The 141,159-nt window shown below is 51.8% G+C and overlaps 3 protein-coding genes and 1 pseudogene across 5 annotated transcripts in view; 2 read left to right on the top strand and 2 right to left on the bottom strand.

The window, feature by feature from the left end:
- The window catches only part of DTX2 (deltex E3 ubiquitin ligase 2), a 52,447-nt gene extending 6,368 nt beyond the window's left edge, over positions 1-46,079 (bottom strand). The window contains exons 1-7 of one of the 3 annotated variants that reach the window (XM_010387424.2): positions 45,898-46,039; positions 44,042-44,214; positions 27,349-27,705; positions 24,993-25,632; positions 15,930-16,030; positions 10,636-10,776; positions 7,047-7,126 (exon numbers count right to left, since the gene is read on the bottom strand). In XM_010387424.2, coding sequence (XP_010385726.1) covers positions 7,047-7,126; positions 10,636-10,776; positions 15,930-16,030; positions 24,993-25,632; positions 27,349-27,616 — 1,230 coding nt within the window. In that variant the 5' untranslated portion in view covers positions 27,617-27,705; positions 44,042-44,214; positions 45,898-46,039. Of the gene's footprint in view, positions 1-7,046; positions 7,127-10,635; positions 10,777-15,929; positions 16,031-24,992; positions 25,633-27,348; positions 27,706-44,041; positions 44,215-45,897 lie in introns of all 3 variants that reach the window. The other 2 variants (XM_010387425.2, XM_010387426.2) reach the window with 2 other exon arrangements.
- Positions 36,923-37,995, top strand: LOC104681206 (annotated as a pseudogene).
- A 17,138-nt stretch (positions 46,080-63,217) lies between the features above and the next one.
- On the bottom strand, positions 63,218-79,965 carry ZP3 (zona pellucida glycoprotein 3). The gene is made up of 8 exons (XM_030933338.1): positions 79,484-79,965; positions 74,902-75,020; positions 72,114-72,217; positions 71,559-71,736; positions 71,052-71,169; positions 64,907-64,998; positions 64,640-64,776; positions 63,218-63,433 (listed from the first exon to the last, which is right to left on the bottom strand). Exons 1-8 carry the CDS (start codon positions 79,793-79,795, stop codon positions 63,219-63,221), a joined length of 1,275 nt encoding a protein of 424 aa, XP_030789198.1. The 5' UTR covers positions 79,796-79,965; the 3' UTR covers position 63,218.
- Positions 79,966-94,106: 14,141 nt separating this feature from the next.
- Positions 94,107-116,399, top strand: SSC4D (scavenger receptor cysteine rich family member with 4 domains). Its single transcript, XM_030933336.1, has 11 exons — positions 94,107-94,387; positions 99,956-100,154; positions 103,911-103,946; positions 104,356-104,661; positions 106,266-106,343; positions 107,636-107,950; positions 110,516-110,593; positions 111,805-111,879; positions 111,995-112,306; positions 113,684-113,761; positions 115,363-116,399. Exons 2-11 carry the CDS (start codon positions 99,989-99,991, stop codon positions 115,677-115,679), a joined length of 1,761 nt encoding a protein of 586 aa, XP_030789196.1. The 5' UTR covers positions 94,107-94,387; positions 99,956-99,988; the 3' UTR covers positions 115,680-116,399.
- Positions 116,400-141,159: the final 24,760 nt, after the last annotated feature.

Below are 141,159 nucleotides of genomic sequence, written 5' to 3'. Positions count from 1 at the left end.
CCCCAGTATCTGAAGAGTGCCTGGGTACTGGTACTCCTGGCCACTCACCCGCCCCCCAGTATCTGAAGAGTGCCTGGCTACTGGTACTCCTGGCCACTCACCCGCCCCCCAGTATCTGAAGAGTGCCTGGCTACTGGTACTCCTGGCCACTCACCCGCCCCCCAGTATCTGAAGAGTGCCTGGCTACTGGTACTCCTGGCCACTCACCCGCCCCCCAGTATCTGAAGAGTGCCTGGGTACTGGTACTCCTGGCCACTCACCCTACCCCCAGTATCTGAAGAGTGCCTGGCTACTGGTACTCCTGGCCACTCACCCGCCCCCCAGTATCTGAAGAGTGCCTGGCTACTGGTACTCCTGGCCACTCACCCGCCCCCCAGTATCTGAAGAGTGCCTGGCTACTGGTACTCCTGGCCACTCACCCGCCCCCCAGTATCTGAAGAGTGCCTGGGTACTGGTACTCCTGGCCATTCACCCGCCCCCCAGTATCTGAAGAGTGCCTGGGTACTGGTACTCCTGGCCATTCACCCGCCCCCCAGTATCTGAAGAGTGCCTGGGTACTGGTACTCCTGGCCATTCACCCTACCCCCAGTATCTGAAGAGTGCCTGGGTACTGGTACTCCTGGCCATTCACCCGCCCCCCAGTATCTGAAGAGTGCCTGGGTACTGGTACTCCTGGCCACTCACCCTACCCCCAGTATCTGAAGAGTGCCTGGCTACTGGTACTCCTGGCCACTCACCCGCCCCCCAGTATCTGAAGAGTGCCTGGCTACTGGTACTCCTGGCCACTCACCCGCCCCCCAGTATCTGAAGAGTGCCTGGGTACTGGTACTCCTGGCCACTCACCCTACCCCCAGTATCTGAAGAGTGCCTGGGTACTGGTACTCCTGGCCATTCACCCACCCCCCAGTATCTGAAGAGTGCCTGGGTACTGGTACTCCTAGCCACTCACCCTACCCCAGTATCTGAAGAGTGCCTGGGTACTGGTACTCCTGGCCACTCACCCGCCCCCCAGTATCTGAAGAGTGCCTGGGTACTGGTACTCCTGGCCACTCACCCGCCCCCCAGTATCTGAAGAGTGCCTGGCTACTGGTACTCCTGGCCACTCACCCGCCCCCCAGTATCTGAAGAGTGCCTGGCTACTGGTACTCCTGGCCACTCACCCGCCCCCCAGTATCTGAAGAGTGCCTGGCTACTGGTACTCCTGGCCACTCACCCGCCCCCCAGTATCTGAAGAGTGCCTGGGTACTGGTACTCCTGGCCACTCACCCGCCCCCCAGTATCTGAAGAGTGCCTGGGTACTGGTACTCCTGGCCACTCACCCGCCCCCCAGTATCTGAAGAGTGCCTGGGTACTGGTACTCCTGGCCACTCACCCGCCCCCCAGTATCTGAAAGAGTGCCTGGCTACTGGTACTCCTGGCCACTCACCCGCCCCCCAGTATCTGAAGAGTGCCTGGCTACTGGTACTCCTGGCCACTCACCCGCCCCCCAGTATCTGAAGAGTGCCTGGGTACTGGTACTCCTGGCCACTCACCCGCCCCCCAGTATCTGAAGAGTGCCTGGGTACTGGTACTCCTGGCCACTCACCCGCCCCCCAGTATCTGAAGAGTGCCTGGGTACTGGTACTCCTGGCCACTCACCCGCCCCCCAGTATCTGAAGAGTGCCTGGGTACTGGTACTCCTGGCCACTCACCCGCCCCCCAGTATCTGAAGAGTGCCTGGCTACTGGTACTCCTGGCCACTCACCCGCCCCCCAGTATCTGAAGAGTGCCTGGCTACTGGTACTCCTGGCCACTCACCCGCCCCCCAGTATCTGAAGAGTGCCTGGGTACTGGTACTCCTGGCCACTCACCCGCCCCCCAGTATCTGAAGAGTGCCTGGGTACTGGTACTCCTGGCCACTCACCCTACCCCCAGTATCTGAAGAGTGCCTGGGTACTGGTACTCCTGGCCACTCACCCGCCCCCCAGTATCTGAAGAGTGCCTGGCTACTGGTACTCCTGGCCACTCACCCGCCCCCCAGTATCTGAAGAGTGCCTGGCTACTGGTACTCCTGGCCATTCACCCGCCCCCCAGTATCTGAAGAGTGCCTGGGTACTGGTACTCCTGGCCATTCACCCGCCCCCCAGTATCTGAAGAGTGCCTGGGTACTGGTACTCCTGGCCACTCACCCGCCCCCAGTATCTGAAGAGTGCCTGGGTACTGGTACTCCTGGCCACTCACCCTACCCCCAGTATCTGAAGAGTGCCTGGGTACTGGTACTCCTGGCCACTCACCCGCCCCCCAGTATCTGAAGAGTGCCTGGCTACTGGTACTCCTGGCCACTCACCCGCCCCCCAGTATCTGAAGAGTGCCTGGCTACTGGTACTCCTGGCCACTCACCCGCCCCCCAGTATCTGAAGAGTGCCTGGGTACTGGTACTCCTGGCCATTCACCCGCCCCCCAGTATCTGAAGAGTGCCTGGGTACTGGTACTCCTGGCCATTCACCCACCCCCCAGTATCTGAAGAGTGCCTGGGTACTGGTACTCCTGGCCACTCACCCGCCCCCCAGTATCTGAAGAGTGCCTGGGTACTGGTACTCCTGGCCACTCACCCTACCCCCCAGTATCTGAAGAGTGCCTGGCTACTGGTACTCCTGGCCACTCACCCGCCCCCCAGTATCTGAAGAGTGCCTGGCTACTGGTACTCCTGGCCACTCACCCGCCCCCCAGTATCTGAAGAGTGCCTGGGTACTGGTACTCCTGGCCATTCACCCACCCCCCAGTATCTGAAGAGTGCCTGGGTACTGGTACTCCTGGCCACTCACCCGCCCCCCAGTATCTGAAGAGTGCCTGGGTACTGGTACTCCTGGCCACTCACCCTACCCCCAGTATCTGAAGAGTGCCTGGGTACTGGTACTCCTGGCCACTCACCCGCCCCCCAGTATCTGAAGAGTGCCTGGCTACTGGTACTCCTGGCCACTCACCCGCCCCCCAGTATCTGAAGAGTGCCTGGCTACTGGTACTCCTGGCCATTCACCCACCCCCCAGTATCTGAAGAGTGCCTGGGTACTGGTACTCCTGGCCACTCACCCGCCCCCCAGTATCTGAAGAGTGCCTGGGTACTGGTACTCCTGGCCATTCACCCGCCCCCCAGTATCTGAAGAGTGCCTGGGTACTGGTACTCCTGGCCACTCACCCGCCCCCCAGTATCTGAAGAGTGCCTGGGTACTGGTACTCCTGGCCACTCACCCTACCCCCAGTATCTGAAGAGTGCCTGGGTACTGGTACTCCTGGCCACTCACCCGCCCCCAGTATCTGAAGAGTGCCTGGCTACTGGTACTCCTGGCCACTCACCCGCCCCCCAGTATCTGAAGAGTGCCTGGCTACTGGTACTCCTGGCCATTCACCCGCCCCCCAGTATCTGAAGAGTGCCTGGGTACTGGTACTCCTGGCCACTCACCCGCCCCCCAGTATCTGAAGAGTGCCTGGGTACTGGTACTCCTGGCCATTCACCCACCCCCCAGTATCTGAAGAGTGCCTGGGTACTGGTACTCCTGGCCACTCACCCGCCCCCCAGTATCTGAAGAGTGCCTGGGTACTGGTACTCCTGGCCACTCACCCACCCCCCAGTATCTGAAGAGTGCCTGGCTACTGGTACTCCTGGCCACTCACCCGCCCCCCAGTATCTGAAGAGTGCCTGGCTACTGGTACTCCTGGCCACTCACCCTACCCCCAGTATCTGAAGAGTGCCTGGCTACTGGTACTCCTGGCCATTCACCCGCCCCCCAGTATCTGAAGAGTGCCTGGGTACTGGTACTCCTGGCCACTCACCCGCCCCCCAGTATCTGAAGAGTGCCTGGGTACTGGTACTTCCTGGGCATTCACCCGCCCCCCAGTATCTGAAGAGTGCCTGGGTACTGGTACTCTGGCCACTCACCCTACCCCCAGTATCTGAAGAGTGCCTGGGTACTGGTACTCCTGGCCACTCACCCGCCCCCAGTATCTGAAGAGTGCCTGGGTACTGGTACTCCTGGCCACTCACCCGCCCCCCAGTATCTGAAGAGTGCCTGGCTACTGGTACTCCTGGCCACTCACCCGCCCCCCAGTATCTGAAGAGTGCCTGGCTACTGGTACTCCTGGCCATTCACCCACCCCCCAGTATCTGAAGAGTGCCTGGGTACTGGTACTCCTGGCCACTCACCCGCCCCCCAGTATCTGAAGAGTGCCTGGGTACTGGTACTCCTGGCCACTCACCCTACCCCCAGTATCTGAAGAGTGGCCTGGGTACTGGTACTCCTAGCCACTCACCCTACCCCCAGTATCTGAAGAGTGCCTGGGTACTGGTACTCCTGGCCACTCACCCGCCCCCCAGTATCTGAAGAGTGCCTGGGTACTGGTACTCCTAGCCACTCACCCGCCCCCCAGTATCTGAAGAGTGCCTGGCTACTGGTACTCCTGGCCACTCACCCGCCCCCCAGTATCTGAAGAGTGCCTGGCTACTGGTACTCCTGGCCACTCACCCGCCCCCCAGTATCTGAAGAGTGCCTGGGTACTGGTACTCCTGGCCACTCACCCGCCCCCCAGTATCTGAAGAGTGCCTGGGTACTGGTACTCCTGGCCATTCACCCACCCCCCAGTATCTGAAGAGTGCCTGGGTACTGGTACTCCTGGCCACTCACCCGCCCCCCAGTATCTGAAGAGTGCCTGGGTACTGGTACTCCTGGCCACTCACCCACCCCCCAGTATCTGAAGAGTGCCTGGCTACTGGTACTCCTGGCCACTCACCCGCCCCCCAGTATCTGAAGAGTGCCTGGCTACTGGTACTCCTGGCCACTCACCCTACCCCCAGTATCTGAAGAGTGCCTGGCTACTGGTACTCCTGGCCATTCACCCGCCCCCCAGTATCTGAAGAGTGCCTGGGTACTGGTACTCCTGGCCACTCACCCGCCCCCCAGTATCTGAAGAGTGCCTGGGTACTGGTACTCCTGGCCACTCACCCGCCCCCCAGTATCTGAAGAGTGCCTGGCTACTGGTACTCCTGGCCACTCACCCGCCCCCCAGTATCTGAAGAGTGCCTGGCTACTGGTACTCCTGGCCACTCACCCGCCCCCCAGTATCTGAAGAGTGCCTGGCTACTGGTACTCCTGGCCACTCACCCGCCCCCCAGTATCTGAAGAGTGCCTGGGTACTGGTACTCCTGGCCACTCACCCGCCCCCCAGTATCTGAAGAGTGCCTGGGTACTGGTACTCCTGGCCATTCACCCACCCCCCAGTATCTGAAGAGTGCCTGGGTACTGGTACTCCTGGCCACTCACCCTACCCCCAGTATCTGAAGAGTGCCTGGGTACTGGTACTCCTGGCCACTCACCCGCCCCCCAGTATCTGAAGAGTGCCTGGGTACTGGTACTCCTGGCCACTCACCCGCCCCCCAGTATCTGAAGAGTGCCTGGCTACTGGTACTCCTGGCCACTCACCCGCCCCCCAGTATCTGAAGAGTGCCTGGCTACTGGTACTCCTGGCCATTCACCCACCCCCCAGTATCTGAAGAGTGCCTGGGTACTGGTACTCCTGGCCACTCACCCGCCCCCCAGTATCTGAAGAGTGCCTGGGTACTGGTACTCCTGGCCACTCACCCTACCCCCAGTATCTGAAGAGTGCCTGGGTACTGGTACTCCTAGCCACTCACCCTACCCCCAGTATCTGAAGAGTGCCTGGGTACTGGTACTCCTGGCCACTCACCCGCCCCCCAGTATCTGAAGAGTGCCTGGGTACTGGTACTCCTAGCCACTCACCCTACCCCCAGTATCTGAAGAGTGCCTGGGTACTGGTACTCCTGGCCACTCACCCGCCCCCCAGTATCTGAAGAGTGCCTGGGTACTGGTACTCCTAGCCACTCACCCTACCCCCAGTATCTGAAGAGTGCCTGGGTACTGGTACTCCTGGCCACTCACCCGCCCCCCAGTATCTGAAGAGTGCCTGGGTACTGGTACTCCTGGCCACTCACCCGCCCCCCAGTATCTGAAGAGTGCCTGGGTACTGGTACTCCTGGCCACTCACCCGCCCCCCAGTATCTGAAGAGTGCCTGGGTACTGGTACTCCTGGCCACTCACCCTACCCCCAGTATCTGAAGAGTGCCTGGGTACTGGTACTCCTAGCCACTCACCCTACCCCCAGTATCTGAAGAGTGCCTGGGTACTGGTACTCCTGGCCATTCACCCGCCCCCCAGTATCTGAAGAGTGCCTGGGTACTGGTACTCCTGGCCATTCACCCGCCCCCCAGTATCTGAAGAGTGCCTGGGTACTGGTACTCCTAGCCACTCACCCTACCCCCAGTATCTGAAGAGTGCCTGGGTACTGGTACTCCTAGCCACTCACCCGCCCCCCAGTATCTGAAGAGTGCCTGGGTACTGGTACTCCTAGCCACTCACCCTACCCCCCCCAACAGTATCTCCAGGGTTCCCCACTAAAATCGGGGAAAGGGGTGCCGCAGCCCCCAAAACGTGGCTCAGCAGAGGTTCAGGTTGTATGGAAGAGCAACAGGAGTCTGACTGGTCCTGTTCATTACAGGAGGCCAGGAGGACAGGGCTGCAGTGAGCTGTGATCACACCACTGCACTGAGCCTGGGCGACAGCGCATGCCCCTGTCTTTAAGAATAAAAAAATTATAGGAACCTTGACGAGCTCTCCCAACAGCTGGAGGGGCAGGACAGCCACCGGGACGAGGCCACCTCACTTCTACACCAGCATCCGCACAGCGGAGAGTGGGGCAGGCTGGCCCATCCCTTGTCTCCGGGATTCCTGCTCCCAGGACGGCCATCAGGCTATAGAGAGGCCAGGGCCGGGAGAGGAGGGACTTTGCTCAGGACCACAGCTCCTTAAGTGCAAAGCTCAGACCATAACGATATGGGTCTCAGGAGGCTGGGAGATGAAACCAAAGGGGCTGGAGCAAGGTCCTGGCACCCAGAGGCACCTGGGAAGCACCCTTCAAGCGAGAAGGGGCGGATGTCCTTTCCATCTGGAGTTGTTTGCAAACAGAAACAAAGGCAGCCCAGCTCCCAAGACACAAACCTCATCTGGGGGCACTTGCAGCTCTTCCGTGTAGTTTTTTATGACCTGCTCTGGCTGTGGCTCTGGCTTCGGGGTCCCTCCTAGAAGAGAGAAGTACATAAGCAGCATCCTGAGGAACACAGGCTGGAGAGGAGGCCAGAGGGCGACGAAGGCAAAGGAAAGGTCCAAGCTGCCAGGAGGAAATGCGAGAGGGTCCCAGACAGGGAGGCCAGTGTGCAGGACGGGAGAGCTCAGCACCAGGTACAGAGCCCCGAGCTCCGCCGGGCAAAGCCTTACCCAGTCCCACCGTCCAGGGACCTGGCTCAACCCCAGGAGCCCTGGAGGATGCAGAAGAGCAGAAATAGCAGCACAGTCTCCTGGGAGCCGCAACCCCACGCACATTCAGTGAGGAAACCGACACAGGCGCTTCTGAGGCTGCGCCAAAGAGTCAGACAGCAGCTTCGGCACAAACTACTCCAGGGGGCGTTGCGGCAGCACAATTTGATTCAACTTGCATTACCGTGGCATGAACATCGCGGGGAGAAGGGAGTCTGGGGCCCAGCATGTACAGGTAGCTGCACACACGCCGACTGCTACACCGATACTGTCCCGGGAAACACCTGCCACTGACTAGGAGGGTCTGTCACATGCGGATTAGCTCCTAAGTCCAGCCACTCTGGGGAGGGGCCGAGTCGTGGCAGGAGCCCACCCTGACAGCCTCACTCGCCGTCTGTGCACATGTGTGCGAAGCTGGAGGGAGAAGGGCTGCATCTCCATAAACACCAAACCCCGCATCCAGTAAAGTCCCTCCTTCAGACAGGAAGCTCCCTGAGCTGGTGAAGATCGGCGCGGCCCGGGGGGTTCTCTAGGTAGCGGGGGTAGCAGAACCACAGAGGCCAGCAGCCAAGCCTGTGCGGGGGTGAAAGAGGAACGGGGAGCCCAGTGCCGCCTGTGGAGGCGCTCCTGACAGGGGCTCCACACCAAGGTCATGGTGGGGCTGCTGGTGGTTCCAGACTCCAGGACCAGAAGGGGATCTGGTTTGAACCCAAGCTCATGGCCATGATCAGGGACTGCAGAGAATTCTAAGCCTGAGGGCTCACAGCTGCACCTGCCGAACTCCCCCTACATCAAAAAGGGCCAGGGAGGGGACAGTTTGGCAGGGAGCTGGCCTGGTGGGGTGGAGGCTGGAGTCAGCACGGTTTGCTTGATTCTGGTTCTCTTGCTGTGACCGAATCATGTCACCTCTGAGCCTCGGTTCCCTGATCTCAAAGACCACACCCACCAACGCCCGTCCACAAGCCCCACACCTCCACTCACACCCCCCACTCCTACAGACCCCACACCTACACACACACCCACACACCCCAATCCACACCCACACTCCCCACACATACACCCAACTCCACCCACAGCCCTCACACCTCCACATAACCCACACCTCCACACCCCACAACTTCACCCACACCCCCCAATCCCCGTCCACACACCCCACACCTCCACTCACATCCCCCACTCCCCACACACATACCCCACAACTCCACACATACCCCCACCCCTACATAACCCACACCTCCACACACCCCCCACACCCCACAACTCCACACATACCTCCCATACCCCCACATAACCCATACCTCTACACACCCCACACACACATACCCCACAACTCCACCCACACCCCACACACCTCCACACACCCCACACCTCCACACCCCTCCATACACCCCACACCTCCTCCACACACCCATCTCCACACACCCCACACACCACGACACAACCCACACCTCCACACACCCCACACACCTCCACACACCCCACACCTCCACACACCTCACACACCCCACACCTCAAACACCCCACATACCTCCCCACACCCCATCCCTCCACACACCCCACACCTCCACACACTTCTACACAGCCCACACCTCCACACACCCCACACCTCCACACACTTCTACACAGCCCACACCTCCACACACCTCCACACACCCCACACCTCCACACACTTCTACACAGCCCACACCTCCACACACCCCACACCTCCACACTTCTACACAGCCCACACCTCCACACACCCCACACCTCCACACACCCCACACCTCCACACACTTCTACACAGCCCACACCTCCACACACCTCCACACACCCCACACCTCCACACACTTCTACACAGCCCACACCTCCATACACCTCCACACACCCCACACACCTCCACGGGCCCCCCACACTTCCACACACCTCACACCTCCACACACCCCACACCTCAAACAACCCACATACCTCCACACACCCCACCCCTCCACACACCCATCCAGACTGCCCGAACCCACACTCCAGTCACTGTGGCGAGAACGCCAGACCAGAACGATGGTTCCCCAGCTCAGGGTGGCCCTCCGTGTGGCTGGAATGCCATACTCAAGCTGAGGGGGGCCTTTTCCTTTAGAAAAGTCTGCCAATTCCAGAGCCATCTCCGGGTGAGCCTGGGCCGCGCCTCGCCTCTTCCCAGCGCTGGTGAGGCCGGGCACAGCATCCCACACCGCCCATCCACCCCAGCCCTTGCAGCTTTTCAGAAGGGAAGGGAGCTTTCCATTAGCCACGTGTCTCAAAAGGGGCCAGCCAGGTGACCCGCCAAGAGCCTGTCCTTCCCAGGTTAACCCAAGTGCCACAGAAGGTTGCCAGCCCGGCCTGCCAACGAGTCCGGCTCCTCCCCCAGGGCAGGGGAAGGGCAGGGCGTGCAGAGCCCTGGGCTGAGGGCAGGAGCTCAAGGCCCACCCTCCGAGCGCACCTCCTCGCCTGCGGGCTGGCGGCCAGACACCATCGGAAGCCACCCTTGCCGCGTGCCAGGCGCTTCGAGTACTTCCTAGTCCTTGCCCAGCCCCCCTGCTAAGCGGAGGCTCCAGGAGGACCACTGAGGGCCAGCAGGACCACGGCCACCCTCCCTGCCCACCACCACGCCCACTCGAGAGAGTCTGGACTGGCGCAGTCCACACTTCCACAGCCCAGGGGTGGAAGCAGGGCCAGCACCCGCTTGGGAAAGGTTCAGAACTTGATCATCACAGGCTGCGCCGAGCAGCTCTTGCTGTAACTCCCTGGACCTGCTGTGGTCCTAAAGCCCCTCCTTCCCTGGCCATGCAACGAGCAGGGCAGGGGTCACCAAGGGACCCCTCTCAAGCAGCCCACGTGGCAGCCACACAGGGCTGGGGGCCAGGGCAGCAGACCTGGGCAGCAGACCTGGGCCACTGTCTGGGGGCCTTTCCCGAGACACATGCTGGCCCTGGCAGAAGGGACGGTTGTCCCCGCATCCTGAGCCGGGCGCCGCCTATCACCCACAACTTGTTGCTTACAAAAATCACAAAGTCCTCAAGAACAAGCCCCCCTCATGCCAGCTGTGACTAGAGGAGAGGAGCCGAACTCTGGGTCTGCGGCGGAAAGTCAGCTTCCAGGGGCCGCCTCTGCTGCCGAGTGAGGGCAGGGAGAAGGGCCACTGAGCCCCTTCCCACAGGAGACTGGGCGCAGAGAGAAGGAAGAGCGTCTGTGCAGGACAGTCAGAGGCAGCGAGGCTGGAAGGAGGCTTAGCAAAGGCCAGAGAGCTTTTGGGAACAGGAACTACCTTTCATGGACATTTTCCTCAATCTCTTAACTGAGCTGTGACTTTTAGAGGCCAGACGGGAGGCGGGAGGGCTGGCGGGCTGGGGTGCGCGGCTAAGACACACGGGGAGTCCAATGGCTGACATCAGAACACTCGTCATGCCTGCACGGGTGTGAGATCAGACATGCAGAGAGGGAGAGACATTAGAAGATTCATTCGGCATGTGACGCCAACAAACTCTGCTCAGGCCAAGGACATGACACCATCAATGGCCACAGGGACCCACAGGTCTCCCTGGGGAATGCAGCCTCTAGGGGCTGCCAGGACTACCCAGGCCAGGAACCAGAGGGTGGGGCAGCCTGGCTCATGGAAGCCCTGGTCCCAGGGCCCACAGACAAGCCCATGCCCTCAGTGTGCAGGTAGGGACCGGACGGGGCCCGTGACTTTAGGAGAGCAGAGGGCAGAGGACACCACTCCAGAAAGCCGCCCAGGGCATGGGGTCTCCTGGGTAGGGCTGGCTCCAAGGGCTCAGCTTCCCCAGGAGGCCCTGGGCCTTCCTGGCTTGGGGTTACCAGGCCTCCAGCCTCCACCCGGCACTCGCTGTGTGTGCTACACGCCCCTCCTGGCTGATCTGGGTGCCACGGCCTTCAGCGACAGCACTGGGGTGGACGGGCAGGAACGTGGCCCCTGGGCCTGCTCCCACACTGCAGCGTCCTCATCCTGTGAGGGCTGGGCTGCAGCAAAGCCCCAGGCTGTGTCTATGATGCTCTCGGGCAAGGGTGGGCCTGCGGTCAGCAGCTATGCTGAGATGGACTGGCCACTCTCTCCAGAGCTCACCGCTGCCCAGTACCTGCAGGGAGCCCCACACTTGTCCTGGGGAGACTCTCCTCTGACACTACTTCCTTTGTGCTCCCTGATGACCTAGCACTTCCTGGGACACAGCGTGTCCTCCTGCTGGATGAACCTGTTCCTGCCACACCCTCGGGCTACCCCGCTCTCCATAGTGCCAGCTCCCCGGTCCTCCCTGTCATTCGTCAGTCAGGTCAAAAGCACCTCCTCTCCAGGGAAAGGGGAGGCCCGGAGCTTCTTAGCCATCCCTTAAGGTGGCTTCCAGGGTCTGCAGAACCCGGCTCAGAGGCTGGGCACAGCCAGGTGCCGGGGGAGTTGGTAGAGATCCCAGCCCTCCTGGACCCCACTCCCCATCCAGGAACAGACGGCGTGACTCAGGGGTGAGGGGCGGCCAGGCCAGCCACGGCGCCCCCATTAGAAGAACAAGGTTTCTCAACCCGGCACATGTGCCTGGCTGTGAGGACAGAAGCAGAGGCCAGCCACCAGCCTGGGCAGCACAGCCAAGGCGGGCAGGGTGAGTTGCAGTGGCCGCTCAGCAGGAGACACCAAAGCATGCATCAGAGGACGGAGGTTCGAGCCCAGGAGCGTAATGCCCGCAACGTCCCAAGCTTGTTCCTGGCTCAAATGCGGTTCCTGTGGGAACTGAATGTTGGGTGGAGAGAAGGACAAGCGGGCGCGGTGGCAGACAGATGGGAGAGGACAGGGACAGGTGCAGTTTTCCTCAAGAGAACCTGGTGCCTCTGCACTGCCCGCGTCCTCTGGGAGGACCAAAGACCAGAACACGTCTCCCTACCCAGGGTTCTCCGGCAGCACTGCCTCGGTGGGCAGGCCTTCTCTGAACACCGCCTGACGGGTCCTGGGCCTCCAAGCCTTCCGCCCCGCTCTGCTGGACTCCTCCTGCTATGCACTCTCCTCTGTTTCTATGGACTGTCTTCCCTCAGCACCAGTTCCACGAGGTCCCGCCCGCAGGTGCATCTCCAGTGCCTGGTCCCTGGGAGGCCTGCAGCCCTCTGTGTTTGCTGAGGAATGAAGACATCCCTGGGCCGCCACCAGCCCCCAGGAGGCCACGCGTGTGTGAGTGATACGCGTGTCCTTTTCAACGCAGGACCCACTCCCCTGAATTCAAGTCACAAACACACAAGTTTCAACCCAGAAGCCTGGAGAGGAGAAGGGCTAGGGACAGCCCCCAAATCACCTGAATAACTCAAGAGGGCCACAGCCTTTTTCTCTACCCATCTGGGAGGATTCCTGCTGTCAGAGCCCTGAAGAGTGAAGCCCTCACTCACTGACTCTCACTTCCAATTTGCAGACACCCCTCCTTCTAACACCCAGGGCCAGGGCTGAGATCCAAGCCTCTCCTCTGTGTGCTCTGACCTCCCCAGCCTGGGTTCGAGCCCAGCGCCAGCCCTCACCAGCTGAGCAGTCCTGGGCAGGCTACTGACACCCACCCCTGCCCCAGGCAGCAGTGTGAGCTGTGGATGGACCGCTGTTGTGACTAGATGAGGGGTGGAGACCCTGGCCCCAGCCTCACAGTCCCTACCCCCACCCGATAAAGGAGGGGCTGGGCTATGCCACAGCCAGGGGAGCTGTCACCTGGAGGCACTGTCACCTGGAAGCAGTGCCTCCAGCACCCAGTCCTTTCAAAGCATGACCTCCTGGTTATAAACCTCCTTGCAAAACCCTGTGTGCAAAGACTCGTCTCTGCAGCCGGGCATGGTACAATTCCTCAACCCACAAGCACGCCAGGGTGACAGGACACCGCTCTCCAGCTCTGGCTCTGGGGTGCTGGCCAGGCTCCTCTCATTCCCCACTCCCCTAGACAACGCTCCCCCAACAGGTACCAACACTGGGCCTTGAACTGGGGGAGGCAGCAGGCTACACAGCCTCCAGGCTCTCCTATTTCCTTAGGCCTGAACCAGCTTCCCGAATCTGTTTCCCCACAAGTAAAATGGACGTTAAAATACCTGCTTTGCTCCAGGATTGCTCTGAGATCCACAGGAACAGAGAACAGGATGGACAATTTGGGACGCAGCCTGGATAGGACCTTCAGCCTCAAGAGCAGAGGAAGGGGGCAGGTAGTAACTCCACATCCAGGGCACTCAGATCTGTGTCATGGCCTCAGAGCTCACTGTCAGGCCTGGCCAAGAAGGCTCGCGACAGCCCCAGAGCTGGAAGGAGCTGGGCCATGAGGAACCGTGTGGGGGCCCCGTCTGTTTACCCGCAACTTGTCTCCAACACCACCGCGGCCGCCCACGCACACGCGCATACACGGTACACTGTGACTTGCCCACAGTGCAGCATGGTGACTTCAGTGGGCAGGGATTTTCTGGCCAGTGTGTCTTGTTCATTCCGTCTCCCCTGCCCCACTCCAGCTCCCCTCCCTCCTGCCCCCACCTCTCTGGCTGCTCCTTCATTTTCTCTTCAGGCTTCTCTTCCCAGAGTCCCGCCCGCAGTCTCTAGCACACACGCTCCAATGAGGGGTCAGGGGTACCCCATTCCACCCCAAACTGCTCTTCTGAGGCCCACAGCCAAATCCCACTGCCCCAGAACAGCTCCACTGGCCACACCACAGCCATCGCCCCCTCCAAACCTCCCCCCAGACTCAGCAGCACCAAACTGTCATAGGCAAGAAGGCCCGGGGCTGTGTCTCAGCTCTGCTAAGGGCTGGCAGAGAATTTTTAAATTCTCCAAGCCTCAGTTTCCTCTAATGAAAATGGGAACAAAAGCCCCTACCTCAGTGATTTAAGGATGAAATGAATTCACACATGCCAAGCCCCAGGCTGCTCCTCAGTAATGACTGGCTGCGCTCCAGCAGGCCTCAGTCTACCCCCAATCCCCCCTCACAACCCCTAGCCTGATGGTTCCTGCCTCTGAATGTTTCAAGCCAAACCTCCTCCTCCACTCCACTGCCTTGAAGCTGGTCAGGCCTTGGCTGGTGCCCCCAGGTCTGAGATCAGGCTTTGCACTAGCTGCCCTGCCTCCAGACTTGTCCCCTCTCAGCCACCCTGCACTATGACAGCGACTCACCTAAAACACCAACTCATTGAATTCTGCTACATTACCCTGTGAGCAATGGCGGTGCCATCCACCTCCTTACATATCTCGCACTTTCCAGAAGTTAGAAAATAACCTCAGCTGGGCACGGCAGCTTGTGACGGGAATCCCAGCGCTTTGGGAGGCCAAAGCAGGATGATGGCTTGAGCCTGGGAGTTCAAGACCAGCCTGGGCAACATAGTAAAACCCTGTCTCTATAAAAAATAAAAAACTAGCCGGGCATGGTGGCATGTGCCTGTAATCCCAGCTACTCAGGACGATGAGCCAGAAGAATCGCTTCAGCCCAGGGGTTGGAGGCTGCAGTGCGCTATGACTGCACCACTGCACATCAGCCTGGGGAACACAGCAAGATCCTGTCTCTTATAACAAGAAAAAAAAAAAAAAAGGCCTGGTGCAGTGGCTCATGCCTGTAATCCCAGCACTTTGGGAGGCCAAGGTGGGTGGATCGCTTGAGGTCAGGAGTTCAAGACCAGCCTGGCCAACATGGCGAAACCCCATCTCTACTAAAAATACAAAAATTACCTGGGTGTGGTGGCAGGCACCTGTAATCCCAGCTACTCGGGAGGCTGAGGCAGGAGAACTGCTTGAACCTGGGAGGCAGAGGTTGCAGTGAGCCGAGATCCCACCACTGCACTCTAGCGTGGGTGACAGAGACAGACTCTGTCTCAAAAAAAGAAAAAAGAAAAAAGGAAAAAAAAACCCTGCCATGTGCGGAGCTTCTGCAAACCCTGCTAGCCAGGCTGCTGAAACAGAATGGGTGCGGGGGCTGGTGGTAGGTATTTTTAAGGATCCTTAAGGTGAAAGCATTGCTTGAGCCCAGGAGTTTAAGACTTCAGTGAGCTGGGTTAGCGCCACTGCACTCCAGCCTGCGTGACACAGCGAGACTCTGTTTCATGAAAAAAACCAAACTAAACCAAACCCAAACAGTTCCAAGATGTAAGATGTATGGTTAGTACAGCACAAGATCTGGCTGGAGCCAAAAGGTGCTTCTTATTCAAGATATAAGAGTAATTACAGCCGAAATAGGTCTATTAATTCCCCGGAGGGCTCCTTTAAGGAAATGTTTAAAGCATTTCAGGAAATGTGGACTATTTATGGACTAAATGTGGACTAAAATAGGAAAGTGACTATTTAAATATAATGCAATTTGATGCAAAAATGTTAAAGGATATGAAAAGTTCTGCACCCGAGCACCCACCATCATCAGGCCCCATGTCCCCAGAGAGCCAAAGGAGGGGTGCCTGGGCTCACTCTGGGGGGACACCATCACCAGAAAGAGGGACTGCTCCCCTAGGAAGCCCCTTTGGCTCTCCCTGAGGGTCCAGAGGGTGACAAGGCTCCACATCACAATTTCTTCCCCACTGAGTCCTGCGGAGCACAGACTGCTCTGCAGCCCAAGGGCAGGCACCTACCTGCGAGCGCCTGCTGGACTCTGCTGGGCTTTGGCATCTGCACGGGCACAGTGGCAGGGATGCTCCCCAGGCTGCAGGATGGACCACTGGGGAGGGAGGCACTGGGGGAGAAAAGAGCAGAGCTTACGGTGCTGCTGACTTATCAGAAATGAGAGCGAGAGAAACACTGTGTCGTGGCCAAGTGGGAGTCACTGAGGTGCCTTCACGTTTTCACGCTCCTTGGGTGCCTCTGCGTAGAGGCCTTTGGTTTTGCTTTCCTGGGCAATTCAAAGGACTCAGGAGGGGTGTGGTGGCTCACACCTGTAATCCCAGCACTTTGGGAGGATGAGGTGGGAGGATCACTTGAGGCCAGGAGTTTGAGGCCAACCTGAGCAACATAGTGGGACTCCATCTCCACAAAAAATTTTAAAAGTCTGCCAAGAGCAGTGGTGCACACCTCTACTTGGGAGGCTGAAGCAGGAGGATGGCTTGAACCCAGGAGGCTGAGGCTGCAGTGAGCCATGATCACATCACTGTAGTCCAGCCTGGGCAACAGAGTGAGAACCTGTCTCAAAAAAAAAAAAAAAAAAAGACTCTGAAAACAACTGTTTCATACCTATTGTGAATAAAGAAAATAAAAAGATATTTTACACCCACTAGTGTTAGCAAAATGCAGTCTTTTGGGCCGGGCACAGTGGCTCACGCCTGTAATCCCAGCACTTTGGGAGGCTGAAGCAGGTAGATCACAAGGTCAGGAGATTGATACCATCCTAACATGGAGAAACCCCGTCTCTACTAAAAATGCAAACAATTAGCTGGGCATGGTGGCACGCACCTGTAGCCCCAGCTACGCGGCAGGCTGAGGCAGGAGAATCACTTGAACCCGGGAGGTGGAGGTTGCTGAGATCGTACTACTGCACTCCAGCCTGGGCAACAAAGTGAGACTCCGTCTAAATTAAAAAAAAAAAAAAAAAAAAATAGCCGGGTGTGGTAGCTCAGCACTTTGGGAGGTCGAGGTGGGTGGATCATGAGGTCAGGAGTTCAAGACCAGCCTGGCCAAGATGGTGAAATCCCGTCTCTACTAAAACTACAAAACTTAGCCAAGCGTGGTGGCAGATGCCTGTAATCCCAGTTATTTGGGGGGCTGGGGCAGGAGAATCGTTTGAACCTGGGCAGCAGAGGTTTCAATGAGCCAAGATCACACCACTGCACTCCAGCCTGGGCAACAGAGCGAGACTCCATCTCAAAACAAACAAACAAACAAAAAATGCATGTTCTCATAGCACCTATTTAGAGGAGAAACCTGGCAGAAACCACTTTAGCAAATGCTCATGACCTTCATCACCAGTAACAGACAAGTCAGTGTCATAAACCCCATGATACGATGCTCTGGGAGGGACACATCACCATTTTGGGGGGATTTAATGTCAAAAATGCATTATCTAGCCTGGGCAACAATCAAGACCCCATCTCTAAAAGAGAAAAACTAGCCAGGTGTGTTGGCATGCACCTGTGGCCCCAGCTACTTGAGAGGTTGAGGCGGGAGGATCACTTGAGCCTGGGAGTTCAAGGCTGCAGTGAGCTATGATCTCACCACTGTACTCCAGCCCAGGCTGGAGACTCTGTCAAAAAAGAAATAATGAAGGGCATTATCTTTGTCCAAACACGGGAAAACTTAAGACAAACTCAAATTAAGGGACATTCAACAAAGCACCTCTATGAAAGTAACAAGGTTATGAAGGATAAAGACTGACAAACTGTTCCAGCCCAGACGAGGACGGGGAGAATAAGAACTGGAAGCGAAATGGGACCCTGGATTGGATCCTGGGACAGAAAGAGGACAGTAGTGGGAAACTGGTGAAAAATCAAGAAGCAAAAAACTTGAGAATATTGTACCAGTGGTAATTTTCTTTCTTTTTGGCGGGGGGCCAGGGGAGAGGGGACGGAGTCTTGCTCTGTTGCTCAGGCTGGAGTGCAGTGGTATGATGTTGGCTCACTGCAACCTCCGCTTCCCAAGTAGCTGGGACTATAGGCACATGCCACCACGCCCGGCTAATTTATGTATTTTTGGTAGAGATGGGGTTTCGCCATGTTGCCTAGGATGGTCTTGATCTCTTGACCTCGTGGTCCGCCTGCCTTGGCCTCCCAAAGTGCTGGGATTACCAGAGTGAGCCACCGGGCCGGGCCAACCAGTGGTAATTTTCTGGTTCTGACAACTGCACCATGGTTATGAAAGATGTTAATGTCAGCAGCCAGATGAGGGAGATATGGAAACTCAACTATTTTTGTTAACTTTTCTGGAAACCTAATTACTATAAAATAAAGGTTTTTTTGTTTGTTTTTAATATAAGGGTTTTGTTCCCTACAACGATTATGTTCAGGTCACTCATTTGGTCTTTGTATTTATTTTTTTTGAGGCAGAGTCTCACTCTGTGCCCCGGCTGGATGGAGTGCAGTGGCGTGATCTTGGCTCGCTGCAACATCTGCCTCACAGGTTCAAGCAATTCTCATGCCTCAGCCTCCCAAGTAGCTGGGATTACAGGCGTGTGCCACCACACCCTGCTAAGTTTTGTATATTTAGTAGAGATGGGGGTTTCTTCATGTTGGCCAGGCTGGTCTCAAACTCCTGACCTCAGGTGATCTGCCCACCTCAGCCTCCCAAAGTGCTGGGATTACAGGCATGAGGTACTACACCTGGCCACTCATTTGGTTTTAAGTCATCATACTTCTTTTTTTTTTTTTTTTAGAGGTAGGGTCATGCCAGCAGAGTGACACGGGGGAAGCATGCTGGGCTCATAGAGTTGGGCTCTTACTCTGTTGGAGCTCAAGCCCTTAGCTGGAGTGCAGTGGTACAATCATAGCTCACTGCAGCCTCCACCTCCCAGGCTCAAGTGATCCTCCTGCCTCACCCTCCTGAGAAGCTGGGACTACAGGTGAGCACCACCACACCTGGCTAGTTTTTTAAAAATATATATATAAACAGAATCTTGCTATGTTGTCCAGGCTGGTCTGAAACTCCTGGCCTCAAGAGATCCTCTCACCTTGGCCTCCGAAAGCACTGGGATTATGGGCATGAGCCACTGTGCATGGTCTGAGTTTGTTGACTGTTCTCAAACAGGATTGCCTCTGTGGCCGTGCTACGCAAACAGCAGCTTCTTGCTCTCCTCGCTTACTCCCAATCCAAAGGCAAGGCTGGCAGTGGATCTGGGGGCCCTGATAATGCCAAGAAGGGCAGGGAGTCTGGACACTTGGGTCAAGGTCCTGGCTCTACTGAACACTCACATTTTCATTCATTTGGAGCAAACCCCTCCCCTTCCTCAGCCGGTTTCAACTCTTCCCCACCTTTTTTTTTCCCTCAGAGTCTTGCGCTCTGTCGCCCAGGCTGGAGTGCAGTGGCGTGATCTTGGCTCACTGCAACCTCTCTGCCTCCCAGGCTCAAGCAATTCTCCTGCCTCAGCCTCCCGAGTAGCTGGGATTACAGGAGCCCGCCACCGTGCCCGGCTAATTTTTGTATTTTTAGTAGAGACAGGGTTTCACCATATTGGCCAGGCTAGTCTTGAACTCCTGAACTCAAGTGATCCACCCACCTCGCCCTCCCAAAACATTGGGATTACAAGCGTGAGCCACCTGCCCAGCCCTCTTGTCCTTTTTTTTTTTTTTTTTTTTTAAAGGAAAGTGGATCATCTCTGATGGTCTCTACAACTCTAAGGTTCTGTAAGTGAAGGCATTCAGGACCCTCTAGGGCAGCACTGAGCTCAAGCCCTTAGTTAGAGCCCAGAAAGCTGAAGTTTGGCACTGCAAGTCTACAAAACAAATGGGCTATGCAGCAGGCTAGGCGTCACTGGCCCAGAGGGGCTCTAAGCCCATGGTGCTCCTCCTCCCACCACCCCCACCAGAGATGGGGTCCCTGACTGCTCCACCCCACAGAAAAATCCCAGGAAGTGAGGTCTTCCTTCACCAGGGAGAGGCACATATCTGAATGAGAAGGCTTGCTTCTGTTCTAACAAGAACGAACAAGAAGTCCTTGCTTCCAAGGACTAGAGCAGAAAGCAGAAGCACAGTGAGGCTTCCAATGGGCGCCCACCCTGTGACTGGAGAGCAGGAAACCAGGAGTGTGTTCTGTAAAAAGCTCTAAAAATGTCACCACTTCCCCCATAAAATCACAGTTCCTCCCTGGTGTGTGTCCCTGCTGTGACCTCTAGGAACTGAACCATACAAGGATACAGAGGTTCCCAAGATGGGGGCCCCCGGGGTGGATGGAACCTCAGAGGTTATCAATCGCCCTCATCATCCTCAGAGGGCTCGGACCTGCAGAACGTTCCCAGATGGGGGCACCAACTGCCCCCCGAAGTGTCCTTCTCTGAGAAGTCCCTATAGTTATGACCTCAGGCACCCTCCTCCTCTCCCCGACTCCTGGTCCACCTATTAGGCCCTCCCTGGCTTTCCTGTCTGTGACCATCTCCAGGAGATCCCAGACAGCGTGGGAAACGTGAGACATGAGGACTCCGAGGTTTCTATGCAGGGCGAGGGGTAAAGCCAGGAGGCTGGAGAGGAAGGAGATCCAAAGCCCCTCTCCAAGGCCACACCCTCTGGGATTGGGGCTGGCAGCCAGTCCCATGAGCTGCAGAGGCTGGAGACGATGCTAGAAGCGTATGCTCCCGCTCAAAGCCGTGTGCGCTGGGCATGGCAAGTCCCCTTCCCGAGCCTCAATTCCTCTACCTATGAGGATGATTCCCAAAGGCCGCCAGGGCAGTGATGAGACCCAGGACAAATATCCGTGGGGTCCAGGTCTTGCAGGAGCAGAGGGAGGTGAAGCCAGGCCCTAAGGTCCACCAGGTACTTTCCTGTAGGGCCCTAACTACATCCTGAAAACCACTGCAACAATAGAGCAGAAGGCAACCTCAGAAACTGACCAGTCCGACCCTCCCTCAGCTTAAAAGAAGAAGAGGCAGGGCACAGTGGCTCACACTTGTAATCCCAGTGCTTTGGGAGGCCAAGAGTTTAGGACCAGCCTGGGCAATATAGTGAGACCCGTCTCTACAAAAAATTTTAAAAATTAGCTGGACACAGTAGCACAAGCCTGTAGTCCTGGCCACTCAGGAGGCTGAGGCAGGAGGATCCCTTGAGCCCAGGAGTTTGAGGCTGCAGTGAGCCATGATCACGCCACTTCACTCTAGCCTGGGTGACAGAGTGAGAGAGACCCTGTCTCTTAAAAAAACCAAAACAAAACAAAAAGCAAAGAAAAAGAAAAGAAAGAAGAAAAAAATAAAGAGAGAAGAGACCCGGGGCCTACCATAAGTCAGGAGCAAGGCCCCATCTGGGCCCCATGACTCCAATCCCACAAGCCAAAAGACAGGCGGCCGCAGGAGGAAGAGGAAGTGAGTTCTTTCAGAGGCAAGGGCAGGAGCAGCAGCAGCCGCCCACCACAGCAGCAAGCCACCAAGAGCTGAGCGGGCGCAGTTTTGTAGGGCCACTGAGCCATTCGGCACAGAGCAAAACGCCCACAGGCTTCACCTTGCTGAGCTGTGACAGACTGCTGGTCATAACCACCACCCCAAGCCATGCAAGTGCTATGCAGTGTCACACCCTCTCCGTTAAGGGAGACAAGAGCGTGCATGACACATTTAGGAAAGATTTCCATCCAACATCATCGAAACACAAGTTCTGATGCTTAAAGGAATCAACTTCAGCTACCAGGAAATCTGCCACCCAGCAACTCAGCCCCAGATGACGTGCTTTCTTGTATCATGGCCTATTCCCAGGGGGCACGTGGAAGCTGTGCACATGAGTTCCTGGAAATTTTTCGATTTCATGCGCTCACATGGTATTTCTAGTGGCTGCCAGTAAAAAGTCGGTTCTCGGGCCTCCCCACCCCATGGCGCTGGCTCTAGACGGGCCCTGCCTGCCCTGCCTGCCCCCCTCACATCCAAGGTAACTTTCACCTGCTGCTGTTGACAAGCACTTGGCTGTGAGAACCTTGCCGCCTGCTAGGTTAAGAGGTCAGGTATTTACTAAGCCCTATCTGGCTCTATACCCATCAGAGGAGGGTTAACTGCAGGGGGCCTCACTACAAATCAGGCAGGGGAAAAGCCTGTTTTTCAGCGCATGGATAGGCCCGTGAAGGTGAATGACACCTCTCCAGCTCCAAGAAAACCAAAGGAATCAGGATGCACCTACACCTACCCCAGGAGACAGGCCCCTTTGAGGCTGTTTCTACTAACAGAGCCTGCTGGCCTGGTTCCCTCCTGACTTACAATGTGGGGCAAGACACAGCATGCCCAGCCCAGCACCAAGGGAAGACAGACTGGCCCAGCCACCTTCTTTTCTGTAACTTGCCTGGCCCACACCAGTAGGACCCACATCAACTACTTCTGCAGGCCCTCAGGCTAGGGATAAGGACCCCAGAGAAATACTGGGGGAAACAGAAATGGTTTAGTAAAGACTAGTGGGGCCCAATATCAGGAGAAAGGAACAAAGCCACATTAAGTCACTTGACTCAACTCCAGAATCCCACTCTAGCACTATCCAGAAATTTGCCTCAAAATAATTCCTAAGAACTTAAGAAGCTCCGGGAGGCTGGGTGAAACAGAGCTGACAGAAGTCCCAGTGCCTCTAAGAACCCTCCTGGGCCTGTGGATAGAGTATACTGTTCTCTGAAACAGGCTGACCCAGATATTCAGGGCGGGAAGTTGAGGCAGCACCTCCCTGAGCCTGACTTGCCTATGTCTATGTCCTCAGAGAACCCCAATAACACCTTCCTGTACTTGAAACTCCCAGAAAGATCTCAGATGCACGTGCCCCAACTCCTGGCAGAAGATGCCCATGAAAACTCTGACTCACCCAAGGCCCATCACCCTCCTGTCTACTGGCCTCCTCCTAGCTCATCCCTCAAGAGGCCTTTTGGGCCAGGTGTGATGGCTCATGCCTATAATCTCAGCACTTTGGAAGGCTGAGGCAACAGGATTGCTTGAGGCCAGGAATTCAAGACTAGCCTGGACAACATGGCAAGACCTTGCCGATACATAAAACTGAAAAATCAGCCGGGTGTGGTAGTGTACACCTGTGGTCCCAGCTACTCAGGAGGCTGAGGCAGGAGGATCACTTGAGCACAGCAGTTCGAGCCTGCAGTGAACCATGACTGCACCGCTGTACTCTAGCCTGGGTGACACAGCAAAACCCTGTCTCTAAAAATTGTAATAAAATTAAATTAAAATGTATTAAAAGAGCCCCCTGCCTTCCCGGGAGCGTCAAGAACTCCCCATGTGCCCCAGATAGCGCACTCTTGGGGCCTGGGCTGAATCCCAGCTCTGGCACTTGCTGGCTGCATCGCCAACTTCATGGGCCTGGACGTGCTCCCCTGTAAGTGAAGAGCACTGCTCAGCCTGAGCGCGTCGTGGCATGAGTGAAGTCACTCATGCAGCCTGCTCAGGAGGGCCTGGCACATGACATGAACGAATAAGTGGGAGGCGCTGTCACTGTGTCTTACACAAACTGGCAGGGTCCTCAGAAACACAGTCTGAAAAAATACTAGAGGTCCGAGAAGTTGCCAAGGAGGTCTCGACCACCCTGAGAAGTTTCAGCCCTTGACGTGGGTGCAGTAGGCAGGGGTGGGCCAGTGAGCAGGGAGGCAGCAGGATGCTGACCAGGGTCAGTGCCCACACACTACCTCACCACCCACACCAGCACACTCTCGGAAAGCCCCGTCCCAGCTACCACTCTGAATTCTCAAAATGTGCTCCAAGCCCAACACTCTCAATAATGAATGACGAAGTCCTAAGTCAGCCAGAGTGTCAGAGGGCTACAGCCAGCCCAGAGCATTCACCTTGGCCAAATCCAGGGAAATCCAGGGGTGTTCCTCATTTTATCTTTTTTTTTTTTTTTGAGATGGAGTTTCACTCTTTGTCGCCCAGGCTGGAGTACAGTGGCGTGATCTCAGCTCATTGCAACATCCACCTCCTGGGTTCAAGGGATTCTCTTGCCTCAGCCTTCCAAGTAGCTGGGATTATAGGCGCTGACCACCATGCCTGGCTAATTTTTGTATTTTTAGTAGAGATGGGGTTTCATCATATTGGCCAGGCTAGTCTCGAACTCCTGACCTCAGATGACACCTCTGCCTCGGCCTCCCAAAGTGCTGGGATTACACACGTGAGCCACTGGGCCCAGCTTTAAGACAGGGTCTCGCTCTGTCGCCTAGGGGCTGGAGTGCAGTGGCACGATCACAGCTCACTGCTGCCTCGACTTCCTGGGCTCAAGCGATCCTCCTGCCTCAGTCTCCTGAGTAGCTGGGATCACAGGTGTGCACCACCATGCCTGGCTAATTAAAAGTTTTTTTTTGTGTGTGAAGATGAGGTCTCACTATGTTGCTCAGGCTGGTTTCTGACTCCTGGGCTCAAATGATCTTCCTGCCTTGGCCTCCCAAAGTGCTGGGATTAAAAGTGTCAGCCTCTGTGCTTGGCCAATCTCCTCACTTTAAATGCCACCTGCTCTGGTCTGCACCGGGCCCATGGCATCATTATCTTTCTCTCAAGGAGCTGAGTGCTTTACCAGGCACTCTGGGCTGGGCTGCATCAGCAGGGGGCCAGGTCACCCATGCCACCTGCAGCCACTGCCACATGCTCCACATTCTGTCCTCCCTCACACCGCGCTGACAGCCCCCTACACTAGACTGGGGCTCAGGGGTAAGGGCTGATGCTCTGGTCTCTGGGTCTTCACGACCTGGCACATGGCAGGAGTCAGTGTACAGGCAGTGACCCGGTATTCTTGGGCACAATGCTCGCCGTGCAGCCCGCAAGCAGAGGCCACAGGCCTCTAACTCTGCTCCCTGTGGAGGGTCCCATCATCGTGAGTGAAAGGACTGTAGATTCTAACCTGTGTGGTGACCACCAGGACTCGGGTACAAGGGGTCAGGTAGGCTCTGGACGGCCACGGCACCTCAGCACCCATATGGCACATGCACATGAGATGCCATGGCAGGGACCACCCAGGGGGCAGGAGCCGCGTCTGCAGGAATTGGGTTGAGTCTTCCCAGCCAAGTAAGAGCGGAAACACAGGGCAGACAAAACGAGTGGCTGTTGCCCACGATACCTGACTGCACCAGAAGTGGAGGATCCTGGGGGCAGGTGCTGCAGTCCCAGGTGGGAGAGGCTGGAGCGGTAGAGGGGCTGGCTCCCCAGGGAGGGAGGAGCTGCGCCCCAGGGGTTGGTGGTGTTCAGCCTGGGCGCAGACCGAGCCCCGGAGAGCAAGGGTTTGCTGTATGGTGCAAAGGCCTGGTGGGTCCCAAACACAAAAGCGGTCCTGTGCGGGGGGTGCTGGGGGGCGGGGTATGCAGGGAGGTTGGTCATGGAGTGGCGGTAGCGGCCTGACACGGGGCCAGTTCCGCTGCCGCTGAGGCACTGGTGGCAAGAGCAGGCAATGCCCGTGTGGCCCGGCGGAGCGATGATGGTGGTCACCGGGTAAGGCGGCCCTGCTTGGCGCCGCACACTGCGGCAGAAGCTGGAAGTCTTGTTGGTCTGTGTTTGGGTGGCATAGTTGACAGTGTAGTTGTACCCCAGGGGGGCCAAGTCCACGAGCTGGTTGCCCCTGGCCACCTGCTGCTCCAGATAGTCACAGACGCTGGCTTCGTAGGCGGTCCAGGAGCCATCGTCGCCCAGCCACTCCCAGACGACACCTCGGCCAGGGGCTGAGTGCTGGGGGAACAGGTGTCTCCGCACAGCCCGCATGGTGCCTGTTTTCAAAGAAAAACAAAAGGTTAGTCTGCTAGCATCCCCAAAATACAAGGAACGTTCAAATTGTTTCTTCAACAGCCCAAATAAACAAATAGGAACACAGTAGGTACACAGTCATGCTGCTATTTGTTTATTTATTTTTAGAGACAGGGTCCCCTTTGTCGCCCAGGCTGCAGTGCCGTGATGTGATCATAGTTCTCTGCCACCCTGACCTCCTGGGCTCAAGCGATCCTCCTGCCTTAGCCTCCTGAAGAGCTGGGACTACAGGCACATGACACTACACCCAGCTAACTTCAAATCGACAGCCTCTATGACACCTGCCACTTTCATTCCCCAATTAACACTTCCTGCTCTCCACCACAATATGCAATTTCGGTGTTATTATTTATCCTGTCTGCTCTCTTTCTCAGCTGACTTCACACAACGTGAAGGCAATGACTTGGGAGCTGACTGACAGCCACAGTTTTCACAGACTCTACGACACTCCTGACAAAGATTAACACAGAGTTTCCAGGGCTGGGCGTGATAGCTCAAGCCTGTAATCCCAACACTTTCGGAGGCCAAGGCAGGAAGATCACTTGAGCTCAGGAGTTGAAGACCAGCCTGGGCAACACAGGGAGACGGAGACCCTGTCTCTACAAAGAACAAAAAACAAAAACAAAAAAAGAAAAAAAATCCCATACTTTTTAAAAAAATTTAAAATTAAAATTGGAAAAAAAAAAAAAAAGGAAAAACCAGTTTCTCAAGTTTCGGCACTGGTGACACTATGGGCCAGTAAGTCCTTATTGCAGGGCCAGCTCTATACGCTGCAGGACGGCGAGCAGCATCCCTGGCCTCCACCCACCAGATGCCAGGAGCACCCCCACCTCCTACCTACTCAGCTATGACAACCAACAATGTCTCCAAACATTGTCAGATGGCCCTGGGGATAAAATCACCCTGGATTGGAGGAAGGGACGGCTCCAAGAGGAAACTGGTGCCTCATTCTCAATAATCCTGATCAAAACACACTGCAGGTCCAGGCGCAGTGGCTCACGCCTGTAATCCCAGCATTTTGGGAGGCTGAGGCAGGCAGATCACCTGAGGTCAGGAGCTCGAGACCAGCCTGGCCAACATGGCAAAACCCTGTCTCTACTAAAAATACAAAAATTAGCCAGGTGTGGTGGTGGGTGCCTGTAATCCCAGCTACTCGGGAAGCTGAGGCAGGAGAATTGCTCAAATCCAGGAGGCAAGGGTTGCAGTGCCGAGATCACACCATTGCACTCCAGCCTGGGCAACAGAGCGAGACTCTGTCTCAAAAAAAAAAAAAAGATCAAAACACATCGCAGACCAAAAAGCAGAAGTGCACACATGCAGAGGGGCGCAGTTGCCTGCCCAGGGCACACAGCCATTGAGTGGCGGGACAGGGCCCTCTGAACTCCCATGGCGCAGCACCTCTATGCCGGCCTGCCTGCCAAAGAGACCCTCCAACCTCTGCGGTCGGGACAGGCATTTCTGCTTTGCGAGACAAGGGGGAGGGCCTCCCACAGCGTCTCACTGTGAGCTGCATTCAACCTGTGTGGATATTCCCACTCACTGCACCCACCCACCACCACGTGTGCTACAGGGAGAGAGCAGCTCTGTAGGTCACGTCCATCACCCCAACACCTGGCACAGAGCCTGTGGGAAAGCAGGCGCGGTGCCCAGATATGTGCGAGAGGCAGACAGCATCTTACCAGTGTCCTGGCGGAACTGGGTCCAGCTGGGGAGGTCAATGATGTAAGGGGCCAGCGAGGGGTCTGCCTGGCCCAAGGGGATGCTGTGGGCCAGGCTCCCGAGCCCGAAGCGTTGGCCCTTCTGTTGGACAAACTGCTGCTCGATGAAGCTGCAGACAGCGGCGCTGTAGGGGTGCCAGGTGCCCAGCCCGTCCTGCCATTCCCACACGGCCACAGCCACGGGGCTGGTGTACACCTGCACCAGGGAAGGGCTTGGGGCCATGGCCATCTTCCCAAGGAGTCCTGCTGCTTTCCCAAACGGCTTCAGACCCCTCTGGCCTGGAGTCCTGGGGTCATTGCCCAGAGCCTCCGGCAGATCTGTGAACAGGACAGACACGAGCAGTTACCAATGTACTGCAGTAGCCCTGCAGAGTCAGCCTCAGAGCAGGGGAAACACACCATGCTTTTCTACAGCTGATTTTTTTTTTTTTTTTTGGGATACAGAGTCTCACTCTGTCACCCAGGCTGGAGTGCAGCAGTGCGATCTTGGCTCATGGTAGCCTCAAACTCCTGGGCTCAAGCAATCCTCACAACTCAGCCGCCAGAGCAGCTGGGACAATAGGCATTTGCCGCCACACCCAGCTGACTTTTTTCCTTTTTGTAGAGACGGTGTCTGTGTTGCCCAGGCTGGTCTCAAACTCCTAGCCTCAAGGGATCGACTTGGCTCAGCTTTCCCAAGTGCTGGGATCACAGGTGTGAGCCACCGCGCCTGGTCTCACGCTTGCTTTTCTTACCCTAACACCTTAAGGGCACCATGAATCAAGAACCTGATCCTGCCGGGCGCGGTGGCTCAAGCCTGTAATCCCAGCACTTTGGGAGGCCGAGACGGGCGGATCACGAGGTCAGGAGATCGAGACCATCCTGGCGAACACGGTGAAACCCCGTCTCTACTAAAAAATACAAAAAACTAGCTGGGCGAGGTGGCGGGCGCCTGTAGTCCCAGCTACTCGGGAGGCTGAGGTGGGAGAATGGCATAAACCCGGGAGGTGGCGCTTGCAGTGAGCTGAGATCCGGCCACTGCACTCCAGCCTGGTCGACAGAGCAAGACTCCGTCTCAAAAAAAAAAAAAAAAAAAGAACCTGATCCTGCCTCTTTACTCTGGCAGCCAGGAAGAATTCAAAGTCAATCCTGCAGCCTACCTACCGCCACACAGGCCCATGAAGAAAGAGCAGCGGAAATTCCGGGTGCTAGTCACCAGCGCTGGCTTCTTTCTTGCTACTGGTAATTCCCCTCTGGCCCAACTGCTTAGTGTATCATTTCATCATGCATGCATTTCTTTTTTCATTGAGATGGAGTTTCACTCTTGTCGCCCAGGCTGGAGTGCAATGGTGTGATCTGGGTTCATTGCAACCTCCGCCTCCCAGGTGGGTTCAAGTGATTCTCCTGCCTCAGCCTCCCAAGTAGCTAGGACTACAGGCATGCGCCACCACGCCCAGCTAGTTTTTTACACTTTTAGTAGAAACGGGGTTTCACCATGTTGGCCAGGCTGGTCTCAAATTCCTGACCTCAGGTGATCCACCCATCTCAGCCTCCCTATTAGCATCCACCATGCTGAAGATGAGAACCCACCATGTCTCAGAAAGCAGCAGGGGTTCTGGGACACAGGTTCTAGCTCCTCATGTCTCCAGAGTGCCCTGGAAGCATCACTGACCACAAAGGAAGCCCTAGATGGGCACCGAATCACCCCTCTCCGGCCTCTGCAAGGTTGTCTGCACCCACTCCCCTGCCTGGCCCCTGCTGACAGGCCACCAGGCCCAGCGAGTTCTTCCCCACATCCCAAGCTCCCCACCTCCTGAGACCTTCTCCTTGTAGTCGCTCCAGCCCACCCTCTTCCCTTGCAAACACTCCACATCCTCCAGGCCCAGCTTGCGTCGCTCAGGATGACCTATCACATGCTCTCTGCAGCCTCCACAGCACCGACCAGAACCCTAGTAACCGCATCCACCCGTGGCTGTAACCATGGTCCTTCTACTCCTCCCCAGGTGGCAGCAATCCCAAGCCTGCCTCATTCACAGCTGCATCTCTGGGACCCAGCCAGGGCGTGCCACGTGGTGAGTGTTCTAGAATGTTCTATACACCACTTCAGAATGACAGAGTGAAGGTGGACAATGATTCCAGTTGGCACCTGCAGTTGTCTGAATGAGAAGAGGCCTGCAAATGCCCCACATGATGGCTGCCCCCCATGGCACTGGCTGTTGGAGTGCCGATCTAGGGTCCAACATTTAGCAACCAACATCAAATGTCCTAGTCTCTCCTAAGCCACACAGACTGATAAGGTGACATTTCTCTCACTTATGGACAGGAAACCAAGGCTGAAAGAGGACTGGGTGTGGTGGCTCACACCTGTAATGCCAGTGTTTAGGAAGGCTGGGACAGGAGGGTCGTTTGAGCCCAGGAGTTTGAGGCCAGCCTGGGCAACATAGTGAGATCCCATCTCTGCAGAAAATTTAAAAATTAGCCAGGTGTGGAGGCGCACGCCAATAGTCCCAGCTACTCAAGAGGCTGAGGCGGGAAGATGGCTTGAGCCCAGGAGTTGGAGGCTGTAGTGAGTTATAATCCGAAGGCACTCTAGCCTGGGTGACAAGAGGCCCCACCTCTAAAAAAAAAAAAAAAAAAAAAAAAAAATCAGGTCAGGCACGGTGGCTCAAGCCTGTAATCCCGGCATTTTGGGAGGCTGAGGTGTGTGGATCATGAGGTCAGGAGATCAAGACCATCTTGGCTAACACAGTGAAACCCCATCTCTACTAAAAATACAAAAAAAAAAAAAAGGCGGGCGTGGTGGTGGGTGCCCGTAGTCCCAGCTACTCAGGAGGCTGAGGAAGGAGAATGGCGTGAACCCAGGAGGCAGAGGTTGCAGTGAGCTGAGATTGTGCCGCTGCACTCCAGCCTGGGCAACAGAGCAAGACTCCATCTCAAAAAATAAAATAAAAAAAAATAATAATAATAATAATCAGAGCTGATGCAGCGTGTGTGTGCACGCTGATGCCAGAGCCCATGCCTGCTTCTTTCCAGGGCTTGCTCCAGATCTGTCTCCCTTCCAGGGAAGGCGGTCTTACCCTTCTCATTGAAATCTTGCTGGGGTAGTACAGTCTGGGACCACACCAGACGCCCAGGGTCCCAGTCTTATCACGAGCCACAGAACTATGAAAACGTCACTGTAACTACCTGGGTCTCAGTTTCCTCATTGGCAAAATGGGGATAAAATATGATGTGTACGCTTGAGGGGACAGTCATGGGAATCTCCAGATTGTATCAGTGGGGCCCTACTGGCCAGGGCCCTGCATGGGCGTGTTGTCACAATGAGGGTGTGTAGTGCTTGAGAGACGTGGGTCGTGCTCTCCTTTCCTTTTCTCCCTCTTTAAGCAGGGCCTGTAAGTGAAGCCCAAGGTGAACCTCAGACTGAGCCCTCCTCGCTAAGACAACAGGCCTTAGAGCCAGACCCGACCTGGGTTTGTTCTCTGTGCTGCCTCTTAGTTGTGTATGTGTGACCTTGAGTTATTCAACTCAAGGTCACACATACACAACTTAATAAAAGGTGACATTTATGTATTTATTTAGAGTCTCACTCTGTCACCCAGGCTAGAGTGCGGTGGCGTAATCACCACTCACTGCAGCGCCACGGCCTCCTGGGCTAAAGCCATCCTCCTGCCTCCGCCTCCCGAGCAGCTGGGACTACAGGCATGTGCCACCATACTCAACTGATCTCTTAATTTTTTGTAGAGACAGGAGTCTCACTCTGTCACCCAGCTGAGACTACCGGCACACGACACCACGCCTGGCTATCATATCATCTTGATGGTAGTATCTAAGCTCTCCAAGCTTGCTTTCTTTGGGAAAACGGAGTTATCAACATGTATCCTAAGTGCTTTTCATAGGGATAACACAGACAGGTGTGTATAAGGTACCCACACAGCACTAGGCATACAGCAGACAGTCAACCCATCCTGGCCTCCCTGCCTCTCCTGGACCCTCACCTCCAGCACTTGCCCACCCTTTCAGTCTTAAGAAGGAACGGCCGCAAGGGCAGTCCTGAGTACACAGCATGAGAACACAGGTGAGTCAGGCCTGCAACAACTCCGAACACAGGAACTGGCAGCTCTGTGGGTGCCAGGCCTGCCACAGAGCTGCCAATTCCTCCGACAAAAGCCCACAACCCGCCCAGAAGATGAGACCTGGGGTGCCCTCGGGCGGGCGGGCTGAACGGCTTAGCTCAGTGTCTTCAATTAGAAGTTTCTGTAACCACAATAAGGTACAAATCAGAGGACTGCCTTCCAAGCCAATTACTCCTGAGTGCCACTCATCTCTTGGGCAGCCAGGGCCGCCTCCATCATTGGCACACGGGGTATGTCCCAACATGTCCTCACGGCCCGGATGAAACAACTCTCACAACTCTGCAAAACAGCCTAGGAAATACAGGTGAGGACTTCAGCTAAAACTTTCCACGAAGGCACGCAGCCTCCCCAATGGAGGGTGTGCCATGGCCCAGGCCCTAGGAGGGTACTGGAGATTCCAGAGGAGGATGACAAGGCACACAAGCCCCTCCATGACCAGCCACTGTTCGTACTCACACCAAGCCCTCCACCTTTGATACCTACAGCTAATTCTAGAAAGTTTCAGAACATTCCAAGCCACTTACCACCCTCTAGCAATTGATCCTCCCTCTATACCAGCCTCCAAGCAAACACGCCCATCCTTCCAGACCCAACCATGGCATCCCCTCTCCTGTGCCCCCAACCCACACTCTCGCCAGAGAGGGCTGGCTCCACCCACCCTTGTGTGCACAGCACAAGCCACTTACACAAACACAGCTGCACTCCCTGGTTTCGGTGGCCTTCTCCCCACCAAAACAGAAACTCCCTAAGGGCAGAGCTAGGGCTGCAGCTCTTCAGGTGCCCAATATCCCAGAGGCTCTGAAACACCAAAGGAGGGGTGAGCCTTCTGCTCCAAGGGCACAGGCACCTTTGAGTCACTGCCCAGAAACGCCCACTGTGTTCCCCTTGAACCCAGCAATTACGCACAATACAGCGGCGTGTCGGTGCACCAGTCTCTGCAGCAGCCTCTGCTTAACCATCACTTAGCTGCAGCTTAAAAACCTAATTTGTTTCAGCTCCTAATGATGCGGGTTCTTCATTATGAAAATTATTAGTATTATAATTGGCCATGGGAAAAAGCCTCAATTTGGAGGCAGCCTAAACACTTTACAATAAAGGAATTCTTGCACCAATTATGGAACATTCTAATGATGGAATACAGATCAGTCTTAAAAAATGAAAGAAAGGGCCAGGCACAGTGGCTCATGCTTGTAATTCCAGCACTTTGGGAGGCCAAGGCGGGCAGATCGCTTGAGTCCAGGAAGACAAGACCTGCATGGGCAACACAGCAAAATCCCGTCTTTACAAAAAACAGAAAAATTAGCCATGTGTGGTGGTGCGTGCCTGTAGTATCAGCTACTCACTCAGGAGGCTGAGGTGGGAGGATCGCTTGAGACCTGAAGGTTGAGGCTGCAGTGAACCGTGATTGCACCACTGCACTCCGGCATGGGTGACAGAGACAGACCCTGTCTCATAAAAATAAATTAATTAAAAATTAAAAGTCTGGAAAGAACAACACTAAAATGTCACTGGAATTAAAGAATTATGGGATTTTCTTTTTTTTTTATTTTTGAGAAAGTCTTGCTCTGTCGCCAGGTAGGAATGCAGCGGCACAATTTCGGCTCACGGCAACCTCCACTCCTGGGTTCAAGCAGTTCTCCTGCCTCAGCCTCCCAAGTAGCTGGGATTACAGGCACACACCACTACGCCTGTCTAATTTTTGTATTTTCAGTACAGACAGGGTTTTGCCACATTGGCCAGGTTGGTCTCAAACTCCTGACCTCAAGTGATCCACCCGCCTCAACCTCCCAAAGTGCTGGGATTACAGGTGTGAGTCATTGCACCTAGGTTATTCTTTCTTTACCTCTTTCTGTACTAGAAAAATGTTTTAAAATAGTCATATAACTTTTTAATAATCAAAGCTTTTTTTTTTTTTTTTAGACAGAGTTTCATTCTTGTTGCCCAGACTAGAGTGTAATGGCGTGAACTCAGCTTACTGCAACCTCCGCGTCCGGGGTTCAAGCGATTCTCCTGCCTTAGCCTTCCAAGTAGCTGGGATTACAGGCACCCGCCACCAAGCCCAGCTAATTTTTTTTTTTTTTTTGTATTTAGTAGAGACGGGGGTTTCACCATGTTGGCCAGGCTGGTCTCGAACTCCTGACCTCAGGTGATCCACCTGCCTCGGCCTTTCAAATTGCCGGGATTACAAGCATGAGCCACTGTGCCGGGCCAAAGTTTTTTTTTTTTTTTTTTAAATATTAACAACTTTGACCAGGAAAAACAAACCTTGCTTTTCCTTTACAGTCTCTCGTCAGGTTTTCGCTGCAAATCTGTCCATAGCATCGTGGCTGAGGCACCATGGAATGCTGCTGTTCTACTAGAGATGCAATTTCATCCAAAAGAAAAAGGGAAAAGTATCCAAAAGTCTTTCTAGTCTCAGGGGAATTAGAAAAGCTTCAGAACAAGATCTGCGCTGGCACAAGAATCTGAGTGGCAATCACCCTGCCCAGCTGTGAGCTCTGGGGCAGGTGAGCCCCACACATGGATCTCACTGCAGTGTGGCCTCTAGGAAGAAGGCCTTGAATGCAGATTTTAAACAGGTACTCAACTCAGACTGAGCTACTGCTCCTAATAGCTACTCAGACCCGGCTACTTTCAACTTAACAATATGTGAGAAACCCATCTCATCACTGCAGACCTGCTGAAATCTGTTACGACTAATTCTTCAATCCTCACCAGAATGCTGGCTATCCTGCCTCTGCTGTCCTGAGAAGATGAAAGCCACTGGGTAGCCACAGGGCAGTTATGTCCCCTTCTCTAGGCTCTGTGATTCCAGCAGTTAGAGTGGGTTCAGAAACCCTTATACACGTGATCATATGCTGTCTGTCAACATGTAAAACAGGCCGAGCGTGGTGGCTCACACCTGTAATCTCAGCCCTTTGGGAGGCCAAGGTGGTAGGATCACTTGAGGCCAGGTGTTTGAGACCAGTCTGGGCAACAAAGCAAGACCTTATCTCTTAAAAAAAGAAAAAGAAAAGTAAAACACAGAAATGTGGGATGTTGTTTTTGATACAGAGGTGGCCTCCATTCCTAATTTTCTTCAAGAGAACCATGAAGCTCCTTTGCAAAATAGGAGAGTTTTCTTTAAGACAGAGTCTCGCTCCATCACCCAGGCTGGAGTGCAGCAGTGTGATCTTGGCTCACTGCAACCTCCGCCTCCCAGGCTCAAGTGATTCTTGTGCCTCAGCCTCCTGAGTAGCTGGAACTACAGTGCACCACACCACACCTGGCTAATTTTTGTATTTTTAGTAGATGACAAAGTTTCACTATGTTGGCCAGGGCTGGTCTCAAACTCCTGGCCTCAAGTGATCCACCCGCCTCGGTCTCCTAAAGTGGTGGGATTACAGATGTGAGGCACTGCACCCAACTGGAAAACGGGAGAGTTCTGAGAAGTGTGGACTGGAAACCAGTGAGAGGAGTTAACTTCTAGAACCTCTTCCCAGCTCTGATTCCACTAACATGGTCTAAACTTTCCAAATTCAACCCACACCACTGTTCAAGTCCTTATTTTCTAAGCTGTTTCTCTTTTAGGCACTTTCCAAGAGGCCTGGGCCTGAAACTCCACACCCCACCAGCTGACAAGTGTGCGTGACCTGGAACTAGAAATGACCTTCTCATAGGGCAGATGGCCACCTACGGGGGACACCTTGTTAGAAAGCCTCTCCAAAGACCTGAGAGAGTTGAATCCTGACACAGACATATCAAAGAAATGTTCTACTTTACTAGAAATTTTGTTTAAAACGTACATATTAAAATCAGTGGCTGAGCATGGTGGCTCACACCTATAATCTTAGCTACTTGGGAGGTCGAGGCAAGAGGATAGCTTGACGCCAGGAGGTCAAGACCAGCCTGGGCAACACAGAGAGACCCTCATCTCTATTTATTAAAGAAAGGGGAAAGAAAACAATTTGGTAATATATATCGAGAGGTTTAAAAATGTTCACTTCCTTTGATCCAATAATTAAGACTCTAACTTGAGAAAATTATAGAAGAATTTTGATGTGAAGCTATTCACTATAGCACTATATTAAGTAAAACAGAAGCATAGGGCAAATTCCATAGAAGTCAATAAAATGTTAACAGCTGTCTTTGAGTGGAGAAACCATAGGAGACCTTTCTTTTTTTTTCTTTTTTACTTGCTTTTCTTCTTCATATATAGGAGATGTTTTGTTCGACTTCCTTATATATCTGAAATTTTCACATTTTCTAAAGTGAGAAAGTATTACTTCTGTTATCAAAAAAAAACTCTCCTGGCCAGGCGCAGTGGCTCCTGACTGTAATCCCAGAGCTTCGGGAGGCCAAGGCAGCAGATCACCCGAGGTCAGGAGTTTGAGACCAGCCTGGCCAACATGGTGAAATCCCGTCTCTACTAAAAATACAAAAATTAGCTAGGCATGGTGGCAGGCACCTGTAATCACAGCTACTTGGGAGGCTGAGGCAGCAGAATCCCTTGAACCCGGGAGGTGGAGGTTGCAGTGAGCTGATAACTGCACCATTGCACTCCGTCTGGGCAACATGAGTCTCAAAAATCAAAACAAAACAAACCTCTTCTTAAAATCCCAAACACTTTTAAAAGGTCATAAATATAAACCAAACCACCACCACCACTGTGTCTTACCATCATTACTTTAAATAGCTGCTGCTATCCCAGTGCGGTTTCACTATCAGGCCCTGTCAATTTACCATGGCACCTCCCTGACAACAGACATCCCCCCAATCCCCGAGTTCCACAAAAATGGAAGAACCAACCATCCACGTTCCTGACTATGACAGCAGTCCCGTGAGTACAGCAAGATGGGGCTTTGCTTGGAAAGGGATCACTCAGGCCAGCACCTCCCACACCTTACTGAAAGATGGCACGAAACCAGCATGGGATTTGTCCCTTGCACAGTGTGTGGCTGGAAGGGAAGTGACAACTCTTCTGGCTGGGGCCTGACGAGCCCTCCGGGGACAGGTCAGAGCAGAACCTTCCAAAGGGCAGCCATGGTGCCGGCCCCAGTAACCTACAATTCCCTTGTGGTCAACCAGCTTCTCCAGAACCAAGAACCTGCTGACTCCTGGGTGGCCAAGAGCAATCTGACCACCTACAGCCAGTCAGAAGGTGGAGCCCCGGTTTACTGGGCCTACCCAGAGGGCAAAGTGGAGGAGTAAAGGGGGCAGCAGTGGATATGTAATAGTAACAGTATGCCTGGGGCGGTGGCTCACACCTTGTGATCCCAGCACTTTGGCTGGCTGAGGCAGAAGGACTGCTTTGAGTCCAGGGGTTCAAAGTTGCAGTGAGCTATGATCATGCCACTACATTCCAACCTGGGCAACAGAGCGAGAGCCTGTCTCTTAAAAAAAAATTAACAGCGGAGCAGGAACCTGCATCCAGGAACAGAGCCCTCTGCTCCTCCCTCAGAATGAATGGAGACCAGAAATCAGATGTTTATGCTCAAGAAAAGCAGGATTTCGTTCAGCACTACTCCCAGATTGTTAGGGTGCTGACTGAGGATGAGATGGGGCACCCAGAAACAGGAGATGCTATTGCCTGGCTCAAGGAGATCCTGGAGTACAATGCGATTGGAGGCAAGTATCACCGAGGTTTGACGGTGCTAGTAGCGTTCCAGGAGCTGGTGGAGCCGAGGAAACCGGATGCTGATAGTCTCCAGCGGGCCCTAACCGGGGACTGGTGTGTGGAACTGCTGCAAGCTTTCTTCCTGGTGGCAGATGACATCAAGAATTCATCCCTCACCCACTGGGGAGAGATCTGCTGGTATCAGAAGCCGGGAGTGGGTTTGGATGCCATCAATGATGCTATCCCTCTGGAAGCATGTATCTACTGCCTGCTGAAGCTGTATTGCCGGGAGCAGCCCTGTTACCTGAACCTGATTGAGCTCTTCCTGCAGAGTTCCTACCAGACAGACTGGGCAGACTCTGGACCTCATCACAGCTCCCCAGGGCAATGTGGATCTTGGCAGATTCCCCGAAAAGAGGTACAAATCTATTGTCAAGTACAAGACAGCTTTCTACTCCTTCTACCTTCCTGTAGCTGCAGCCATGTACATGGCAGGAATGGATGACAAGAAGGAGCACGCCGATGCCAAGAAGATCCTGCTGGAGATGGGAGAGTTCTTTCAGATTCAGGATGATTACCTTGACCTCTTTGGGGACCTCAGTGTGACCGGCAGAGTTGACATGACATCCAGGACAACAAATGCAGCTGGCTGGTGGTTCAGTGTTTGCAGTGGGCCACTTTGGAATAGTACCAGATCCTAAAGGAAAATTACAGGCAGGAGGAGGCCGAGAAGGTGGCCCGGGTGAAGGCACGATACGAGGAGCTGGATCTGCCGGCCGTGCTCTTGCAGTATGAAGAAGACAGAGCCACGTCATGGGCCTCACTGAACAGTATGCAGCGCCCCTGCCCTGAGCCATCTTTCTGGGGCTTGCGTGCAAAATCTACAAGTGGAAAAAGTGACCTAGAGACTGCAAGGGTGGGGAGAGAAGGCTCTCAATAAGTAAATTGTTGTTTAAAATAAATAAATGAATAAATAAACAACAGCAATGGCTACCAGGTAAAGGTTTACCAGGCACCAGGCACTGCGCTAAGCCCCTCCACCTGACTAGTAATTCTCGTTGGTCCTCACAACCGGGGAAGCGGGATATTTCCATTCCACAACCGAGGAAAGTGAGTCACAAGAAGACATGCGGCTTGCCCAAGGATATCCAGGGACTGAGAAAACCCAAATCTGTTTCCAGAGTTCCTGTCTTTCCCACCAAGACAGACTGACGCCGGACAAACCGGCCTATAGATGTGTTTTGCTTGGGCTACTGAGGTTTGGCTTCTAAAAACTGAGCGGATGTTTAAAAATTGGAATATTTGGCCAGGCTAAGTGGCTCACGCCTATAATCCCAGCACTTTGGGAGGCCGAGGCGGGCAGATCACGAGGTCAGGAGATTGAGACCATCCTGGCTAACACGGAGAAACCCCATCTCTACTAAAAACACAAAAAAATTAGCCGGGTGTGGTGGCAGGCGCCTGTAGTCTCAGTTACTCGGGAGGCTGAGGCAGGAGAATCACTTAAACCCAGGAGGCGGAGGTCACAGTGAGCCGAGATCACGCCACTGCACTCTAGCTTGGGTGACAGAGTGAGAATCCGTCTCAAAAAAAAAAAAAAAAAGGAATATTCACAGTTAAAAAAAAAAAAATCTAGATTTCCAGCTTCCTTTGAAAATCAGAAAAGATGCCAACATTTGCAGGTGGGACCTAGATCCATGATCTCCTTGGCAACACCAGCTAAACTGCAATGGTGGCTGGGACGTCCTCTCTGGGTGACCACAGCTACCACGACTCCCTATGGCTGGGGCCAGCATGCTTTTCCTGTAAAGGACAGAAAAAGTCTTTGCCACGACTCTGCCACTAGACCACAAGAACAGCGATAAACAATTTCTAAACAGGAGGGGTTGCGTACCAATAAAACCTCATGAACTAAATCAGGCAGTGGGGCTGAACACGGTGGCTCATGCCTGGAATCCCAGCACTTTGGGAGGCTGAGGCGGGCGGATCTTTGAGGCCAGGACTTTGAGACCAGCCTGGCCAACACAGGAAAACCCCATATCTATCAAAAAAATACAAAGATTAGCCAGGCATAGTGGCATGCGCCTGCAGTCCCAGCTTCTTGGGAGGCTGGGGCAGAAGAATCACTTGAACCCAGGGGGCGGAGGTTGCAGTGAGCCAAGATCACGCCACTGTACTCCAGCCTGGGCAACAGAGTGAGACCCTGTCTCCAAAAAAAAAAAAAAAAAAAAAAATGGCAGTGGGCCAGATTTGGCTGATGGGCCATCATTTGCAGACCTCTGCCCTGTGGCCTCCCTCACATCTATGACCGTGCTTTCACACTCCTACAGTTGAGCAAGACTTCTCTGAACTCACGTCTCTATCAAAAAGGGAGAGAGTGCTCTGCCTCTGGCTAGCTTTGCCAACAACACGCCCTGCCCTCTGCAGACATGTCAGCCTTTGCCCAACACCTAAGGGTGAAATACAGCATCCAACAGCACAGCAGACAGCATGCCAACAGAGCCACACCAGGTGTTGATAACATTCTCTGCATCCAGGAATCAGGCCCTGGCCTCCCTCTCCCCTTCCTCTCTCCATTCTCCCTGGATCCTCAGGATCTGTTCCCATGGCTTCAATATTCCCCTGCATACAGATCACCCAAAGCTATCCTCATGATGCCCTGCCCGAGCCCCTCAAACCCTCAGCTCTTGCCATCTGGACCTCCTGGCAGTGCCTGGGGCAGGTCAGGCTGTTTCATGCCCTGTGTCCCCCACTGAGAATGCCCATTGCCCTTGTCCACTTACTCATCTCTTAATTCCTAACTTGAGACTTTGCCCTGTGAGATCTTTCCTACGTTCACTCCCGCTCCACAAGCAGAAGTGGCCACTTCTAACAATCAAGGCCCATATGATGTCTGAGTGCCATTATCTGTCTCCTCCACTGGGGAATGCACAAGCTCCTTAAAGGCAAGGATTATGTTCAGGAAAAGACTTCAAACCAGACCCAGAAAACTGAGTACTAGTGAAAAAATACATTTCACTATGTTAAAATGAAGAACGGCTGATCAACAGAAGATACCTTAAAGAAAGTGGAATAATAGGTTAAAAGCTGGGAGAAGATATTTGCAATAGACATGCAGGATTAAAATCAGCAATATATAAAGAGCTCTATAGATCAACAAAAAATAAAGCACCAAGAACCCTAGTGAAAAACTGGCAAAAGACATGACTATTTCACAGGAAACACATATGCCAATAAACGTAAGACGAGATAGTCAGCAACAGGGCTCAGAGACCTAGAAACCAAGTTCCCAAAGAGTCCATTTTCTCCTCATTCACTTGGCCAACAGCAAATGTTGGTAAGACTGTGGAGTTGCAAGACACAGTACACTGCTGGTGAAGTGGATACTGGGATAAGCACTTCATTCAGGAAACAGTCTAGCAATAGCTACAAAAGATGAACACTGCTGAGCATGGTGGCTCTCTGTCATCCCAGCACTTTGGAAGGCCAAGGTGGGTGAACTGCTTGAGCCCAGGAGTTCAAGACCAGCCTGGGCAACATGGTGAAACTCCATCTCTATTAAAAAAAAAAAAAAAAAAAAATTAGCTGGGCATGGTGGTGCGTGCCTGTAGTCCCAGCTACTTGGGAGGCTAAGACAGGAGGATCACATGGGCCTGGGAGGCAGAGGTTGCAGTAAGCCATGATCACACCATTGTACTCCAGCCTGGGCAACAGAGCAACATCTTGTCTCAAAAAAAAAAAGTTGAACATTTATTTACCCTATAACCCAGCAAAATACCACTCTTAAGTTTATATTCTTATATATGTATGATAGGAGGCATACATGGAAATTTTGGAACAGAATGCTTACAATACCAAAAACCTGGAGGCCGGGCACAGTGGCTCATGCCTGTAATCCCAGCACTTTGGGAGGCTAAAGCAGAAGGATCACTTGAGACTAGGAGTTCAAGACCAGCCTGGGCAACACAGTAAGACTGCCTCTACACAAACTTTAAAAATTAGCTGAGCATGGTAGCCTGTGCCTATAGTCCCAGCTACTCTGGAGGCTGAAGGGGAAGGATCCCTTGGACCCAGGAATTTGGGGCTGCAGTGAGCCATGATCATGTCACTGCACTCCAGCTGCCTGGGTTACAAGGTGAGACAGTCTCTAAAAAAAGAAATAGGCTGGACGTGGTGCCTCACGCCTGTAATCCCAGCACTTTGGGAGGCCGAGGCGGGCGGATCACCTGGGGTCAGGAGTTTCAGACCAGTCTGACCAACACGGAGAAACTCCGTCTCTACTAAAAACACAAAATTAGCCAGGCATGGTGGCACATGCCTGTAATCCCAGCTACTAGGGAGTCTGAGGCAGAAGAATCACTTGAACCCGGAGGCGGAGGTTGCAGTGAGCCCGAGATCACACCACTGCACTCCAGTCTGGACAACAAGAGCGAAAACTCCGCCTCAAAAAAAGAAAGAAAGAGAAAGAAAAAGAAAGAAATACACATGTAAGATAAAGGAAAAAAAATGAAAGAAAGGAGATAATGATTACCTCAGGGTAAGAACAGAAAACAAGTTCAAATGAAATGATTAGATGTTCTAAGGGGACCTGATAAAGCAGAAAACTTTTTAAAGTTTTTTAAAATTAAAAAAAAAAAAGAAGAGTAGATGTATACTTTTGTTTCATGATCCCAGCTTTTGTTTTGGGTGCCTAGATTGCCAGCGCTTACTACATTTATTAAAAATAACTTACTAAATAAGGAAAAGTAGGTCAGGCATGAACACTGAGGAGTATGTACTAATCAATCTTGCTCTCAGCTTAGCTGATAAGGCAAACACCAAAGGGACTGCTGAATTCATCTTTGTACTCCAAGTGCCAAGCACAAGCCCTGGCGCACAGAATTTCGGGAGGCATTTGGGGAATGAATCAGTGCTCTTCTCTCTAGCCCATGGCCTCATTTCCTGTTGGCCTCTTAATACCTTCAACACGTCTGAGGCCAAATGCATCTTCCTTCCTCATTCTCCTTTTCCCCCTGGATTTCCCCCAGGCAGCCAAGAGAAAAACCTCAGGTTCTCAGTCCTCCTCAGCCCGCTCCCCCAGGCCTAGCAGCTGCCTGCCCTGCTCTCTCCTCAACTCTGAAGCCCCCTGCTAACACCTGGCCGAGACCCTTATGCCTCTCACTTTAATAAATACTCCCTTCCTGCCAGGTGCAGTGGCTCACGCCTGTAATCCCAACACTTTGGGAGGCCACAGTGGGTGGATCACCTGAGATGAGGAGTTCGACAGCAGCCTGGTCAACACAGGGAAACCTCGTCTCTACTAAAAATACAAAAATCAGCCAGGCATGGTGGTGGGTGCTTGTAGTCCTAGCTACTCGGGAAGCTGAGGCAGGAGAATCACTTGAACGCGGGAGGTGGAGGTTGCAGGGCTGAGATTACGCCACTGCACTCCAGCCTGGGTAACAGAGCTAGACTCCATCTCAAAACAAACAAACAAACAAACAAGCGCTCCCTCCCAAACGGCTTCTCCAACTCTGCTTTCTTCCCCTCGTACATCTCAGACAGAAGGGGGGGCGGGGCGGGGGACAAGATTAAGCTTCCTGAACTACCATTCTGATCTTGTCTTTTAAGATCAGAGGCACGAGAATCTCGAGCCTGGGAGGTGAAGCTGCAGTGAGCTGAGGTGGCACCACTGCACTCCAGCCTGGGTGACGGAGTGAGACCCTGTCTCAAAAAGTAAACAAGCAAAACAAAACAACAACAAAAAGAATGAAAGAAAACACCCTCTTATCAACTTCCTTATCAGTTCTCTATATTCACTTTATCTCTTCAACCAGACTATGAGCAACCGAGGGCAAAACCACTTATCTGCCTCTCCCCACGAAGAAGCTGGCATGGTGTAAGAAGACTGTCACAAAGCGAATAATCCAGTCTAACCCATTCCACATGTTCCAGTGTGCGCCTTTAAAATGTCCCTCACGAGGTCAGGCATGGTGGCTCAGGCCTGTAATCCCAGCACTTTGAGAGGCTGAGATGGGAGGATCACTTGAGGCCAGGAGTTAGAGACCAGCCTGGACAACATAGAGAGACACTGTCTCTAGATAAAACATTAGTCGGGTATGGTGGTAGGCACCTCAGCCACTCTGGAGCCCAGGAATTTGAGGCTATGGTGAACCATGATCACTCCACTGCACTCCAGCCTGGGCGGCGGCAGCAGACCCCAACTCAAAAAAAGAATAAATAAAATACCCATCATGGAAATCTCCTAAAATCCTTCCGCTCCCGAGTCTTGGCATGGCCCACATAACCCTCCCCACTCAGCCCTCTGCCTGCTTTTCCAGCTTCCTCTACCACATACTAAGCTACTTACAGTAGCCCAGCTGTGTCCCGGTAGCTTCATGACTTTGCAAACGCTGACTCCTCTCCCAGACGACTGTGCCCCACTTTCTAAGTCCTACTCCTCCTTCACAACCCCCCTCAACCACCACCTTCCAGGAGCCTTCCTGACCCTCGCTCTAGCCCTCCCCTTTCTGGATGTGGGTAGGAGGGCCTTGTGCTTTCCCCCAGCTCAGTATATGTCACACTGACAACACTTTGTCACTAACTCTGGTTTGTCTTTTCCACCAAACAATGCGCTCCCAAAAGACAGAGATCTTGTCTGGCACCCAGGAAAGGTTTATGCAACAAAAGAAATGAAAACTGCCAGTTCAAATGCAGAAATCGTGACTTGTGTCTTCCATCCCATAAAGCATGTCTTCAAGTGGAAAGCATCTTCTAAGACTAGTTATTGAAACAGGAGAAGCAGCTGGCAAGACGCCACTGCAATTTATTTGAGACAGGTGGCAATCAACAGTCAACTTCCAGGGCGCACGTTTATCCTGCAGACCTCAAATTCCACCCTCCCCAATCCCCACCTTCTCTGCACCTGATAGAGAAGGCAGCAAGGTCAAGTCCGCATGGCTCTCACCTTTTCTCTCTGGAGAGCTGGCACAAACCGTCCCTTCTGGATGAAGACACTAGCTCCTTAGGAAGAATGACTTGTTTGAGTTCCCATCTTGATACAAACCACAAACAACCAAACCGGGCAAAGCTGAAAGGCTTGCTGACTCAGCGACACAAATTCCAAGGCACCTTTGCCAACTAGGAAGAAGATGATCAGGTTTTAAATTAAACAGCAGTTAGTAAAAAACAAAGGTACAGATGTTGGGTCCCCAGTGCTGTGCCTGGGGACTGAAAATCACCAGATTTATTTTCCAATAGCTTGGGCGGAGCAGAAAGTACAATAGTCTTCCTCCACCCACTTAATCAAGGAGATGGTTGAAAAAAACAACAAAAAGCAAACAAAACCCTGAGCCCTTTTTAAATTTTTATTATTATTATTTTTTGGAGATGGAGTCTTGCTCTGTCACCCAAACTGGAGTACAGTGGCATGATCTTGGCTCACTGCAGCCTCCGCCTCCCAGGTTCAAGCAACTCTCCTGCCTCAGCCTCCTGAGTAGCTGAGATTAGGCATGCGTCACCACACCTGGCTCTGAGCCCTTTTCTTTAAAAAAAAGAAAAAGTTTGTTTGTTTGTTTTTTGAGACAGGGTCTCCCTCTGTCGCCCATGCTGGAGTGCAGTGGTGTCACCATAGCTCACTGCAGCCTCCAGTTCCTGGGCTCAAGCGATCCTCCTGCCTCAGCCTCCCAAGTAGCTGGGACTACAGGCACCCACCAACACGCCCATCTGATTTTTTACAGAGACAGTGATCTCAGGAATCTTCTTGTTTCCCAGGCTTGTCTCAAATTTCTGGACTCAAGTGATCCTTCCACCTCGGCCTCCCAAAGGGCTGGGATTACAGGCATGAGCCACCGTGCCTGGTCTGAACTTTTTCACAGAAAGCCCTAAAAGGACTTCATAAGCCAGTCTGGCAGCTAAGCATCCAGGAAATCAACACACCAGAGACGGTAAATATTTAAGGTCACAAAGCAACCGAATCAGAGGGCTTGCTATCCAGATGGCTTAAGCAAGCCCGGATGGTGGCTACCAGAAAGTCTACCTTCTAGAGCGCTAGAGGAGCTAGGAGGGCATGCAGAAATATTCTGAGTTTCTCAAGGGTCCAGACGTCTGTACACATGCTATTTATTTCCATCGCTGTTGGAGCTTAGAGAAGTGGAGCCAGCTCGGAGGAGGAGGGCAGCTGGCTGAGACAGTCGCGATGAAAGCGCAGCTCCAGAAAAGGGAACCCAGTTCTAAATCTTTTCCGGCACCCCTTAAAGACCCCAAAAAGTGACCCAGGGGCCCAAGAACTCCCGGGAAGGCTCCCCACAGGAGAGCAGGGAAGCAGAGTTAGGAAGCAAACTCCTCCAAAGTACAACCCATGGCCCAGTGAGTCCCTTCACCCGGGGATAGACCCCAGCAGGACCCACCCCTCGTCAGGGAGCCAGTGGCAATCTCGTCACCGCCTCCTCCGGGTACTTTGGGAAGGGGTGCGCTCCTCCCGAGCGACCTGGACTCCCGGGAGCGGCGCCCCTCCGCCTGCGAGCCCCTCAGCCTTCACCCGAACGTCCTCTCTAGCACCTGACACCCTGTCCCGTCCAAAGCTCCCGGCGCCTCCCAAGTCCCCCAACTCCCGCCCTCAGGACCTTGATCCCGGAGACCGACAGCCCCGACACCCACGATCTCACGGGACCCCCGGGTGTCCCCGCCGCCCCGGCCGTCGCCCCCACCTCACACCCACGCCCGCCCCCTTCCGGTCCCAGCTAGGCTCCAGCTCCCCGCGCCACCCCACGCCCCCGGGACCGCAGCCCTAGCGACGCGCAGGTGGCCTGCCCGCCCTCTCACCGAGGCTGAGGAGGACGAGGGGACGGGACTGAGGGCACCACCGCGCTCAGGCTGCAGCTCCGGCTCGGCCTGGGCAGGGCTCTGGCTGTAGCTCCGACTCTCAGGAGAAGGCAGCCAGAGTGAAACTCGGCGTCGCAGCTTCCGAGCGCGCCGCTGCGCATGCCCGGGGCGTGCGGCCTTCTGGGAAATGTAGTCCCGATGGGGCCCAGGGGGCGGGCAGGAGGCGGGGCTCAGGGGGGAGGGGCTCAACCCAAGGCGCACCTGCTCCGGTGTCTGTTTTCTTCCTTCACCTGTTCACTCATTGACTTATTCCTTCAGTAATTACTGACTTAATTTTAACTAGTTTTTACTAGTACATACATGGTGCCAGGTCATGTGCTACTGTGTTTCCCTTTTTTGTTTTTAAAATTAATTTTATTTTTCTTTTTGTACAAATGGGGGTCTTGCAGTGTTGCCATGTTGCTCAGGCCGATCTCAAACTCCTGGCCTCAAGCGATCCTCTTGCTTCAGCCTCCCAAAGCACTGGGGTTGCAAGTGTGAGCCATCGAGCACAGCCTTTTTAAATTTAAATTTTTGCCTTTTCTTTTTTGTTATTTCTTTCCTTTTTTATTTAGTTTTAATATTTATTTATTTATCTTGCTACTGTGTAGTGGGAGTGTGGGAGTGAATAGGTGAATCAGAAATGGTTTCTCGGCTGGGCGCAGAGGCCGATGCCTGTAATCCCTGCACTTTGGGAGGCGAAGGCCAGCGGATCACCTGAGGTCGGGTTCTAGACCAGCCTGGCCTTTCTTGGCAAAACCCTGTCTCTACTAAAAATACCCAAAAAATTAGCCAGGCGTAGTGGCTTGTGCCTGTAATCCCCGCTACTCGGGAGGCTGAGGCAAGACAATCACTTGAACCCTGGAGGCGTAGGTTGCAGTGAGCCAAGATCGCGCCATGGCACTCCAGCCTGGGTGACAGAGAAGGAATCCCTCTCAGGAGGAGGAGGAGAAGGAGGAGGAGGAGGAGGAGAAGGAGGAGGAGGAGGAGGAGGAGGAGGAGGAGGAGGAGGAGGAGGAGGAGAAAGAGGAAGAAGGAAGAGGAGGAAGAGGAGGAGGAGGAGAATAGAAAAAGAATAGGTTTCTTGCCGGGAGCGGTGGCACGCCTGTAATACCAGCACTTTGGGAGGCTGCTGGGGCCAGATCACGAGGTCAAGAGATTGAGACCATCCTGGCCAACATAGTGAAACCCCATCTCTACTAAAAATACAAACATTAACTGGGTGTGGTGGCGCGCACCTGTAATTCCAGCTACTCGGGAGACTGAGGCAGGAGAATCACTTGAACCCTGGAGGCGGAGGTTGCAGTGAGCTGAGATCGCGCCACTGAACTCCAGCCTGGGCAACAGAGCGGGAATCCATCTGAAAAAAAGGAGGAAAGAAAGAAAGAGAGAGAAAAGAAAGAAAGAGAGAGAGAGGAAGGAAGGAAGGAAGGAAGGAAGGAAGGAAGGAAGGAAGGAAGGAAGGAAATAAAATAAAGAAAGAAAGAAAGAAAGAAAGAAAGAAGAAAGAAAGAAAGAAAGAAAGAGAGAGAGAAAGAGAGAGAGAGAGAGAGAAAGAAAGAAAGAAAGCTAGGTTGGTTTCTCTCCTGGGAAAGCTTCGTATCTAGTTGGAAAGTCAGGCACTTAAACAGACAATTACAATATAGTGGGGAAAATGTTTGGATAAAGGAGGGCACAGAAGGATATGCCTAACTTGGGGGTGGGGAGAAGACATCACAAGACAGATAAAGGCTATGTGGGTTTTTCAGTCCATAGAGAAATTTGCCATTTGGAGCACAGGGAAGCTCTTGTAAAGCAAGAGAGATGTGAAAGTGCCTCATGCACTCCGGAGGCAGCCCAACGTTCCTGGTGGCCAGGACAGGGGACACATGGAGGGAAGGGAGTGAGGAAGGAGAAAATGCACTAGGCTATGGCAGGATCTGAGGAGTATGGGGAGAAGCCAGGGTAAGATTGTGATGAACTTTAGATAATGTGAGTGTTCACACATGTGTGCACATATTACATATGTTGAATATTATGTATACAGTTTCAGTGGGATCAAGTTTCTCTGAATCTTGGAGGACCATGTACCCAGTTAGAGATACTTACCTGGAATGACATTATCCTAAGGTCATTGATCCTTTATCAGGATTACTCGGGAGGCTGAGGCAGAAGAATTGCTTGAACTGGGGAGGCAGAGTTTGCAGTGAGCTGAGATCATGCCATTGCACTCCAGCCTGGGTGACAGAGCAAGACTCCGTCTCAAAACATATATATATATATACAAAAATTAGCTGAGTGTGGTGGCACATGCCTATAATCCCAGCTACTCGGGAGGTGAGGCAGTAGAATCACTTGAACCTTGGAGGCGGAGGTTGCAGTGAGCCGAGATGGTGCCATTTCACTCCAGTCTGGACAACAAAAGTGAAACTCCATCTCAAAAAAAAAAAAAAAAAAAAAAAAAAAAAGGAAAATAAAATAAAAATCTGACCTCAGGTAATCTGCCTGCCTCAGCCTTCCAAAGTGCTGGGATTACAGGTGAGGGCCACTGCATCCGGCCAGAGTTCCATTTTTATAACCTGAAAAGACGGACTATTTTTATTTGGGAAAAATAAAGAGTTCTGGTTGTGAAAAGAAGTAAAATAGGGCAGTATCAAGAGGGAGAGTGGGGGGCATGGACTTTTATATCTTTGACAGGAGAGAGAAGAGTGTGCTGACTTCTGAAATTGCAGCAGGATGTCTGCCCCCTGGGAACCTGGAAATGAGGGAAACAGGCTTGGCCACTTGCAAAGTGAACTTTAAACTAACATATGTAGCAAAGGGTCAGAGACAAAAGAACTGCCTGGCAGGAGGGGGCTGGTTAAATAACCCCAGAACACTAGGCAGCCCTAGAAGGAATGAGGAAGACTCACAGTGCCCTAGATCTATAGTTAAGCCAAAAAGGAACTTTGAGCAAGGCAAGGTGTCTCATGCCTGTAATCCCAGCACTTTGGGAAGTGGAGGCAGGCGGATCACCTGAGGTCAGGAGTTCGAGACCAGTCTGGCCAACATGATGAAACCCTGTCTCTACTAAAAATACAAAAATTATCCGGGTGCGGTGGTGTGCGCCTGTAATCCACCTGCTCGGGAGGCTGAGGCAGAAGAATCGCTTGAACCTGGGAGGCAGAGGTTGTAGTGAGCCAAAATTACACCATTGCACTAGCCTGGTTGACAGAGTGAGACTCGGTCTCAAAAAAAAAGGAACTTTCAAAATAGAGGGTAGAGAATATAGGAATATGCACCCATTTGTGTTTTTTAAACAATTGCATACAATAAAGAAGAAAGTTTCTGGGAAGAGACCCAAGAAGCCCCCAGAAGGTCGGGGGATAAGCTGAAGAATTTTTAAAGATTTTATTTATTTATTTTTTGATACAGTGTCTCCCAGGCTGGAGTACAGTGGCGTGATCATAGCTCACTTCACCCTCGACCTCCTGGGTTCAAGTCATCTTCCTGCCTCAGCCTCCTGAACAGCTGGGACTACAAGTGTGCACCACCATGCCCGGCTGATTTTTATATTTTTTGTCGAGACAGGGTCTCACCATGTTGCCCAAGTTGGTCTCAAACTCCTGGGCTCAAGCGTTCCTCTTGCCTCAGCCTCCCAAAGTGCTGAGATTACAGTCGTGAGCCACCCACCGCGCCTGACTGAATTTTTAAAGATTTTGAGAGGGCTGTCGGCCTGGCGCGGTGGCTCATGCCTCTGATCCCAGCACTTTGGGAGGCCAAGGTGGGAGGATCACCGAAGGTCGGGAGTTCGAGACCAGCCTGACCAACATGGGGAAACCCCCGTCTCTACTAAAAATACAAAAATTAGCCAGGTGTGGTGGTGCATGCCTGTAATCCCAGCTACTGGGGAGGCTGAGGCAGGAGAATCTCTTGAACCCAGGGGGCAGAGGTTGCAGTGAGCCAAGATCGCATCATTACCCTCCAGCCTGGGCGACAGAGTGAGACTCAGTCTCTAAAATAAATAAAATAAAATAAAATATGAAATGAAATGAAATGAAATGAAATGAAATAAGGCTCTCTCCTCTCTGGCAGTATCCTCACTCCCCACAACACACACAGTAGGACAGTTTACCACTGGCGTTCTTGCATAAAGGTCCACAGTCTAAGGGGCAGTGGTAGGAGCAGCAGCAGGAAACGTTCCTGGCAGGAGTTCTTTGTCTGAAATTTTCTGCCTAGAGATGGTGTCTTTTTTTTTTCTTTAAACTCCTCAAAGGCTGAGGTTTGTTCAACACACCCAGGCCACCAGCGCTCTGAAGCAACTGAAAATGAATGACGTGGCCCAAGAAAGAATGTGACTGTTGGCCACACAATGGGGAGTGGTGTTGAGCAAAGAAATTTAGATTCTAATACCCATAATCCCAGCACCTGGGGAGGTCCAAGAGGGAGGACCGCTTGTGCTCAGGAGTGTGAGACCAGCCTAGGCGACAAGGCAAGACCCCATCTCTACAAAAAACAAAAAAATTAGCCGGGTGTTGTGGGATACCCCTGTGGTTCCAGCTACTTGGGAGGATGAGGCAGGAGGATCACTTGAGCCCAGGAGGTCCAGGCTGCAGTGAGCTATGATGACACTACTGTGCTCCAGCCTGGGTGACAGGGTGACATCCTGTCTCAAAAAAAAAAAAAAAAAAAAAAATAGAACAAGTGGGGGCTGGGCATGGGTAGAGCGTGTTTGCAAACTGTTGGAACTTTTCCACCAGTTGATGAATGAACAGCGAGCACGTGTACCTTACTTTAGATTTGCCACAAGGGAACCTGTGAAAAGGATGAGCCTTTTCTTTGGTTTTTGAGATGGGGTTTCACTCTTCTTGCTCAGGCTGGAGTACAGTGGTGTGATCCTGGCTCACTGCAACCTCTACCTCCCATATTTAAGTGATTATCCTGCCTCAGCCTCCCAAGTAGCTGGGATTACAGGCATGTGCCACCACGCCTGGCTAATTTTTGTGTTTTTAGTAGAGATGGGGTTTCACCATGTTGGCCAGGCTGGTCTTGAACTTCTGACCTCAGGTGATCCGCCTGCCTCAGCCTCCCAAAGTACTGGGATTACAGGTGTGAGTTACCGTGCCCGGCAGGGTGAGCCCTTTCAAAACATGTTCCAAGGGGCTGGGACTTACATAAGATAATTCTCTGGGGAAGACTGAGAAGACTGGTTTACTCCACAGGGCTGTAAAGCACGCTTTTTTTTTCTTTTTCTTTTTCTTTTTCTTTTTCTTTCTTTTTTTTTTTTTTTTTTTTTTTTTTTTTTTTTTTTTTTTTTGAGACAGAGTCTGTGTTGCCAAGGCTGGAGTTCAGGGGCGTGATCTCGGCTCACTGCAATCTCCGCCTCCTAGGTTCAAGTGATTCTCCTGCCTCAGCCTCCTGAATAGCTGGGATTACAGGCACCCACCACCACGCCTGGCTAATTTTTTATTTTTTTTGTATTTTTAATAGAGATGGGGTTTTGCCATGTTGGCTGCAAAGCCATCTTGCTTTTCTTTGTTGTGCAGGTCACACCTGGGTCCTGAGCAGGGCCCATCATCGGAGACACCAGGTGATGTCCATTCATCAGAAATAATGAGCAAAGCAGCTGTGGCTTCTAATCAGCCCATCCCTCTAGGGTGTCAGATGGAGGCCAATTAGTAGAGGCACTAGAGAACCAAATTCTGCCTTTCCAAGCAAAACACCAGAAAATGCTCTAGCCCTTAGCATTGATGCTGGAACCCAGTGTCTTGCTTTTGCTTGGGTTTTCATGGTCTTCTCTTGCTCTGGGCGAGCTGGGGGCTGGTTCTAGGATCAGAACCTTCAGAGGCACTAAGAAATGCCACCTGAAGTGGAGTTAAAGAATTTCTTTTTTCAGCCCGGGCGCGGTGGCTCAAGCCTGTAATCCCAGCACTTTGGGAGGCCGAGACGGGCGGATCACAAGGTCAGGAGATCGAGACCATCCTGGCGAACACAGTGAAACCCCGTCTCTACTAAAAACTACAAAAAAAAAAAACCTAGCCGGGCGAGGTGGCGGCGCCTGTAGTCCCAGCTACTCGGGAGGCTGAGGCAGGAGAATGGCGTGAACCCGGGAGGCGGAGCTTGCAGTGAGCTGAGATCCGGCCACAGCACTCCAGCCTGGGTGACAGAGCGAGACTCCGTCTCAAAAAAAAAAAAAAAAAAAGAATTTCTTTTTTCTTTTTTTTTTTTTTTTAACTCCTCCTGCTATTGTCAGAGGCGGGTGAACCAGAGCAACTCCATTTTGAATAGGGGCTGGATAAAACGAGGCTGAGACCTATTGGGCTGCATTCCCAGATGGTTAAGACATTCTAAGTCACAGAATGAGATAGGAGGTTGGCTCAAGACATAGACTTCGCTGATAAAACAGGTTGCAGTGATGGCCGGGCGCAGTGGCTCACGCCTGTAAGCCCAACACTTTGGGAGGTTTAGGCGGGCGGGTCACGAGGTCAGAAAATCGAGACCATCCTGGCTAACACGGTGAAACCTCGTCTCGACTAAAAATACAAAAAATTAGCTGGATATGGTGGCGGGCTCCTGTAGTCCCAGCTGCTCGGGAGGCTGAGGCAGGAGAATGGCCTGAACCCAGGAGGCAGAGCTTGCAGTAAGCCGAGATCGCGCCACTGCACTCCAGCCTGGGCAAGAGTGAGACTCCATCTCAAAAATAAATAAAATAAATAAATAAATAAATAAAACCGGTTGCAGTGAAGAAACCGGTTAAAACCCACCAAAACCAAGATGACAATGAGAGTGACCTCTGGCCGTCCTCACTGCTATGCTCCCACCAGCGCCACGACAGTTTACAAATGCCACGGCAACGTCAGGAAATTACCCTATATGGTCTAAAAAGAGGAGGCATGAATAATCCACCCCTTGTGTAGCATATCATCAAGAAGTAACCTTAAAAATGGACAACCAGCCACCCTCGGGGCTGCTCTGTCTATGGAATGGCCATTCCTTTATACCTCTACTTTCTTAATAAACTTACTTTCACTTTACAGACTCGCCCTGATTTATTTTTTGCGTGAGATCCAAGAACCCTCACTTGGGGTCTGGGTAGGGACCCCTTTCCTGTAACACTATCATTCTCAAGTTTAGTTTAGTTTAGTTTTGTTTTGTTTTAGAAACAAGATCTCACTCTGTTGTCCAGGCTAGAGTGCAGTGATGTGATCACGGCTCACTGCAGCCTGGAACTCCTGGGCTCAAGAGATCTTCCTACCTCAGCCTCTTAGGAGTGCTGGGATTATAGGCTTAAGCCACTGCATCCAAACTCAGGCCTTTTTTTTTTTCTTTTTAATATAAATTCTTTTTTTTCTTTTTGAAATGGGGTCTTGCTCTGTTGCCCAGGCCAGAGTGCAGTGGCTGGATCATATCTCACTGTAGCCTCCAACTCCTGGGCTCAAGTGATCCTCCCCGCTCAGCCTCTGGAGTAACTAGGACTACAGGCACTCACCACCATGCCTGGCTAATTTTTATATTTTGTTTGGTAGAGATGGGGTTTCACTATGTTAGCCAGGCTGGTCTCTAACTCTTGGGCTCAAGAGATCCCTCCACCTCAGCCTCCCAAAGTGCTCGGATTACAGGTTAAGCCACTGTGCCCTGCCCAAATTGATTCTTTTTTTATTTCACTTTTCCCCCTGTGATACAGCCCCAGGAGATCCTCAAATAAATTCTTAAAACAGTCTTATGACTCTAATGTCAGAAATCTTATCTACAGGAACAATGGTATGCAATGGTCAGGAACTAGTGCCACCTGACTTTTAGCAACAAGGAAGTGGGCCAAAATGCAGCCTGATTAATGCTTAATTATAACTCTATTTCTGTCCAGAACCCAGCACACAGTTCTTGTCACTCCTATGGGGATAGTTTCATTCCCATTGTAAATGAATATTCTGGTGCGTTGGTTTGGGATATATAGATTGTTCAAGAAAAGGGATCAAGCCTGGTGCAGTGGCTCACGCCTGTAATCCGAACACTTTGGGAGGCTGAGGTGGGTGGATCACCTGAGGTCAGGAGTTTAAGACCAGCCTGGCCAACATGGCAAAACCCCCATCTCTACTAAAAATACAAAAATTAGTCAGGCGTGATGGTACGCACCTGTAATCCCACCTACTCGGCAGGCTGAGGCAGGAGAATCGCTCGAAACCCGGGAGGCGGAGGTTGCAGTGAGCCAGGATCGCGCCATTTGCACTCCGGCATGGCCAACAAGGGCAAGAATCCGCCTCCAAAAAAAAAAGAAAGAAAGAAAAGAAAAGCACGCTTGGTGACTGTGCTAGGTTTTTTGAGATAAGTTTTTTTTTGTTAAATAAGAGCAATTTTGTTTAACTTGGGGGTTATTTAAAGATTGTTTCAAAATACGGATTTAGGAAGGAAATAGAAACAAGGTGGGAAGAAGACCAGTAAGTAGGAGAGATGTGAAGAAAAGTTATAAGTATGAGGATGTATTTTTGGTAAAGAAAGTTGAAAAGAGTAATTTTTCATTTTGCATAAGAGAGGACTTTGGTCAAAAGCAAGAGGAAAGGAAAGTAAATTTCTGTCCTAAAGTAGATTGCTAATATAAAAAAAGAAGTACGGGAGAAAATTGAAGGTTTAAGGAAGTTGTAGAAGGTTTGTGGAAGATTAATCTCATGAAAGGAATTTTGTGTGTGATTAAGCTGGCTGAAATTAGAAGGGGATTATTTATAAGATTTTTGGCCGGGCGTGATGGCTCATGCCTGTAATCCCAGCACTTTGGGAGGCCAAGGCGGGCGGATCACCTGAGCTCAGGAGTTCGAGACCAGCCTGCCCAACATGGTGAAACCCCATCTCTACTAAAAATACAAAAATTAGCCAGGTGCGGTGGTGCACACCTGTAATCTACCTACTCGGGAGGTTGAGGCAGGAGAATCGCTTGAACCTGGGAGGCAGAGGTTGTAGTGAGCCAAAATTGCACCACTGCACTAGCCTGGGTAACAGAGTGAGACTTGGTCTCAAAAAAAAAAAAAAAAAAAAAAAAAAATCCATAAATATAAGATTTTCTAAAAACTGAACTTTCTTTTATTTATTTACTTTTTTTGAGACAGTTTTGCTCTGTTGCCCAGGCTGGAGTGAAGTGGCGCGATCTCGGCTCACTGCAACCCCCGCCTCCCCAGTTCAAGTGATTCTCCTGCCTTAGCCTCCTGAGTAGCTGGGATCACAGGTGTGCACAACCACACTCGGCTAATTTTCGTATTTTTAGTAGAGACGGGGTCTCACCGTGTCGGTCAGGCTGGTCTCAAACTCCTGACCTCGTAATCTGGCCGCCTTGGCCTCCCAAAGTGCTGGGATTACACGTGAGCCACTGTGCCCGGCCCAAAATTGAAGTTTTTTTTTTGAGGCAGGGTCTCTCTCTGTCACCCAGGCTGGAGTGCAGTAGCATGATCATAGCTCACTGTAGCCATAATCTCCTGGGCTCAAGTGATTCTCCCACTTCAGCCTCCCAAGAAGATAGGACTACAGGTGTGCACCACCACACGTGCCTAATTTTTACTTTTAGTAGTGGTGAGGTCTTCCCATGTTGCCTAGGCTAAAAACTGAGCATTAATATCAAAAGTACACTGATGGATACAAGACCACAATTTGGGCCCCTATGTTGGAACCACAGGGTTTTTGTGGACCATTGATCTGCCCTTTACAAGAAAATTGTAAAAGATTTTTCTTTACCTTTTAGGTAACTGGCCTAGGAAACAGAGAATCTCTGTTTCATCAGGAATATTGGCCAGGCACGGTGGTTCATGCCTATAATTCCAGCCCTTTGGGAGGCCAAGACGGGCAGATCACCTGAGGTCAAGAGTTTGAGACCAGCCTGGCCAACATGCTGAAACTCCGTCTCTCCTTAAAATACAAAAATTAGCCGGTGTGGTGGCGAGCACCTGTAATCCCAGCTACTTGGGAGGCTGAGGCAGGAGAATTGCTTGAACCCAGGAGGTAGAGGTTGCAGTGAGCCGAGATCACACCACTGCACTCCAGCATGGGTAGCAGAGCAAGACTCCCCTCAAAAAAAAGTATTTATTGTGCTTTGTGTCTTTGAAATCTTTTCTCACTTTGGTTTTATTTCACAATGACCTGTGATCCTACTTTGATCAAGCGTTTTAAAACTTTGATATTTGACAAACTTTTCAAAAATCACAATTAAGGGAGACACAGTGGCACACGCCTGTATTCCCAACACTTTGGGAGGCTGAGGCAGAAGGATTGCTTGAGCCCAGGAGTTTGAGACCCACCTGGGCAACATAACAAGATCCCATCTCTACAAAAAATAAATAAAATTAGCTGCACATGGTGGCACATACCTGTAGACCCAGCTATTCTTGGGGCTAAGGTGGGACAATTACTTGCTTCAAGAGTTCGAGACTGCAGTGAGCTATGCTTGCATCCATGCACTCCAGCCAGGGTGACAGAGTAAGACCCTATCTCAAAAAAAAAAAAAAAATCAAAATTAAGCATTTTTGACTTCAGACTAACTTTAGGATGTTCCAGAGGACCCCTGAACCTCTCAAAGGATCTGCAAAAAAAGAAATATTAAACCAATTGGGCCTGTCTGATATATTAATTTATATGAGGCTGGGCACAGTGTCTAATGCCTGTAATCCCAACACTAGGAGGCCAAGGCAGGAAGATTGCTTGAGCCCAGGAGTTTGAGACCAGCCTGGGCAAAATATTAAGACCCCTGTATCTACAAAAAAATTTTTAATTTTTTTTTTTTTTTTTTTTGAGATGGAGTCTGGCTGTTGTGGGCCAGGCTGGCATGCAGTGGTGCCATCTCGGCTCAATGCAAGCTCCATTTTCCTGGTTCAAGTGATTCTCCTGCCTCAGCCTCCTGAGTAGCTGGGATTACAGGCACGCACCACCACACCTGGCTAATTTTTGTACTTTTAGTAGAGACAGGGTTTTGCCATGTTGGCCAGGCTGGTCTTGAAGTCCTGACCTCAGGTGATCCACCCGCCTCGGCCACCCAAAGTGCTGGGATTACAGGAATGAGCCACTGCGCCCGGCCAAAAAATTTAAAAAATTTAAAAATAAAATAAAAAATAAGGCCAGGCGCGGTGGCTCACGCCTGTAATCCCAGCACTTTGGGAGGCTGAGGCGGGCGGATCACGAGGTCAGGAGATCGAGACCAGCCTGACCAACATGGAGAAAACCCGTCTCTACTAAAAAACACACACTCACAAAAATTTAGCTAGGCGTGGTAGCACATGCCTGTAATCCCATCTACTCGGGAGTCTGAGGCAGGAGAATCACTTGAACCCGGGAGGCCAAGGTTGCGGTGAGCTGAGATTGTGCCATTGCACTCCAGCCTGGGCAACAAGAGCGAAACTCTGTCAAAAAAAAAAAAAAAAAATCCAAAACTCGAATGAAGAAACTGATGGGTTTGTGAAATTGCTAATACAGATCAGAGCAAGAATTACTTACAAGACTGAATGAACTGATGAAAAAGAATTACGGATCTTTTTTTTTTTTTTTTTTGAGACGCCGGATCTTTTTTTTTTTTTTTTGAGACAGAGTCTCACTCTGTCGCCCAGGCTGGAGTGCAGTGGTGCGATCTCAACCTCCGCCTGCCAGGTTCAAGCGATTCCCCTGCCTCAGCCTCCCAAGTAGCTGGGATCACAGGCACCCACCACCATGCCCAGTTCATTTTTTTTTTTTTTTTTTGAAATAGAGTTTCGTTCTTGTTGCCCAGGCTGGAGCGCGATGGTGCGATTTCGGCTCACTGCAACCTCCGCCTCCCAGGTTCAAGCGATTCTCCTGACTCAGTCTCCCTAGTAGCTGGGATTACAGGCGTAAGCCACCGTGCCCAGCTAATTTTGTATTTTTAGTAGAGATGGGGTTTCACCATGTTGGCCAGGCTGGTCTCGAACTCCTGACCTCAGGTGATCTGCCTGCCTAGGCCTCCCAAAGTACTGGGATTACAGGCATGAGCCACCAAACCAGGCCTGGATCTTTTTTTTTTTTTTTTTTTTTTTCACGGCAGGGTCTTGCTGTGTCACCCAGGCTGAAGTGCAGTGGTGTGATCATGGCTTGCAGCAGCCTTGAATTCCTGAGCTCAATCGATCCTCCCACCTCAGCCTCCCAAAGTGCTGTGTTACAGGTGCGAGCCACTAGACCCAGCTGAATTATAGATTTTTTTTTTTTTTTTTTTTTTGAGACGGAGTCTCGCTCTGTCGCCCAGGCTGGAGTGCAGTGGCCGGATCTCAGCTCACCACAAGCTCCGCCTCCCGGGTTTACGCCATTCTCCTGTCTCAGCCTCCCAAGTAGCTGGGACCACAGGTGCCCGCCACCTCGCCCGGCTAGTTTTTTCTATTTTTTTTTTAGTAGAGACGGAGTTTCACCGGGTTAACCAGGATGGTCTCGATCTCCTGACCTCGTGATCCGCCCAACTCGGCCTCCCAAAGTGCTGGGATTACAGGTTTGAGCCACCACGCCCAGCCTGAATTATGGATTTTTAAGGCTGCTTTATGTCAAACATTGCGGGTTCTTTTAATATTGTTTTCCAGATTTAAGGAATCTTTTTTCTTTTAAGCTTTGTATAATTTATAGTAATTTGGTAAAGTACTTTTGAAAACAAAAATGAAAACATTTGCTTTTCTTCTCTACCTGAACCCTCCAGAATTTAGAAGCAATTTACAATTATTCTTATTTTTACAGCAACATGGTTATTTGCATAGGTTCAGTAAGAATCTGTTCTCTGTCCAGGCACAGTGGCTCACACCTATAATCCCAGAACTTTGGGAGACCGAGGCAGGCAGATCACTTGAGATTGGGAGTTCAAGACCAGCCTAGCCAACATGGCGAAACCCTGTCTCCACTAAAATTACAAAAATTAGCCTGGCGTGGTGGGCATATGCCTGGAATCCCAGCTACTAGGGAGGCTGAGTCAGGAGAATCACTTGAACCGGGGAGGCGGAGGTTGCTGTAAGCCGAGATTGTACCACTGCACTCCAGCCTGGGTGGCAGAGTGAGAGTTTGTCTCAAAATAAAAGGAGGGCCAGGCATGGTGGCTCATGCCTGTAATTCCAGTATTTTGGGAGACCGAGGGGAGCAAATCACAAGGTCAGTTCGAGGTGACTATAGGGAGAAAAATTATGTTTCAATAGGAAAATGATAGTTTACCTGTTATTATAGTAACGTTCATTGTTTGAGTTATTTATCTACCTGTAGTCTGGATTCTTCTAGTTTTCTCTAATGTCTGGCTACAATCTCTAATGAAGAATGAGAACTGGCTGGGCGCAGTGGCTCATGCCTATAATCCCAACAACTTGGTAGGCCGAGGCAGGAGGAGCACTTGAGGTCAGGAGTCCAAGACCAGCCTGGCCAACATGCTGAAACTCCGTCTGTACTAAAAAAATAAAATAAAATTAGCCAGGCATAGTGGCATGCCCCTGTAATCCCAGCTACTTGGGAGGCTGAGGTGGGAGGATGGTTTGAGGCAGAGAAGTCGAGGCTGCAGTGAGTTATGATGGCGCCACTGCCCTCCAGCCTGGGCAGCAGAGTAAGACCCCATTTCAAAAAATAAACCCACACCCAAAGTGTTGGTTAACAGAGGTTTTCCAGTGCAATAGGAAGTTTCTGGAAACTTTAGGGAAAGAGGAGGATTAAGCAATGGAGTCAAGAGAAGCCTTAGTGGTTTTCCACTACCTTTCATTTCTAGTCTAGTTCCCCTAGGAGGCAGGCAGGCCACGCCCTCTGACATTGCTGCTGGAGGCCGTCGCTCCTGGCGAGGCCCATCTGGAGCTGGCGGGGAGCTGACACTCAGGGTCACATCTTAGTCATGACTCCTCCCCTCCCCTGACACAGCCACTTCCTCTTTCTGCTGAGGACAGAAATTGAATGAAGGACAAGCTCTCAGTGCAACCCCGAAGAACTTGAGTACAAGGAAGAGACGGGTGTTTATTGCAGGAACCGTTCCCTGGTGTGTCCTGGCTCATAGAACAGCTCCAACCACACGTGCTCGGATGCCAAATGTGCCATGAAGACCAATCCTCACTTTAATCCCGATGGAAAGAACTTCCCTGTCTGAACAGAGGGTAGTGGTAAGTAAACAGATTGTCAGGGGTAGAAGTGCCCATTGGACCCCAAGCCTGGAGCATTTTGCCAGAGACCTCTTGCGTGAACCATGATTCCACCAAGGGCTCTACTCATTCCCCCAAGCAGTCACGTCATCCCCTTATACAGATGAAGTCACCTGCTAAGCTAGAAGTGGCAGGAAGAAGCCAGGTGTGGTTTGTGGCTGCTTGGGCAGTTGAGGCAGGAGGAACGCTTGAGCCCAGGAATTGGAGTCCAGCCTGAGCAACATAGCAAGACCCCATTTCAAAAAGAAAAGAGTGGCAGTTAGGACTAGGACCTGGGGATAAGGCTTCAAGGATGTTTCCGAGCCTCCAGGCCGCATTCTCTGCCTTTCCAGTTGATCATCTCGACAGGGAAAGCCTACGGGCACATGCGTGTCCAGATGGGCCAGCATCTCCCTTATCCGGCCCATGAGGCCTCCCTCTCCAGGCCAAGCCCCACTCTTTACTAGGCATTGAGGCCTTCCATGCCCTCAGGGTACAGATTCTCCCCCTTTCTCTCCCCTCCCCCCTTTTTGAGACAGTCACACTCCAACACCCGGACTGGAGTGCAGTGGCATGACCTCGGCTCACTGCAACCTCTGCCTCCTGGGTTCAAGTGATTCTCCTGCCTCAGCCTACCCAGTGGCTGAGACTACAGGCACTCATCACACACCCTGCTAATTTTTATATTTTTAGTAGAGACGGGTTTTGCTATGTTGGCCAGGCTGGTCTTGAACTTCTGGCCTCAAGTGATTCACCTGCCTCGGCCTCCTAAAATGCTGAGATTACAGGTGTGAGCCACCACACCCACTTCCCCATGGTTATTTGAGGATTTGCTTCTGGATCACCACCTCCAGGAAGCCCACCTCCCCAACCCCTAGGCAATTTTATTTTTTGAGAGGGTCTTGCTCTGTCACTCTGGCTGGAGTACAGCAGGAGGCAGCAAGGCTGGGACCTGGGCAGTGAGCACAGCTCACTGCACCCTGGAATTCCTGGGCTCAAGTAATCCTCCAGCCTCAGCTTCCCAAGCAGTTGGGACTACAGGCATGTACCACTGTGCTCGGCTAATTTTTGTATTTTGTAGAGATGGGGGTCTCACCATGTTGCTCAGGCTGGTCTTGAACTCCTAGGCTCAAGCCATCCTCCCACTTTGGTCTCCCAAAGTGCTGGCCCAAATTACAGGCCTGAGCCACCATATCTGATCTTTTTTGAACCCCAGCCTGTTACTCCCCTACAGACAGATCTCACCACAACCTGCTTGAGCCGCGAGTGGCTCACCTGGAACAATCCCTTTGTGCCGCAAGTCCCTGGCTCAGGGACTTAACCTTAACCACTCAAATCACCTGGGGAATTTTTTTTTTTTTTTTTTTTTTTTTTGAGATGGAGTCTGGTTCTGTTGCTCAGGCTGGAGTGCAGTGGCACAAACTCGGCTCCCTAAAACCTCTGCCTCTCTCAGGTTCAAGCAATTCTCCTGCTTCAGCCTCCCAATTAGCTGGGATTGCAGGCACCCACCACCATTCCCAGTTAATTTTTTGTGTTTTTAGTAGAGATGAGGTTTCACCATGTTGGCCAGGCTGGTCTTGAACTCCTGACCTCAGGTGATCCACCTTCCTCAGCCTCGCAAAGTGCTGGGATTACAGGTGTGAGCCACCATGCCTACCCCACCCGGGGATTTAAGATGCAAATTTCTGGGTCTGGGATGGGGCTTATAATTGATACAGTTCCAACAAATTCTCAGGTAAGGCCAATGTTCACAGACCACACTTAGAGTATCAAAGGCCTTCCTGCTCTCAGTAGGTCCAAAGCTACCCAAACCTTGCTCTGAATGCACTATAGATATCTGTCTATACCCGAGTCAACATGCTGGAGCCCCTTGCCCTCAGCCAGACAGCAGGCCAGAGATAAGCGCCATGCCAGTTGCACCTGAGTGTCTTTCAGCTTTCAGTTTATGCCTAATCCTGCTCAGTAGGTGCCACCCCATGTGGCCCACAAGGACTGGCAGGCTCATAGCAAGTAGCCAGCCAGGCTGGGATGCCACAGTGAAAGTGAAATTCCCTGAGTGAGAATGGCTTGAGTTTGGGGCAAGGCTGGAGCCAGCTACTGTGGGAGGCTTCTCATCCCTCACGGGTACCATGAACACCTTCCCCAAAGTGGGCACAAGCTCCCTGGGTACCCCCCTTGGGGCACCATTCCCTTACTAAGTACTCCCAGGGACTATGGCCAAAACCTGGGTGGAGGGAAGCAGCCTGTTTAGGGAAAGCGACAAAGGTGGGGGGAGGTTGAGAAGCAGCTCCCCTCAGTGACAGTGAGGCCTCACATCTATAATCCCAGGGCTTTTGGAGGCCAAGGGAAGCGGATCACATGAGGCCAGGAGTTCGAGGCCAGCTTGAACCAGTTCCTACCAAAAATACAATAAGCTGGGCAGAGTGGTTCATGCCTGTAGTCCCAGCAACTCAGGAAGCTCAGGCAGGAGGATTACTGGAGACCAGGAGTTCCAGGTTGCAGTGAGCTATGATTCTACTACTGCACTCCAGCCTGGGCAACAGAGCCAGACCCTTCCCTCTCAAGAGGGACAAATCAAAACAAACCCAAAATCAAAGTTTCTCAGCCTTCCTGAGGCCTCCTACCCCCAAAGCAAAAGTGCCCACCTCAGAGCCACCTCAGGACCACTGGCTCATGACATGGGGCTGCCTCCTGGAATGGCTGGGGGTGCCAGTCACCCTTGCTACAGCATTGACAAAGTCATACCAACATGCCCTGAAAATAGCTTCAAGCCCAACGTGACAGCTAAGACTAGGCAGAAGCAGAGCTCCCATCACTGCCCTACCGGGAGGGCCCAATCATGACTGGCCTTCTGGCCTCTAGCGTCTGAACAGAGCTGGCTGCCTGCTTGCCTTGGAGAAGGGGGCCTGGAAGCTCCCCCCTCCCTTCTCCCATGTCTAGAGTCAAATCCATGGGGGCCAAAGATATGAGATTCTTTGCTAACCTAGAAGTAAGGTGGGTCCAGCCAGACTGACCTTCATCTAAGTTTCCATATTGGTTCCCACAGAGGTGATAGATCATAGTTGTCCCCAAGGATATGAACCCTGCCCTGTTTACACTAGCGGCACAGTAGTGCTTGCTGGACTGTGCTATGTGAGTGCACGGGGCTGGTGGTATACAGTCTTTCCCACCCGACACAGTCAGTACTAATTCTGATCTTCTATCACACAACCAGATATTGCTTTATTGGGAAACAGACACAGGTTGGGAGGCAGTGCGACACCTCCTGGTGAGAACCAGGATAACAGCGGTCAGAGTCAGAGATGCCACCACGGCCAGGCCTATGCCCAGCAGCAGCACAGAGGTGTCAGCCGGCAAGGCCCACTGCTCTACTTCATAGTCAGCACTCCTGTCCAGGAAGATCAGTGGCCCCACGGTGATATCTGCTTCTTCTGTCACTGTAGAAGGAAAACAAACACCCGGAGGTCATCTTAGTCCCTAACCAGGAATCAGGTTGGAGGTTTATTCTGCCTCAGTGGGCTGAACTAATATGTTGTCTTTTTTGTGTGGGTTAACAAAGTTTATAGACAAAAAAAAGACAGCTTTCTCGGCTAGGTGTGATGGCTCATGCCTGTAATCCCAGCACTTTGGGAGGCTGAGGCAGGCAGATCACCTGAGGTCAGGTGTTTGAGACCAGCCTGGCCAACATGGCAAGACCCCCATCTCTACTAAAAATAAAGTTAGCTGGGCATGGTGACACATGCCTGTAGTCTCAGCTACTTGGGAGGCTGAGGCAGACTAGCTTGAACCTGGGAGGCAGAGGTTTTAGTGAGCGGAGATCATGCCACAGTACTCCAGCCTGGGCAATAGAGCGAGACTCCATCGTGAGGGGCAGGGCAGGAGGAAGGAAAGTTTTCTCATACAGAGAAAGTAGGTCACCCAAGAGGGATTTCCCTAGTATATCGGGTCTTTTTAGTAGAGACAGGGTCTTGCTATGTTGCCCAGGCTGGTTGAGAACTCCTGGGCTCAAGTGATTTCCCTGGCCTCAGCCTCCCCAAGTGCTGGGATTATAAGCATGACCCAGCATTCCGGCCAGATTATTTTTTGAGACAGTTTTGTTCTTGTTGCCCAGGCTGGAGTGCAATGGCACAATCTCGGCTCACCGCAACCTCCGCCTCCCGGGTTCAAGCAATTCTCCTGCTTCAACCTCCCAAGTAGCTGGGATTACAGGCATGTACCACCACGCTCGGCTAATTTTGTATTTTTAGTAGAGATGGGATTTTTTCCATGTTAGTCAGGCTGGTCTCGAACTCCTGACCTCAGGTGACCTGTCCGCTTTGGCCCCTCAAAGTGCTGGAATTACAGGTGTGAACCACTGTGCCCAGCCAGATTATCTTAACAGCTGCTATATTTCCCCTACATGCCTAATGATGTCTCAGTAGAAGCCGAGGATGACAGCAGAGCTACCCTGGCTGCCAGAGGTGGAGGGCTGAGAGTCCTTCCTGCTTAGCCCCAGGATTTGTGTTAGGGAAAGGTAGCTGCAGGCCTAGGAGCAAACAGCTTTAATGGAGGACAAGGGAAAAGACCATCACCCTGAAATGACAGCAGATACCCTCAACTGAGTAGGGGACGATGAACAGCCTCTTGGCTGTCCTGTGACATACCATGCCTGCGGTTACGAGAAGCAGACCTGGACCACTGGCTCACGACATGGGGCTGCCTCCTGGAATGGCTTGGAGTGCCACAGTCACCCTTGCTACAGCATTGACAGATGTCAGCTGGGCCTTCCACTGGGAACCAGCTGAGATGAAAGACAAGCAGCTTAGATTTTTGTTGCCTGCAGGAAGCAGTTTGCTAATACATTGGGAGAAACAGACAAGGCGTCGCTGATTCAGTTTCTACCCCAGTCATGGAGCACCTGATCTCCTCACCTGTTGGAAGACTTGCTGAAGGAACAGGCTTTGTTGAGTTCATCTGGTTCCTGCTCAGCTGGGATGGTCTTCAGGTGGCAGGTGATGTATATCTGCAAAAGGAATAACAGCTATTTCCAGGCTGAGTTCCAAGCTGTGCCTGGGAGTTTAACATGCCAGTTATCATATAACCCTTAATCCTTGAAAGAGGGAGAAGGGGCTGGGCACAATGGCACATACCTATAATCCCAGCACTTTGGGAGGCCGAGGTGGGTAGATCACCTGAGGTCAGGAGTTCGAGACCAACCTGGCCAACATGGTGAAACTCCATCTCTACTAAAAATACAAAGTTAGCCGGGCGTGGTGGTGGGTACCTGTAGTCCCAGCTACTTGGGAGGCTGAGGCAGGAGAATCTCTGGAACCTGGGAGGCAGAAGTTGCAGTGAGCTGAGATCGTGCCACTGCACTCCAGCCTGGCTGACAGTGAGACTCTGTCTCATAAAATAAAAAGGGGGAAGGAAGAGCTTCATCTCTAAGATGGTCTAAAGGTTCACTTACCCAATGTTAGAGCAAGTAGCAACTAATTTTAGACTGAAATCCACCATTTATCATTCCCCGAATCTTTTCCAAACTTAATCATTGAGCATGCTTGACCCTGGGCTTGTGAGACAGGGTCTGTTACCCAGGCAGGAGTACAGTAGCATGATCATGACTCACTATAGCCTTGACCTCCTGGGCTCAAGGATCCTCCCACCTCAGCCTCATGAGCAGTTGGAATTATGAGGACATGCCACCACACCTGGCTAATTTTGGATTTTTTGCAGAGATGAGGTTTTGCCATGTTGCCCAAGATGGCCTCAAACTCCTGGGCTCAAGTGATCTGCCCGCCTCAGCCTCCCAAAGTACTGGGATTACAGGTATGAGCTACTAGTGCCTGGCCAATCCTTAGCTTAACTCAGCATTGCTAAACCCCTGCACCCACCCCCAGGTGACTGAGGTGGGTGGTGGACACCTTACTAGCAAACAGCTTAGCTGGGCTCCCGACACTGCCACCTGCCACTTGACTAGTTGACAAGCTACTTTTCTTCAGGGATGTAGTCACTGTATTGCCAGCTACGGCAAGGCCAAGTTGTTTGTGACCCGAGGTCCTTGGGCACACAGAAGCCTTTCAGACCTGCTCCTATGAGTTTCCATTTCAGACCTAACAGGTTTTGAGACAGAGTCTCACTCTGTCACCCAGGCTGGAGTACAATGGTACAATCTCAGCTCACTGCAACCTCTACCTCCCAGGTTCAAGGGATCCTCCTGCCTCAGCCTCCTGGGTAGCTGAGACTGTACACACCACCATGCCTGGCTTTTTTTTTTTTTTTTTTTTTTGCATTTTCTTGAACTCCTGACTTCATGGTCCACTCCCCTCAGCATCCGAAAGTGCTGGGATTACAGGCGTGAGCCACTGCACCTGGCCAGACTTAAGAGTTTGATGGAGGCCGGGCGCGGTGGCTCAAGCCTGTAATCCCAGCACTTCGGGAGGCCGAGACAGGCAGATCACGAGGTCAGGAGATCGAGACCATCCTGGCTAACCTGGTGAAACACAGTCTCTACTAAAAATACAAAAAAAACTAGCCGGGTGAGGTGGCGGCGCCTGTAGTCCCAGCTACTAGGGAGGCTGAGGCAGGAGAACGGCGTAAACCCGGGAGGTGGAGCTTGCAGTGAGCCAAGATCCGGCTACTGCACTCCAGCCTGGGCAACAGAGCAAGACTCCGTCTCAAAAAAAAAAAAAAAAAAGTTTGATGGCTCACTCCTTGGGCAAGCTTCCCCAGGCTTTTCTTCCTCGCATACGCCTCTGCTATTAGTCAAGCCTAGGTCAGCCTCCTTTCACCTGTAAGGGATATGATGACCAGAAGACTCACCAGGCTGACACCCTGACAGTCCTAGCCTCTGGGAAATGTTTACCCACATTTTTAGACAAGTACCAGGGAATGAACCCAATCTGAGCTCCTGCTGGGAGCTGAACGACCCCCTACCCAGGGAATAGTCAAGTGCCTGTAAGCCACCCCCCCCTTTTTTTTTTTTTTTCTGAGATGGAGTCTCACTCCATCTAGCCCAGGCTAGAGTACAGTGGTGCAATCTCAGCTCACTGCAGCCTCTACTGCCTGGGTTCAAGCGATTCTCTTGCCTCAGCCTCCCAAGTAGATGGGATTACAGGCACCCACCACCAGGCCAGGCTAGTTTTTGTATTTGCAGAAGAGATGGGGTTTCACCATATTAGACAGGCTGGTCTTGAACTCCTGGCCTCAAGTGATCCACCTGCCCCGGCCTCACAAAGTACTGGGATTAGAGGCATGAGCCACCGTACTCGGCCAAGCCTTCTCATCTTCAGCGGACATTCCATCCTGCCACTGGGGCTAGGGGCCATTTTGACAGAGACAGGACTCAGTCTAGCCTTGGCCCGTCCCCAGGTCAGTTTCCCTTCATATTCCAGGCAGGGCTGAAATTCCTCCTCGCTCAACCTCAGGTAGAGCATGGCAATTCTGCCACCTTCTAGCAGAAGTCCCAGAGCCACAAGCCTCAGTCACCACCTAGTGGCCAAGCGTACCAGCAGGGAAACTTGAAACCATGTAAATTCAGACTTTTAGAAACAAGCCAGTTTAGCAGTTCTCCGGCTGCCCATCTTAGCCACCTGCCCCGCAAGTAAGAAGCTTTGAAGGCCCTGTAGTCTATTCCAGAAAGGAAATGTACTTTCATCCTTAGCACCAGAAAAACATACTAGGAAGAAGCTAACTGGAGCCTAAGATCCCAGGGTAGTACCCCTATAGCGGCCTTTTAGAAGCAGGGTCTAGGCTGGGCATGGTGGCTCACACCTATAATCCCAGCACTTTGGGAGGCCGAGGTGGGTGGATCACCTGAGGTCAGGAGTTTGAGACCAGCCTGGCCAACATGGTGAAACCCTATCTCTACTAAAAAAAAAAAAAAAAAAAAAAATACAAAAATTAGCCAGGCATGGTGGCGGGTACCTATAGTTCCAGCTACTTGGGAGGCTGGGGCAGGAGAATTGCTTGAACACGGGAGATGGGAAGTTGCAGTGAGCTGAAATCGCGCCATTGCACTCTAGCCTGGGCAGCAAGAGTGAAATTCTACCTCAAAAAAAAAAAAAAGTTGGGTGTGGTGGCTCATGCCTGTAATCCCAGCACTTGGGACAGCTGAGGCAGGTGGGTCACCTGAGGTCAGGAGTTTAAGACCAGCCTGACCAACATGGCGAAACCCCATCTCTACAAAAATTAGTCGGACGTGGTGGTAGGCGCCTGTAATTCCAACTACTAGGGAGGCTGAGCCTATAATCTCAGCTACTTGGGAGGCTAAGGCAGGAGAATCGCTTGAGCCTGGGAGGCGGAGGTTGCGGTGAGCCAAGATTGTGCCACTGCACTCCAGCCTGGGTGACATAGTGAGACCCTCCAAAAAAAAAAAAAAAAAAAAAAAAAAAAAGCTGGGCGCAGTGGCTCACGCCTGTAATCCCAGCACTTCAGGAGGCTGAGGCGGGTGGATAGTGAGGTCAGGAGTTTGAGACCAGCCTGGCCAAGATAGTGAAACCCCATCTCTACTAAAAAATACAAGGATTAGCCGCACATGGTGGCTGGCACCTATAATCCCAGCTACTTGAGAGGCTGAGGCAGGAGAATTGTTTGCACCTGGAGGCAGAGGTCACAGTGAGCCAAGACCATAACACTGCATTCCAGCTTGGGCGACAGAGACCGTCTCCAAAAAAAAAAAAAAAAAAGCTAGTGGTAGAACCTAGATGGTGTACACATTGAAGTTGGTCGAGTTTTACAGCAAACACCCACGAAGATGTTGGTAATAGAATGTTACAAAAATGTGACACCAGACCCTACCCCGATAGAGTGAAGGTATGAGACTCTCTACAATCAGTATTTTTACAACCTCTCCAGATTAGTATAGAGCCAGCATTGGAAACCCCTACTTTAATCACTTCCTAATCACCTATTCTAAGCTCACGGCCCTGCCTCTCATCTCAGTGAGCTTGTTTAAAAGCTACTTGAGGCTGGGCATGGTGATTCATACCTGTAATCTCAGCACTTTGGGTAGGCCAAGGCGGTCAGGAGTTCAAGGTCAGGAGTTCAAGACCAGCCTGGCCAACGTGGTGAAACCCCGTCCTTATTAAAAACACAAAAATTAGCTGGGCGTGATGGTGGGCACCTGTAGTTCCCAGCTACTTGTGAGGCTGAGGCAGGAGAATTGCTTGAACCTAGGAGGCGGAGGTTGCAGTGAGCTGAGACCGTGCCATTGCATTCCAGCCTGGACTGTAGAGCGAGACTCCAACTAAAAAATAAAAGCTACCTGAAGCTGGGCACGGTGGCTCACGCCTATAATTCCAGCACTTTGGGAGACCGAGACAGGCGAATCACCTGAGTTCGGGAGTTTGGGACCAGCCTGGACAACATGGTGAAATCTTGTCTCTATTAAAAATACAAAAATATTAGCTGGGCACGGTGGTGGGTACCTGTACTCCCAGCTACTTGGGAAACTGAGGCAGGAGAATCACTTGAACCCAGGAGGCAGTGAGCTGAGATGGCATCACTATACTCAAGCCTGGGCATGACAGAACAAGACTCCATCTCAAAAAAATAAATAAAAGCTACCTGAGGACTGGGTACAGTGGCTTATGCCTGTAATCCCAGCACTTTGGGAAGGTGAGGCAGGAGGACTGTTTGAGGCCAGGAACTCAAGACCAGCCTTGTCAATAGAGCTAGACCCCATCTCCACAAGATAACTTAGTTGGACACGGTAGCATGTGGCTGTAGCTTGTCCTAGCTACTCAGGAGGCTAAGGTGGGAGGATGGCTTGAGCCCAGGAGGTCGAGGTTGCCCTGCACTGCAGACTAGGCATAGGAAGCCTCTTTCTCCAGAGGGCAAAAGACCCATGATTTGATTTTTACTTCTAACCACCTACCAGTACTTCCTGGCTAGATGTCGGTCCTTGAACCTGTACTTCGTACCGCATCCCTCCCCGCCTCAGCCATCAGAGGCAGTTCCCATCTTTATTCCTTCCTTCTCCTTCCCTCTTAGTGTCAATTGAACTTTCTAGTTTAGGTTCTCAAGGAGAGGCCCCAGACCGGCAGAACCAACACTTAAGAATGCAGATTCTATTTATGTATTTAGAGATGGAGTCTCGCTCTGTCGCCCAGGCTGGTGTGCAGTGGCACAATCTCAGCTCACTGCAAGCTCCGCCTCCCAGGTTCACACCATTCTCCTGCCTCAGCCTCCCGAGTAGCTGGGACTACAGGGACCCACCACCATGCCCAGCTAATTTTTTGTATTTTTAGCAGAGACGGGGTTTCACCGTGTTAGCCAGGATGGTCTCGATCTCCTGACCTCGTGATCTGCCTGTCTCAGCCTCCAAAAGTACTGGGATTACAGGCGTGAACAACCGTGCCTGGCCAAGAATGCAGATTCTAGGCCTCACTCAACCACCTGAAACAAACCCTGGGTTGGGGGGCCCAGTCTCAGTTTCAACAAGCTCTCCAGGTGAGGATGATACCTTCAGAATCAGCCTAGACTAGATCAAATTCAAGAGGCCACCCTGCCTAGTAAGTTCACACTGACCTTTGAATCTGGGGAAAGCCTCCAGGAAGGTTAACACCTGCTTTTTTTTGCGGGGGGAGTGGGGGGGTGGGGACAGAGTCTCACTGTTACTCAGGCTGGAGGTTCAGTGGCACGATCTCTGGTCACTGCAACCTCTGCCTCCCAGGTTCAAGCTATTCTCCTGCCTCAGCCTCCCAGGTAGCTAGGATTACAGGTACCCACCACCATGCTCAGCTAATTTTTTTGTATTTTCAGTAGAGTCGGGGTTTCACTGTGTTGGCCAGGCTGGTCTTGAACTCCTGATCTCAAGTGATCCGCCCCCTCTCGGCCTCCTAAAGTATTGGGATTACAGGCATGAGCCACCATGCCTGGCCTCTACCTCTTAAGGCTTCATATTGTTCACTCTTATGCTCGAAGGCCTCACTAAAGCTCATGGCTTTACTTGTAAGTTTGAGTTACTGGACAGAACTCTAAGTCATTTGCTTAAGGGTAGAGCTGGTGAGCAACCCCACTCAAGTAGGATATGAAGGTTGCAAGTCCAGCCTTCTTCCAGGCTGTTAAACCTCTTACCATGTTTCTGGAGTCATTAGCAAAGTGGAAGACATCCACTGTGAACTGGAGTGTATCTGACCCGGGTCGAGGAACTTTGAATGCAGAAGAGGCATCAGTGAGACCGTCGACAAGACAGCTTGGAAGAGAACAGAATGGTGTTAAAGCCAGACAGGTGGGCCAGGCACGGTGGCTCTTGCCCATAATCCCAGCACTTTGGGAGGCCAAGGTGGGCAGTTCACTTGAGGTCAGGAGTTCAAGACCAGCCTGGCCAACATGGTGAAACCCTGTCTCTACTAAAAATACCAAGATTAGCCGGGTGTGGTGATGGGCACCTGTAATTCCCAGCTACTGGGGAGGCTGAGACAGGAGAATCACTTAAACCCAGGAGGCAGAGGTTGCAGTGGACAGAGATCAAGCCTCTGTATTCCAGCCTGGGCTACAGAGTGAGATTGTCTCAAAAAGAAACAGGTGGCTCTAGGGTCATCTTGCTAGGAAGGTTCTCTAGGCAGGGAGTCCCGTGCTCACCCATGGAAGTCCACGATGGTATGATAAGGGGAGGCATTCTGGTCTGGTGTTGGTGTGGCCACGCAGTGGTCCACAAACAACCGCAGTGGCACGTGGCTGCCAGTGTGGATTTCTGCCTGGAGGTGGGCTGCATCTCCCAGGTGGAAGGTGGGGGACCTCTTCTCAGCGTTCCAGTTCTCTGAAAGACACAGCCAGCTGGGCATGGTTGGCTCATGCCTGTAATCCCAGCACCGAGGGAGGTGAATCACTTGAGGTCAGGAGTTCCAGACCATCCTGGCCAAAGTGGCAAAACCCCATCTCTACTAAAAATACGAAAGTTAGCTGGGTGTGGCATCACAAGCTTGTAATCCCAGCTACTCAGGAGGCTGAGGCAGGAGAATCTTTGAACCCCAGGAAGTAGAGACTGCAGTGAGCTAAGATAGCACCATTGCACTCTAGCCTGGAGGTCAGAGCAAGACTCCATCTCAAAAACAACAAACAAAAAGACACAGAAAAGGGCAGGGGTTTGAGATGGCCCAGGGCTTTCCACAGCTGTCCCACCCAGCCTTCTCTTACCCTCCATCAGACGCAGAGAGAAAGTCAGCTTTTCCTCCGAGAATACCGTGGTCCTGAAGGGCAACCAGGTGGGCAGGATGGCCTGGCTGCTCACATTGCCCTGCCTGAGAGAAGAACAGCAGCTGTGCACACCTGCCTCAGGTCACACTCACCTGGGCCCCCACTGATGGGGAATATCTCACTGCTACCCCACTACCTGCTACCCCACTACAGGATTATCAGCTATGGCCCAGCCAGGTAGCTGGCGCAAGATGGCTAAATAGACACCTTGAGCCCGAGGCTGCCCCCGGACCCTCCTGAACTTCTGCACCTGTGAGTGGCCCAGCCATCCTAACTGATGCTATGATGCTATGTGGGCTGCTGAAGACAGATACAGCTGAACCTAGGAGTTTGGTTTCTAGACTGAGATCTGCTCCTCCTTGAGCCCTGGATCTGAGTGCAGTAGCTCGTGCCTGCAATCCCAGTACTCTGGGAGATGGAGACAGGAGGATTGCTTGAGGCTAGGAGTTTGAGAACAGCCTGGACAATATAGCGAGACTATCTCTATAAAAAAAGAAAAGATAGCTGGGCATAGTATTTACCTGTAGTCCCAGCTACTCCAGAGGCTGAGATGGGAGGATTGCATGAGCCCAGGAGGTCAAGGCTGTGGTGAACTATGATGGCACCCACTACACTCCAGCCTGGGTGGCAGATTAAGACTTTTTTTTAAAAAAAAACCCAAAAAGCCACCACACATACTTTAGCCCTAGAGGTTCAGGTTTGCGGTCTGATAGCAGGCCCTACACAGTACTCCACAGGATGCTTGAGAGGGGAATCAGTTAAGGTCATCCTTTAGAGATCAAAGATAGGCCCTTAGGGTCTTGAGATGCTACTGAGAGCCTGAACCCACACCAGTGACTAGGAAGTCCATGGAAGCAGGTCTGGGTATCTGCAGATACCCACCCTGCTGACCCCACAGGATCTGCTGGAAGCAGCTATTCCAAGCGATGGATGCATCTATTGATAACCAGACTCAGGTATCTGGAGCCAGGTTAAAGCATCCCAGCCTAACAACTAGCCTCTGTAGTACTGCCTGCAGCCAATGGATCAGGTGAGCCGCCATCCTCAGAGGCCAGGCCCAAAGCTATTCTGAAGTCAGAGACTTCCATTGCCACAGGAGGGCTTCAGTCCCTCCCGCAGGCTGGGCAGCCTGCCCTTGATTCTTCCATCTCCACTACCCACATAGACACCAAGCTCCTCCAGTTGCTCTTAGCTCCTCTGAGTCAGCCTCTACAGCCCCTGCAACCATGGGTCAGGCCTCATCGAATTCGGTTTTCCACCCTCCCAGCTGGTTCTCACTGGTTCCCACTTGTCTTCTGCACCAGCCACCAGGTGACCCGGGTGGAGATTCAGTCCTCACCCATTCCAGGAGAGGCACCTGCGTGGAGGCTAGTGAGCCCATCTATCTGGCTCCCTCATTTCCCTAGTCCCTGGGCTCCAGCCCCTAGGCTGCATGTCACCTACTAAGGGCACACTGCCCTCCCGTGGGGTATGTGGCCACATGGCTCTGTCCAGGCTATCTCAGCCTCAAGGTCCCACTCCAAGATCCTGTTCTAGGATAACCCCTACCATGACCCCTCCCAGGGGCATGGCTCATCCCTCATGTCCTGACTGACATCAGCTCCCTACCCACTTCACACTAGCCTTTTCTTTTTGAGATGGAGTCTTGCTCTGTTGCCCAGGCTGGAGTACAATGGTGCCATCTCAGCTCACTGCAACCTCCGCCTCCTGGGTTCAAATGATTCTCCTGCCTTAGCCTCCTGAGTAGCTGGGATTACAGGCATGCACTACCACACTCAGCCAATTTTTTTGTATTTTTAGTAGAGATGGGTTTCACCATGTTGGCCAGGCTGGTCTCGAACTCCCGACCTCATGAACTGCTCACCTTGGCCTCCCAAAGGGCTGGTATTACAGGCCTGAGCCACCACACCCAGCGGCATCATCTTATACCCACTCCCAGACTGGTTCAAAGGCAGGGACAAAGTACCCTGCACCCCATGCTGAGGCCAGCACAGGACCCAGCGTTGTCCCTGGGAGCCACAGTTTCTCTTCCCACTTCAGAGCCTGAGTTCACAAGCACATGCTTGATGCCAGGGCCCCGAGGACCACAGAAGAGTAGGCCACCACTGCCCAGGTCAGATTCTAGAACCCAGCCTAGCACTATTATTTGAGATGGAATATCGCTTTGTTGTCCAGGATGGAGCACAGTGGTGCAATCTCGGCTCACTGCAGCCTCTGCCTCCTGGGGTCAAGCAATTCTCCTGCCTCAGCCTCCAGAGTAGCTGGGATTACAGGCACCCGGCTAATTTCTGTGTTTTTAGTAGAGATGGGGTTTCACCATGTTGGCCAGATTGGTCTTGAACTCCTGACCTCAAGTGATCCACCTGTGTCAGCCTCCCAAAGTGCTGGGATTACAGGCGTGAGCCACTGCACCTGGCCCCAGCCTAGCACTATTGGAAGGCCATTTCTGAACCCTAAGGAGGGCACAGGCTGGCATAGTACCACCCCCAGGGCTGGGCAGCTCTGCAGCTTCCGCTAAGCTGCAGTCAGGCTCCTGATGCTCTTCTGGACTCAAACTAGACTCAGCAAGACCCCCAATCCCGCCCAGGGTAGTAACCACAGCTGCAAATGCTTCCATAGATAATTCTAATAGCCATGCTGCAAGCTGCCACCAATAGCCAGCCCACTTGCCTGCAGCCACACCCAAGGTGCTTTTGCACTAGGAGCCATGAGTCAGTCCCACACTGACCTGGGGTAGTGGCACTCGATGGGAATCTCTGCGCGGTTAGTCCTCACGATGGACAGGTTTCCCACAGGGCGGGGGTTGTGGAGCAGGAAGGTGCTGTACACCAGGGCATCGTCAGTCACCTGGAGGAAAGGTGAGAGGTTAATGCTACCGGCATCACCTGCCTGGGTGTAACCAAGTCATACATGAGTATGCAGGGAGGGCAGCCCACAGGGGGACAGAGAGACCACAGGGTCAAGGCCAGGTGTGGTGACTCACACCTGTAACCCCAGCACTTTGGGAGGCCAAGGATTGCTTGAGGCCAGGAGTTCGAAACTGGCCTGGGCAACATAGCAAGACCCCCATCTCCAAAAAAGAACACAGGCTCTGCCACTGGTTAGTAAAGAGGCAGGACAGGTACTGTCTTTGTACCTCAGAATCTACTTGACACAGTTGACACCACCTCAGGCAGCCTGGATCAACCACATGGCAGATACCATGCAGCACCCAAGCAATAGAGGCATCAGGATACATGTTTCCCTTCTGACACTCCCCCTCCACACCCTCCAATACATAGTTTCCTCTTTCAGGAGAGGCCCAGGGCTAAGATAGCCCCCAGGAAGGAGCCAGGAAGTACCCAGCTGTTAACACTTACCAGCTTCTGGCTGGGTGCTGTGTGGCTCACACCTGTAATCCCAGCACTTTGGGAGGCTGAGGCGGGAAGATCACCTGAAGTCAGGAGTTTAAGACCGGCCTGACCAACATGGTGAAACCCCATCTCTACTAAAAATACAAAATTAACTGGGCATGGTGGCACATGCCTGTGATCCAAGCTACTCGGGAGGCTGAGACAGAAGAATCGCTTGAACCCGGGAGGCAGAGGTTGCAGTGAGCTGAGATTGTGCCACTGCACTCCAGCCTGGGCAACAAGAGCAAAATTGTCTCAAAACAAAAACAAACATCAGCTTCTAACCTATTCAAGCCCATTTCACATAAGGTGGGGGAGACTGGTTCAGAGGTTGCCCGAGGCAGGAAGAGCACAGGTGAGTGCTACTGGGAAAATTTGCATCGTCCAATAGGGCTGCAGAAGACAGGGCCTGCCTGGGAGATAGTTTTACAGCAAACACCTATGTTTGAAGATGTTGCTAGAATATTAGAAAAATGTGACACCAGGCCCTATCCCAGTAGAATGAAGGTACGAGATGCTCTTCGAGAATCAGTATTTTTACAACCTTTCCAGGTGATTAGCATAGAGCCAGCATTGGAAACCCCTCTTTTAGTTACTTCCTAACCACCTTTTTTTTTTGAGATGGAATCTTGCTCTGTCAGCCAGGCTAGAGTGCAGTGGCATGAACCCAGCTCACTGCAACCTCCGCCTCCCAGGTTCAAGCAATTCTCCTGCTTCAACCTCCGAGTAGCTGGAATTACAGGCATGTGCCACCATGCCCAGTTTAAAACAAAGAAGATACAGGGTTTCACCATGTTAACCAGGCTGGTCTCGAACTCCTGGTCTCAGGTGATCTACCCGCCTCAGCCTCCCAAAGTGCTGGGATTACAGGTGTGAGACACTGTGACCAACCCCTAGCCACCTATTCTAAGCTCACTATCCCCACCTCTCATCTCAGGGAGCTTGTTTAAAAACTACTTGAGGGCTGGGTGCAATGGCTCATGTCTGTAATCCCAGCACTTTGGGAGGGATGAGGATTGCTTGAGGCCAGGAAGTCAAGACCAGCCTAGGCAATAGAGCTAGACCCCATCTCTACAAAAAGATAACTTGGCTGGGCACAGTGGCATATGCCTGTAGTCAGTCCCAGCTATTCAGGAGGCTGAGGCGGGAGGATGGCTTGAGCCTAGGAGGTCAAGGTTGCCCAAGAGCCCAGGCGGCTGCCTGGCCCTGACCCAACTAACTCGATCTTCAGGGAAGTCCTAGACCTTATTAGCAAATGCCCCAGCACAGACAGAATCAGCATAGTTCATGGAGCCCCTTATTCACAAGTTATTACCATTTCAGGGCAGGAGGGCATTCAATTAAGCACTGGGCCCCACAGAACTGCACAGGCTGTATACCTGGGAAGCTGGTCTTGGCTGTAATTTTTTTTTGAGATGGAGTCTCGCTCTGTTGCCCAGGCTGGAGTGCAGTGGCACAATCTTAGCTCACTGTAACCTCCACCTCCCGGGTTCAAGCAATTGTCTGCCTCAGCCTCCTGAGTAGCTGGGATTACAGGTGCCCGCCCCTAACTTTTTAGTATTTTTAGTAGAGATGGGGGGGGGGGTGTCACCATCTTGGCCAGGCTGGTCTTGAACTCCTGACCTCATGATCCGCCCACCTTGGCCTCCCAAGTGCTGGGATTACAAGCGTCAGCCGCAGGTGATTCTTACCAGGCAGAACTGGGGAACACACCAGAGGCAGGAGTTTGCAGGCTTTGCTCCTCATTGCAGTCACTTGAGATCCTTAATACCCACAGCTGGTCCCACACCCTTTCTATTTTAGCAGCCTGGACATCAGGGTTTTTAGAAACCTCCACAGGTGGGTTTTGTTTGTTTGTTTGTTTTTAAATAAAAGAGGGTCTTGCCCTGCCTCCCAGGCTGGGATGCAGTGGCACAATCGTAGCTCACTGCAACCTCCAAATCATGGGCTTAAGCAATCCTCCCACTTCAGCCGCCCAAGTAGCTGAGACTACAGACAGGCACCACCACACCCTGTTAATTTAGGTTTTGTGTGTGTGGTTTTTTTTTTTTTTTTTGGTAGAGAAGTGGGTCTCATTATGTTGCCCAGAGTGGCCTTAAACCCCTGGGCTCAAGTGATCCTCCCATCTCAGTCTCCCGAGGTGCTGGGATTATAGGCACCAATGCACCCCAGCCTGGGCAATAAGAGCAAAACTGTCTCAAAAAAACAAAAACAGCCAGGCACAGTGGCTCATGTCTGTAATCCCAGCACTTTGGGAAGCTGAGGTGGGAGGATCACGAGGTCAGGAGTTCGAGACCAACCTGGCTAAGATGGTGAAACTCCATCTCTACTAAAAATACAAAAAATTAGCCGGGCGTGGTGGTGGGCGCCTGTAGTCCCAGCTACTCGGGAGGCTGAGGCAGGAGAATGGCGTGAACCTGGGAGGTGGAGCTTGCAGTGAGCCGAGATTGCGCCACTGCACTCCAGCCTGGGCGACAGAGAGAGACTCCGTCTTAAAACAACACAAAACAAAAAAATACCACTTATCAGCTTCTAACCTATTCAAGCCCATTTCACAGAAGGTAGGGGAGCCAGGTGCCGGGCTCCCCAAGTAAATCTAAGACATGTTTGTGAGCCTCTAAACTAGAATAATTCCTCAACTCCTGAGCTCTCTCTGGCCTCCCTCCCCAGGAAAACAAGGGCCCTGAGTCCTCAAAGAGAGCCCAGGAGACCACACTTAAGACCAGAGCTCTGGCCGGAGGGCTCCAGGGGCTGGACTTGCCCCCACCCCGGGCAAACTATTGGCAAGGAGGAGCCAGGTTCCCCTGAGTCGGGAGAAGACAAGCCCTCCATGGGGCAACAGGAACTTGGTCCAGGAGATCAGGGTTCAGCTGGGGAGCTGTGTGTCCAGCCCTGCCCTGCCGTAAGGCCTCTCCTTGCAGCCTCTTTCCCCACCGGCCAGGGGAAGGGAGGTCTGGCCTGAATTTCTTGGTCTTTTCCTGCCTGTACCTCAGGTTAAGCCCTCCCCGCTTGGAGCTGCCCCCAGGAACCCACTGGAGCTTTATAAGGTCTTCAACACCAAGGTTATGATGCCCCCACCCCCATACCACTTACCTACGTGGGATTTTATTTATTTTTTGAGCCAGAGTCTCGCTCTATTGCCCAGCCTGGAGTGCAGTGGCACAATCTCAGCTCACTACAACCTCTGCCTCCTGGGTTTGAGTGATTCTCTTGCCTCAGCCTTCCGAGTAGCTGGGATTACAGGCACACACTACCGTGCCTGGCTAATTTTTGTATTATTAGTAGAGACAGGGTTTCACCATGTTGGCCAGGCTGGTCTCAAACTCCTCAGCCTCCCAAAGTGCTGGGATTACAGGTGTGAGCCACCATACCAGGCCCCAGTTAGTTTCTTTGAAAGCTTTATAAGAGGGGTCTACACTATGTTGCCCAGGCTGGCCTCAAACTCCTGCCTCAAGTGATCCGCCAGCCTTGGCCTCCCATAGTGCTGGGATTACAGGCATAAGCCACTGCACCTGGCCCACTTGTTGCTTTTAAGATAATACTTTGGGTCTCTTCAGAATGAGTTTCTAATGCTCCAAGCGTTAGAAACAGCCCCTTAGGCTACTCACAGGGCTGCCCTATCACGCATGCCTGTGAGTGTCACAAACCCACCTGAGTCAGAGTGGTGTGGCTTGGGCCAGCCTGAAGTGCCCTGCCACCTCTGGCTCCACCCCACCTACCCAGTGTCAGCAATCAGAGGCAGGAGCTGTCCTAGGCCCGGTGCCCTCAGCGCCCAGCTTCAGGCCTCAACTGGGTCATCTCCCCACCTACAAATGAGAGGGATCCACCCAACCCCACCTCTCACCGCCTGTGGCCACACTCCCCATCCCTGGCTGCCTCGAACATCCTCCCACCAAAGCCGGGGCCGCCAGCCTCTACCTGCATGCTGCTGCCACACTCGTGGAGTCCAACCTCAAACCTGACCACATCCTCGGTGTCCATGGAGACCAGAGGCTCACAGGCCTCCGGACCCAAGGTGAGGTCAGCAGCCCTGATGAGCTTCCCGGTGCCAAAAAGGTCTTTGCTGACCATGACCATCAGGGTGGCCTCCCGACACTCCACCAGTATGGGCTGTACGGACATCTCAGCACGGCTGGCTCCACCCTGCAAGAGCCAGAGGGGTTGGGGGTAGCACAGCTCGGTGCTATCCCAGAGCAGGAGGCAGATGAAGAGCCTATAGCTCAGCTCCATGGCGCCTGCAGAGCAGCGGGCAGTCGCCACTGGCCGTCTTATACCCGTGGGATGCTGGCTGCTGCCACCTGGGCTCTCAGCTGCCTCCCTTCCCTAGCCAGCTGGGCCCTTGTTGCATAAAGCGGTTCCCATCCAGCAGCATCAGTAACACCTGGGAGCTTGTTAGAACTGCAAACCCTCAGCCCTCACCCCAGCCTGACCACAGTAGAATTTGGCTTTTAGCTTGGAAATCCCCCATGTGTATTCACGTCAAAGTTTTTTTTAGCTGTTTGTGTGTGTGTGTGTGCGCGTGTGTTTTTTTGTTTTTATTGTGTTGTGTTTTGTTTTGAGGCAGAGTCTCGCTCTGTTGCCCAGGCTAGTGTGCAGTGGTGCGATCTCGTTTCACCACATCCTCCACCTCCCAGCCAGCTTCAAGTGATTCTCCTGCTTCAGCCTCCCGAATAGCTGGGATTACAGGCAGGCATGCACCACGCCCGGCTAATTTTTGTATTTTTGGTAGAGACAGGGTTTCACTATGTTGGGCAGAGTGGTCTCGAAGTCCTGATCTCAGGTGATGCTCCTGCCTCGGCCTCCCAAAGTGCTAGGATGACAGGTGTGAGCCACCGGGCCTGCCTGGCCCACTGGAAAGTTTTTAGCTTGGAAATCCTCACGTGTATTCATGTTAAAGTTTGCAAAGAGTGTGCTGGCTGCCTGGTGCACCACAATGTATCACAGCTTCCCTCCAATCCCCTGCTGGCCCTGCCCTTAATAAGCTCACAGTCCGACAAGGGAGCTGTCCCAGGTCTGTATGTGACACAGGATAAAGCCCTTGATTGAAGGGTCACGGGGATTAGATCCGAGACATAAGGAGCTCATTCCAAGTGTGAGAAAAAGGAGGCAGTATCAATTAGGAGACAGAAGGAATTTCATGGGTCTCTGCCTTATTTTATGGGAGGCCGGGTAGGTCAGTTCAGGCAGAGGCAGCTGTGTGAAGGGAGGTGGAGAAGGGGCCCTGGGTTTTTCATTCCTGGGTGAATCCCCGGGAGTTTGTACTGAGACAGAGCAGAAGCGGGGCTTGACTTCAGCTCACCCCCACCAGGGCATTATTTTTTTTGAGACAATCTCACTCTGTTGCCCAGGCTGGAGTGCAGTGGTGCAATCTCAACTCACTGCAGCCTCCACCTCCCAGGTTCAAGCAATTCTTGTGCCTTACTCTCCACAGTAGCTGGGATTACAGGCTTGTTCCACCACGCCCAGCTCCTCACCACAAGGGATCCGCCCGCCTCAGTCTCCCAAAGTGCTGGTATTACAGGCGTGGCCAACCATGCACCTGGCCCGACCACGGCATTCTTTTTTTTTTTTTTTTTTTGAGACGGAGTCTTGCACTGCCCCCCAGGCTGGAGTGCAGTGGCCGGATCTCAGCTCACTGCAAGCTCTGCCTCCCGGGTTTAGGCCATTCTCCTGCCTCAGCCTCCCGAGTAGCTGGGACTACAGGCGCCCGCCTCATCGCCCGGCTAGTTTTTTGTATTTTTTAGTAGAGACGGGGTTTCACCATGTTAGCCAGGATGGTCTCGATCTCCTGACCTCGTGATCCGCCCGTCTCGGCCTCCCAAAGTGCTGGGATTACAGCCTTGAGCCACCGCACCCGGCCACCAACCACGGCATTCTTTCCTGCATTCCAAGTGATCACCAGACCCATACCACGACCTCACCGATGTCATCCTGTGGAAACATGCCTTTTACTTAAGAGAGTCCCAGGAACTGACCTTAGGAGATCCAAATATCAAACCAAGGTTGTGGAATGTCCCACCTCGGGAAGCAATGCTGAACTGATTGATAGCCTTGTTGCCACCAGCCAGACCACAAGGTGGCCCATTACTCAAGATAACCATGGCAACCAAATAATGCCAACCTGCATACCCTCACGTACTTTGCCCGGCCAGCCTGCATGCCCTACCCCTGATGTCAATTCCCACGCTTTGCCTAATAAAAAGCCTTACTGGCTCTTTTTGGAGAGTCAGATAGAAAAATCTCAATCTCTCTCCCTCTCTCTCTCATGCTGCCTCCTTTATATCTGTGCATAAGCTCCAATGAAGCCTTGTTTAGGAAAACTCGTTTAGCCTCCTGTCAATTCCTTCCTTTCTTTTCTTTTCTTTCTTTGTTTCTCTTTCTTTCTTTCCTTTTCTCTCTCTCTCTCTGTCTCTCTCTCTTTCTCTCTTTCTTTCGTTCTTTCTTTCTTGACAGTGTCTCGCTCTGTCATCCAGGCTGGAGTGCAGTGGTGCTATCTAGGCTCACTGCAACCTCCGCCTCCCGGGTTCAAGTGATTCTCCACCTCAGCCTCCTCAGTAGCTGGGATGACAGGCACCTGTCACCACGCCCAACTAATTTTTGTATTTTTAATAAAGATGGGGTTTCACCATGTTGGTCAGGCTGGTCTTGAACTCTGGACCTCAAGTGATCCTCCCTCCTCGGCCTCCCAAAGCGCTGGGATTACAGGTGTGAGCCACTGTGTCCCCCCACCACCATGTCAATTTCTTTACTTTTCTTTCTTTCTTTCTTTTTTTTTTTTCAGACGGAATCTTGCTCTGTCGCCCAGGCTGAGTGCAGGCACGATCTCAGCTCACTGCAACCTCCGCCTCCCGGATTCAAGCAATTCTCCTGCCTCAGCCTCCTGAGTAGCTGGGATTACAGGTGCCCGCTACCACGCCCAGCTAATTTTTGTATTTTTAGTAGAGACTGGGTTTCACCATATTAGTCAGGCTGGTCTTGAATTCCTGACCTCAGGTGATCCGCCTGCCGCAGCCTTCCAAAGTGCTGGGATTACAGGCGTGAACCACCGCACCTGGCCACCTCATGTCAATTTCTATTGCACTGAGAGCCCAAGGACCTGTGTTTGGGGTAGGTAACAAGACTTGCTAAAGCCTCAGGTCCCTGGGAGTGAAAGTAGCAGTTTAGGAGGCCGGGCAGAACCCTGTGGGTGCCAGGCTGAGATGCTGGACTTAGCCCTGTGGGAAAAAGAGGCCACAAAAGGAACAGTATTGGCTGGGCACGGTGGCTCACATCTGTAATCCCAGCATTTTGGGAGGCCGAGGTGGGCGGATCACCTGAGGTCAGGAGATCGAGACCCGCCTGGCCAATATGGAGAAACCCCGTCTCTACAAAAAACACAAAATTAGCTGGGTGTGGTGGCATATGCCTGTAATCCCAGCTATTTGGGAGGCTGAGGTGGGAGAATCGCTTGAACCTGGGAGGTGGAGGTTGGAATGAGCCGAGATCACACCGCTGTACTCCAGCCTGGGCAACAGAGCAATACTCTGTCTCAAAACAAAACAACAACAACAAAAAGTTTACTGCTAGGGTCCTATCAGGAGATGATGAAGGACTGACAGGTACAGCATTTACCAGTGGCCTACTCTATGCTGTCCCTGGGTGAAATTCCTGCAAGAAAGGAGGAAGAATACAAAAACTAATGGCATTAGCTGGGCATAGTGGCACATGCCTGTAGTCCCAGCTACTCAGGAAGCTGAGGTGGGAGAATTGCTTGAACCTGGGAGGCAGATGTTGCAGAGAGCCAAGATTGCACCACTGCACTCAAGCCTGGGCGAGACTCCATCTCAAAAAAACAAAAACAAAAACAAAAAAAAACAACAAAAAAACTTGTATGTGTGGGTATATATATTATATATAATTTTTAAAAATTTAAAAATTTGCCAGGCACAATGGCTCACATCTGTAATCTCAGCACTTTGGGAGGCTAAGGTGGGAAGATTGCTTGAGCCCAGGAGTTCCAGACCAGCCTGGACAACATAGTGAGACCCTATCTCTACAAAATCAAAGAAATTAGTCAGGCATGTTGGCACACACCTGTAGTCCCAGCTACTTGGGAGGCTGAGGTAGGAGGATTGCTTGAGCCTGAGAGTTCTAAGCTTCAATGAGCCACGATCACGCTACTGCATTCCAGCCTGGGGAACAGAGTAAGAACTCATCTCAAAAAAAATGTGGAGATGGCCGGGCATGGTGGCTCACGCCTGTCATCCCAGCACTTTGGGAGGCTGAGACGGGCAGATGACGAGGTCAGGAGTTTGAGACCAGCCTGACCAATATGGTGAAACCCCATCTCTACTAATAATACAAAAAATTAGCTGGCATAGTGGCATGCGCCTGTAATCCCAGCTACTCAGGAGGCTGAGGCAGGAGAATCACTTGAACCTGGGAGGTAGAGGTTGCAGTAAGCTGAGATCGTGCCACTGCACTCCAGCTTGGGTGAGAGACTTAGTCTCAGAAAAAAAGAAAATGGAGAGACACACACACGTGGAGATATATATGTATGTGTGTATATGTTGCATATAGACATAAATACAAAGAGATAGGGAGAGAGGGAGGCTATGTATCAATCTTCATATTGGCTGAACCTGGGTAAAAGGTAAACAGGTGTTCTTAGTGTTATCTGTGCAACTCCCGTCAGTTTAATTTCAAAATAAAAAGTAAAACAAAAAATAACCAAAAACATGAAAAACTCTGTGTCAGATTCAAGTGAGACAGAAGATGATGCTGTTAACCAAGTTCCAAAAGCAACTGCTAAAACAAAATATGAGGTTCCTAGGTATAAAACAAACAAAAAAAGATATGTAAGATCTTTGAGGAAAAATTAACAAAACTGTATTGGCAGTCAGAGTAAAGAATGCCTAAATTTACAGAGGTATTCCATGTTCATGGATGGGAAATGCAATATCATCATTATGTCAATTCTTCCAAAATTAATCTGTAATTTCTATCAAAATCCCAACATGTTTTAGCTATATGTGGGTAGAACTTAGTAAACTGATTCCAAAATTTATATGGAAGAGATAAGGATCAAAAAGTCAAGATTTTTGCAGAAAAAGAACATCTGGTACAAGTGTGGTGGCTCACACTTATAATCCCAGCACACAATTTTGGGAGGCCGAAGCAGGAGGATTGCTTGGGGCCAGGAGTTTGGGACCAGCTGGGCGACACAGTGAGACTTTATCTCTATGAAGAAGAAGAAGAAGGAGGAGGAGGAGGAGGGAAGAAGAGGCTGGGCATGGTGGCTCATGCCTGTAATCCCAGCACTTTGGGAGGCTGAGGACGGAGGATCACTTGAAGTCAGGAGTTTGAGACCAGCCTGGCCAACATGGAGAAACCCCATCTCTACTAAAAATACAAAAATTAGCTGGGCGTGGTGGTGCGCACCTGTAATCCCAGCTACTGGGGAAGCTGAGGCAGGAGAATCACTTGAACCTGGGAGGTGGAGGTTGCAGTGAGCCAAGATTGCATAGGCCGGGCGCGGTGGGTCAAGCCTGTAATCCCAGCACTTTGGGAGGCCGAGACGGGCGGATCACGAGGTCAGGAGATCGAGACCATCCTGGCTAACACGGTGAAACCCCGTCTCTACTAAAAATACAAAAACTAGCCGGGTGAGGTGGCGGGCGCCTGTAGTCCCAGCTACTCGGGAGGCTGAGGCAGGAGAATGGCATAAACCCGGGAGGCGGAGCTTGCAGTGAGCTGAGATCTGGCCACTGCACTCCAGTCCGGGCGACAGAGCGAGACTCCGCCTCAAGAAAAGATTGCACCAAGTGATACTCTGTCTCAAAAAAAGAAGAAAGGAGGAGGAGGAGGAGGGGGAGGAGGGAAAAAGAAGAAAGAAAAAGAAAGAGAGAGAGGAAGGAAAGAAGGAAGGAAGGAAGGGAGATAGAAAGAAAGAAAAGAAAGAGAGAAAAAGAACATCATGAGACACACACCCTAACAGATATAAAAACATATTATAGAGACATGAGAATTAAGACACATTGCTGTTAGAACAGAAACAGTGGAATAGATGAGAGAGCCTAGAAACAGCCACGTGCATATGTGGAAACATGATACAGGATGGAGAAAACAGATGGACTCTTCAAGAAAAGGAGCTGCGTCAATTATTATCCATCTGGGAGAAGACTGGATTTCACTTCCCACATAAAAATGAATTCTAGATAGATTAAAAATCTGAATGGCAAAGAACAAAACTAAAACTTTGAGAAGAAAATATGATCTTCAGGGCAGAGTGAGGTGGAAAGTATTTGCTAAATAAGACCCTATCCTCCAAAAATAATGCACAAATCACAAAGAAAAAGTGACTTTTTAGAGCACTTTCATAAATAATGACCAAAATTGTTATAACAATAATGACCAGGTATTGCTCACTCTCAATATGGCAGGGACTAGACTGAGTTCCTTAATCCTGACACTCATCTAGGAAGGCACTATTTGTTCCATTTTACAGCTGAGGGAATAAGCATTCAGAGAAGTTAAGGAACTTGCCCAAGTTTGCACAGCCAATGAGGAACCAAACCAAGATTCAAGGGTCTCTCTGATGCTTTCTGTTTGAGTTAACAACACCCAATGTGTGCACTGGGGGAGATACATCCAAAAAACAACTCCAGTGCAAAGATGTGTTATTATTTTGGCCTTTTTTTTTTTTTTTGAGACAGAGTCTTGCTCTGTTGCCCAGGCTGAAATGCAGTGGCGTGATCGGCTCACTGCAAGCTCCGCCTCCCGGGTTCATGCCATTGTTCTGCCTCAGTCTCCCGAGTAGCTGGGACTACAGGCGCCCGCCACCATGCCTGGCTAATTTTTTGTATTTTTAGTAGAGATGGGGTTCCACCATGTTAAGCCGGGATGGTCTCGATCTCCTGACCTCGTGATCCGCCCGTCTCGGCCTCCCAAAGTGCTGGGATTACAGGCGTGAGCCACCGCACCCGGCGAGACAGAGTCTTACTATCTTGCCCAGGCTGGTCTCAAACTCCTGAGCTCGAGCAATCCTCTTGCCTCAGCCTCCCAAAGTGCTAGGATTACAGATGTGAGCCACCCACCTGGCTGATATATAAAATTTATAGCCTATTTCATCTCACATGTGACCCCGACTGCAGCTAAGGAAAATAAATATTTTGTACAATATTTTGGCTCTTTATTTTGCTGAGACAGGGTTTCACTGTCCCTCAGGTTGGTATGCAGTGGGGCAATCACGGCTCACTGCAGCCTCGACTTTCCGGGCTCAAGCAATGCCCCCACCTCAGCCTCCTGAGTGGCTGGGCCTATAGGTGTGTGCCACCATACCTGATTAATTTTTCTATTTTTTTTGTAGAGCCAGGGTTTCACCATGTTGCCCAGGCTGGTCTTGAACTCCTAGGCTCAAGCTATCCTCCTGCCTCAGCCTCCAAAAATGCTGGGATTACAGGCTGAGCCACTACACCCAGTCTGCTTTCTTTCTTTTTTTTTTTTTTTTGAGACAGAGTTTTGCTCTTGTTGCCCAGGCTGGAGCGCAATGGTGTAATCTCAGCTCACTGCAACCTCTGCCTCCCAGGTTCAAGCGATTCTCATGCCTCAGCCTCCTGAGTAACTGAGATTATAGGTATGCACCACCATGCCTTGCTAATTTTTGTATTTTTGGTAGAGACGGGGTTTCACCATGTTGGCCAGCCTGGTCTCAAACTGCTGCTCTCAGGTGATCCACCTGCCTCAGCCTCCCTAAGTGCTGCAATTACAGGCATGAGCCACTGCAGCTAGCCCTAGCCTGCTTTTCATCATAGAGCATTTAAAATCACCTAAAAAATAGAATCTAAAATAAAAATCAAATCCACTCCCGCCACCCCCAGCCATTGGTAACCATTGTCTTAGTTAATAGTTTGTGCTGAATCATTCCAGACCTTTTTTTTTTTTTTTTTTTTTTTGAGATGGAGTCTCAGTCTGTTGCCAGGCTGGAGTGTGGTGGCGCGATCTCGGCTCACTAAAACCTCCACCTCCCGGGTTCCAAGGATTCTCCTGCCTCAGCCTCCCAAGTAGCTGGGACTATAGGCATGCGCCACCACGCCTGCTAATTTAGTAGAGACAGGGTTTCACCATGTTGGCCAGGCTGGTCTTGAACTCCTGACCTCAGTCGATCCGCCCACCTCAGCCTCCCAAAGTGCTGGGATTACAGGTGTAAGCCACCGTGCCGGGCCTTGTTCCAGACCTTTTAATGCATATATCATAATTTAAAAATATGCTTACTAAATGCAATGTGGTATCCTGGATTGGCTCCTGGAACAGAAAAAAGGACATTAGTGAGAAAACTGGTAATATTCATTCCAATAAAATCTGTGCTTTGGTTAATATTAATGTGCCAATGTTAATTTCTCAGTTTTGACAAATGTACCATGGCTGCATAAGATTCGGAGTTGTGCTGGGTACTGTGGCATACATCTCGCATCTGTAGTGCCAGCTATTTGGGAGGCTGAGGCGGGAGGATTGCTTGAGCCCAGGAGTCTGGGGCTGTGGTAAGCCGAGATCTCATCTCTGCACTCCAGCCTGGGCAACAGAGTGAGACCCTGCCTCTAAAAAAATAAAATAATTATGCTGAGTGAAATAAAGCAGACCCAAAAGTGTTCCTGCTATATGGTGACTTTTTTATTTTTATTTATTTTTTGAGACGGAGTCTTGCTCTGTCGCCCAGGCTGGAGTGCAGTGACGCGATCTTGGCTCACTGCAAGCTCCTCCCCCAGGGTTCACGCCATTCTCCTGCCTCAGCCTCCCACGTAGCTGGGACTACAGGCACCCACCACCACGCCCGGCTAATTTTTGTATTTTTTAGTAGAGATGGGGTTTCACCATGTTAGCCAGGATGGTCTCGATCTCCAGACCTCGTGATCTGCCCGCCTCGGCCTCCCAAAGTGCTGGGATTACAGGCGTAAGTCACTGCACCCGGCCACTATATGGTGACGTTTATATAAAATTCTGTTTTGGCCGGGCACAGTGGCTCATTCCTGTAATCCCAGCACTTTGGGAGGCTGAGGCGGGTGGATCACGAGGTCAGGAGTTCAAGACCAGCCTGACCAACATGGTGAAACCCCATCTCTACTAAAAATACAAAAATTAGCCAGGCGTGGTGGCAGGCCCCTGGAAGAAGAAGAAGGAAGAAGAAGAGGAGGAGGAGGAGGAGGAGGAGGAGGAGGAGGAGGAGGAGGAGGAGGAGGAGGAGGAGCCTGTTCCTGCATGAGAAGGTCTTTTCCTAACTGTCCTAAATGGAATCAGCAGCACTTGAGCGTTACTGACCTCCCAGGAGCTGAAGCGTTAAAGAGGACCACATTCCTTAATAGGCAAACTCAGAGAGAATCCGCTTACAGACTATAGATGGATTTTCCCGCTCTCCAGTCATGCCAGGCTGCTCCCAAAGGATCTTTGAGGAGGAAAATCAGTGACTCAACCCCTAGGCACCTGCAGCTTCTCATGTCAGGAAAAACCACTTGTCAGAATCCATGTATCACACCTTGAAGGGGTGACTTAGAGAAATGCTAAAATTTTTTGCTTTCGAATACAAATATTAAAATGGGGCTTGGTGCGGTGGCTCATGCCTGCAATCCCAGTACTTTGGGTGGCCAAAGCAGGCTGACTCCTTGAAGCCAGGAGTTCAAGACCAGCCTGGGCAACATGGCGAAACCACATCTCTACTAAAAATATAAAAATTAGCCAGGCATGGTGGCGCATACCTGAAATCCCAGCTACTTGGGAGGCTGAGGCATGAGAATCACTTAAACCTGGGAGGTGGAGGTTGCAGTGAGCTGAGATTACGCCATTGTACTCTAGCCTAGGTGACAGAGAACGACTTCATCTCAAAAAAAAAGAAGAAGAAAAAAGATAAGAAAGGAATGTATAGGGATATGTGAGTACCCTTCACCCCAGTTTCCTCAACGTTTATTTTTTTATTTTTATTTTTTTTGATACGGAGTTTCACTCTTGTTGCCCAGGCTAGAGTGCAATAGCACAATCTCAGCTCACTGCAACTTCTGTCTCCCGGGTTCAAGCGATTCTCCTGCGTCAGTCAGCCTCCTGAGTAGCTGGGATTACAGGCATGCGCCACCATGCCCTGCTCATTTTGTATTTTTAGTAGAGACAGGGTTTCTCCATATTGGTCAAGCTGGTCTCAAACTCCTGACCTCAGGTGATCTGCCCGCCTCAGCCTCCCAAAGTGCTGGGATTACAGGCATGAGCCACTGTGCCCAGCAATGTTTACATCTTACATAAAATTATAATACCAAAACCAAGAACATGACATTGATACAAAGTATGTGTATAGTTCTGTTATCATACACAATTAAGATACAAAACTGTTTCATCATCATAAATACCTCCTTTGTACTACCTGTTTGTAATCACACTCACTTTTTTTTTTTTTTTTTTTTTTTTTTTTTGAGACGGAGCCTCGCTGTTTCACCCAGGCTGGAGTGCAATAGTGCGATCTTGGCTCACTGCAAGCTCTGACTCCCAGGTTCACACCATTCTCCTGCCTCAGCCTCCTGAGTGGCTCAGACTACAGACACCCACCACCACGCCCGGCTAATTTTTTGTATTTTTAGTAGAGATGTGGTTTCACCATGTTAGCCAGGATGGTCTCGATCTCCTGACCTCGTGATCCGCCCACCTCGGCCTCCCAAAGTGCTGGGATTACAGGCGTGAGCCACTGCGCCCAGCTCACACCCACTCTTGTCCTCCACAATCCTTTAACCTAAACATTAGTAATGTGTTTTTCCCCTGTGCAATTTCATCATTTTGAAGATGCTGTATAAATGGGATCATACAATGTGTGAGCTTCCAGATTAGCTTTTTTTACTCATTATAATGCCCTTGGGATCCATCCAAGTTGTTACATACATCAACAGTTATTCCTTTTTATCTTTTTCTTTTCTTTTTTTTTTTTTTTTTTTTTTTGAGACAGAGTCTCTCTCTGTCCCCCAGCCTGGAGTGCAGTGATGCAAGTACAGCTCACTGCAGTCTCAACCTCTTGGGTTCAAGTGATCTTCCCACCTCAGCCTCTCGTGTAGCTGGGTCCACAAGAATCACCATGCCTGGCTAATTTTATTTTATTTTATTTTATTTTGTAGAGTTGGAGTCTAGCTGTATTGCCCAGGCTGGTCTAAAATTCCTGGGCTCAAGCGATCCTCCTGCCACAGCCTCCCAGGTAGCCTCCCAGGTAGACTACAGGCACACACCACCTCATCCAGCTAAAGGAAATTTTGAATGCTTCCAGTTTTTGGCTATTACAAATAAATCTGCTATGAACATTCATATATTGGTTTTTTTGTGAAGATGTAAGTTTTCATTTCTCTGGGATAAATGCCCAGGAGTACAATTGCTGGTTCATATGGTAAGTGTACATTTAGATTTTTAAAGACACTGTCAGACTATATTTCAGAGTGCCTGGACCATTTTACATTCCCATCAGCAATGTGTGAGGAATCCAGTTTCTCCATATCTTCTCTAGCATTTGATATCACCAACTATGTTTTTCTCAGCCATTCTGACAAGTGGGTGGCAATATCTCATCATAGTTCTCTTTTTTTCCCCTAAAACAGGGTCTCTCTCTGTCGCCCAGGCTGGAGTGCAGTGGCACAATCATAGCTCACTGTAGCCTCAACCTCCCAGTCTCAAGTCATCCTCTCGCCTCAGCCTTCCAAGTAGCTGGGACTACAGCCCAGTGTGCACCATCATGTCCGGCTCTGTTTCTAATTTTTTATAGGATGGGGTCTCCCTATGTTGCCCAGGCTCGTCTCGAGTTCTTGGCCTCAAGGGATGCTCCTGCCTTGGCTTCCAGAAGTGTTGGGATTACAGGCATGAGCCACTACTCCTGGCCACTGTTTGCTTTAATGAGAAAGATGAGAGCTTGCTTAGAAGCCGAAAAATCTGGCTGGGAAGGAGCAGCTAAACGTGGAAGACAGATAGATGTGCAGATGGAGGGAACGAGGTCCCTGAGATGATGGAAGGAATGGAATCTGGACTTTGGGGAACGGGCTTCCCCGGGCCAGGGGAGGAGGGAGGGAAGAAGGATGGGTGCAGGCAGCAGGGGTGTGGAGATTTTGCAGCATGGTGATGACAGCCTTCCATCAAGTATTTTCTTTTTTTGAGACGGAGTCTCGCTCTATTGCCCAGGCTGGAGTGCAGTGGCGCAATCTCAGCTCACTGCAACCTCTACCTCCTGGGTTCAAGCAATTCGCCCACCTCAGCCTCTCAAGTAGCTGGGACTACAGGCACCCACCACCACGCCTGACTAATTTTTGTATTTTTAGTAGAGATGGGGTTTCGCCATGTCAGCCAGGCTGGTCTCGAACTCCTGACCTCAAGTGATCTGCCCACCTTGGCCTCCCAAAGTGCTGGGATTACAGGTGTGAGCCACCTCGCCTGGCGCATCTAGTACTTTCTTTTTCCAAGAAACAGGAAACAGCATCATGACCAGGAGTCAGGAAATTAAGTCCTGCCAGGCCCACGCCCGTGACACCTGTTTTCCTCCCTTGGCCTCAGTCTTCCCAGCCTCACCATAAAAAGCTGGGACTGGTCCCCAATTTGTTTGATCCTCAAGAGCATCTCAACATTTTTTTTTTTTTTCCGTCCAGGTGCAGTGGCTCATGCCTGTAATCCCAGCACTTTGGAAGGCTGAGGCAGGAGAATCCTTTGAACCCGGGGAGACGGACGTTGCAGTGAGCCAAGATTGCACCATTGCACTCCAGCCTGGGCAACAAGAGCAAGATTCCATCTCAAAAATAAATAAATAAATAAACAAACAAATAAATAAATAAATAAGGCAAGCGTGCTGGTACACACCTGTGGTCTCAGCATGCTAAAAGTCTGAGGCTGGAGAATCGCTTAAGCCCAGGAGTTGGAGGCTTCAGTGAACTATGATCACCACTACGCTCCAGCCTGGGTGACAGAGCAAGATCCTGTCTCAATAAATAAATAAATAAATAAATAAACAAACACATGCCCCTGGTAGGGATGGGGATGCACCACCAGGTTTGAGAACTGTCCTGCAGGGGCTCTAAGGGCCTCTCCAGCTCTGAGAGTTTGTGCCTTCATGGGAAAGACACAGGATCCCAGCATAGACCTTTATTGTGGTTACAAACTACAAAATAAGCCACACATCATTTCCTGCCACCTATAACTACAAAAGCCCAAAAAGCACCAGAACTCAAGAAGAACTACACACTAGCTGGGCACAGTGCCTCACGCCTGTAATCCCAGCACTTTGGTGAGGCCAAGGCAGGCGGATCACCTGAGGTCAGGAGTTCGAGACCAGCCTGACAAGCATGGAGAAACCCCGTCTCTACTAAGAATACAAAATTAGCCGGGCGTCATGGCGCATGCCTGTAATCCCAGCTACTTGGGAGGCTGAGGCAGGAGAAATCGATTGAACCCGGGAGGAGGAGGTTGCGGTGAGCCGTGATCACACCATTGCACTCTAGCCTGGGCGACAAGAGCGAAACTCCACCTCAAAAAAAAAAAAAAAAAAGAACTACACAAGGCAGCAAAATTAGGCTGGGTGCAGTGGCTCAAGCCTATAATCTCAGCTCTTTGGGAGGCTGAGGCAGGCGGATCCCTTGAGGTCAGGAGTTCAAGGCCATCCTGGCCAACAGGGAGAAACCCAGTCTCTACTAAAATTACAAAATTAGCCTGGCAGTGGTGGCGCATGCCTGTAATCCCAGGTACTCGGGAGGCTGAGGCACAAGAATTGATTGAACCTGGGAGGCAGAGGATGCAGGGAGCTGAGATTGTGCCATTGCACTCCAGCAGCCTGGGTGACAGAGAGAGACTCTATCTTAAAATAATAATAATAATAATAATAATAATAATAATAATAATAGGCCGGGCGCGGTGGCTCAAGCCTGTAATCCCAGCACTTTGGGAGGCCGAGACGGGCGAATCACGAGGTCAGGAGATCGAGACCATCCTGGCTAACCCGGTGAAACCCCGTCTCTACTAAAAAATACAAAAATCTAGCCGGGCGAGGTGGCGGGCGCCTGTGGTCCCAGCTACTCGGGAGGCTGAGGCAGGAGAATGGCGTGAACCCGGGAGGCGGAGCTTGCAGTGAGCGGAGAGCCGGCCACTGCACTCCAGCCTGGGCGACAGAGCGAGACTCCATCTCAAAAAAAAAAAAAAAAAAAAAAAAAAAAAAATAATAATAATAATAATAATAATAAAATAAGGCAAAATCAGCAGACTCCGAGTGAGGTTGTGAGGTCCTGCCTATATGGGAAACCCACTCCATACACTGTGGCTCCTGGGACCATTTTTAAACCGTTAGCTGAGACGTAGGTCAGGACATTATCATGGAGACATGGGGACTCCCAGGCTGGATCAAGGTTACCTCCAAAGATCAGGATGCTTGGCTGCCCTGCAAAGGGGTGGAGACCTATCCAGGCCTTTCTGAAACCTGAACCCTGGGGTAGGGGGTGCTGTGGGGGGAGGAGAGGCTGCCTGGCCCTGACAGTCCATGCCTCCCCCCACCATGTAGCTCCGCCTCCACCTGGGTGCCCTTTTTCTGGGGCCACTCCAGCTGGTGCCGGCCACCTCCACTCCCCTTTGCTTCTCGCTGTCCCTAAAGTCGGATGGGGACAGGCTGGGGCCACCAGCCAGCTCCATGGACAGGGACTTTGCCTCTGCTCACCTTCCAGCTGTGGAAAGAAAAGAAGAAACGCCTGTGTTGATTTCTATTTGGAAGATCCTTCCTCCTCCTAAACTTCCAGGGGCAGACAAAGTGATTCGATCCTGGATTGACTGTAGAAGGGACAGAAAGAGCCCAGAACATTCCCCCAGGTATGAATCCTTCGCTTTTGCTGGGGTGTTTGTGCGTGTGCGTGTGTGTGTGTGACAGAGAGAGAGAAAGAGAGAGACAACCATTTCCCACTGGTCAAATGGTAAATTGTCCTTGTTAATCTCCCAAGCTCCTTCTGGCTGCTGTTTTCAATGATTCTGTAGCCAAAACCTTGATTCAGTCACTCAACAAACATTTCCTGAGTATCCACCCCGTGCCAGGGGCAACCACTGAACAAGATCTGGTGTCTGCCCTCGGGGGTCTGCAGTCTAGTTGGAGAAACAATAATGATAACAATAGCTACCATACCTAGAGTGGGCCAGACACTGAGCTAAGCCTTGTGAAAACATTGCTCACTGAAGCTGGCAAAAATGGTAAGGGGAAAATGGATCACGAACGCGGTTTTACAGATGAGAACAGTGAGGCTTTGCAAGGTGAAGGTCATACAGCTAGGAGATGGTGGAGCTGATGCTGCAATATGACCGCTGTGTTATGCCGCCGGCTGTACTGTAGAGAATGCAGGCAATAGATGGACTTGGGAAGGGATATGAAGGGATGGGAGGGCTTTCAAGAGCCCTAATCACCAAAGACAGGGAAGGATGAAGCCTCGTCTTGCCGGTGTTCCCCAGGGCGTGAAGCAGGGGCAGACTGGAGGGGCCCACCTTGGAGCTGGGAGGGTGAGGAGGCAGGCTTGCCTGGGATTTGAAATCCGTGGCGGTCAGGATCGGGGCTCCTTCTCCCTCATTCCTGGGCCGAGGTGGCAGGGGATAGAGGTGGGGAAGCTGAGGATTCCTGGCAGGGTCTCTGGGAGTTGCCTGTCCCCAGGGTGGGGGCTGATCTGGCCTGGGGGGCCAATATCCCAGCAGCCTGAGAAGTGGGTTGCATTGAGGCCAGGAGGCAGAAGGAGGCCCAGACAACTATGTGCGCCCCGCCCCCCCAACAACAAGCAAAGACTGGACTATGACTTTCCCCCTCTTCACGGTTCTCAGCTCCCATCTCCCAGCTGTCCCCAGTCCAGGCAAAAGGAGGACAAAAGGTGATTATTCCACTGGGGGCTGTCCTGGGCCCCATGAATGGGGTGTTGAAATCCCCGTGTCTGCATCCAGATAGGCTTTCATCTTCTCCCCAACCAGACTGTGTACACCAGGGCAGAGGTAAAGCCAGAGAGAGGAGGGGGTTGGGGGACAGCAGGGAGCTCCTTCTGGACGAGCACCCATGTCCCCCAGTTCCCACTCTCAATGTAGCCCAAACAGAACCATCCTCACCACCACCATCCTCTCCACCACCGCCTCCTACAAAGTCCCCATCAGGGTGGCTGGGAGCCAAATGGATGCTCCTAGCTCCCCGTCCCCCACACCAAGAGAAGCCCAGTCCTGCCAGTTCAGTCTCCTACGTACCTTTCGCATCTCTCCTTCCTCTCTGCCTCCCATAGCCTGGAGTCTGGACAACTGCATCAGCCTCTAAACCAGCCTCCCATCTCTCCCCAACCAACCAATCCACAGTCCACACAATGCATCAGGCCCCTGCTAAAAGTCTGCAAGAAAAGGAGACATGAGAGAGGCTTCTGGGATGCTGATTACACTGTGTGAATGCTCTTTGAGCTCTAAGCTCATGGTTTATGCACTTCTTTTTTTCCTTTTTAGTTAGAGACAGATTCAGGCTGGAGGGCAGTGGTGCGATCATGGCTCACTGCAGCCTTGAACTCCTGGGCTCAAGTGATCCTCCCGCCTTGGCCTCCCAAAGCACGCACCACCTGGCCCAGCTAATTGTTTTTAGTTTTGTAGAGATGGGGTCTCACTATGTTGCCTAGGCTAGTCTTGAAATCCTGGGTTCAAGAGATCCTCCCTCAATTAGCTGGGCGTGGTGATGCCCACCTGTAATCCCAGCTACTCAGGAGGCTGGGACAGGAGAATCGCTTGAACCTGGAAGGTGGAGGTTGCGGTGAGCCGAGATCATGCCACTGCACTCCAGCCTGGGCGACAGGGTGAGACTGTCTCAAAGGAAAGAAAGAAAGAAAGAAAGAGAGAGAGAGAGAGGAGAGAGGGAGAGAGAGAGGGAGAGAGGGAGAGAGGGAGAGAGGGAGAGAGGGAGAGAGGGAGAGAGGGAGAGAGAGAGAGAGAGAGAGAAAAGAAAGAAAGAAAGAAAGAAAGAAATCCTCCTTACTCAGCTTCCCAAAATGTACACAGGAGTGAGCCGCCATTCCTGGCCTAGAGTGAATTTAAATCAGGGCCAGGTGTGATGGCTCACATCTGTAATTCCAGCACTTTAGGAGACTGAGGCGGGTGTATCACTTGAGGTCAGAAGTTCCAGACCAGCCAGGTCAACATGGGGAAACCCCGTCTCTACTAAAAATACAAAAATTAGCCGAGTGTGGTGGCACATGCCTGTAATCCCAGTTACTCGGGAGGCTGAGGCAGGAGAATGGCTTGAACCCAGGAGGTGGAGGTTGCAGTGAGCTGAGATCAGGCCACTGCATTACAGCCTTGGCGACAGAGGGAGGCACTGTCTCAATAAATAAATACATAAAAATACATAATTTAAAGCAGAAGAAATGAGCCAATAAAATGAGAAAAAATATTAAGGAAATCATAAGTACCATGACTCATACTACATAAAAAAAGTGAAGGAAGGTCTGAGAGAGTAAATGCTGTTTACAATGCTCGGCCCATTTTGGGTGGAAAGACTTTGAAGATTTTTTTTTTTTTCTGATTTAGGATTGGGGTATTAAAAACAAAAAAAAGTGCAAGACAGGAGGATCACTTGAGGCCAGGAGTTTGAGACCAGCCTGAGTAACAGCACGAGAGCCCATCTCTACTAAAAAGAAAAAAAGAAAAATAATTAGCCGGGCGTGGTGGTGCAAGTCTGCAGTTCCAGCTACTCAGGAGGCTGAGGCGGGAGGAACCTTTGAGCCCAGGACAGGGAGGTTGCAGTGAGCCATGATCATGCCACTGCACTGTAGCCTGGGTGACAGAGTGAGACCCTATCTCTAAAACATGAAAAAAAAATTCTTTAAAGTAAAAATAATTAATTAATTAATTTGAAAGGGAAACTTTATATTGTTCCAATAAATGGAAAACCAGAGTCCTTTATAGAAGGCATTGTACAATTTAAAAAGAATTAATGAAAAGAAAACAATACATGTGTATCTATATCCTCCCAAATTAAGTGGGTTGCTGTCCATGGCACCAACATATATTTCAAATGCACAGACCGGGCGCGGTGGCTCATGCCTGTAATCCCAGCACTTTGGGAGGCTGAGGCAGGCGGATCACCTGAGGTCAAGAGTTCAAGACCAGCCTGGCCAACATGGTGAAAACCCATCTCAACTAAAAATGAACCAGGTGTGGTGGCGGGTGCCTGTAATCCCAGCTACTCAGGAGGCTGAGGCAGAAGAATTGCTTGAACCCGGGAGGCGGAGGTTGCAGTAAACTGAGATCGTGCCATTACACTCCAGCCTGAAGAAAGGGAGGGAGGGAGGGAGGGAGGGAGGAGGAAGGAGGAAGGAAGGAAGGAAGGAAGGAAGGAAGGAAGGAAGGAAGGAAGGAAGGAAGGAAGGAAGGAAGGAAGGAAGGAAGGAAGGAAGGAAGGAAGATAAAAATCAAATGTGCAGCTGTGGAGGATAACCTCTGAGCCCTTCGGCTGGTCATCGTTAGGGCCAAGCCAACCCTCCCAAACCCTTCTCCCACCATTTGCCCTCTTCACACATCTTCAGCTCCAGCCATGTCCGACTCCTCATGCATTTCCATCCAAGCAGCATCTTTCTCACCTCCCAGCTATTGCCTCTGCCGTTGTCTCCACTTAGAATGCCAAAGGCAAGTGGAAATGTCATTTTTCCCTGAAGCTGGCCCCTCCGGGAGGTAAACACTTGGGACTTTTTTTCTTTTACTTGCAGCCTTGGCACAAGTGATCCTCCTACCTCAGCCTCCCCATTAGCTGGGACTACAGACATGCGTCACCATACCCGACTCATAAAAAAGAAATGTTCTAGGCCGGGCGTGGTGGCTCAAGCCTGTAATCCCAGCACTTTGGGAGGCCGAGACGGGTGGATCACGAGGTCAGGAGATCGAGACCATCCTGACGAACACGGTGAAACCCCGTCTCTACTAAAAAATACAAAAAAAATTAGCCGGGCGTAGTGGTGGGCGCCTGTAGTCCCAGCTACTCGGGAGGCTAAGCCAGGAGAATGGCGTGAACCTGGGAGGCGGAGCTTGCAGTGAGCTGAGATCCGGCCACTGCACTCCAGCCCGGGCGACAGAGCGAGACTCCGTCTCAAAACATAAAATAAAATAAAAAATAAATAAAAAAAGAAATGTTCTGGGCCGGGCGCAGCAGTGGCTCACGCCTATAATTTCAGCACTTCGGGAGGCCAAGATGGGCAGATCCCTTGAGGTCAGGAGTTCGAAACCAACCTGGCCAATATGGTGAAACCCCCTCTCTAGCAAAAAAAAGAAAGAAAGAAAACAATATATAAAATTAGCTGGGTGTGGTGTTGCACGCCTGTAATCCCAGCTACCTGGGAGGCTGAGGCAGGAGAAGCGCTTGAACCTGGGAGATGAAGGTTGCAGTGAGCCAAGATTGTGCCATTACACTCCAGCCTGGGCCACAGAGCAAGACTCTCTCTCCAAAAAAAAAAAAAAAAAAAAAAAAAATTCTAATTTTTGTATTTTTTTTTTTTTTTTTTTTTTCTTTTTGAGGCAGAGTCTTGCTCTGTCACTAAGGCTGGAGTGCAGTGGCATGATCTCAGCTCACTGCAACTTCTACCTCCCAGGTTCAAGAGATTCTCCTGCCTCAGCTTCCCGAGTAGCTGGGATTACAGGTGTGCTTCACCACACCTGGCTAATTTTTGTATTTTTGGGACAGCCGGGGTTTCACCATGTTGGCCAGGCTAGTCTCGAACTCCTGACCTTAAGTGATCCGCCTCCGTCAGCCTCCCAAAGTGCTGGGATTACAGGCATGAGCCACCGCGGCTGGCCTAATTTTTGTATTTTTTGAAACAGACGAGTTTTCGCCATGTTAGCCAGGCTGGTCTTGATTTCCTGAGTTCAAGTGATCCACCCGCCTCAGCCTCCCAAAGTGCTGGGATTACAGGCATGAGCCACCAAGCCCGGCCTTATTTTTTTTTTTTTTTTTTTTGAGACAGAGTCTCGCTCTGTCGCCCAGGCTGGAATGCAGTGACCGGATCTCAGCTCACTGCAAGCTCCGCCTCCCGGGTTTACGCCATTCTCCTGCCTCAGCCTCCAGAGTAGCTGGGACTACAGGCGCCTGCCACTTCGCCTGGCTAGTTTTTTGTATTTTTTAGTAGAGACGGGGTTTCACCGTGTCAGCCAGGATGGTCTCGATCTCCTGACCTCGTGATCCACCCATCTCGGCCTCCCAAAGTGCTGGGATTACAGGCTTGAGCCACTGCGCCCGGCCAGCCCGGCCTTATTTTTAAAAACTTTTTGCAGAGATGGGGTCTCACTATGTTGCCCAGGCTGGTCTCGAATTCCTGGGTTCAAGCAATCCTCCCACTTCCTTTGGCCTCCCAAAGTGCTGGGAGGCCCAGCAACATTTGAGATCTTTAATTTCAGATGTTCCAACTATAACTTATCCCTGGCGCCTTGATGGGAGCATCTGAAACACCCTTCACCATCTGGATGCACAAGGAAGCAGAGATGCAAATTGGTCCCCAGCTGGATGAGAAGGGCTGGGGGTGGAGATGGGGAGATGGGAGTGCTGCCCCTCCCTTCCTCCCCCAAGCCCTGTCTTTCCTCCTCCTCCTGCCACTGGGTGAGTCCTCTCCTGCTAGCCCTTGCCACTTCCTCTTTCTGGCTCTCGGGTTGTCCCAGCTGTAATTTTATAGTAGGAGGGGGGTTGTGAATGAGCTCGTTCCTGCTGTTCTTTCCTACGCTGACATTTGCCCAGAGTTGACAAAAGAGCTAGGAGTCTGAGTTTGGGGAACGAAAGGCTCAGTACTGGAGGTGACAGGTAAACGCACCCGGGGAATGGGCAGTTAGGGCACACTGGGCACAGGGAAGGAGAGAAAGAGGGTGTGCTCACCAATGGCTTTTGGAAAGACAGCTGGTAAAAGAGATGAAATCAAATGACCTAGGGACTATCCAAACAGAAGAAGAAGGCCGGGCGTGGTGACTCACACCTGCAATCCCAGTGCTTTGGGAGGCCGAGGCAGGCAGATCACCTGAGGTCAGGAGTTTGAGACCAGCCTGGCCAACACGGTGAAACCTGAGTCTCTAGTAAAAATACAAAAATTAGCCGGGCGTAGCAGCGTGCACCTGTAATCCCAGCTACTCGGGAGGCTGGGGCAGGAGAATCACTTGAACCTGGGACGTTCAGTGAGTCAAGGTCACGCCACTGCACTCCAGCCTGGGTGATAGAACAAGACTCTGTCTCAAAAAGAAATAAAGATAAACAAATAAATAAATAAATAAATAAATAAGAAGAAGTGGAGTCAGCTAGACACGGTGGCTCACACCTGTAATCCCAGCACTTTGGGAGGCTGAGGCTGGCGGATCATGAGGTCAGGAGTTCAGGACCAGCCTGGCCAACATAGTGAAACCCTGTCTCTGCTAAAAATACAAAAAATAGCTGGGCGTGGTGGTGGGCACCTGTAATCCCACCTACTCAGGAGGCTGAGGCAGGAGAATCATTTGAACCCGGGAGGCGGAGGATGCAGTGAGCCAAGATCGTGCCATTGCACTCCAGCCTGAGTGACAGGACGAGACTCTGTCTCAAAAAAAAAAGAAAAGAAGTGGAGTCTCAGTTTCTTCATCAGTAAAATGGGTACACAAGTGCAGGTTGCAGGGGGTGGTTATAAGGATTCTACAAGGTAATGTACGTGAAAGTGTCAGAACTGTCATACCCGGAGCACAAGTGAGGAATTTCTGGGCTTTCCATTTTGCCTGGTAGGCAAATTTCACTTTCCTGTTTCCTCTCCCACCTCCACTCTCAAGCATCATGCTCAGAACTGCATGATGAAGAAGAGTGTGGCTGTCTGGGTAGTCTCTCAGCTCTACCCTTGATTTGCTATGTGGCCCTGAGTAAGTTGTCTAATCTAACTAACCCTGAAGTTGCCCTGTCTGTAGAATCCTGCCTGACTTATAAATTTTCCTAGTGATTAACTGAGTTCGCCTAAAGAAAGCAATGAGGGCCGGGCGCAGTGGCTCACGCCTGTAATCCCAGCACTTTGGGAGGCTGAGGCGGACGGATCACCTGAGGTCGGGAGTTCGAGATTAGCCTGACCAACATGGAGAAACCCCGTCTCCACTAAAAATACAAAATTAGCCGGGCATGGTGGTGCATGCCTATAATCCCAGCTACCTGGGAGGCTGAGGCAGGAGAATCGCTTAAACCCAGGAGGCAGAGGTTGCGGTGAGCTGAGATTGTGCCGTTGCGCTCCAGCCTGGGCAATAAGAGTGAAACTCCGTCTCAAAAAAAAAAAAACAAAAAACAAAAAAGAAAAAAAGAAAGCAATGAAGACATACATGATAGCTAAAGCAGAAAGACTCAAAGCCAGCCAAGGTAGCTCACACCTGTAATTTTAGTACTTTGGGAGGCTGAGACAGGAGGATCACTTGAGGCCAGGAGTTTGAGACCAGCCTGGGCAACAAAGTGAGACCCCATTTCTACCTAAAAGCATAAAAATTAGATGGGTATGGTGGTGCGCGCCTGCAGTCCCAATTACTTGGGAGGCTGAGCTGGGAAAATCAATTGAACCCAGGAGGCAGAGGTTGCAGTGAGGTGAGATCATGGCACTGCGCTCCAGCCTGAATGGAGTAAGACTCTGTCTAAAAAAAAAAAAAGGCCGGCCGCGGTGGCTCAAGCCTGTAATCCCAGCACTTTGGGAGGCCGAGATGGGCGGATCATGAGGTCAGGAGATCGAGACCATCCTGGCTAACACGGTGAAACCCCGTCTCTACTAAAAAATGCAAAAAATTAGTCGGGCGTGGTGGCAGGTGCCTGTAGTCCCAGCTACTCAGGAGGCTGAGGCAGGAGAATGGCGTGAACCCGAGAGGCGGAGCTTGCAGTGAGCTGAGATCCGGCCACTGCACTCCAGCCTGGGCGACAGAGCGAGACTCTGTCCCAAAAAAAAAGAAAAAAAAAATTAGCTGGGTGAGGCGGCAGGAGCTTGTAGTCCCAGCTATTCTGGAGGCTGAGGCGGGAGGATGGATTGAACCCAGGTATTGGAGGCTGCAGTAAGCTATGATCATGCCACTGCACTCCAGGCTGGGTGACAGACCAAGACACTGTCTAAAAAAAAAAAAAAAAGAAGAAGAAGAAGAATGAAGTAGAAGGGCTCAGATAGGTAAATCTTTAGGGAGGGAAATATAATGAATCCCAAAGCCAATTTACACATTTAAGGTAGAGCTACTGAACATCTGCTGAGTACCAGGCTCTGAGCAGAGAGTCCTGGGGACACAGAGTTGAGACAAGCATAGCCCCATTACCAGGGAGAAGGCCCCGAAAGAGGCCTAGGTATGTAGTGCCCAGGAATTCAGAGGAAACAGAGAGCACTTCTAGCTGAGGGCTCCAGGATGGCTTCCCAGAGGAAGGAACTCCAAGCTGGGACTTGAAGAAAGCTCTTGCCCAGGTGTGTTGACTCAAACCTGTAATCCCAGCACTTTGGCAGGCCAAAGTGGGTGGATTACCTGAGGTCAGGAGCTCAAGACCAGTCTGGCCAACGTGGTGAAACTCCATCTCTACTAAAAATACAAAAATTAGCCGGACATGACTGAGGCAAGAGAATCTCTTGAACCCTGGAGTTGGAGGTTGCAGTGAGCCAAGATCGCACCACTACACTCCAGCCTGGGTGACAAAGCAAGATCCTGTCAAAAAAGAAAAAAAAAAGAAAAAAAAAGAATAAAAAAGAAAAAAGGCCGGGTGCAGTAGCTCATGCCTTAATCCCAGCACTTCGGGAGGCCAAGGTGGATTGATCACTTGAGGTCAGGAGTTCAAGACCAGCCTGACCAACATGTTGAAACCCCATCTCTACTAAAAATACAAAAATTAGCTGGACGTGGTGGTACACACCTGTAATCCCAGCTACTCGGGAGTCTGAGGCAGAAGAATTGCTTGAACCCCAGAGGCGGAGGTTGCAGTGAGCTGAGATTGCACCACTGCACTCCAGCTTGGGCGACAAGAGACTGTCTCAAAAAAAAAAAAGAAAGAAAAGAAAAAAGCAAGGCGAGGCTGGTCAGAATGGTTAGAAGACTCTAGAAGAAGGTGAGACTCCTGCAGGTAACAGGGGTCATTATGGGATTTAGCATTAGTTTGAGACGTGCAGATCTACAGATTTACACCCGCAGATCTCTCTGGGTTGGCCCGGGGACCACTAGGAGAGCGGTAAGGCAGGGAAACCAATCAGGACAGTCAGAGAAAGAGACGATGGGGCTTTGGCAAAGCAGGGGTACTGAAGTCCAAGAAGACGGGGGTGATGTTGAGGACCGTGGGGGTTGGGGAGTGTGTTCCTAGGACCAGGGAGCCATAGTGTGGGCAGAGGGGCCAATGCTCTTCCTCACTCTGTTTCAGCCAGCGCCCTACAGCCCACTCCACTGACCTTTCCAGGTAGGTGCCCCGTCCCGCCCTTCCTCACCCTCACCTGTCCCCCAGGTACTCCAGTCTCAGACAGGGAACCACGGGAAGTGATGACTAACCAGCCCCCCTTGACTCTAGATGCCCCCATCTCAGGGGAGCTGTAGTCTCCGCATTTTCCAGAAGGGATTGATCCCAAGGTTCCCATGGATTCACGGCAAAGTGGGTAACCTGGCTGAGTCCCGTAGTGCACATCTGTGATCCTAGCACTTTGGGAGGCCAAGGCAGGAAGATCACTTGAGCCCAGGAGTTTGAGACCAGCCTGGGCAGCATAGTGAGACCCCGTCTCTACCAAAAAAGGAAAAAAAAAGGACATCCTGGAGTGGGCATCCTGGAGGTTGCACTCAGTGACCCCCTGGTGCCAGCTCCACCTTCTTCACAGAACTGAGGCTGGTGGGGGGCCCCAGCCGCTGCCGGGGGCGCCTGGAGGTCATGCATGGTGGCTCCTGGGGCAGCGTCTGTGATGATGACTGGGACGTGGTGGACGCCAACGTAGTGTGTCGCCAGCTGGGCTGTGGCCTGGCGCTGCCTGTGCCACGGCCCCTCGCCTTTGGCCAAGGCCGAGGCCCCATCCTGCTGGACAACGTGGAGTGCCGCGGGCAGGAAGCTGCGCTGAGCGAGTGTGGCAGCCGTGGCTGGGGCGTCCACAATTGCTTTCACTACGAGGATGTGGCTGTCCTGTGTGATGGTGAGTGGAGCCCTGGGACCTGGGGGGACAGACAGACAGACTGTGGCAGGCAGCAGGGCTATAGGCTAGATAAATGAAGGGACTTCCCATGGGTAAGGCTGTTCCATGCAGATCAGGCCAGAGGCTACAATACCTGGTGCCGGGGAAGAGTCCCAGCCTGGGTCCCAGGGATTCTTCTGGGTCATTGCCTGACTTTGGACCAAAAGGAAACCAGCACTACTGCTTCCATGTAAGGCTTTGATTGTGCCAGCAGAGCCCTCTCCCTTAAAAAAAAATTTTTTTTGGAGGTTTTGGAGATGGGGTCTCACTCTTTGACCCAGACCAGAGTGCAGTGTGCGATCATAGCTCACTGCAGCCTCAAACTCCTGGGCTCAAGGGATTCTCCCGCCTCACTAGCTGGGACTATAGGTGCAAGCCACCCCGCTGGTTCCCCTCTCCCAGTTTTAAAAGCAGACAATCAGCCAGGCATGGTGGCTCATGCCTGTAACCCCAGCACTTTGGGAGGCCAAGATGGCAAGATTGCTTGAGCCCAGCAGTTTGAGACCATCTTGCGAACATAGCAAGAGCTCATCTCTACGAAAAATCAGAAAAATTAGTGAGGCATGGGGGGTCCCTGCTACTTGGGAGGCAGAGGAGGGAGGATCGCTGAAGTCTAGTGGGTCAAGGCTGCAGTGAGCTGTGATTGTGACACTGCACTCCAGCCTGGGTGACAGAGCAAGACCCTGTCTCAAAAAACAAACAAAAAACCGACTACTGGGGTAACACTGGCCATGAGCTCCACGTGGCATAGAGCTGCAGTGGAAACTGAGAGCAGTGCTTCTAGTTTTCAAGAAAATCAGGGGGTCTCATGAAAACACAGATTGAGGCCCCATCCCAGAGTTTCTGATTCTGCAGGTCTGGGTGGGGCCTGAGAATCTGCATCGCTAACAGTTCCCAAGGGAGGTGAACTGCTTTAAGAACTGTGCTTTAGGGAGGCTGAGGCAGGAGAATGGCGTGAACCCGGGAGGCGGAGCTTGCAGTGAGCCAAGATCGCACCACTGCACTCCAGCCTGGGCAACAGAGCGAGACTCCATCTCAAAAAAAAAAAAAAAAAAAAAGAACTGTGCTGCAGGCTGGGCGCGGTGGCTTATGCCTGTAATTCCAGCACTTTGGGAGGCCGAGGCAGGCGGATCACCTGAGGTCAGGAGTTGAAGACCAGCCTGACCAACATGGTGAGACCCTGTCTCTCTACTAAAAATACAAAAGATTAGCTGGGTGTGGTGGCAGGTGCCTATAATCCCAGCTGCTCAGGAGGCTGAGGCAGGAGAATTGTTTTAACCAGGGAGGCGGAGGTTGCAGTGAGTTGAGATCACTGCAGCCTGAGCGACAGAGCAAGACTCCATCTCAAACAAACAAACAAACAAAAAACCGTGCTTTAGAGGAGTCCAGGACTCTGGTGTGGCCCCTCTCCTCTCATACCCCAGGGTTCCTGGCTGTGACTCTGTGTGGCCAGAGAGGCTCTGGGGGCAAGCACCTTATGGGTCCATCCTCCTGCCCCTCAAACACCCTGTGGTGTGAGGATGGAGAACAGAAAGACCCCTTCATCTACCCCATGTCCTTTCCAGAATTCTTGCCAACGCAGCCCCCAACAAGGAAGATGTTAACCAGTAGAGCACCCCCTACGACACCGCCGAATGGAAAAAGTATGTAAGCATAATGTGGACAACACCTGGGTTTTGGGAAAGGCGTCTCTCACACCCTATCCTAGGCAGTGGGAAGACAGGGATTACAAATTGAAGATTGAAAGTTAGAGAAAATGGCTGGCCGCGGTGGCTCATGCCTGTAATCCCAGCACTATGGGAGGCTGAGGCCAGCAGATCACTTGAGGTTGGGAGTTTGAGACCAGCCTGGCCAACATGGTGAAACCCTGTCTCTACTAAAAATACAAAAATTAGCCGGGCGTTGTGGTGGGTACCTGTAGTCCCAGCTCCTCGGGAGGTTGAGGGAGGAGACTCGCTTGAATCCAGGAGGCAGAGGTTGCAGTGAGGTGATATTATTCCACTGCACTCCAGCCTAGATGACAGAGCGAGACTCCATCTCAAAAAAAAAAGGAGAGAGAGAGAAAGAGAGGAAAGAAAGAAAGGAAGGAAGGAAGGAAGGAAGGAAAGAAAGAGGAAAGGAAAGGAAAGGAAAGGGAAAAGGAAAAGGGAAAGGAAGGAAGGAAGGAGAGAGAGAAAGACATTTAGAGAAAATGGCCAGGCACAGTGACTCATGCCTGCAATGTCAGCACTTTGGGAGGCAGAGGCAGGTAGATAACTTGAGGCCAGGAGTTCATGGCCGACATGGTGAAACGCTGTCTCTACAAAAAATACAAAAATTAGCCAGGCGTGGTGGCACATGCCTGTAGTCCCAGCTACTTGGGAGGCTGAGGCAGGAGAATCACTTGAACCCGGGAGGCAGAGGTTGCAGTAAGATCATACCACTGTACTCCAGCCTGGGGACACAGTGAGACCAAAGAGAGAAAATGAGTGAGGGGTGAGACTGGAGCATAATCTCACAGGAAAGTCAGATGAGCCCAAGAATGATGATCATGACTAGAACAAGAAAATGAAAAGTGCTCTAAAAGAGGGACAGTGAAAGAGGCAAGGAAGTCCAGAGGTGGAAGAGGGTCCCGTTCCTCAGGAGATCAGGGAGGGCTTCCTGGAGGAAGAGGTGTGGGCGCCATATCTTGAGGATGTCATTTGCAGTAGATGAGAAAGCAGCATGTCCCAGGCTGCCAGGAGACAGGGAGCAGGATAGGGGGGTTGGTTTTAGGCAGGGATGATACTGTGATCCCACAAGCCACCCCCAGTCTGGACCAAGGAGGCGGTACTCTGGGCAGCAGGGTGAGAAGATGCCCATGGGTTGTAGGTCCTGGGATACTGGGCTGCCTTTGTGGTTTGGACGGGAGCAGAGGCCAGTGGGACATGCGCCCTGCCCCCGCCCCTGTCCCCAGGTGAGGGCAGCGTGCGCCTGGTAGGGGGTGCGAACCTGTGTCAGGGTCGAGTGGAGATCCTGCACGGTGGCCTGTGGGGCACCGTGTGTGACGACGACTGGGGGCTGCCGGATGCTGCTGTGGTCTGTCGTCAGCTGGGCTGCGGAGCGGCCATGGCCGCCACCACCAACGCCTTCTTCGGCTATGGCACCGGGCACATCCTGCTGGACAACGTGCATTGCGAAGGCGGCGAGCCCCGCCTGGCAGCCTGCCAGAGCCTGGGCTGGGGCGTGCACAACTGTGGCCACCACGAGGACGCGGGCGCGCTCTGCGCAGGTGCGGGCTCTAGAGGTTGTGGGCGGTGGGCGGAGGCGGGGCAGGTGGGCGGAGGCGGGGCAGGTGGGCGGAGGCGGGGCAGGTGGGCGGAGGCGGGGCAGGTGGGCGGGGCCCTGCGCCAATGCTGGAGGAGGAGGCTTGAGTGGGCAGGTGGATGTAGAGAGTGCTTTAGCTGTCTTGATGCTCCCCAGAGCTCTCCAGGTAGCCTCCAAAACTACTTGTATCTCAGTACTGTACTGGAAGTGCCTCCGAATATCCCAGAACTCCTCGTGGTACACTCCACGGCTATGTAACAGTACTGCACTAACCCAGCCGGGCCAACATGGCGAAAAGTAGCCGAGCGTGGTGGTGCACGCCTGTAATACCAGCGACTCGGGAGGCTGAGGCAGGAGAATCGCTTGAACCCAGGAGGCAGAGGTTGCAGGGAGCCGAGCTGACGCCACTGCACTCCAGCCTGGGCGACAGAGAGAGACTCTGTCTCAAAAAACAAACAAACAAAACAAAACAAAAACTGCACTATTGCTTCACCAATACTCAAGAATTCTATAGCAATATCCCAAGGATGCCTCCAGAACGTTCCAGCAAGTACTGTTCCTGGACCACTTTAGAGTAACACTCTAGAATAACACTCAGAGTAACACCCTAGAATTGCCCTAGAGATAGTCCAGAATTCTCTAATGCTCACAGAATTACCTAGCACAACCCTCTCTCATTGTGATGCTCTAATAATAGTATTTTCTCCCCACCTGGGCCCTCTCCAATTTGGGAGGGTTTCTCAGCAAAGAGGAATAATAGGGCCAATCATGCTATTTCACAGATGGACTCTGCTCTGTAAGAGATAAAGTGGTTGACCACAACTCATAATTCATAGCAAACTAAGGGCAATCATTCCCAGTGTATAGGTGGGAAAGCCGAGGCACAGAGAGTCAGAGCCTTGCCCGTGGTCACACAGTTGACACAAGGCAGGCAAGCCCCCAAATTGAGGCTTAGTCCAGTAGGATTTTTGGTTTCCCTCAGCAAAGGATTTAAGGGCCAGCTGGTGATAGCAGCTTTCATTGACGCGGCAGTGCACAGCAGCAGCAGAGACCCTGCTCCTTGCCGAGCAGGGCTACCCCATAGGCAGTGTGCCCAGTATAGAAGCTCAGAGACAGGTCTGCAGTCGTAATTCTATTTACTTTCAAGTATATGCAAATTAGGGGACAGATTATGCAGATATTTTAAGAACTAGAATGGTAATTTTTGGGTTGTCTGTGTTGCCATGGAAAGGTAACTCCAGGTGTTGCCACGGCAATGGTAAACTGACATGGCACACGGGTGGGTGTATCTCATTGAGAGGCACTCCCACCCCATCCCCGTTTCAGCTAGTCCTCAATTTGGTCCGGTATCTGAGCCCCACCTCCCGAGTCCAGTGAGCCCCCACCCCGCCCCATTTCCCTCTCAGAGATTAGTTTTTTGTTTTTTGTTTTTTTTTTTTTGAGACAGAGTCTCGCTCTGTTGCCCAGGTTGGAGTGCAGTGGCATGATCTTGGCTCACTTCAAGCTCCACCTCCTGGGTTCATTCCATTCTCCTGCCTCAGCCTCCCGAGTAGCTGGGACTACAGGCACCCGCCACCATGCCCGTCTAATTTTTTATATTTGTAGTAGAGACAGGGTTTCACCGTGTTAGCCAGGATGGTCTCGATCTCCTGACCTCATGATCTGCCCACTTCGGCCTGCCAAAGTGCTGGGATTACAGGTGTGATCCACTGCGCCCGGCCTGAGATTAGTTGTCTTTTTGTTTTTTTTTTTTACTTTAAGAGGGGCTGTAGAAGGGCAGAAGTCTGTCTCAGTGAGCCCTGACAGAGCCCCTGCTAACCCTGGGCATGGCCCTTGCCCTGCTAGCCTTGTTTTCTCTGTAAGAGGGGGATAATGGCCCGGGCACGGTGGCCCACGCCTGTAATCCCAGCACTTTGGGAGGCTGAGACGGGCGGATCGCCTGAGGTCAGGAGACCAGCCTGGCCAGCATGGTGAAACCCTGTCTCTACTAAAAAAATACAAAAGTTAGCCAGGCGTGGTGGCAGGCGCCTGTAATCCCAGCTATTTGGGAAGCTGAGGCAGGGGAATTGCTTGAACCTGGGAGGCAGATGTTGCGGCGAGCCGAGATTGCAGCATTGCACTCCAGCCCGGGAAACAAGAGTGAAACTCCGTCTCACTACAAAGAAAAGAGGAGGATAATGGGAACTCAGGACTATGTATGGTCCTCCCTGATGGGCAAGGCCTTCTGTACTCCATGTCTGTTGGACACAGTGGGCTTCTGATGAGAACATGGGACATTGGAGAGAAATGAAAGTGTGTCTCTGAGAGCCCTGTATAAACTGAAGTGTACACCTCACAGCACAAGCGAATTACAACCACTATCAAAGTGGGGACAGGCCTCCTTAGACCCCCGCTGCGGCTGGGCTACCAGACCTGGAAGTAACATCTATTCTCTCCTCCAGGGAGACCCTCCTATCCTCCCCTGACAGCCCATGGCTGACCAGGGACCAGAATCTCAGCCTCTGACCCTGCCCCTTCTCTCCTGCCCTAGTCCTGGGTCCCCCAACGCTCACAGCACTGCCATCCTCGGCCACAAGAGAGGACTGGGCTTGGCACACAGATCCATCCGGTAAAGAGCTCAGCCCTCCAGGCGGGAATGTTAGGGGCATGGTGGGTGCGGCTGGGAACTGGGAAGAATGTTCTGGATCCACAGGCGGGGGTCCTGGCTAACAGGCCAGGGCTTTGGCCAGATGGTGCAGAGGTGGGTGAGAGAATTATGAGCAGACGGAGCAAGGATGATGAAACTCAGAGCTCTGAAAACTTCAGCGGGGTGGGAGGAGGCAGTAAGAGATTTCTTCAAAGCACAGAAGTAAAATTTGGGATGTGGGTGGTGGCTCACTCCTGTAATCCCAGCACTTTGGGAAACAGGCGGGAGGATCGGTTGAAGTCAGCTGAAGACCATCCTGGGCAACGCAGCTAGACCCTGTCTCTAAATATATATATATATTTAAATTGCCAGGCATAGTGGCTCACGCCTGTAATCCCAGCACTCTGGGAGGCTGAAGCAGGTGGATCACTTGAGGTTGGAGTTTGAGACCAGCCTGGCCAACATGGTGAAATCCCATCTCTACTACAAATACAAAAATTAAAAAGAAATAAATAAAAACACAAAAATTAGCCGGACGCCTGTAATCCCAGATACTTGGAAGGCTGAGGCAGGAGAATCGCTTGAGCCTGGCAGGCAGAGGTTGCAGAGAGCCCAGACTGCACCACTGCACTGCAGTTGGGGTGACATAGCGAGACTCTGTATCAAAATAAATAAATAAATAAATAAAACAAACTAGCTGGGCATCGTGGCTTGCGCCAGTCCTAGCACTTTGGAATACCGAGGCAGGAGGATCGCTTGAGGCCGGGAGTTCTAGGCTGCAGTGAACTATGATTGCATCACTGCACCCTAGCCTGGGCGACAGAGCAAGACCCCATCTCGAAGTTAATTTTTTTTTTTAATGGGACGATGCTGAGATTGGGAATTGAGAGACCTTACGAGGGGGTCGATTGAGATGAAGGTCGAATCAAGGTTAGCAGTGCAGTTGAAATTAGGATACGAACTATCCCTGGACCTGAAGTTAGGGTAATACATAGAATTAGCTTTCGGTTCATTCAACCAAGTTTCCCCGAGATCCCAACGCACGCCAGACAACGCGGTGACTCTGGGGTTGCAGCTGAGTGGGGGTACGGGTGTGGTAGGGTTGGGGGTCTTGGTGGGCGTCCCCGTGCCCTGCTGCAGGACAGAAGGCCTCCTCGTTCCCTACGAACGCTCTAGATGCCCTGTCTCCGCAGCTACAGGAGTTGGCCCCCAGCCTTCCCGGGAGACGGCACTGCTCACCACCGCCGCCTGGGCCGCGGGGAAGAAAAGTAAGTGGCGGTGCCCGGGGTCTGCGGGGGGTGGGGGAGGGTAGGGCTGGGGCTCTGCCCGGGAGCCGGCAGCCCCAGCCCAGCCCCTCTGGCCGCCGGCCTATGCACCCCGCAGGCGGGCGGCTGCGGTTGGTGGGCGGCCCGGGCCCGTGCCGCGGCCGCGTGGAGGTGCTGCACGCCGGGGGCTGGGGCACCGTGTGCGACGATGACTGGGACTTTGCGGACGCGCGCGTGGCCTGCCGTGAGGCGGGCTGCGGGCCCGCGCTGGGCGCCACGGGCCTGGGCCACTTCGGCTACGGCCGCGGCCCCGTGCTGCTGGACAACGTGGGCTGCGCCGGCACCGAGGCCCGACTGAGTGACTGCTTCCACCTGGGCTGGGGCCAGCACAACTGCGGCCACCACGAGGACGCGGGCGCGCTCTGCGCAGGTGAGGCCGCCGGCGGGGCCGCGCACTGCGGCGTGGGAGGGGCGGGGCGGGGCCGGGCCGGGCCGGGCGCGGCCTGGGCGGGGCCACGCGTGAGGGCTCTCTGCGGCCGGCCGCCCGGGGAGCATGCGCACTCCGCAGAGGGGCGCCGCCCCGCCGTCCGTGCGCCCTGCGGCTGCGCGGCGGGGCGGGGCCGGAACGGAGAGCCTGCTGCAGTGGAAAATGGGGCGGGGCCTGGGGAGAGCCGCGTGGTGCAGCGGTGCGGGGCGGTGTCGGGAGGTTAGGGCTTAGGCCGATCCCTGTTCGAGAAAGGCATCAAGTCCGTAAAGGGCGGGGCCGTTTGCTCCCGGCTAAACCTAGACCCAGCAAAACTCTATTAAGCAGAGAGTGGATCACCCTGACCAGAGCTAGCGTGTGACCTTTGGGCGAAATCAATGGAAAGGGGTGTTTGCAGTTTGGCAGAACATTGTGAAATTAATTGATTGTTGTGGGAATTGATGTCCTCGCCCTCATTTGGTGCCCCAGAGCTAGTAGGCCCTACTTCCCATAGTTTTGGCCACAAAAGGTTCTGCTTTGGGGCCAAGGTTTGGAGAGGCACAACCCTTATTTCTTTTTTTTTTTCCTTTTGAGACAGAGTCTTGCTCTGTCACCCAGACTGGGGTGCAGTGGCACGATCATAGTTCACTGCAGCCTTAAACTCCTGGGCTCACGCAATCCTGCCCCGCTCAACCTCCAGAGTAGCTGGGACTACAAGGGGCATGCCACCGTGCCTGGGTAATTTTTGTATTTTTTATAGAGATGAGGTCTCGCTGTTTTGCCCAGGCTACTCTTGAACTCCTGGTCTCAAGCGATCCTCTCACCTTGACTTTTTTTTTTTTTTCCGGAGACGGAGTCTCAGTCTGTCACCCAGGCTGAAGTGCAGTGGCTCACTGCAACCTCCACCTCCCAGGTTCAAGCGATTCTCCTGCCTCAGCCTCCCGAGTAGCTGGGATTGCAGGCGCATGCCACCATGTCCGGCTAATTTTTGTAGTTTTAATAGAGACAGGGTTTCACCATGTTGGCCAGGCTGGTCTACGAACTCCTGACCTCAGGTGATCCACCTGCCTCAGCCTCCCAAAGTGCTGGGATTACAAGCGTAAGCCACCGTGCCCAGCCTTACCTTGACCTCTTAAAGTGCTGGGATTACAGGTGTGAGCCACTGCCCCCACCCAGTTACACAACCCCTATTTCTGATCAAGGGGAGCAGTTCTTCAGGAACCTGTGAAGTCCTTTTTGTCCCTAGGACAGGCTTTCCTGGTGCGAGCAGGAGGGGACCTGGCCCTAAGGAACATGCTCCCCATTGTGACAGCCACCTCTTTATCTCTGTCCTTCCTGAACCAGGCCCAGAGGAGCTGGGAGTGCAAGTCCAGCAGGACGGTTCTGAGACCACGCGGGTGCCCACTCCTCGGCCCAGAGATGGTAGGTGCCCATAATCCCCTGAAAGTGGGTGGAGGCATGAGGGTCTGAAGGACATGGATTGGGGGAGGTCACAGCCTGGGTTATAAAGCTCAGCAGATTAACACCGGGACCTGGAAGTCTGGTCCTTTTGGTTGGTCTCAGGCCTCCTTTGTGGGAATATGGTATCCAGAAAGAAGGAGGTGAGCTTTAAACTAGAGAAATCTGGAGATTTCTAGAGGGGAGATCAGAATGAGGGGATAAGGATCCTGTCCTGAGCAGAGCAATGAAAAAATTCAGAATGTAGTTCTGGGAGCCCAGGGGGTTGGGGGAGACCATGGAGACCATCATGACCTCCAGGGGACACAATAGGATGTAATCACCAAACAACCAGCCTGGGGCTGGGGTACTGGGATTACGAGCAGAGGACCAGGGAGAGAGCAGACATAAAGCACCCAGCACACGTCGCGGATCACTCAAAAATGTTTGCACGCTTTCTCCCAGTCCTGAGACTCTGGGTCTGGACTAATGCTCATCTTATTTATTTATTTGTTATTTTATTTTTTTGAGATGAAGTCTTGCTCTTGCACCCAAGCAGGAGTGCAGTGGCACAACCCCCACCTCCCAGGTTCAAGCGATTCTCGTGCCTCAGACTCCCCACTAGGTGGGATTATAGGCATGTGGCACCACACCCAGCTAATTTTGTTTGTGTGTATTTTTAGTAGAGACGGGGTTTCACCATGTTGGCCAGGCTGGTCTCTAACTCCTGACCTCAGGTGATCTTCTAGCCTTGGGCTCCCAAAGTGGTGTGATTACAGGCATGAGCTTTTGCACCTGGCCCCATCTTATTTATGTTTGAGACAGTCTTGCTGTGTCATCCAGGCTGGAATTCAGTGGCACAATCATGGCTACTGCAGCCTTGACCTCCTGGCCTCAAGCGATCCTCCTGCTTCAGCCTCCCAAGTACCTGGGACTACAAGGCACACACCACCACCACGCCCAGCTAATTTTTTTTGGCTTTGTTTTGTTTTTAGAGACAGGGTCTTGCTATGTTGCCCAGGCTGCTGTCCGGCTCCTGGGCACAAGCAGTCCTCCCTCCTCAGCCTCCCAAAGTGCTGGGATTGCAGGCATGAACCACTGCACCCAGCGTCAATTTTTTTTTTTTTTTTTTTTTTTTTTTTTGGAGACCGAGTCTCGCTCTGTCGCCCAGGCTGGAGTGCAGTGGCGCGATCTCAGCTCACTGCAAGCTCCGCCTCCCAGGTTCACACCATTCTCCTGCCTCAGCCTCCCATGTAGCTGGGACTACAGGCGCCCGCCACCACACCCAGCTACTTTTTTGTATTTTTAGTAGAGACGGGATTTCACCATGTTAGCCAGGATGGTCTTGATCTCCTGACCTTGTGATCCGCCCACCTCGGCTTCCCAAAGTGCTGGGATTACAGGTGTGAGCCACTGTGCCCAGCCAGTGCCAATCTTACTTTAATTTAATGTGTCTGCCTTCATCTAGTGGCTCCTAGGACAGTGCTCAGAGTGTCTCAGACCTCTCTTTACTCCCAACCTGGCCTAGCTTGGGAGTGGCCCGGCATGGACCAGCCCCTTCCAACCCAGCCCTTGTCCCCCCACAGGGCATCTACGTCTGGTCAACGGAGCCCACCGATGTGAGGGGCGTGTAGAGCTCTACCTAGGGCAACGGTGGGGCACTGTCTGTGATGATGCTTGGGACCTGCGGGCAGCCGGTGTCCTGTGCCGCCAGCTGGGCTGTGGCCAGGCCCTCGCAGCCCCTGGTGAGGCTCACTTTGGCCCAGGCCGAGGCCCCATTCTCCTGGACAATGTCAAGTGCCGTGGGGAAGAGAGTGCCCTGCTGCTCTGCTCTCACATCCGCTGGGATGCCCACAACTGCGACCACAGTGAGGATGCCGGTGTCCTGTGCCAGCCTTCATGACCCAGCCCGCTCTACGTACCACCTCTTCTTCCAGGAGCTGTGATCTGCCCTCCCTCCTCCAGGAAGCCCTCCTCTTGTGACGACTACAGCTCACTTTGCCCCTTCTTCCCTTGCCTGGGAGAGAGCCTACCCAGACAGTGCAGTCCTGCGTGGGGGAGCCTGGCTGTACCCCCATCCACTTACTGCGTGACCTCAGCCTGTCATCGACTATTGTGAGCCCAGTTCAGTGAAAGCTCCCGTGGTTTTGCTCAGCCAAAACCAAAACGAGGGGAAGAGAAATGATTCCTAAGTCTTCCCTTTGGTGGGGCTCTTTTTATAGCACCAGCCCCTGCCTTCCTTGCCCTAGATCCAGGAGGCTCAGGGGCTCTTTAAATGGGGTATCTCCTCTTCCCCCAATCCATCTTGGGATCCCCAAGATGAGGGAAGGCAGGAGGGGCCTACATCTCTTACCTTGGGCCCTCAGGGACTGCAGAGGAACCTGGGTCCCTGCCCTGCCCTGCTCCACGAGGGCCTGGACTCACTCAGATGGTGCTCAGCTGGACAAGGGGACTGGGGGAGGGGCCAAAGCAGGGACAGTGGCCCCTCCCTGCAGCTGGCAGCATCTCTGATTTATGCCGTCCCCACCACAGAGCCTCCACTTTGCAGGAGCAAAGAACCCTGGGGGCCTGTAGCCACCCGTTCATAGGTGCCAAGTCAATAAAGCGTTGTCCCCCGTCTCTTGTAACTGAAGTCACTGTCTGAGCACAAATGCATTCTCTGTGGCAGCAGGAGATACTCTGGGCAGGACTCTCGGGAGGAAACAGGGTTTGGGATGGAGGACGGTTCAAGAGCATCATCCGAGAGCTCTCAGCAGGTCCATCGCATCCTGGAAATGCTGAGTCATGGTGTCAGGCCTCCATGGCCCCTAGGGAGTCCCTTAACCCAACTCCTCTCTCCTTTCACATATATAGAAATCAACGTCCAGCAAAAGGAAGCAGCTTGCTCAAGGCCACATAGCAAGGCACTGGAGTCACTAAAGGAAAGAAGAATTTTTTTTTTTTTTTAAGACGGAATCTCACTCTGTTGCCCTGTTAAGTGCAGTGGCACAAACTCGGCTGACTGAAACCTTCGCTTCCTGGTTTCAAGTGATTCTCCTGCCTCAGCCTCCTGAGTAGCTGGGACTATAGGGATGCGCTACCACACCCGGCTAATTTTTGTATTTTTCGTAGTGACTGGGTTTCACCATGTTGGCCAGGCTGGTTTCAAACTCCTAACCTTAGGTGATCTGCCTGCCTTGGCCTCCCAAAGGGCTGGGATTACAGGTGTGAGCCGCTGAACCTGGACTTTTTCTTCTTTTAAGAGACTGAGTCTTATTCTGTCACCCAGGCTGGAGTGCAGTGGTCTTCATAACTCACTGCAACCTCCAACTCCTGGATGCAAGCAATCCTCCCACCTCAGGCTCCCAAGTAGCTAGGACCACAGGCGCATGCTACCATGCCCAGCTGTTTTAAGATTTTTCTTGTAGAGATGGGATGTTTGTTACCCAGGCTGGTCTCAAACTTCTGGCCTAAAGAGATCCTCCTGCCTCGGCCTTTCAAAGCACTGCGATTAGAGGTGTGAGCCACTATGCCCAGCTGAGAAAAAATTCTTTTTCTTCAGTTTTGTTTTGTTTTTTTGAGACAGAGTTTTGCTCTTGTTGCCCAGGTTGGAATGCAATGGCACAGTCTCAACTCACCGCAACCTCCGCCTCCCGGGTTCAAGCGATTCTTCTGCCTCAGTCTCCTGAGTAGCTGGGATTACAGGCATGTGCCACCATGCCCGGCTAATTTTGTATTTTTAGTAGAGATGAGGTTTCTCCATGATGGTCAAGCTGATTTCGAACTCCCGACCTCAGGTGATCTGCCCACCTTGGCCTCCCTAAGTGCTAGGATTACAGGTGTGAGCCACCGTACCCGGCCTTTTTTTTTTTTTTTTTTTTTTTTTTTTTTTTTTTTTTTTTTTTTGAAGACAGGTTCTTACTTTGTTGTCTAGGCTGGACTACAGTTACATGATACCATGTTGGTTCACTGCAGCCTCTGCCCAGGTTCAAGCAATCCTTCCACCTCAGCCTCCCAAGCAGCTGGGACTGCAGGTGCATGCCACCACACCCGGCTAATTTTTGCTTTTTTTTTTTTGAGATGCAGTTTCACTCTTGTTGCCCAGGCTGGAGTGCAATGGCATGATCTCAGCTCACTGCAACCTCTGCCTCCCAGGTTCAGAACGATTCTCCTGCCTCAACCTCCCAAGTAGCTGGGATTACAGGCGCCCACCACCATGCCTGGCTAATTTTTTGTATTTGTATTAGAGACGGGATTTCACCATGTTGGCCAGGCTGGTCTCAAACTCCTGACCTCAGGTGATCCACCTGCCTCAGCCTCCCAAAATGCTAGGATTACAGGCATGAGCCACCTCACCCGGCCAATTTTTGCATTTTTTGTAGAAACACAGTCTTACTATGTTTCCTGGCTGGTCTTGAATCCCTAGTTTCAAGCGATCGACTGGCCTGGACCCACCAAAGTGCTGGGATTACAGGTATTAGCCATCATGCCCAATCCCTTCTTTTGCTTTGAGACAGTCTTGCTCTGTCCGTCAGGCTGAAGTGCAGTGGTGCAATCATGATTCACTGCAGCCTCGACCTCCCAGGCTCAAGTAAGCCTCCCACTTCAGCCTCCCGAGTAGCTGGGACTATAGGTGTGTGCCATGACACCCCGATATTTTTTTTTAAGTTTTTTTTGCAGAGAGGGGGTCTCACTATGTTGCCTAGGCCAGTCTCAAATTCCTGGCCTCAAACAGTCCTCCCACCTCTGCCTCCCAGAGTGCTGGGATGGCAGGCCTGAGCCACTTTGCCTGATCTGTCGTCTCCCTTTGTTGACTCTATGTCTGCCTCCTCCATCTTTTAAGGCCTCTTGTGATCCACCTGGGTAATCCCGGATCATCCTCCATCCCGAGATCCTTAATTTAATCACATCTGCAAAATCTCTTTAGCTGCATAAAGGAACATATGCACAAACTCCAAGGATTAGGGTATGGGAATATTTAGGGGCCAGTATTCTGCCTCCAACAGGCTCCAAATTGGGGTCATGGCTCTCAGCCAGGGAGTGAGGTGGATGCTTTGGCTCCAAACTCCATCGGCTCCTGGCAGTCATGGCTTTGTCTCCATTTGTCAGGGAGTTCTCTGAGCTGTGTCATCGGAAGATGAGACCTGGAGAAATATTTCTTGTTTTGTTTTCTGCAAGACAAGAGTCTCGCTTTGTCACGAGGCTGGAGTGCAGTGACGTAATCTCAGCTCACTGCAACCTCCGCCTCCTGGGTTCGAGCGATTCTCCTGCCTCAGCCTCCCAAGTAGCTGGGATTACAGGCACACACCACCATACCCAGCTAATTTTTGTATTTTTAGTAGAGAGGGGGCCAAGATGGTCTTGATCTCTTGACCTCGTGATCTACCTGCTTTGGTCTCCCAAAGTGCTGGGATTACAGGCATGAGCCACCATGCCTGGCCAAGGCCTGGAGAAATGAAAGATGAAAATGCTATGAATTCAAGGAGCTGGAGCAGAGGGACTGGAAGGTTCTAGCTGCCTTACTGTCTCCAGCACATTCAGAAATTCTTTTTTTTTTTTTTTTTAATTGAGATCAGGGTCTCACCATGTTGTCCAGGCTGGTCTCAAACTCCTGGGCTAAAGCAGATCCTCCTGCCTCTGCCTCCAAAAGTACTGGGATCATGGCCGGGGGCGGTGGCTCACGCCTGTAATCCCAGCACTCTGGGAGGCCGAGGCAGGCGGATCACTTGAGGTCAGGAGTTTGAGACCAGCTTGGTCAACATGGTGAAACTGTTTCTACTAAAAATACAAAAATTAACCGGGTGTGGTGGTGAGCGCCTGTAATCCCAGCTACTCGGGAGACTGAGGCAGGAGAATCGCTTGAACCTAGGAGGCAGAGGTTGCAGTGAGCTGAGATCACACCACTGCACTCCAGCCTGGGCAACAGAGCAAGACTCTGTCTCAAAAAATAATAATAATAAACAAAAGGCCGGGCGCAGTGGCTTAAGCCTGTAATCCCAGCACTTTGGGAGGCCGAGATGGGCGGATCACGAGGTCAGGAGTTTGAGACCATCCTGGCTAACATGGTGAAACCCCGTCTCTACTAAAAAATACAAAAACTAGCTGGGCGAGGTGGCGGGCGCCTGTAGTCCCAGGTACTCGGCAGGCTGAGGCAGGAGAATGGCGTAAACCCGGGAGGCAGAGCTTCCAGTGAGCTGAGATCCGGCCACTGCACTCCAGCCCGGGCGACAGAGTGAGACTCCGTCTCAAAAAAAAAAAAAAAAAAAAAAAATTCTTGGCTGGGTGTGGTGGCTCACGCCTGTAATCAGAGCACTTTGAGAGGCCAAGGCAGTTGGATCACGAGCTCAGGAATTCAAGACCAGCCTGGCCAACATGGTGAAACTCTGTCTCTACCAAAGATAGAAAAATTAGCCGGGCATGGTGGTACGCACCTGTAATCCCAGCTACTTGGAAGGTTGGGGCAGGAGAATCACTTGAACCTGGGAGGTGGAGGTTGCAGTGAGCCGAGATCGTGCCATTGCACTCCAGGCTGGGTGGCAGTGTGACACTCCGTCTCAGAAAAAAAAAAAAAATTCTAGCTATTCTAGTGGGTATGAAGTGGTATCTCCTGGTTTTAGTTAGCACTCACATCTTTTTTTTCTTTTGAGACAGAGTCCTGTTCCGTCACCCAGGCTGTAGTGTAATGGTGTGATCTCAGTTCACTGCAGCCTCTACCATTCTGATTCCAGCAATTCTCCTGCCTCAGCCTCCTGAGTAGCTGGGACTACAGACACACGCCACAACGCTTGGCTAATTTTTATATTTTTAGTAGAGATGGTGTTTTGCCATGTTGGCCAGGTTGGTTTCGAATTCTTGACCTCAGGTGGTCTGCCCACTTCAGCATCCCAAAGGCTCCCAGGTGTGAGCCGCTGCGCCCGGCCTTCAGTTGCATCTTAATTACTAATTATGTTGAGAATCTTTTCATCTGCTTATTGGCCACTTTTCTTCTTCTGATAAAGCATCTATTCAGTCCTTTGCCCATTTTCCATTAGACTCTTGCTCATTTTTTTAAAATGCAGAACTGTCTAGCTATCCCAGTCTAGTGGCTATGAGACCCAGCCTTCAAAAATTGCCCTTTTTGATTTGCTAGGTCTCTCCTGCCTGGCAGAGTGGCTCACACCTGTAATCCCAACTCTTTTGTTTTTGGAGACGGAGTCTCTCTGTTGCCCATGCTGGAGTGCAGTGGCAGCGATCTCAGCTCACTGCAACCCTGCCTCCCGGGTTCAAGCCATTATCCTGCCTCAGCCTCAAGTAGCTGGAACTACAGGCATGCGCTAACATGCCCGGCTAATTTTTGTATTTTCAGTAGAGACAGGGTTTCTCCATGTTGGCAAGGCTGGTCTTGAATTCCTGACCTCACATGATCTGCCCGCCTCAGCCTCCGAAAGGGCTGGAATTACAGGCGTCAGCCACCTTGTCCAAGTAATCCCAACTCTTTGGGAGGCCAAGGAGGGAGGACGGCTTGAGGCCAGGAGTTTGAGACCAGTTTGGGCAACATAATGAGAATCCATCACTACAAAAAAAAAAAAAAAAAAAAAAAGTAGCCAGGACGTGGTGGTGCGTGCCTATAATCCAAAATACTGGGGCCGCTGAGACAGAAGCATCACTTGAGCCTAGGAGTTCTAGGCCGCAGTGAGATGATGCGCGGGATCACACAGCTGAGATTTCCACCCTGAACGGTGGAATTCCAAAGCTCCATGCTCTTCCTATAACTGTTACTGTCTTATCTCCAAATCTCCAAGTGTTTATTGTTACCTCCTCTGTACAGAAGAGAAACTAAAGGCCAGGGAAGCCTGGGAGGTTTTCCTGGGTCACACGCAAAGGCCAGGGACCAGGTCTTGGGTCTCCCAACCCGGCACACAGATCTCCCCGCCCCGATGGCATAGACACGGGGGACAGGGAAGGGCGCGGAGTGACTCGGCCTTTCCGGCCGGCCCAGTCGGGTCGCGCCTTCCTGCTGAGTCACGGCCTCCGCGGGGAGCCGCTCGGGGCGGGGCTGGAGAGACAACGGGAAGCGGGAGTTCGCCCCGCGTGGGAACCGGAGCCCCACCCCTGGACCCACGGCACCCTCCTGATTGGAGAGCCTGCGACTGGCACAGCCTATCACAGCCAGCTGCAGAGTGCTGGTGAGGCGGGGCCGAGGGCGTAGGCCACACCCCCTCCTCCTCCCCTAGAACCCGCCCATCGCGCCGCACCTCTCGGGGCTTCTGGGGACATCCCGGGCCCAGCCACTGGATGGGCGGGGCTGGCTGGGCCCTGGGCACGGAGCCCTGCGGCCTACGCGGGCACAGGAAGGAAGGGACAGGAACGGCCTCCACAAGCCTGGCATGAAGGCGACCTTATTAGTCTATGTGGCCACTGGAAACTTACAAAGAGCATTTATCCCCCCCGCCCAGCCTTGCCCCCTCCCACCAAGGCTAGGCTGGGGTATTTACTCTTGTTTTCAGGGGTCTTTACCCTTGTAACCCAAAGAGGCCTGCTAAAATTGTAAAGCTGTGGGTCACGCCTGTAACCCCAGCACTTTGGGAGGCCGAGGCGGGAGGACCACTTGAGCCCAGGAGTTAGAGACCAACCTGGGCAATATAGTGAGACCCCTCCCCCGCCAATCTCTACAAAAAAATTTAAAAAGTTACTCAAGTTGGTGGCACGTGCCTGTAGTCCCAGCCACTCTGGAGGCTGAGGTGGGAGGATCACTTAAGCCTTGGAGGTCAACGCTACAGTGAGTTATGATGACAATACTGCACTTCAGCCTGGGTGACAGAGTGAGACCCTGTCTTTACAAAAAAAAAAATTATAAAACCAATTTTTAATAAAACCAGGATTGGAAAGGGAGGGGCTCCTATACACTCTCAGACATGTGCACTAGAGTGAGGGTTTAACAGGACCAGCTGCCTAGAGGCACCCCAGCAAAGACATGAGAGTGCAGGGTCTCCAGAGTGCGCCCTGGGACTTTTTTATTTTTTTATTTTTTTGGACGTGGAGCACACTCTGTCGCTCAGGCTGGAGTGTAGTGGTGCAATCTTGGCTCACTGCAATCTCTGCCTTCCGGGTTCAAACGATTCTCTTGCCTCTGCCTCCCAAGTAGCTGGGACTACAAGCATGCGCCACCACACCCAGCTAATTTTTTGTATTACTAGTAGAGGTGGGATTTCACCATGTTGGACAGGCTGGTCTCGAACTCCTGGCCTCAAGTGATCCCGCCCGGCCAGATTTGAATTCTTTTTGGGTTTTCTTTTAGATGAAGTCTTGCTCTGTCTCCCAGGCTGGAGTGCAATAGTGTGGTCTTGGCTCACTGCAACCTCTGCCTCTTTGGTTCAAGCAATTCTCCTGCCTCAGCCTCCTGAGTAACTGGGACCACAGGCGCATGCCACCACACTCGGCTAATTTTTTGTATTTTTAGTGGAGACGGGGTTTCACCATGTTAGCCAGGATGGTCTCAATCTCCTGACCTCGTGATCTGCCCGCCTCAGTCTCCCAAAGTGCTGGGATTGCAGGCGTGAGCCACTGCACCTGGCCAGATTTGAATTTTTAAAAGATCACTCTGGGTATCCTGTGGAGAAGAGATAGTAGGGAAACAGGGAATCCAGAGGCAGTAGGGAGCAGGGACTCCAGTTTGGAGACTGCTGTGACAGTACAGGGAGAGAACTGGTTTGAACCCTGATGGGAGTGGTAGAGACAGTGAGAATAGGATGAATTGTTGACCTGTCCAAAGTGGGCTGTCATGCTCAGGAGAATTAGAATACAGCTCCCTCCCTTAGACCCCATTTGTTTATTTGTTCATTTATCCTCTCATTTTTTTTTCTTTTTTTTTAGAGACAGGGTCTTGCTCTGTCATCCAGGCTGGAGTGAAGTGGCACAATTATAGCTCACTGCAACCTCCAACTCCTGGGCTCAGGCAGTCCTCCAACATCAGCCTCCCGAGCAGCTGGGACTACGGGCGTGCATTACCATGCCTGGCTAATTATTTTCTCATTCATTCAACAAACATTTGAGCACCACTCTGGGTCAGAAATTATGTCTGGTCTGCCAGGGAGAGGGTCTGCTGCTGCATCCATTGAGGGCTTGGAAGAGAAAGGGTGATGTCTGCAAAGGGATTGCTGCAGACCTCACGGCAGCCCCACAACTGCACAATATTTGGACATTGTCTTGGGGTGCCTGGTCTCATCTTCTTGTTGCCAGCCAGCCAGGGATTATTATGTTTTCTTGGCAGGTGCAGAAACAGGATGCTCAGAGAAGGGACCAATCTGCTCAAGGTCACCCACCCTGAGCTAGAGGCAGCCTTGGAACCTGAGTATCTGGGCTCTCACCCTCTTCTCTTCCCGCTGCAGTCTGGCTGCCCACATTGGTTTGTTTCATGCTCAGAGAGTCCCTCCATCACTCTCAGGCAGGAGGGGAAGCTGCAGACAGAGGGATGCTTGCTCTCTGCCTCTCTGAGTCCAGCTCCGATCTCGAGATTGCTGTATTATTAGTAACAGCCCACGTCTGCGCAGTGCTTAACAGCCTCCAGTGAACCAGGAGACTTTGCATGCAATATCTCATTTGATCCACCTGGCCAGCCACAACTGGGAAGTGAAATTATTGTTCTCATTTTACAAGTGGGGAAACTGAGGCTCAAAAACTGTATGCATTCATTGAATTACACTGAGGTTCAAAGACACACAACAAATACATATCCACCAAAATGGGATCCCCTGCTGCTGTGGGATGCCAGAATGAACAGGATGTGGACTCTGCATGCAGGAGGAGACAGCCTAGTGGGATATAATTCATATACATTCCTAGGCCTTGTATGAGACCCCATGTCGGGGACATTGCAGGAGAAATGTTATGGACATCAGAGGCAGAAGAAAATGTCCTGCCTAGTAGAAGTTCTGGGAAGCCTTCTGGAAGAGCAAGCATTTAGCTGGGGTTGAAGGACCTGGATTTGGGTAGCTGGGGAAGGGGAGATGGGCTCCTTCCATACCTTCTCCCAGCATCCTGCATCTTAGGCTTCTTCTGTTGGTGTGTCTCTTTTTTTTTTTTTTTTTTTTTTTTTTGAGATGGAGTCTCGCTCTATCGCAGTGGCGTGATCTCGGCTCACTGCAACCTCCGCCTCCCAGGTTCAAGAGATTCTCCTGTCTCAGCCTCCTGAGTAGCTGGGACTACAGGCGCGTGCCACTGAGCCCAGCTAATTTTTGTATTTTTAGTAGAGACAGGGTTTCACCATTTTGGCCAGGCTGGTCTCGTACTCCTCGCCTCAAGTGATCTGCCCACCTCGGCCTCCCAAAGTGCTGGGATTACAGGTGTGAGCCACCGCATCCGGCCCAATGTGTCATTATTTTATGCACCTACTAGGCACTCAACCTTTTTTTTTTTTTTGAGACTGAGTCTCGCTCTGTTGCCCAAGCTGGAGTGCAGTGGCGTGGGGACAAGGGGGTGATGGACAGGAACCCTTAATTGGTGAGATCTTTGAAAATTATGCAGCCCTGGGAGTTGGGATCACAACCTATTCTCACCACTCACCACCCTCAGCTTGGCTAGATTTTGAAACTATTGAAACCATCCCCGAAGGATGCTGGGTGCAGGAGGCATATATTAACTCTAAGTTCTTGTTGGACCTGAAGGATACCCTTATACCCTAGTCTCACCCAGGTCCCCATCTCTATGGGACAGGTGAAGATTTGCTCTGAATCACTGAGGACTGGGGAGGTTGTTTCTTTTTTTTTTTTTTTTTTTTTTTGAGACGGAGTCTTGCTCTGTCACCTGGGCTGGAGTGCAGTGGCCGGATCTCAGCTCACTGCAAGCACCACCTCCCGGGTTTATGCCATTCTCCTGCCTCAGCCTCCGGAGTAGCTGGGACTACAGGCGCCCGCCACCTCGCCCGGCTAGTTTTTTGTATTTTTAGTAGAGACGAGGTTTCACCGTGTTAGCCAGGATGGTCTCGATCTCCTGACCTCGTGATCCGCCCATCTCGGCCTCCCAAAGTGCTGGGATTACAGGCTTGAGCCACCGCGCCCGGCCTTTTTTTTTTTTTTTTTTTTTTTTTTTTTTTTTTTTTTTTAAGATGGTGTCTTGCTCTGTCACCAGGCTGGAGTGCAGTGGCACCATCTCAGCTCACTGCAACCTCTGCCTCCTGGGTTTAAGTGAGACGCCTGCCTCAGCCTCCCGACTAGCTGGGACTACAGGTGTGCGCCACCACGCCTAGCTAATTTTTGTATTTTTAGCGGAGATGGGTTTTCATCATATTGGCCAGGATGGTTTCAATCTCTTGACCTCGTGATCCACCCACCTCGGCCTCCCAGAGTGCTGGGATTACAGGTATGAGCCACTGCACCCGGCCGGTTGTTCCTATTTTACAGATGAGAATGAAGACTGCAAGACGTGGGCTGGGCGCAATGGCTCATGCCTGTAATTGCAGCACTTTGGGAGGCCAAGATGGGAGGATTTCTTGAGTCCAGGAGTTTGAGACCAGCCTGGGCAACACAGGGAGACCCCTGCTCCTCATCCATCTCCTGTCCCAGAAAGTAAAAATAAATAAACAAACAAATAAATAAAATAAGTGGGCCTAGCTACTAGGGAGGCCAGGGCAGGAGGATCCCTTGAGCCCAGAAGGTTGAGGCTGCAGTGAGCTATTATGCCCTCCAGCCTAGGCAACAGAGCAAGACTCTGTCTCCAAAAAAACAAAACCAGAAGAGACTGCAAGGATCTCAGTGGCTGCCAAACATCACAGCTAGAATTGGAGTCCATGCTTCCAACGCAGCCCTATCCTACGACCTGATCCTCCCCCAGAGGAAGCCCTTCAGGGGCCTGCCTCAGTCTCGTGTGGGGAAACAGGGTCACCCCGCTGGGCTTTCTGCAGCAGTTTGTCCAGATGGAAGAGACGCCCCAGCTGCCTGGCCTGGTGGCCTCCACCATCCCCGAGCAGCCATCCCTCTTGCACGGATTGGGTCCATCCCAGCAGCTTCCGGGATGAGTCTCGGGCACCTGGACAGGCACTCAGCGTCTTCTTTCCCTGTCTCAATCTCTGGCAGTCTGTCTTCCTGTCCATCCCTCTGTCAGATCCTCATCTCATGGTGTTTCCACCATGGTGTGTCTGTTTCTCCGTCATTACCCTTTTCTCATCTCTGTTATTATTATTTGTTTTGTCTACCTTAAGGTTTCCTCCCTGTTCTTTCTCCTATCCCAGGAATGGCCTCAGGACTTCCAGCCCCTTAGGAATCACAGTGGCCCCTGCTCTTCCTGGTCCCTCTCCTCCACTGCCTACATGAGCCAGTGGATAAAAAAAATTACAGACCAGCCGCCGTGGCTCACACTTTTAATCCCAGCACTTTGGGAGGTCGAGGAGGGTGGATCACGTGAGGCCAGGAGTTCGAGACCAGCCTGGCCAACATGGCAAAACCCCGTCTCTACTAAAAATACAAATATTAGCCGGGTGTGGTGGCGGGCACCTGTAGTCCCAGCTACTCAGGAGGCTGAGACAGGAGAATCGCTTGAACCCGGGAGGTGGAGGTTGCAGTGAGCTGAGATCGCACCACTGCGCTTCAGCCTGGAAGACACAGTGAGACTGTGTCTAAAAAAAAAAAAAAAGGCTGGGCGCAGTGGCTCAAGCCTCTAATCCCAGCACTTTGGGAGGCCAAGACGGGCGGATCATGAGGTCAGGAGATCGAGACCATCCTGCCTAACACGGTGAAACCCCGTCTCTACTAAAAAATACAAAAAACTAGCCGGGCGTGGTGGCGGGCGCCTGTAGTCCCAGCTACTCAGGAGGCTGAGGCAGGAGAATGGCGTAAACCCGATAGGCGGAGCTTGCAGTGAGCTGAGATCCCGCCACTGCACTCCAGCCTGGGCGACAGAGCGAGACTCTGTCTCAAAAAAAAAAAAAAAAAAAAAATCTCATTGTCATGCTCCAATCTATTCAAGCCCTTGGCTTCCTCTTCCCTCATTATGAAGCCCAAGAGTCCCACACTATCCCCATCTTACAGAGCTGGATGCGTTGCCCAGATATCAGGCTTACTGAATGAAATTAGAGCATGTCCAGCCTCTGTCCCAGGCAGAATGGAAAGGTGTGGAAGCCCAAGGCCCCGGCTGCCCCATCCATCATGCTGTCCCTTCCAGACGCCTTGGGCAAACCCCTTTCCTCAAAGCTCAGGTTCTGCAGCTCCATAAGCTGTCCCTTTGCCCAAATCACCTGGTCCTAGGTGGGATTCCTGAAACCTTTGGTCTCTGATTGTAGTTTTCCTCCTTCCCCAGACCCTGCCTCATCCTGGGGAATTCCTGCATCCACAGCACACGGCATCTTCCATCTGAGTATGTCGGGGTGAACCTTCTCAAACCTGGGCTTCAGCCCGCATCCATATCAGCCCCCCATGACCCATGACCCAGGGGTTTATGTGGATCTTAGGGGACGTCCCAGAACCAGGACACTTCACTCTCCACTCTCCACTCTCCCTGGGTTTTTTTTTTTTTTTTTTTTGAGACAGAGTCTCACTCTGTTGCCAGGCTGGAGTGCAGTGGTGCGATCTCGGCTCAATGCAACCTCTGCCTCCTGGGTTCAAGCAATTCCCTGGCCTCAGCCTCCCTAGTAGCTGGGACTACAGGTGTGTGCTACCACGCCCAGCTAATTTTTGTTTGTTTGTTTGTTTTTTTGAGACGGAGTCTCGCTCTGTCGCCCAGGCTGGAGTGCAGTGGCCGGATCTCCGCTCACTGCAAGCTCCACCTCCCGGGTTTACGCCATTCTCCTGCCTCAGCCTCCCGAGTAGCTGGGACTACAGGCGCCCGCCACCTCGCCCGGCTAGTTTTTTGTATTTTTTAGTAGAGATGGGGTTTCACCGTGTTGGCCAGGATGGTCTCGATCTCCTGACCTCGTGATCCGCCTGCCTTGGGCTCCCAAAGTGCTGGAATTACATACACGAGCCACCGCGCCCGGTCACTGCACTCTCTTGATGCTCTGGCACCTCTACTTCATTGTCCCCCTCTATCTATTCTTCAGGGTCCTCCAGGCCTCCAGCCCTTGACTGCCTCCTTCTTTCCTTTCTCCACCTTGGCTAATCTGAGCACTCACCTCTTTGATATATTGAACTCCCTACCCCCCGATCTCATGGCCACAGTGGGCCACTGCTTGCTGTGGGTGGTCTGACCTCAGCTTTCTCAGCTCCTGGCTCAGGCTGCTGAGGGCCCTGGAGAAAACCACAGATGCAGGGCCTTCAGTGCCTGGTCTCCAGGCCCAGCTGGTATCCTAACAGCTGGTCCTTCCCCAGCGTGCTCCCTCACCCTCTCCAGAGGCTCCTGGAAACCTTCAGCCTGTTCTCCAGCCTCTTCCCATCCTCCTCCATGACTCAGCAGATGACTTCAGAGAAACACTTCTCAGAGAAACAGGTTCCCGGGGACCTGCCTGCTCTCTGCTCAGAAGTCGATTCTCTTGCCTTCCACTTCAGTGGAACCTCCCTGAGTGCTCCAGACCTCTCCGTTTCCAGTTATCCACATGTCCCTCCCACCTCCACCCCTAACCCTCCAGCCTCACTCTCTCTAGGCTCCTGCATTTAAACCATCCCAGGCATCTCCCAGCCTAATATAGTCTTCCTATTGCCCACAGCCACGAGCAATATCAGCTCCTCCCTTCTTCATCTGACCATTAATTTACTGTTCAAAACAGTCGTCTCCAAATCTTTTTTCCTTTTTTTCCTTAAGAGATTGGGTCTTGCTCTGTCACCCAGGCTGGAGTGCAGTGGAGCAATCACAGCTCACTGCAGCCTCCAACTCCCAGGCTCAAGCAATCCCCACACTCGGCTAATGTTTTGAATTTTTTATTTTATACAGATGGGGTCTCACTCTGTTGCCCAGGCTGGTCTCCAACTCCTAGACTCAAGAAATCTTCCCACCTTGGCCTCCCATAGTGTTTGGGTTATAATTGTCAGCACTGTGCCCAGCCAGGACTCCAAATCTTTTTTTTTTTTTTTTTTTTGAGATGGAGGCAGAGTTTGCAGTGAGCCCAGATCGTGCTGCTGCACTCCAGCCTGAGCAACAGAGCAAGATTCCGTCAAAGAAAAGAAAAGAAAAGAAAAGGAAAGAAAAGAGAAGAAGGTCAACAGCTAGTCCAGCTAGTCTGTCTTCAGGTTTTGCTTCTCAGGACCTTTTATCTTACCGTCCCCCAGTCCCAGAACCTAGAAAATCTCCATGATGCCATCACACCCTCTTTATATATGTATGCATTTTCTCTTTCTATGAAATGGGGTCTTAGTATGTTGCCCAGGCTGGTCTTGAACTCCCAAGCTCGAGCAATCCTCCTGCCTCAGCTTCTCAAATACCTGGGACTACAGGCACATGCCACTGTGCATGGCTCATTGAGCACTTAATTTTTATTTTTATTTTTCGAGATGGAGTCTAGCTCTGTCACCGAGGCTGGAGTGCAGTGGCACAATCTTGGCTCACTGCAACCTCCACCTCCTGGGTTCAAGCGATTCTCCTGCCTCAGCCTCCTGAGTAACTGGGATTACAGGCGCACACCACCACGCTTGGCTAATTTTTGTTTCTTTTTTTTGAGATGGAGTTTTACTCTTGTTACCCAGGCTGGAGTGCAATGACGCGATCTTGGCTCACTGCAACCTCTTAGGTTCAGGCGATTCTCCTGCCTCAGCCTCACGAATAGCTGGAATTACAGGCATGTATCACCACACCCGGCTAATTTTGTATTTTTAGTAGAGAAAGGGTTTCTCCATGTTAGTCAGGCTGGTCTCACCCACCCACCTTGGCCTCCCAAAGTGCTGGGATGACAGGCGTGAGCCACCGTACCAGGCCCATTTGTGTGTGTGTGTGTGTGTGTGTGTGTGTGTGTATATATATATACACACATATATATATATATTTTGAGACGGAATCTCGTTCTGTCACCCAGGCTGGAGTGCGTGGTGCAATCTCAGCTCACTGCAAGCTCTGCCTCCTGGGTTCACACCATTCTCCTGCCTCAGCCTCCTGAGTAGCTGGGACTGCAGGCACCTGCCACCACACCTGGCTAATTGTTAGTATTTTTAGTAGAGATGGGGTTTCATCGTGTTAGCCAGGATGGTCTCCATCTCCTGACCTCGTGATCTGCCCGCTTTGGCCTCCCAAAGTACTGGGATTACAGGTGTGAGTCACCGCACCCGGCCCATTTTTGTATTTTTTTTTTTTTTTTAGTAGAGACGCGGTTTCACCATGTTGGCCAGGCTGGTCTTGAACTCCTGACCTCAAGTAATTCATCTGACTCAGCCTCCCAAAGTGCTGGGATTATAGGCGTGAGCCACTGTCATCAAGCACTTCTGATCTGCACAAGATAGCTGGAGTTCAGATAACTTTGGCAAAGGCAAGAAAATGTAAAGGTTTTCATATTAACTCAAGGGGCTTGTTTTGAGCTGATGGATCACTGGTTCCTCATTTAACAAAGGAAAGACAAAGATCCACAGAAGAGAAGTGATTGCTTTAAGGTTATTTAGCAAGTCATTGTTGGAACCAGGCCTCTAGGGTTCTATTTGCTGTCCTGGCTCCTGAATCCAGCATGGATGGCCACAGTCTTGGGCAGTCCACCTGGCAACTGCACTCCCTCCAACTTCGTCAGTGGGGCCTTGACTCTGACTCTTGCAGAGAGCACACTCCTTCTCATTCTCATGAGGGGGCAGGTCATTTGTTTCTTCCCTCTGTCCCCTCCCTCACCTACCTACCTTCCTCTGCATCCTCTGATAGACGGGGTTAGAAATAAATCCAGCTGGCCAAGCGCAGTGGCTCACACCTGTAATCCCAGCACTTTGGGAGGCCGGGGTGGGTGGATCACCTGAGGTCAAGAGTTCGAGACAGCCTGACCAACATGGTGAAACCCTGTCTCTACTAAAAATACAAAATTAACTGGGCATGTTGGTGGGCACCCGTGATCCCAGCTACCCAGGAGGCTGAGGCAGGAGAATAGCTTGAACCTGAGAGGTGCAGGTTGCAGTGAGCCAAGATTGTGCCTCCGCACTCCAGCCTGGGTGACAGAGATTCCATCTGGAAAAAAAAAAAAGATGTCACTCCATTCTCTGTCTCAAAAAAAAAAAAAAAAAAAAAAAAAAAAAGAAGAGAAAAGGAAAAGAAGAAATTCCCTCCACTGAGCTGGTGCTTCTGGATGGTGGGATAGGGAACAGGAAACACAAGAGCCAGGTTTACAACCCAGCGACTTCACTGACTGGCTGTGGGACGTGGACAGATTACTTCATAACCTTACTGTCCACTGGGGTCTGGGGGCACGCATTTGCTCCCCTGTTTCTTCTTCTTATTGGCCTTTCCCCACCGTCTGAGTGTTGGGGACCGAGGCAGGGACAGGGGAGGATAGAGCATTAATTACAGAGCCTAAAGTAGCCTTTTTTTTTTTTTTTTTGAGACTTGGTCTCGCTCTGTTGCCCAGGCTGGTGTGCAGTGGCATGCTCTCGGCTCACTGAAATCTCCATCACCTAGGTTCAAGTGATTCTCCTGCCCCAGCCTCCCAAGTAGCTGGGACTACAGGCGTGCACCACCACACCCAGCTAATTTTTGTATTTTTAGTAGAGACAGGGTTTCACCATGTTGGCCACAATGGTCTCGATCTCTTGACCTCGTGATCCACCTGCCTCAGCCTCCCAAAGTGTTGGAATTACAGGCGTGAGCCATTGCGCCCGGCCCCAAGGCAGCCTTTTATGTAGACCACCCCTAGGTTGAGGGTGCTAGCCCTGGGGCTGGAGGCCAAACCTTCACTTGTCCTAAGGTGCTCTTTGGCCTTATGTAATGCTCTGGGCTCATATTTCTCAAAGGGGGTGGTGTCAAGAGCCTAGCACCCCATGTCGTGGCCATCGATGTTGTTGGTCATCTTTCCATTTCCATTGCACAACAGGCATTATGGATGGAGAGAAGCACTTGGTGAAAACCTACTCTCCACTCCTGGAGAGTGTCCAATGTGGGGACAAAAGGTCTTCACATATTCTGGTGTCATGATTGATCGATTGATTTATTGATGCGGAGTCTCTATCTGGCGCCCAGACTGGAGTGCAGTGGTGAAATCTCAGCTCACTGCAACCTTCGCCTCCCTGGTTCAAGAGATTCTCCTGCCTCAGCCTCCCAAGTAGCTGGGACTATAGGTGCGTGCCACCATGCCTGGCTAATTTTTATGTTTGGTGTCATCGTTAAGAGCTGCTGGGCTGGGCGTGGTGGCTCATGCCTGTAATCCCAGCACTTTGGGAGGCCGAGGCGGGCAGATCACGAGGTCGGGAGATCAAGACTATCCTGGCCAACATGGTGAAACCCCATCTCTACTAAAAATGCAAAAATTACCTGGGTGTGGTGGTGCATGCTTGTAGTCCCGAGCTACCCGGGAGGCTAAGGCAGGAGAATTGCTTGAATCCGAGAGGTGGAGGTTGCAGTGAGCTGAGATTGGGCCACTGCACTCCAGTCTGACAACAGAATGAAACTGTGTCTCAAAAAAAAAAAAAAGAAAGAAAGAAAAAAAAATGCTGCTGGAAGCTGGGAGTGGAGGCTCATGCCTTTAATCCCAGCACTTTGGGAGGCCAAGGTGCGGAGGATCACTTGAGGCCAGGAGTTTGCGACAAGTCTGGGCAACATAGCGAGATCCTCACCCCTACACAAAACAGGTTAACTGGTCATGGTGGCGCCTGTAGTCCCAGCTACTCAGGAGGCTGAGGTGGGAGGATCACTTGAGCCCAGGAGTTGGAGGCTGCAGTGAGCTATGATCCTACCACTGCACTTAAGCCTGGGCAACATAGTCAGATCTCACCTCTACTACAAGTTAAAAATAATTTTTTTTTTTTTTAGATGGAGTCTCGCTCTGTCACTGGAGTGCAGTGGCCGGATCTCAGCTCACTGCAAGCTCCGCCTCCCGGGTTTATGCCATTCTCCTGCCTCAGCCTCCCAAGTAGCTGGGACTACAGGCGCCCGCCACCACGCCCGGCTAGTTTTTTGTATTTTTTAGTAGAGACGGGGTTTCATCAGGTTAGCCAGGATGGTCTCGATCTCCTGACCTCGTGATCCGCCCGTCTCGGCCTCCCAAAGTGCTGGGATTACAGGCTTGAGCCACCGCGCCTGGCTTTTTTTTTTTAAATTTAAAAAGCTGTTAGGGAGAAGGAAAGTTATCCTTTTTCTTTTCTTTCTTTTTTTTTTTTTTTTTGATGGAGCCTCACTCTGTCACCCAGGCTGGAGTGGAGTGGCATGATCTCAGCTCACTGCAACCTCTGGCTCCCAGGCTCAAGCCATCCTCCTACCCCAGCCTCCTGAGTAGCTGAGACCACAATCGTGCATCATCACACCCAGCTAATTTTTTGTATTTTTGGTAGACATGGGGTTTCACCAAGTTTCCCAGGCTGGTCTTGAACTCCTGAGCTCAAGCAATCCTCCCACCTTGGCCTCCCAAAGTGCTGGGATTACAGGCGTGAGCCACCGTGTCCGGCCCGTATTTTTTTTCTTTTAATCCCAGAGGGTAGAATAAGAAAGCACGGGCAGAAGGTTCTGGGAATGTGAGAGCTGTCCCATAGTGGAAAGGTGACCTCGGGGAATGGTAAATTGCCTGTGGCTAGAAGTGTGCTAGGAAGGGCTGAGAACAAGGAGATGGAGAGCTGTATACAAGATTTCTATCCTGGACAAACTAGAGTCCCACTGCAGTCCTTTCCAACTTAACAATCCCAAACTCCAGGAAGACAGGAAGGGCATCTGGCTGGCTCTGAAACCTAGAAGGCACTGCAGGGTCCACGCCCCTGAGTCATCTTGACTGTGCTGGAAGCTGGAGGTGGAGATGGTGTCTTTTGCCCATGCCTGTCCCCAGGCTCAGAGCAAGGAGTTGGGGATGAATGTCTGTGCCTACCTCCTGCCCTGGTGCAGCCTGGGCTCCTGTCTGCCTGCTGCGTCAGCACTGGCGTTCCTATTACGTGACCAAGTGGGATTTGCGCTCTGGAAGCATTAGTGCTGGGCAGACTTGGCAGAACGGCCAATACCAGAAAATGCCAGCTCCTGCACCCCTTCCAGCCAGCTCCCGGGACCCTTCCTGGCTGTTTTCCTTCCTTTTCAGGCAACCCAGGCTGGCCTCCTTCAGACCACTGGTGGTGCATCTCCTCAGGGAGATTTGAAAACATACAGATCCTCAGACCTCTCAGCACTGGAGACTGATCCACTATGTCTAGGTGGGGTCTGGGGCCTATTCTAGATCAGCTTCCTCAGAGTGTTGGGGGACTGTGATGCACACCTAGGCTGAGGACCAGCGCTCAGCATCACCCATAAGCAGTGGTCTCTGTCCCCTGACTCCCCCGCCATTGCTGGACAGCTCCAGCTGATGGAGAAATCACTTCCTTGAACTAAGCTGAAATTGATGGGCTTTCTCCACTTGGAGTCCTCTAAAAACACAAAAACAGCCATCAGTGGTGGCTCACACCTGTAATTCTAGTACTTTGGGAGGCTGAGGTGGGAAGATTGTTTCAGGTCAGGAGTTTGAGACCAGCCTAGACAACACAGCGAGACACTGTCTCTAAAAAAAAAAAAAAAAAATTAGTTGGGTGTGGTGGTGTGCACCTGTAGTCCCAGCTACTTGGGAGGCTGAGGTGGGAGGATCGCTTGAACTTGGGAGGTTGAGGGCTGCAGTGAGCCATGATCACACCATTGCAGCCTGAGTGACAAAGGGAGACCCTGTGTCAATACACACACATACGCGCGCACACACACACACACACACGTGAAAAACCACAGGCTGCCACCATCCCTGTCACTGTGGGTCCCCCACAAGTCATTTGTCCTCTGTTGGTATTCCAAGTACCAAAACACTCCAGATTCTTCTATGAAGTCGAAGAATACTGCTGTTCATTTCACAGTTTGATTCAAAGAGCATGGTACAGTTTTCTCTTTAAGATTCAGTTGGAGAACCCAAGCTCTGGATTGGTAAAGTACTTGGCCTAAGTTCACACAGCTGGGTTTTGGGAGAAAATTGCAGCCCAGGCTCTTCTCCCTCTTGAGAATACTTGTCTCTTTGAGACAGTGGCCCGTTTTTTTCATGGTGATACATATTCCCTTGGTGGGATACATTTTTTTTTTTTTTTTTTTTTTTTTTTTTATAGACAGAGTCTCTCTCTGTCTCCCAGGCTGGAGTATAGCAGCGCAATCTTGGCTCACAGCAACCTTTGCCTCCCGGGTTCCAGCAATTCTCTAACCTCAGCCTCCCCAAGTAGCTGAGATTACAGACATGTACCACCATTCCTGGCTAACTTTTGTATTTTTAGTAGAGACAGGGTTTCATCATGTTGGCCAGGATGGTCTTGAATGCCTGGCTTCAAGTGATCCACCCATCTTGGCCTCCCAAAGTGATGGGATTACAGGCATGAGGCACTGCACCTGGCCTGCTTTAAAAAAAATTATTTTTTATCTTTGTATTTTTTGAGATAGCGTCTCACTGTGCTGCTTAGACTGGAGTGCAGTGGCGCCATCATAGCTCACTGCAGCCTCCAACTCCTGGGGTCATGTGATCCTCCCACCTCAGCCTCCCAGAGTGCTGGGGTTATGGAGTTAAAGGTGTGAGTCACAACGCCTGGCCTGATTCCCTTCTTAAAGCAGAGAGTCTCTTTCATTGAACACAACTTCGCCAAGCACCTGTTCCATGCTAGGCTTGGAGATCAGAGATGGCTCAGATTGAGTCCATGTCTTTGAGGAATATGACCTCAGAGAAGACAGACTCATATACATCTGAGTGCAATATGGTGGTCTGGGCTCTTCTCTAGAGAACATGGCAGGAGAGCCCATGGGGACCAAGGAGAGAGTGGTTAGTTCAATTCAGTGTTTGAGTGAAGATGAGGAGGTATGGATCTAATGGGGGTGGGCATAGAAGGAGTTTTCAGCACAAGGAACAGCTTTTGAAAAAGCCCAGACTGGGCCAGGCGCAGTGGCTCACGCCTGTAATCCCAGCACTTTAGGAGGCCGAGGCGGGTGGATCACCTGAGGTCGGGAGTTCGAGACCAGCATGGCCAACATGGAGAAACCCTGTCTCTACTAAAAATACAAAATTAGCTGGGCGTGGTAGCACATGACTGTAGTCCCTTCTACTCAGGAGACTGAGGCAAGAGAATTGCTTGAACCCGGGAGGTGGAGGTTATGGTGAGCTGAGATCGTGCCGTTGCACTCCAGCCTGGGCAACAAGAGCGAAACTCCGTCTCAAAAAAAGAAAAAAAAAAAGAAAGAAAGAAGGAAAAGAAAAGAAAAAGCCCAGGCTGCCCAGGTGTGGTGACTCATATCTGTAATTCCAGCACTTTGGGAGGTCGAGGCAGGAGGATTGCTTGAGCCCAGGAATTTGGGACCTGCTTGGACAACTAAACGTAGACCCTATCTCTACAAAAAAAAAAGTAGACATTTTTTTTCTACCGGGTGTGGTGGTGTGAGCCTGTATTCCCAACTGCTCTGAAGGCTAAGGTGGAAGGATCATCTGAGCCTAGGAGGTCAACGCTGTGGTGAGCTATGATGGCACCACTGCAGTTCAGCCTGGACGATAGAGCGTGACCCTATCTCAGAAGAAAAAAAAAAAAAAAGATGTTTTGGGTCTTTCACTAGAGAGAATGGAAAGACACTGAGATGGTGCCATTAGTTGAAAAGCTGTTGCTATAAACTGGAAGATCTTAAGAAGCATCCACCTGGTTCCTCTATTTTATAGATGCACAATCTGAGACCCAGAGAGGCAAAGTGATTTGCCCAAAGTCACCCAGCAAGATTAATGGCAAAGTTAGGGCTTCAACCTGTGGGTCCTGCCTCCTGGGCTCATGCCTCCTCCACTGGCCTGAGATCCTCAGAAGGAGAGGCAGGCTGCAGAGATTTCCTGTCATTCTTTGTCCCTGTTGCAGGACAGCCTGCTAAGGCAGTGACGGGGAAGTGTTCCCAAAGGACAGGGCGGGGAGCATTGCTGCTTGGTTTCAGAAGATGCTGCTGCTGCTGCCTCTGCACTAATCAGGGAGCTTTCCAGTCGCAGGAGGAAGCCAGAAACCAGGGGATGGGGCTGCAGGGATTTATGACTGCACAGAAACAGCAGGACAATCATGTCCCTGGCTGGCCTGCGTGTCCACCAACCCAGCCGGAGAGGATGCATTTAAAATGTCATATTCTCCAGCACTGGAGAAGGGGATGGAGGGTGTCCTTCGGTCAGGTTAGTCACTCCTTTCCTGAGCAGATGCCAAGGACGGTAGATCCTGGACAGGAAACGGTGCCTTTGCTGCTAAGAGTCTAGGAGGTCTGCCTGGGTTTGAATTCAGGCTCTGTTAGCTGAGACACAGAGAGGCTGTGTGACTTTTGGCTGATCACACAGCCTCTCTGTGCCTCCACTTCCTTGTCTTAAAAAACAGGGATGAGGCTGGGTGCAGTGGCTCACACCTGTAATCCCAGTACTTTGGAAAGCTGAGGCAGGTGGATCACCTGAGGTCAGGAGTTCGAGATCAGCCTGGCCAACATGGTGAAACCCTATCTCTACTAAAAGTACAAAAATAAGCCAGGCATGGTGGTGTGCACCTGTAATCCCAGCTACTCAGGAAGCTGAGGCAGAAAAATCACTTGAACCCCGGGAGGCAGAGGTTGCAGTGAGCCAGAATCATGCCACTGCACTCCAGCCTGGGTGACAGAGCAAGACTCCGCCTAAAAAAACCCAGAGATGATTCTGAGCTTTTCCACCCTAGGGCCTCAACTGTCTCCCAGGTCTGCAGGCACAGATTTCCCGGACTCCCCATTTCCACAGCTAAAGAATGCCAGTAGTGGCCAGGCACGGTGGCTCACATCTGTAATCCCAGCACTTTAGGAGGCCGAGGCAGGTGGATCACTTGAGGTCAGGAGTTCGAGACTAGCCTGGCCAACATGGTGAAACCCCGTCTCTACTAAAAATACAAAAATTAGCCAGGTGTGGTGGCGCGTGCCTGTAATCCCAGCTAATCGGAAGGCTGAGGCAGAAGAATCGCTTGAACCCGGGAGGCGGAGGTTGTGGTAAGCTGAGATCGCACTGTTGCACTCCAGCCTGGGCAACAAGAGCGAAACTCCGTCTTAAAAAAAAAAAAAAAAAAAGAATGCCAGTAGCTTCCATTTCAGAAGAAGAACATGCTGAATCTAGAACTATGACTCATCACAGCTGGGTGGGGCACTTAGTGCTTCTTTAGTTTAATTTCACATTTTCAAGATGGGAAATTAGACCCAGAGAAGAGATAGGTCTGGCATGCAGAGCTAGGGGCCAGGCAGAAGCCAGAATGCTAGCTCTTAATGTCCTTGCTCCAGGTTTCTTTCTGCACCACCAGGCAGTGGAGGAGGAAGCCAGGATCTGAAGCCATTTGCTCTTTGTGATGTCGTCATGCCTCCGAAGCCGCCCTCTAAACAGCCAGGACCTGTGGGCAGCTGCAGCTGGAAGCCTAGAGCCTTGCAAAATCAGAAGGGAAAGGAAGGCACGGCCAAGTCTCCCCTGCACCATCGGAGGGGAGGTTCCGTGTGGAGGCTGCGGATGTCATTCCTGTTTGGCTGTGAAACATCGTTTTCTTTGCATCTGCTGTATTTTTCTTTTTCCCAAACAGATTCGGCCTGAGCTGGGTTTTTTTTTTTTTTTTTTTCCCCTTTGTGCATTAGACTGTTGGGGGAAGAAACTGAGGTGGAGAGGTCAGAGAGGTAGCCTGAAATGGGCCAGGAAGTTCCTGAGATTTCACATCTGGTCCTGAATCATGGACCCATTTAAGCCACATGTGGGCAACCCAGGTTGGCGGTCAGGGCTCATTCCCATGGACTAGTGATGCCGGGGCCAGAGGAGCTCAGGCCTGCCCTGCAGGGAGGAAGAGAAAGGAAGAGGAATGACTTGGCGAACACTGATGCAAGAGACAGAAGGAAGTGGGAGGGTTTATTCAGCAGCAGGATCGCATTTTGCTGGGTGGTGTGGTAAGAGAAGAGGGTCCGGGCCAGATCTTATGTTGGAGGAGGGGGAGAAAACTATTTCTAGACTCTCTCCCCACTCAGTCCATCTCATCCACCTCCTGCCAGTACAGTCTCCCCAAAGCACACTCCTTTCTTCCCTCATTCATTTCTTTCTTTCCATTTTTTTAATCATTATTTTCATTTTTTTATTTTATTTTTAGAGACAGGGTCTTGCTGTGTTGCCCAGACTGGAGTACAGTGGTGTGATCACTGCTCACTGCAGCCTCCAATTCCTGGGTTCAAGCAATCTTCCCGCTTCAGCCCCCCAAATAGCTGGAATGACCATGCCCAGCTAATGTTTAAATTTTTTTTTGTAGAAATGAGGTATTGCTATGTTGCCCAGGCTAGTCTCGAACTCTTGGCCTCAAGTAATCTTCCTGCCTTGGCCTCCTGAGTAGCTAGGACTATAATCACATTCATTTCTTTTTTTTTTTTTCTTTTCTTTTTTGAGATGTGGTCTCGCTCTGTCACCCAGGCTGGAGTGCAGTGGCACAATCTTGGCTCACTGCAACCTCCACCTCTTGGGTTCAAGTGATTCTCCTGCCTTAGCCTCCCGAGTAGCTGAGACTACAGGCACGCGTCACCACACTTGGCTAATTTTTGTATTTTTAGTAGAGACAAGGTTTCGCCATGTTGGCCAGGCTGGTCTCAAACTCCTGACCTCAGGTGATGCGCCCACCTCGGCCTCCCAAAGTGCTAGGATTACAGGCGTGAGCCACTACACCCGGCCATATTCATTTACTTATTTCCTATGCTCTCTCCATGTATTTATCACGTGTCAGTTACTATGCTAAGCACTGAGCAGCCAAGGTGATGATGAAGAAGACAAAACCTGAAGCTGATCATTTTCTGCCACTGTTAAAATCTCTTCACAGGCTTCCAATTAATTTTAGAATAAAAATTTAACTCCTGGGGCTCCCATTTAGTACCCCTCATATTCTGGCCCGTGACTCTATCCCTAGCCCCTTACCCATCACCTAGACACCGGATACATCAGATTATTTGCCTATCAATAAATATTTCAGGGGAGCTGGGTGTGGTGGTACATGCCTGTAGTCCCTGCTACTCAGGAGGCTAAGGTGGGAGGATCACTTGAGCCCAGAAAGTGGAGGCTACAGCGAGCTATGATTCTACCACTGTACTCCAGCCTGGGCTATACAGTGAGATCCCCACCTCTAAAAAATAAGTACATAAATAAATAAATCAGGGAGGAACTTGCCTTTGAGTCTTGCTACCTGTGCCTCTGCCTGCTCTCAAATCCTACAATCCTTTAAAGGCTGGGTTGGAAATGTTACCAAACTCCCTGGAGAAGTTTTTCAGAACCTCTTCCTATGCAGCCTGAAAGAAGTTATTTTTTAAACAAAATATTTATAGTGCTTAACACACTCTGAATTCCTTGAGGACAGGGGTCCTCCAGCATCTGGCATAGAGCCTGCAATATT

The sequence above is a fragment of the Rhinopithecus roxellana genome, chromosome 6 (assembly GCF_007565055.1).
Source record: "Rhinopithecus roxellana isolate Shanxi Qingling chromosome 6, ASM756505v1, whole genome shotgun sequence".
In the NCBI taxonomy this organism is placed as follows: Eukaryota; Metazoa; Chordata; class Mammalia; order Primates; family Cercopithecidae; genus Rhinopithecus; species Rhinopithecus roxellana.
Note: the sequence above shows the minus strand (reverse complement) of the source record. Positions and strands in the feature narration are given on the sequence as shown.

Excerpts from the sequence above, each read along its gene's own strand:
- ZP3 (XM_030933338.1), bottom strand. The coding sequence starts at position 79,795 with ATGGAGCTGAGCTATAGGCTCTTCATCTGCCTCCTGCTCTGGGATAGC. Across the intron at positions 75,021-79,483 it reads AGTGTGGCAGCAGCATGCAG|GTGACTGACGATGCCCTGGT; the intron begins GTAGAGGCTGGC and ends CCTTTCCTCCAG. Across the intron at positions 71,737-72,113 it reads CTCTCTGCGTCTGATGGAGG|AGAACTGGAACGCTGAGAAG; the intron begins GTAAGAGAAGGC and ends TGTGTCTTTCAG.
- SSC4D (XM_030933336.1), top strand. The coding sequence starts at position 99,989 with ATGGGAGCATCTGAAACACCCTTCACCATCTGGATGCACAAGGAAGCA. Across the intron at positions 110,594-111,804 it reads TTGGCACACAGATCCATCCG|CTACAGGAGTTGGCCCCCAG; the intron begins GTAAAGAGCTCA and ends CTGTCTCCGCAG. Across the intron at positions 111,880-111,994 it reads CTGGGCCGCGGGGAAGAAAA|GCGGGCGGCTGCGGTTGGTG; the intron begins GTAAGTGGCGGT and ends TGCACCCCGCAG.